The sequence below is a fragment of the Bos grunniens genome, chromosome X (genome assembly GCF_055505025.1).
Source record: "Bos grunniens cultivar Pamir isolate PY7600 chromosome X, Bosgru_T2T1.0, whole genome shotgun sequence".
In the NCBI taxonomy this organism is placed as follows: Eukaryota; Metazoa; Chordata; class Mammalia; order Artiodactyla; family Bovidae; genus Bos; species Bos grunniens.
Window position 1 is genome coordinate 143,101,213 of NC_141194.1, and position 144,179 is coordinate 143,245,391.

The 144,179-nt window shown below is 42.4% G+C and overlaps 2 protein-coding genes and 3 pseudogenes across 11 annotated transcripts; 2 read left to right on the top strand and 3 right to left on the bottom strand.

Moving 5' to 3' along the window:
- Positions 1-19,562: 19,562 nt before the first annotated feature.
- Positions 19,563-19,904, bottom strand: LOC147341559 (small ribosomal subunit protein eS26 pseudogene; annotated as a pseudogene).
- Positions 19,905-43,216: 23,312 nt separating this feature from the next.
- Positions 43,217-103,257, top strand: LOC147341560 (A-kinase anchor protein 17B-like). 7 transcript variants are annotated; one of them, XM_086388481.1, is made up of 6 exons: positions 43,217-43,632; positions 92,315-93,086; positions 94,831-94,961; positions 96,697-96,928; positions 98,443-98,521; positions 98,819-103,257. In XM_086388481.1, exons 2-6 carry the CDS (start codon positions 92,331-92,333, stop codon positions 98,824-98,826), a joined length of 1,206 nt encoding a protein of 401 aa, XP_086244607.1. In that variant the 5' UTR covers positions 43,217-43,632; positions 92,315-92,330; the 3' UTR covers positions 98,827-103,257. The 7 variants fall into 7 exon arrangements, with proteins under 7 accessions (XP_086244607.1, XP_086244602.1, XP_086244601.1 ...); XM_086388475.1 differs by lacking the exons at positions 43,217-43,632; positions 98,443-98,521 and adding exons at positions 74,004-74,446; positions 74,856-75,032; XM_086388477.1 differs by lacking the exons at positions 43,217-43,632; positions 98,443-98,521 and adding exons at positions 74,004-74,396; positions 74,856-75,032.
- On the bottom strand, positions 44,087-59,087 carry LOC147341561 (putative RNA-binding protein 15B; annotated as a pseudogene). Its single transcript, XR_015158705.1, has 2 exons — positions 59,054-59,087; positions 44,087-45,386 (listed from the first exon to the last, which is right to left on the bottom strand). The product of XR_015158705.1 is annotated as a putative RNA-binding protein 15B (transcript).
- Positions 59,206-60,901, top strand: LOC147341562 (RCC1-like G exchanging factor-like protein pseudogene; annotated as a pseudogene). The gene has a single exon (XR_015159216.1). The product of XR_015159216.1 is annotated as an RCC1-like G exchanging factor-like protein pseudogene (transcript).
- Positions 103,258-105,222: 1,965 nt separating the features above from the next.
- On the bottom strand, positions 105,223-114,069 carry PGRMC1 (progesterone receptor membrane component 1). 2 transcript variants are annotated; one of them, XM_086387990.1, is made up of 3 exons: positions 113,816-114,069; positions 109,034-109,189; positions 105,223-106,523 (listed from the first exon to the last, which is right to left on the bottom strand). In XM_086387990.1, exons 1-3 carry the CDS (start codon positions 113,916-113,918, stop codon positions 106,420-106,422), a joined length of 363 nt encoding a protein of 120 aa, XP_086244116.1. In that variant the 5' UTR covers positions 113,919-114,069; the 3' UTR covers positions 105,223-106,419. The 2 variants fall into 2 exon arrangements, with proteins under 2 accessions (XP_086244116.1, XP_086244115.1); XM_086387989.1 differs by lacking the exon at positions 113,816-114,069 and adding an exon at positions 113,057-113,457.
- Between the last annotated feature and the right edge of the window lie 30,110 nt (positions 114,070-144,179).

Consider the following 144,179-nt stretch of genomic DNA (forward strand, 5'->3'; position numbering starts at 1 on the left):
CACATATATCTATTCTTTTTCAGGTTCTTTTCCCTTATAAGTCATTACAGAATATTGAGTATAGTTCCCCATGCTCTACAGTAGGTCCTTGTTGTTTATCTAGTTTATATATCATAGCATGTGTATGTTAATCCCAACCTCCTAATTTATCCTTCTTGCCACCTCTGTGTGGTAGGAAGGATAAATAACTGTAAGTTTACTGTAATTTGTTTTGTAAGTCTGTGAGAATGTTTCTGTTGTGTAAATAAGTTCATTTGTATCATTGTTTAGATTCCATGTATAAGTGATATCATGCGATTTTTGTCTTTCTCTGTCTTAGTTTACTTGGTATGTTAATTTCGAGGTCCATCCATGTTGCTGCAAATGGCACTATTTCATTTTTTATGGCTGGGTAATGGCTTAAAGCTCAACATTCAGAAAACTAAGATCATGGCATCTGGTCCCATCACTTCATGGCAAATAGATGGGGAAACAGTGGAAACAGTGTCAGACTTTATTTTGGGGGGCTCCAAAATCACTGCAGATGGTGATTGCAGCCATGAAATTAAAAGATGCTTACTCCTTGGAAGGAAAGTTATGACCAACCTAGATAGCATATTCAAAAGCAGAGACATTACTTTGCCAACAAAGGTCCATCTAGTCAAGGCTATGGTTTTTCCAGTGGTCATGTATGGATGTGAGAGTTGGACTGTGAAGAAAGCTCAGCGCCGAAGAATTGATGCTCTTGAACTGTGGTGTTGGAGAAGACTCTTGAGAGTCCCTTGGACAGCAAGGAGATCCAATCAGTCCATCCTAAAGGAGATCAGTCCTGGGTGTTCATTGGAAGGACTGATGCTGAAGCTGAAACTCCAGTACTTTGGCTACCTCATGCAAAGAGTTGACTCATTGGAAAAGACCCTGATCCTGAGAGGGATTGGGGGCAGGAGGAGAAGGGGACGACCGAGGATGAGATGGCTGGATGGCATCACTGACTTGATGGACATGAATTTGAGTGAATTCCGGGAGTTGGTGATGGACAGGGAGGCCTGGCGTGCTGTGATACATGGGGTCGCAAAGAGTCGGATACCACTGAGCGACTGAACTGAACTGAATATTCCATTGTATATATGTACCACATCTTCTTTATCCATTCCTCTGTCAATGGACGGAGAAGGTAATGGCACCCCACTCCAGTACTCTTGCCTGGAAAATCCCATGGGTGGAGGAGACTGGTGGGCTGCAGTCCATGGGGTCTCTAAGAGTTGGACACGACTGAGCAACTTCACTTTCACTTTTCACTTTCCACTTCCCTGCATTGGAGAAGGAAATGGCAACCCACTCCAGTGTTCTTGCCTGGAGAATCCCAGGGATGGGGAAGCCTGGTGGGCTGCCGTCTATGGGGTCGCACAGAGTCGGACATGACTGAAGCAACTTAGCAGCAGCAGCTGTCAATGGACATTTAGTTAGCCTCCATGTCTTCACTATTATCAATTCACTGCTATAAACGCTGGGGTGCATGTATCTTTTTGAATTATGACTTTCTCTGAGTATATGCCTAGGAGTGGGATTGCAGGGTCATATTGTAATTCTAATTTTAGTTTTTTGAGGAACCTCCATACTGTTCTCCATAGTGGCTGAACCAACTTTCGTTCCCACCAACAGTGTAGGAGGATTCCTTTTTCTCCATTCCTTCACCAGTAATTTAGACACTCTTTTCCTGGAAAAGGAAATGGCAACCCACCCTAGTATTCTTGCCTGGAAAATTCCATGGACAGAGGAGTCTGGTGGGGTCCATGGGGTCGCAAAGAGTCAGCCATAACTGAGTGACTGAGCACATCTCTAGCATTTATTGTTTGTAGATTTTTTAAAATAGAAATTTTGATCAACTGTTCTGGAAGAGAAAATTATCTATTGTTTATATTAAATATTATTAAATTATCATATGAACAGGTGAATAAATAGTATACAACTATACTATTGTATACTAATAGTATCAGTTCAGTTCAGTCACTCAGTCATGTCTGACACTTTGTGACCCCATGGACTGCAGCACGCCAGGCCTCCCTGTTCATCACCAACTCCCAGAATTTACTCAAACTCATGTCCATTAAGTTGGTGATGCCATCCAACCATCTCATCCTCTGTCATCTCCTCCTCCCACCTTCAATCTTTCCCAGCATCAGGGTCTTTTCCAATGAGTCAGCTCTTCGCATCAGGTGGCCACAGTATTGGAGTTTCAGCTTCAGCATCAGTCCTTCCAATGAATATTCAGGACTGATTTCCTTTAGGATGGACTGGTTGGATCTCCTTGCAGTCCAAGGGACTCTCAAGAGTCTTCTCCAACACCACAGTTCAAAATAGTATACAATAGATATACTAATATAGTAGTATACTAGAATACTAGTATACTAATAGTATACAACTACACTAACAATTTATATATATAGTAAAAGCCTTTGTAGGGGTGTATTAGGAAGTTAATATTAGGTTATTTTCTACATTGTCTGATGTTTGTAGTATTTGTCAGCTTTTATAAATTTGTAAGATATTGTGATTTCTTTTCTCATTATAAATAAATATTCATTTTTGTACCTAATTTTGTATCCTTATGAACAGAGAACCATCCCCCCACAAAGTGTATAAGCTTCAGGCCTCTCAAAGCCTAGATTGACCTCTGCCTATATCCAGCCCTTCAGCAAATACTGTTGGCTCCACCATCCATATATGTACACAATCTGAGCACCTCTCCCCGTCTTCATCGCCATCACTCTGGTCTCAGCCACCATCATTTCCCACTTGGATGACTACACTAGCCTCCTAATTTTCCTCCCTGCATTCTTGCCTTGCCTACTTTCAGTTCAGTCCCAAAGCAGCAACCAGAGTAATGTTTTTTAAGCTGAAGTCATATCAAGTCCTTCCTCTGCTCAAAATGCTCCAACGATTTCTGTTCTCACTCAGAGTAAAATTCAAAGTCCTCTTTATGGTCTTCAGAGACCTGTGCAATTGGGATCCTCCACACCTCTCTGACCTCCTCTCCTGCTCCTCTCCCTTCATTTCCTCTCTTCCAGTCACCCTGGCTTTTCTGTTGTTCCTTGAACTTGCCAAACCTACTTCTGTCTTGAGATCTTGGCCTTGGTTATTCCCTCTACATGGCTCACTCCTGTTTTGCTGAAAGTTTTCACTTTTGTCTCAATTTCAAAGGATTTGTTAACAAAATAAGCCACTTGCTATATACAAATAAATGATATAGATATTAACATACTAATGTTAAAAGCAAAGAGAACTAGAAAAAGCAGAGAATACATCAACAAATTGGATTTTGACCAACATCCACACTTAAACAGTGCTGCGAAGTCCCGTGTCACAGCACATCTGGGATCCCAATTGGGAAAGGGTCTCAGGCAGCACGTCTGCTCTGTGGGTGAGACTTCAAAGACTGCAGTTCTGGGTTCCCACTTATAATCCCAGGATTGAAGCAAACTGATATCATCATCAATCTGTCACCAAATTGCAAGCCTGGTTTTATGTTAATGCTATTTGTTTTGTCTTATAAAACTTGGAATGCTGCTAAGCCTGGAGCTTGGTTGGCCAGGCCCCCTCCAGTGTCTCAACAATCTCAAAATTTCTTCCCCATCTTATCTATGGTGCTGCAAGTCTTACACTCACAACGGGCAGTCACTCCCAGTCAGGGCCTGCTCTGTTTTGCCTCTGAAGCCTCAGTTCAGTTCAGTGGCTCAGTCGTGTCTGACTCTCTGTGACCCCACGGACTGCAGCACACCATGCTTCCTTGTCCATCACCAACTTCCGGATGCCTGCTGCTGCTGCTGCTAAGTCGCTCAGTCGTGTCTGACTCTCTGTGACCCCATGGACTGCAGCACACCATGCTTCCTTGTCCATCACCAACTTCCAGATGCCTGCTGCTGCTGCTGCTGCTAAGTCGCTTCAGTCGTGTCCGACTCTGTGCGACCATGTAGACGGCAGCCCACCAGGCTCCCCCGTCCCTGGGATTCTCCAGGCAAGAGCACTGGAGTGGGTTGCCGTTTCCTTCTCCAATGCATAAAAGTGAAAAGTGAAAGTGAAGTCGCTCAGTCTCGTCCAACTCTTAGCGACCCCATGGACTGCAGCCTACCAGGCTCCTCCGTCCATGGGATTTTCCAGGCAAGAGTGCTGGAGTGGGTTCCCAGATGCCTAAACAAGACTAGTTATGCCTAAAACAAGACTATTTATTAAATAAAATTTAATCTGTTTAATTTCTGAAGCCTAAACAAGACTATTTATTTAATTTCCACAACAATTCCCTCATTTCTTTCGGGTCTCTGCTTAAGTGTCACTTGATCAGTGAGGCCTTCCTTATATATAATTACAACCTCCCCATGATTTATAATCACCTTTCTCTGCCTTATTTTTCTCTCTGTCTTTTATCACCATCTGATATGGAACATATTCTCCTGCTTTTTCAAATTTATTTTCTTTCTTTCCCATTAGAAGGAAGTTCCACAAGGGGAAAGATCTTGTTTTGCTCAATACTGTGTCCTCAGTGCCTACACATGTGCTTGGCATACAGCAGGCATTCAGGAATTATCTGTTGAATGAATGAATGATGAATCCTATATGCCAGCTTAATCAGTGGGATTAGAGGGTGGTCTTCCCTTTCTTCTTTTATTTAAAAATGATTTACTTTTTAAATTGTAAAAATATTCACAACTTAAAATTTACGCTATCAACCATTTTCAATGTACACTTGATTGGCATTAAGTACCTTCATGTATGTGCATGTGCACTTGGCCACTTCAGTCGTGTCCAACTCTTCTTGACCACATGGACTGTAGCCCACCAGGCTCCTCTGTCCATGGGATTCTCCAGGCAAGAACTGGAGTGGGTTGCCATGCTCTCCTCCAAGGAATCTTCCCAACCCAGGGATCGAACCCATGTCTCCTGCGTCTCCTGCACTGCAGGTGGATTCTTTACCACTGAGCCACCAGGGAAGCCCAAGTACATTCACATTGCTATGCAACTATCACCACCCCCATCTACAGAACATTTTTCATCTTGCAAAACTAAAACTCTGAACCTCCTTTCCTCTTTATATATTAGGTTAATGCCTGAATTTCTTGCACAAATATTTATCATAATGATGTTAAAAGGCCATTTCCATTTTGGGAACAGACTAATAAGAAATTTACATTCATTTTATAAAAAGATGATTGAAAAATGACTGTGTTCCTATTCCCTGAGCAGATTAAGGGTGAAGCTGTCTAGCTTTAAAAATGATTCATTATTATGTTCCTCCGGGATCCTGAATATTCAGGACCAGTTGTTTTCCTTATTAATATTTGAATTTAATATTTTACCATAAGAAATATAATACCAAAGGAACAGTAAATATTTAACTACTTACGATATTATTTTAATCTAACATTTCTTCTTTTACCTAGAGTTTAATTGAAGGAGAAGGGGAAAACAGAGGATAAGATGACTGGATGGCATCACCAACTTGATGGACATGAGTTTGAGCAAGCTCTGGGAGTTGGTGATGGACGGGGAAGCCTGGTGTGCTGCAGTCCATGGGGTCGCAAAGAGTCGGACACAACTGAGTGACTGAACTGAACTGAGAGTTTAATCATCAGTATTATCAAAATTAAGTCTGAATTTGGCAATAAGGAGTTCATGATCTGAGCCACAGTCAGCTCCCAGTCTTGTTTTTGCTGATTGTATAGAGTTTCTCCATCTTTGGCTGCAGATAATATACTCAGTCTGATTTTGGTATCGACCATCTGGTGACGTCCATTTGTGGAGTCTTCTCTTGTGTTGTTGGAAGAGGGTGTTTGCTAAGACCAGTGCATTCTCTTGGCAAAACTCTGTTAGCCTTTGACCTGCTTTGTTTTGTACTCCAAGGCCAAATTTGCCTGTTACTCCAGGTATCTCCTGACTTCCTACTTTTGAATTCCAGTCCCCTATAATGTAAAGGACATAGTTTTTGGGTATTCGTTCTAAAAGGTCTTGTAGGTTTTCATAGAACCATTCAACTTCAGCTTCTTCAGCATTACTGGTTGGGGCATCGACTTGGATTACTGTGATATTGAATGGTTTGCCTTGGAAACAAATAGAGATCATTCTGTTGTTTTTGAGATTGCATCCAAGTACTGTATTTCAGACTCTTCTGTTCACTGTGATGGTTACTCCATTTCTTCTAAGGGATTCTTGCACACAGTAGTAGATATAATGGTCATCTGAGTTAAATTCACCCATTCCAGTCCATTTTAGTTCACTGATTCCTAAAATGTCAATGTTCACTCTTTCCGTCTCCTGTTTGACCACTTCCAATTTGCCATGATTCATGGACCTAACATGCCAGGTTCCTATGCAGTATTATTCTTTACAGCATCAGACTTTACTTCTATCACCAGTCACATCCACAACCGGGTGTTGTTTTTGCTTTGGCTCCATCCCTTCATTCTTTCCAGAGTTATTTCTCCACAGATCTCCCATAGCATATTGGGCATCTACCGACCCGGGGAGTTCATCTTTCAGTGTCCTATCTTTTTGCCTTTTCATGCTGTTCGTGGTATTTTCAAGGCAAGAATACTGAAGTGGTTTGCCATTCCCTTTTCCAGTGGACCACATTTTGTCAAAACTCTCCACCATGACCCATCTGTCTTGGGTGGTCCTACACGCTGTGGGTCATAATTTCATTGAGTTAGACAAGGCTGTGGTACATGTGATCAGTTTGATTAGTTTTCAGTGATTGTGGTTTTCATTCTGTCTGCCCTCTGAGGGATAAGGATGAGAGGATTAAGGAAGCTTCCTGATGGGAGAGACTGACTGAGGTGGAAACTGGGTCTTGTTCTGGTGAGCGGGGTCATGCTCAGTTCAGTTCAGTTCAGTCACTCAGTCATGTCCAACACTTTATGTTCACATGGACTGCAGCACGCCAGGCCTCCCTGTCCATCACCAGCTCCTGGAGTTTACCCAAACTCATGTCCATTGAGTTGGTGATGCCATCCAACCATCTCATCCTCTGTTGTCCCCTTCTCCTCCCACCTTCAATCTTTCCCAGCATCAGGGTCTTTTCAAATGAGTCAGTTCTTTGCATCAGGTGGCCAAAGTATAGGAGTTTCAGCTTCAGCATCAGTCCTTCCAATGAATATTCAGGACTGATTTCCTTTAGGATGGACTGGTTGCATCTCCTGGCAGTCCAAGGGACTCTCAAGAGTCTTCTCAAACACCACAGTTCAAAAGTGCAAAATTCTTCAGCATTCAGCTTTTTTTATAGTCCAACTCCCACATCTATACATGACTCCTTGGAAAAACCATATCTTTGATTGGATGGACCTTTGTTGGCAAAGTAATGTCTCTGCTTTTTAATAAGCTGTCTAGGTTGGTCATAGCTTTTCTTCCAAGGAACAAGTGTCTTTTAATTTCATGCCGTCACCATTTGCAGTGATTTTGGAGCCCCCCAAAATAAAATCTGTCACTGCTTCCACTGTTTCCCATCTATTTGCCATGAAGTGATGGGACCAGATGCCATAATCTTAGTTTTCTGAATGCTGAAAAACAAAAGTCCAAAATGCAGTACTTGGATGCAATCTCAAAAATGACAGAATGATCTCTGTTCATTTCCAAGGCAAACCATTCAATATCACAGTAATCCAGGGAGAGGCTGTGTTTCCTCCCTGTTGTTTGACCTGAGGCCAAGCTATGGTGGAAGTAATGAAGATAATGGCAACCTCCTTCAAAAGGTCCTGTTCACACACTACCACACTCAATGTCCCTGACCCTGCAGCAGGCCACCATTGACCCATGCCTGTGCTGAAGACTCCTAGACACTCACAGGTAAATCTGGGTCAGTCTCTTGTGGGGTACTGCTCTTTTCTCCTGGGCCCTGGTCTGCACAGCATTCTGTTTTTGCCCTCCAAGAGTCTGTTTCCCCAGTTCAGTGTATGTTCTTAAATTGAAGAAAGTAAAAAACAAACCACTAGACCATTCAGGTATGACCTAAATCAAATCCCTTACAATTATACAGTGGAAGTGACAAATAGATTAAAAGGATTAGATCTGATAGACAGAGGGCCCGAAGAACTATGAATGGACATTCGTGACATTGTACAAGAGGCAGTGATCAAGACCATCCCCAAGAAAAAGAAATGCAAGAAGGCAAAATGGTTGTCTGAGGAGGCCTTACGAATAGCTGAGAAAAGAAGGGATGCTAAAGGTAAAGGAGAAAAGTAAAGATATACCCATTTGAATGCAGAGTTCCAAAGAATAGCAAGGAGAGATAATAAAGCCTTCCTCAGTGATCGGTGCAAAGAAATAGAGGAAAATAATAGAATGGGGAAAACTAGAGATCTCTTCAAGAAAGTTAGAGATACCAAGGGAATATTTCATGCAAAGATGGGCTCAATAAAGGACAGAAATGGTATGGACCTAAGAGAAACAGAAGATATTAAGAAGAGATGGCAACAATATACAGAAGAACTATACAAAAAAGATGTTTATGACCCAGATAGTCACAATGGTGTGATTACTCACTTAGAGCCAGACATCCTGGAATACGAAGTCAGGTGGGACTTAGGAAGCATCACTATGAACAAAGCTAGTGGAGGTGATGGAATTCCAGTTGAGCTATTTCAAATCCTAAAAGATGATGCTGTGAAAGTGCTGCACTCAATATGCCAGCAAATTTGGAAAACTCAGCAGTGGCCACAGGACTAGAAAAGTTTAGTTTTCATTCCAATCCCAAAGAAAGGCAATGCCAAAGAATGTTCAGACTATCACACGATTGCACTCATCTCACATGCCAGGAAATTAGTACTCAAAATTCTCCAAGCCAGGCTTCAATAGTACATGAACCATGAACTTCCAAATGTTCAAACTGGATTTAGAAAAGGCAGAGAAATCAGAGATCAAATTGCCAACATCTGTTGGATCATACAAAAAGCAAGAGAGTTCCAGAAAAACATCTACTTCTGCTTTCTTGACTATGCCAAAGCCCTGACTGTGTGGGTCACAACAAACTGTGGAAAATTCTCCAAGAGATGGGAATACCAGACAACCTGACCTGCCTCCTGAGAAATCTGTATGCAGGTAAAGAAGCAACAGTTAAAACTGTACATGGAAAAACAGACTGGTTCCAAATAGGAAAAGTATTACATCAAAGCTGTATATTGTCATCCTGCTTATTTAACTTATATGCAGAGTACATCATGAGAAATGCTGAGCTGGAGGAAGCACAAGCTGGAATCAAGATTGCCGGGAGAAATATCAATAACCTCAGATATGCAAATGACACTACCCTTATGGCAGAAAGTGAAGAAGAACTAAAGAGCCTATTGATGAAAGTGAAAGAGCAGAGTGAAAAAGTTGGCTTAAAGCTCAACATTCAGAAAACTAAGATCATGGCATCTGGTCCCATCACTTCATGGCAAATAGATGGGGAAACAGTGAAACAGTGTCAGACTTTATTTTTTTGGGCTCCAAAATCACTGCAGATGGTGATTGCAGCCATGAAATTAAAAGACGCTTACTCCTTGGAAGGAAAGTTTTGACCAACCTAGACAGCATATTCAAAATCAAAACCACAAGGAGGTACCATTTCACTCCAGTCAGAATGGCTGTGATCCAAAAGTCTACAAGCAGTTTCAATTTCTGTGCTTGTGATGGGTCTGTTAAGATTTTCTATTTCTTCCTGGTCCAGTTTTGGAAAGTTGTACTTTTCTAAGAATTTGTCCATTTCTTCCACGTTGTCCATTTTATTGGCATATAATTGCTGATAGTAGTCTCTTATGATCCTTTGTATTTCTGTGTTGTCTGTTGTGATCTATCCATTTTCATTTCTAATTTTATTGATTTGATTTTTCTCCCTTTGTTTCTTGATGAGTCTGGCTGATGGTTTGTCAATTTTGTTTATCCTTTCAAAGAACCAGCTTTTGGCTTTGTTGATTTTTGCTATGGTCTCTTTTATTATTAGAGAAATGCAAATCAAAACCACTATGAGGTACCATTTCACGCCAGTCAGAATGACTGTGATCCAAAAGTCTACAAGCAATAAATGCTGGAGAGGGTGTGGAGAAAAGGGAACCCTCTTACACTGTTGGGTGGGAATGCAAACTAGTACAGCCACTATGGAGAACAGTGTGGAGATTCCTTAAAAAACTGGAAATAGAACTGCCTTATGACCCAGCAATCCCACTGCTGGGCATACACACCGAGGAAACCAGAATTGAAAAAGACACGTGTACCCCAATGTTCATCACAGCACTGTTTATAATAGCCAGGACATGGAAGCAACCTAGATGTCCATCGGCAGATGAATGGATAAGAAAGCTGTGGTACATATACACAATGGAGTATTACTCAGCCATTGAAAAGAATACATTTGAATCAGTTCTAATGAGGTGGATGAAACTGGAGCCTATTATACAGAGTGAAGTAAGCCAGAAAGAAAAATACCAATACAGTATACTAATGCAAATATATGGAATTTAGAAAGATGGTAATGATGACCTTATATGTGAGACAGCAAAAGAGACACAGATGTATAGAACAGTCTTTTGGACTCTGTGGGAGAGGGAGAGGGTGGGATGATTTGGGAGAATGGCATTGAAACATGTATAATATCATATAAGAAACGAATCGCCAGTCCAGGTTCGATGCACGATACAGGAAGCTTGGGGCTGGTGCACTGGGATGACCCAGAGGGATGGTATGGGGAGGGAGGTGGGAAGGGGGTTCAAGATGCAGAACATGTGTACACCTGTGGTGGATGCATGTTGATGTATGGCAAAACCAATACAATATTGTAAAGTAAAAATAATAATAATAATAAAATTAAAAAAAAAAAAAAGCAGAGACATCACTTTGCCAACAAAGGTCCGTCTAGTCAAGGCTATGGTTTTTCCCGTGGTTGTGTATGGATGTGAGAGTTGGACTATAAAGAAAGCTGAGCGCTGAAGAATTGATGCTTTTGAACTGTGGTGTTCGAGAAGACTCTTGAGAGTCCCTTGGACTGTGAGGAGATCCAACCAGTCCATCCTAAAGGAGATCAGTCCTGGGTGTTCATTGGAAGGACTGATGGTGAAGCTGAAACTCCAATACTTTGGCCACCTGATGCAAACAGCTGACTCATTTGAAAAGACCCTGATGCTGGGAAAGATTGAAGGCAGGAGGAGAAGGGGACAACAGAGGATGAGATGGTTGGATGGCATCACCGACTCAGTGGACATGAGTTTGAGTAAGCTCCGGGAGTTAGTGATGGACAGTGAAGCCTGGCATGCTGCAGTCCATGGCATTGCAAAGAGTTGGATACGACTGAGCGACTGAACTGAACTGACTGATTATCCCAGTTATGCAACATCACTAATGCAAGAGAGAGGAGGAAGAAAAGTGGCATGGATTGAGAGCCCATTGGGTGTCAAGGTCTTGTCAGTACATCCAGTGACCGGTGCTTCCTTAGATCCCACTCACTTGTCCTTGCTCTCAGGCTGGGCTGAATTGAATCATCTGCATTTTGTGAAATTGGGCTCGACAGGATCACCTGTTACTTCCCTGTCACTAAATTCCAATATATACTTAATTTTCAGTCCTTGATAGCTTGAAATCCTAGCAGCAGTCAGCACAGATGACCACACCCTTCTTATCAGAATTCCTTCTTTTAGTTCATTACCAGAGCTTTCTGATTCTACTTCCTTTTTAAAAGAATTTTGGCTGCATCCCACATGTGGGACCTTAGTTCCCTCCCCAGGGATTGAACCTATGCCTCCTGCAGTGGAAGACACTGTCTTAACCACTGGACCACCAGGGAAGTCCTTGATTCTACTTCCTAAATAAAAAATCTTTCCACGTCTCTCCATATCCATTGTTACCACCCGAAGTAGTCAGACACCATTGTCTCTCACCTGAACTACTTCAGTAGCCTCTTAACTGCTCTCTTTGCCTCTGGTCTTCACCCCCTTACCCTGCTCCCCCACCCCTGTCACCACCATCACAGGGATCCATTTTCTATATACAACTGCCAATGGTATCTGTGAACTATGATCACATCAGTCCCTTGGTTATAACTCCTCAACGAATTTTCCTTGCTTGGGACTTCTTACTCTGGTCTACAGATCTCTTCCCCCTTTGGCTCCTGCCTACCTTTTCTGACTCCAGATTGAGCCACTTTCCTTTTTGACCATACTCTTAGGGACTTCTTTGAATTCTTTGAATAAGCCACACATCTTTCACCTCTCACCTTTGCATTTGCATTCCCACTGCCTGGGCTACTCTTAATTCATTTATTTATTCATTCAACAGATATTTATTGAGTGCCTACTAAGTGCTAGACACTATTCTAAATATTGAGGATATTAGTTGTTCTTTAGTTGCTTAGTCCTGTCCGATTCTCTTGTGGCCCCTTGGCTGGTGTCCATGGGATTTTCCAGGCAAGAATACTGGAATGGGTTGACATCTCCTTCTCCAGGGGATATTCCTGAGCCAGGGATTGAACCTGCATCTCTTGCATTGGCAGGTGGATTCTTTACCAGGGAGCCACCATAGCAATGAGTAAATAAAGATTCCTGTGCCTGTTAGCAGGTTGTATTCTAGAAGGAAGCGAGAGATTAAAAAGAATAAGTAAAATCAATAAGTAAGCCACCTAGTGTTTTAGAAAGGGATAAGCACTATTGGAAAAAAGAAGTAGAGAGCAAAGTAAGAGAGATAAAGAGTGCAGAGAAGGGTGAGTGAGTGAAAATTTTCATGGCAAGATCAAAGTAAGCCTCACTGAGACAGTCATACTTAAAGACTTGAAGGAAGTGACAGAAAAAGCCACGTGGATGTCTGAATGAAGAACTTTTGTTGGGGGTGGCAGGGGTACCTGGTGGGACATCTTTGGGGAACAGCAAGGAGCATGGTATGGGTGGACCGGAGCAAGTGCAGGGAAGTGTGGTTGGAGATGACTGCAAACTAGCTGCTGGAGGCTAGATCATGAAGGGGCAGGTAGGCTGCTTTACGGAGTTTGGTTTTTCTCTGATTAAAATATGAAGCTGTTGGAAGGTTTTGAGCAGAATAGTTACATATGGCATGAAAAGCTCCTTCTGTCTGCTATGTGGAGAATAGACTGTAGGGGGTGGAATATGATAGGGATGAAGCAGGGAGACTGTCAGCAGGCAGCTGCAGTAAGGCAAGTGAGCGAAGGTGGCGGCTTAGTTTAGGGGAGTAGCAGCAGTCAAGGTGGTGAGAAGGGGTTGGATTATGAATATATTTTGACAGTACAGCCATCTGGACTTGCTGGTTGGGTATAACATGTAAGCAGGGCTGCAGTCTATATATAAGACTTGAAGCTGTTAAGATTTGTGGGACTTTTTTTTTTAAGAGTACAACATTAGGTAGAAAAGTGAGTATGTATTTAAGGTGAGAAAAAAATCACAATGATCAGTCAGGCTTTGTCAAGACAAAGTGGGTGGGTCAGATACTCTGAGACTTATGTGATTTGGTATGCAGGGATTCATCAAGAAAACATCACACACACACACACTGCTTACAGTCCTGCTACAGGTGTTTGTGTTACAAACATGGGTATTCTGATTGATTTTACTTGAAAGTGTTAATCACTCAGTTGTGTCTGACTCTTTGTGACCCTATGGACTGTAGCCTGCCAGGCTCCTCTGTCCATGGAATTTTCTAGGCAAGAATACTGGAGTGGGTTGCCATTTCCTTCTCCAGGGGATATTCCTGAGTCAGGGATCAAACCCAGGTCTCCTGCATTGCAGGCAGAATTTTTACCATCTGAGCTACCAGGGAAGCCGATTTTGCTTAATGGACCAGAAGAAAATAAAAGAGTAGCCTGCACTTGAATTTGTGTATGCTACATTGCCCAATATATTTTTAACGAGAAATTTCATTTTTATTTAGACATCAATAAGAAGCAAACTTTCTGCAAACAGCTCCATAATTTGGGAGAATTCTACATAGACTAGATTCTGGCTGTGTACATTTCAAACCTTCTGTCACTTCTACGATCTGTATACTTCCTATGCCAAGTGCCATAGGACAGATTCCCATCACAATATGACTTCTGGTCCTCCACTGTCCTGTCATGACCCCAGGAAGTGAATGCAAACCACATGAATGTATCTCCCCAAGGCCCAGCTAAATGTGTCTACATCTTAACTTCCAGTAAACAGGATCCCCAAAATGTCCATGGTCACTCAACTATCATGCAACACAAGGGGAAAATGTGATGGAAGGAATGTTGGAGTGGAAAGAGACAGTGGTCTCAACTGACTGCAGTTAAAATATCTTTCCCAATCACATAAAAATCTATGACAATGTGAACACATGCCTATGGACCTGTTCAGGACCTTGGAATGTGAGGGTCCCTGAAACTAAAACTTTACCAGCTTCAAGAAAAGATGGCACTGGATATGAGGGGTATGATGGCATTGGATATGGGATGTGACACGAAGAGAAACATTTAGGATGATTCTAAGGTTTTGGGCCTGAGAAGTCAGCAGGATGAAGTTGCCCTTGCTGATGTGGCAAAGATGGGAGGAGCTGGCTGGTCAAATAGTGGGGGGTGGAGAGGGGGTGGAGACAGAGAGACAGGGCTGTATTAGGATTGAGATGCCAAAGAATGATACACATGAATTTATATACAGAACAAATATAAAACCACAGACACAGAAGACACATTTATGATTACTAAAGTGAAAGGTGGGGAGGGATAAATTAGGAGTTTGGGATTAGCAGATACACACTGCTATATATAAAATAGATAATCAACAAGGTCCTACTGTGTAGCACAGGGGCTTCCCAGGTGGCTGACTGGTAAAGAATCTGCCTGCTAGTGCAGGAGACATGGGTTCAATTCCTGAGTTCCTGAGTCAGGAAGACCCCCTGGAGGAGGAAATGGTGACCTGCTCCAGTACTCTTGCCTGGAAAATCCCATGGACAGAGGAGCCTGGTAGGCTGTAGTCCATGGGGTCGCTAAGAGTTGGACACGACTGAGCGACTTCACTTTCACTTTTCACTTTCATGCATTGGAGAAGGAAATGGTAACCCACTCCAGTATTCTTGCCTGGAGAATCCCAGGGATGGGGGAGCCTGGTGGGCTGACGTCTATGGGGTCGCACAGAGTTGGACACGACTGAAGCGACTTAGCAGCAGCAGCAGCAGCAGTGCAGGAGACATGGGTTCAATTCTTGAGTCAGGAAGACCCCCTGGAGGAGGAAATGGTGACCTGCTCCAGTATTCTTGCCTGGAGAATCCCATGAACAGAGGAGCCTGGTGGGCTACAGTCCATGGGGTCACAAAGAGCTGGACACGACTGAGTAGGCACACATGCCTGTATAGCTCAGGGAACACTACTCAATATCTTGTATTAACCTATAATGGAAAGGTATCTGAAACAGAGTATATATATGTTTCTGAATCACTTTGCTGTATACTTGAAATTAATAGAACATTGTAAATCAACTATACTTCAATATTAAAAAGTAAGAAAAGAAAATATGCAAAAAAAGAGAATGAGATGCCTATTAAACAGCCAAGCAGAGAAGTCAAGTGACAGTTTTCACCATTCCTTTTGTGACTTACTCCTGCTCATCTCTCACAGTTCAGCTAAGCATTCTGTTAGGTAGTTAGAATAGGAAAAAGGAGTCCAGAATGGCAGTGGCTACAAGACAAAGAAGAGGAAAAGTCCATGAAAACAGAACAAAGGAAGGTCCGAAGAGCCAAATGAGAACCTCAGGTGAAACAACAGCCCTCCTGGCTATCCCAATTTACATAGGGCAGGCTCAGGGGAGGAGAAAATACATAAAAAGAGGAGCCAAAATTGAGCCACTGGCTTCTCTTCTCTTCGCCTCTTTTGGGTTGGCCTGCCCTCATGCGTCTAGGATGTATTTTCCTTTACTTGCCAAATAAAACTGAGCTGTAACACTGATCCATCCGTCATTTCAAATTTTTGCTGTGGCAAGACAGAACCGAGGAAATTACAACACCCCCCACCCCCCGACAGTTCCCTCCCCATCTCAGACTGGCTGTGAAGGTTAAGTCTCCTGTTATACATTCTGTAGTCCCCGTAGCTCTCTTTTTGCCATCCCTGTGATTACATTTTTAACGGTTGTGTCTCCTGCGCTGCACTAGACAAGGCTGAGACCATGTATTCCGTCCTGCTACTGTGCCTACTGTGTACCACAGTGCCTGTCTGAGCAGTTCTTGAGAATTGTTGGTTGAATAAGTGAAGAGAGGTCAAGTAACTTTTCCAACTCACAACAAGATAGCAGAGCTAAGGTGGATGGGGCATACTTTTTCAACTTAAAAAAAAAGCCAAGCCAAACACATGTATAGGAAAATGTGTGATATACCAATGAATTGTCACCAGTTGAATACACTTGGGTAACTAGCACTTAGGCCAGTAAACAGCACAGGGACAGCATCCTAGAACCCCTCACACTCCTCTTCTGAACCACACGGCCCCCCCTTCTTCCCCCAGGTGACCACCATAGTGATTTCTTTTTTTTTAAATTGTATTCATTTACTTTTAGCTGCCCTATGTCTTTGTTGCTGTGTATGTATGGGCTTTCTCTAGTTGTGGCAAGCAGGGGCTACTCTCTAATTGTGGTGCATGGGCTTCTCATTGCAGTGACTTCTCTTGCTGCAGAGCACAGGCTCTAGAGCGCTAGCCTCAACAGTTGTAGCTCCTGGGCTTAGTTGCCCCAAGGCAAGTGGAATCTTCCAGGACTAGGGATAGAACCTCTGTCTCCTGCATTGGCAGGTGGATTCTTAACCACTGAACCACCAGAGAAACCCCCATCCTGATTTCCAACACCATTAATTAGCTTTTCTTGTTTCAGAGCTTTATATAAATGGTCTATCCAGTATCTATGCTTTTGTGTCTGTGTGTGTGAAATTTATAAATGGTGTTGTGAGTAGCAGTAGTTGCTCATTTTCATAGCTGTATAGCAATTCTCAAACTTTTTGGTCTTGGAAACTGTTTCCATTTATAAAAACTATTGAGGAACCTAAAGAACTTGTGTTTCTGTGAATTGTATCTAAGATATTTACTGTATAGGAAATTAAACTGAGAAATTAAAAAAATATTCAATTCATTAAAAATATCAAATTCATTACATGTTAATATATATATAACGCATTTTAATGAAAATAATTGTATTTTCTAGAACAAAAAAGAGGGAGAAATGTGGCAGTGAGTATGAATGAGAGTCTGGGCAAATATATCAGAAGACTGACACTGTGTGCTGCTGGGAGGGCCTGGGTTCCAGAGGTCTTGGCCAAACCCCAGAGGCCACAGGAATGGTGATGGGGCAGAAGGATTTGTCATCTTTTGAGTTCTGCATGTCAATTAGCAATAGATACAAATAAGCCGGCCTAGGAGACACGACATTAGTATGTTGCAAAGCACCCAGTACATTTGGTAAATGTGTAAATGCATGATGTAAGGAATAAAGTTGATCCAGTTTGGGTAGGAAGTGAAGAGGATGGGAAAGTTCTGTCCAGGCAAGTGGAGATGGGAATGTTGGCAGAAGATAATATCTGTTTGCTTGGGAGGCAGAAGACATACTTGTCAGGGTGAAGGGAAAACCCCTTGGTGTGGTTTTCATGGCCCTAGTTGGCTTTTCAGGCCCCATCTGTCACTCTGATGCTCCAGCCATTTCTTTCCCTAGATAGGTGCAAACACATGCATCCATGTTGTCCATTCTTCATGCTATCTCCTTTACCTGCAGTGGCATCCTTCTTCCATTCTTTACTACCAGGTAAACTGGTGACCCTCAGGACCCACCTGACATTCCTCCTCTTAAGCATCTTCCTAGGCACCAAACTACTTCCCTTACCTCCCCACTCCAGCTCATATCCACTCTCTTATGCTCCCATAACACTTTGTGCTCATCTCTGTCTTAGAATTTGACAATCTTTTGTTATCATCATCCAAGTGTCTGTCTTCCCCTCTAGACCATGAACTAGGATAAGCCATGGGTCTTAGGTACTGATGAGTCCCTACCTTCTAGTACAGCTCCAGGCAGTCAGTGGTACTTGCTTCTCTATCCACAACAATGTCTCCCTATGAGGCACTGCACACAGGAATGCAGTACCTATTTACTGATTTATCTGTGATGAGTGGAGCAGGCTGGTCCAAACCTTTCAGAGAATTTCAGGTCATTTTCATTTACTTTGTCAGTGGCTGGTTAATTAACCTTCTGTTGTCAAGTTGACCCTGAGCTGGATAGATGAGAAACAGTCCTTGCTTAAAGGTTGATTAAAGGTCAGGAGCTCCCTTTGGAAAACGTTTGTCAGTTTCTAGAAATGTTAAACATACACCTACCATATTCACTCTTAGGTTATTTACCCAAGAGAAATCAAAGTCTATGTACATACAAAGACTTGTACAAGAATGTCCACAGCAGATTCATTTATAGTAGACCAAACCTAGGAACAGCCCAAATGTCCATCAATAGGTGAATGGATAAATTGTGATGTACCCACACAGTGGAATACTACATGCAACAATATGCTAAGTACAAGAAGCTAGACCAAAAGAGTATGTACTATATGATTCTATTCACATAAAATTCTAGAAAATGTAAACTAATCTCTATTAACAAAGCAGCTCAGGCAATAAAGAATCTGCCTGAAATGCAGGAGACCTGGGTTTGATCCCTGGCTCGGGAAGATATCCTGGAGAAGGGAATGGCAACCCATTCCAGTATTCTTGCCTGTAAATCCCATGAACAGTGGAGCCTGGCGGGCTGTAGTCTGTGGGGTCGCAAAGAGTTGGACACGACTGAGCGACTAATACACACAACAAAACAGATCAGTGGTTGCCTCTGGATGGTGTGGGAAGGAGAGAGAGGTGCAAGAGACAGATTACACAGAGGCATGAGCTAACTTTTGGGGTTTTAGAAATGCTCATTATCTTGATTATAGTGCTGGGTTCATAGGTGTTGACATATGTCAAGACTTAACAAATTATACTTTAAATATGTGCAGTTTATTGTGTGTCAGTTATTCTTGGATACAATTGCTTTAGAAAAATCCCATTGATCTATCTTGCACTTTGAATCAATCTTTCACCCATGCTTGATTTTACAACATTCTCTATTGGTCATTTGGAAAATATTGTTTCACTGAGGTGTGCAGACTTTCCAAATATTAACACATTTTACTATACAGTAGCAAAAAAATCACATTTGTTACTATTAGCACAGGTCCCATCAGCAAAGTCTTTAACCATTTGGGAAGCTGTCAAACTCACGGTGGTGGATGAAGAAAGTGAAAGTGTTAGTTGCTGTGTCATGTCTGGCTCTTTTGCCACCCCGTGGACTGTAGCCCACCAGGCTCCTTTCTCCGTGGCATTTCCCAAGCAAGATTACTGGAGTGGGTTACCATTCCCTTCTCCAGGGGATCTTCCCGACCCAGGGATGGAGTCTGGGTTTCCCGCATTGCAGCCAGATTCTTTACTGTCTGAGCCACCAGGAAAGCCCCCATAGTGGTGGATAGGTTTCCCCAAATTTGAATTTTTTAAAATGTAATTTCCATTTTATTATCTTTTCAGGGAACAGTATTTCTTCAGTCTTTAAGGACTTAGCTCATTACATGGGCTTTGGTGGAAGCTATGGGGCAGCAACCACAGGTCTAAATCGTGATGGAGGTGTTGGGTCCTTCTGGACTTCCTGGATTCCCAACTGCCTTACTCTGAATGGCACAACTCATGCAGTAATGTAGTTTCACATACAGCTTGGGAAGCACATGGTGTCAAAAACACTCGCTTTAGAAATGTCCCTGATGGCTGTGGCATCTACGATGTTCCAAATGACAAACTTCTTAATGGCCTTATCCCTGGGCACACATTGGGCACAGTTGGTACAGCGAATAGGTTGTATGTGGCCATGGCCCTTTGGGGCATTACCACAGTTCTTTCTTTCCTTGGTCATCTTGGAGATGAGGAGGTTAGAGCAAAAATTGGAATTTTTATTTGAAAGCTCCATTGTCTCCATTGTTATCACTGGTAGCAAACACTGTCAGTTAAGTGACAGACTCACTTCACTCATTTTCAAGGAGCTATCTGCCAAAAGCCTCAGTCTGAATAATTATAGTCTGTCTGTGGGTCTTCTTTTCAAGCAAAAATGGTGTTCCATGAAAAAAGTGTCTAATTCAGCTCACAAAAACAAGTACTTTTCCTTCAGGCAACGATTGCACATTGATACGTAACAGATGTGCTTTATGCGTGCTCCCTATTTCATCACATGGAAAATTTTGTAACTGTACTCAATGGTTGAAATTTAATACAATTAACTTTTATACTGTTTCATCAAGGGCTTTGTTTACTGGGAGTGTGTGGGGGTGAAGAACGCAGTGAATAGTGATACAGTTGGTATTGCTGCCTTAACATGTGCTAGATCAGATCAGATCAGATCAGTCGCTCAGCCATGTCCGACTCTTTGCGACCCCATGAATCGCAGCACGCCAGGCCTCCCTGTCCATCACCAACTCCCGGAGTTCACTGAGACTCACGTCCATCGAGACAGTGATGCCATCCAGCCATCTCATCCTCTGTCGTCCCTTCTCCTCTTGCCCCCAATCCCTCCCAGCATCAGAGTTTTCTTCCAATGAGTCAACTCTTCGCATGAGGTGCTAAGGCACCAGCAATTTTTTTTTGATCTACCTTTGCTTTTGCACCATCAGTGCAAATGTCCATGTAGTGAAAAAGGAAAATATCCTTTTAGTCTTATTGTGAAAAGGGTTTTGACCTTCAGGATCCACATAAGGGTTTTAGGGATTCCCCAGGGGCCCACAGACCACAGTTTTTAGAAGAGCTACTGTACAGTGTTTTAGTGTAGGGATATACCACAACTTACTTATCTTTACTGTTGTTAGACATTTGTAGTGTTCTGTTTTGAGCTATTACAAATAGAAGTGATAAGAACAACGTTGCCCATATCTCTCGGGGCACGTGTGTATGCATTTGCATTGGATATGCTAAAGGGTAGAGCTGCTGGGTCATAGGGCTGTGCATGCTCAAGTCTGGTTAATTATGCTGAATAATTTTTCAAAGTGGGGTGCATTACCTCACACTTCCACCAGCAGATTCTGAGCCTTAGTGGGTCTGAATTCAGATGCATGTAATTTCAAAACCCTAAATAAAATGAATAGTTGCTTTGTCCTAAATAAAATTAATAGTTGTTGATGGCAAAAATTCAAACAGTATATAAAGTTTAAAGTGAAAAGTACTATAGGACTTCCCTGATGGTCCAGTGGTTAAGACTCCACCTCTCAATGTGAGGGGCATAGGTTCGATCCCTGGTTGGAAAACTAAGATCCCACATGCTACGGGGCCAAAAAAAAAAAAAAAAAAAGAAAAAGAAATGTACCAACAGAAATAGTAACACTACTATATAAACAAAGATATATGTATAAGGATGTTAGCAGTAGCTCAGTTTGCAGTGGCAAAAAAAGGAAATAGAATCAATTCCAATCAGTCGTTAATAGCATAGAAATCTGGTGCATCTACATCACTGAGTATTGTCCATTAACAATGAAGAATTAGGTCTATAGCAACAGATTTAGAGAGATTCTTCAAAGTATTGTTAAGTGGAAAAGACAGGATGCTGGGAAGTATATGTAATATGATCTTATTTTAAAAAAACACTTGAAGGGGAGAATAGCACAAATTTCCAGTTCAAATCATTTCTCTTTGCTTACAGTCCACCAGTTGCTTTGTCACGCCACATTTTACATTGTTTTATATGTGGGTCATGACTTTTGGAGGAAGTGTGTTTTTCTTAGAGTTTCTAATTGTCTTTTTTGTTGTTGTTGTTGGCAAAAGGTTTTTGTGTTTTTATCATGATATTACTCGTTTCTTCCAACTGTTTGGATGGACAACTTGTTAAATGCTCTGACATCTACTGACTCTTTCCAGGCCTCCCCTCTTCACAGTTGCCATCTTAGAATTTTTTCCATTGTGTTCCTGGCTTAGAATTTCTTCTCCTTAGATCCCAGGTCTTCTTTCTTAGATTTGTTTTTTTGATCGCTGGAGTACATCCTCAAGTAATTAATTTTTTCAGAGGAGGTAACTGGGAGTTAAAACTTCTGACTTACTTCATGTCTGCTGCTGCTGCTAAGTCACTTCAGTCGTGTCCGACTCTGTGTGACCCTATGGACAGCAGCCCACCAGGCTCCTCTGTCCACAGGATTCTCTAGGCAAGAATACTAGAGTGGGTTGCCATTTCTTTCATACTTCATGTCTAAAAATGTCTATTTTGTTCTTATATTTAACTAATATAGAATTCTACATTCAAAGTCATTTTCTCTAACTTTACAAATATTTTTGTGTTTGTTGTTGTTGTTTTAGCATTTAAGTGCTGCTAATGAGGATTGTCATTTCTTTGTAGACTTCTTTTCTCACCAGAAGTTTTAAGGCTCACCCCTTTATTCTTGAAATCTTAAAATTTCACAAGCTGTGCTTATACACAAGTGTTTTGTCTTTCATTCTACTTACAACTCAGTGGTCTTTTCAAACTGAAGTTTTCAGTTAGAATTTTTCTTCTTTTTTAAAACATTACTTCCTCCCCTCAACTGTTTTTCTTTCTTTCTGAAATTCTATTTAAATGGAGGTTGACCCTCCTGAATTTATATTTTATATTTTATTTTAAAAATATTTTTGATGTGGACCATTTTTAAACTCTTTATTAAATTGTTACAATATTGCTTCTGTTTTATGTTTTTTTTTTTTTTTTTTTTTCTGGCCATGAGGTATGTGGGATCTTAGCTCTTTGACCAGGGATCAAACTTGCATCCCCTGTACTGGAAGGTGACGTCCATTAGATTGACAGGCAAGTCCCTGGATTTATACTTCATAGATTTAAAAATCTTTCTCCCAATTTCTTGTGGTCAAGGCTGGACCCAGACACACTAGTATGCAAGATATACTTAGGAAAGAAAGGCTGGAGGTGTGATTGTAAACACAGGGAGCCCAAGCCTGAGGTGCACATGGAGACCTACACCAGCAACATTGTCACTGCAGTCTCTTCTATACATATAGCATTTAGTGTAACTAAAAACTTGGTGACAAGAGGTTTTTGTTTATAGAAGTACATGAGCCAATGAGTGAAAAAGGGATTACAGAGTATCGCCATTTGACAATCCCTAATGAAATAAGGAATGGCACCCCACTCCAGGACTCTTGCCTGGGAAATCCCGTGGATGGAGGAGCCTGGTAGGCTATAGTCCATGGGGTTGCTAAGAGTCAGACACGACTGAGCGACTTCACTTTCACTTTTCACTTTCATGCATTGGAGAAGGAAATGGCACCCCACTCCAGTGTTCTTGCCTGGAGAATCCCAGGGACGTGGGAGCCTGGTGGGCTGCCATCTATGGGGTCGCACAGAGTCAGACACGACTGATGCGACTTAGAAGCAGCAGCAGCAGAAATGAAATAAGGAAGGAAATAAACCCTGAATATTCATTCAATGGACTGAAACTGAAACTCTAATACTTTGGCCACTTGATGCAAACAGCCAACTCATTGGAAAAGACCCTGATCTGGGAAAGATTGAGGGCAGGAGAAGAGGGCATCAGAGGATGAGACGACTGGATGACATTACCAACACAATGGACATGAACATGGACAAACTCTGGGAGCTGGTGAGGACAGGAAAGCCTGGCATGCTGCAGTCCATGGGGTCTCGAAGTGTTGGACATGATTTGGTGACTGAACAACGGGAACAACAATGAAATAATGGATCTAGACAATGCTCATTAATGGCTGTTACCATCACAAGAAGAGAGATAACCAGATATTACATACTTTTGATGAAAACACACAGCACCACCTATGAAGCTCTCTTGCCAAAAAATTAATCATCAATGAATCTCTACATCTAACTACCAGTTTTCTTGAAGGATACTACTGGGATATAATCACCAAAATCCATAGATAGTGGAAAACTCTCCAGTCGAAACCAGCCGACATCTGCAAGAAAAAGTTCCAGTAGAAAAAAATAATTGGTGGAGGAACCTATAGATTAAAAGAGACTTAAAAGATACACCAACTATTTGCACTATGTGGTCTTCTCTAAATGTTGATAGGAACAAAAAATATCTGTAAAAATTCATGAACCTATCAAGGATATTTGAATACTGATTGAATCTTTGATGAATATTTGTTAATATTTAGGTGTGATAAAATGTTGTGACTATGCTTTTAAAAAGAGTCATTTTAGAGAACTATACTGGAATAATGATGTCTATTGTTTGCTTTAATATCCAGAGGAGGAGAAGTAAATGTGGGTATAGATGCAATGAGATTAGCCTTGAATTGATAGTCACTCAAGCTAGGGGCACAGCAGGGTCTTGAGATTTTCACTCCACTTTTGTATATGCCTGAAGTTTTTCATAATAAAAAGTTGAAGGTAAAAAAATCTAAAGTTCCTGCATAGTCAGGAAAACCTGAATTTGAATTCTTCTGTAATTCTGTGACCTGGACTACATTTTTAACCTCTCTGTGGCTTTGTTTCCTCATTTATAGTAATGGTCCCCATGTTACAGAGTGGTGGTGAGGATTTCATGGGGTTATGTCTATAAATCCCTTCCAACACTCTCTGACCTAGAGTCCACTCAATAAAAGGTAGTTCTTGTTACTGTGATTTACTTATTTATTTTGATGGTCTTATCTAGAGGGGATGATCTGTGGCTGGTCCTAGGTGGATACTGCCAGGCATGCGTGCGTGCTCAGTTTCTCAGTCATGTTGGATTCTTTGGGACCTCGACTGTAGCCCACCAGGCTCCTCTGTCCATGGGCTTCTCCACCTAAGAATACTGGAGTGAGTTGTCAATGCCCTCTGGAAGGGGTTCTTCCAGACCCAAGAATCAAACCCCCTTCTCTTGTGGCTCCTACTTTGCATGTAGACTCTTTACCCCTGAGCCACCAGGGAAGCCCCAGCCTGTAGCTTGCCCTGATTGGCTGAAAGCTAACCTGTACTTTCTCATGATTGGCTGACTCCTAGGCTGTAGTATGCCTTGATTGGCGAGCTCCTAGACTATGGTTTGTCTTGATTGACTGACTGCTAGCCTGTAGTTTGCCCTGTTTGGCTCACTCCTTGCCTCTACGTTGCCTTGATTGGCTGACTCCTAGCCTGTAGATTAATTGAGGAATGTAGGGAAAATGACTAGGCCAGTCAGATAGGACCCAAATCAAAGCCCCTTATATTGGCAGTTAAGATAGATTCAGGGGATTAGATCTGGTAGACTGAGTGCCTGAAAAATCTATGGACAGAGATACCTAACACTGTGTAGGAGGCAGTAACCAGAACCATCCTAAAGAAAAAGAAACACAAGAAAGCAAAATCGTTGACTGAGGAGGCTTTACAAATAGCTGAGGAAAGAAGATAAGCAAAAAGCAAGAGAGAAAGGGAAAGCTATACCTAACTGAATGCAGAGTTCCAGAGATTAGCAAGGAGAGATAAGAAGCCATTAAATGAACAATGGAAAGAAGTAGAGGAAAACAGTAGATTGGGAAAGACTAGAGATCTCTTTAAGAAAATTGGAAATATCAAGGAAATGTTTCATGCCGGATGGGCATAATAAAAAACAGAAAAGGTAAGGGCCAAACAGAAGCAGAAGAGATTAAGAAGAGGTGGCAAGGATACACAGAAGAATTATACAAAAATGTCTTAATGACCGGGATAACCACAATGGCCTTGTCACTCACCTAGTCAAGTGGGCCTTAGGAAGCATTACTACAAAGAATGGAGTGGAGGTGATGAAATTCCAGCAGAGCTATTTCAATTCCTAAAAGATGATGCTGTGAAAGTGATGCACTCACTACGTCAGCACATTTTGAAAAAATCAGTAGCCTCAGACTGGAAAAGATCAGTTTTCATTCCAATCACAAAGGAGGCCAATGCCAAGGAATGTTCAAAGTGAGTAAGTGTTAGTCACTCAGTCATGCCCGACTCTTTGCGACCCCATGGACTGCAGCCCACCAGGCGCCTCTGTCCATGAGATTTTCCAGGCAAGGATACTGGAGTGGGTTGCCATTTCCTTCTCCAAGCCATCTTCCCAAGATAGCAGACAATTGTGCTCATTTCACATGCTAGCAAGGTTATGCTCAAAATCCTTCAACCTAGGCTTTAGCAGTACATGAACGGAGAACTTCCAGGTGTACAAGCTGGGTTCAAAGAGACAGAAGAACTAGAGATCAAATTGCCAACATTCATTGGACCATGGAGAAAGCAAGGGAGTTCCAGAAAAACATCTGCTTCTGCTTTATTGACTACACTAAAGCTTTGAATGTGTGGATCACAGTAAACTGTGGAAAATTCTTAAAGTGATGGGAATACCAGACGACCTTACCTGTCTCCCGAGAAATCTGTATGTGGGTCAAGAATCAAAAGTTAGAACATTACATGAAACAACTGACTGGTTCAAAATTGGGAAAGGACTATGACAAGGCTGTATACTGTCATCCTGCTATTTAACTTCTATGCAGAGTACATCATGTGAAATGCCAGGCTGGATGAATCACAAGCTGAAATCAAAATTGCCAGGAGAAATATCAACAACCTCAGGTATGCAGATGTTACCACTCTAATGGAAGAAAGTGAAAAGGAACTAAAGAGCCTCTTGATGAGGGTAGAAGAGGAGAGTGAAAAAGCTGGCTTGAAACTCAACATTAGAAAAACTAAAATTATGTCATCTGGTCCCACCACTTCATGGCAAATATAAGGGGAAAAGTGGAGAAGTAGTGACAGATTTTATTTTCTTGGGATCCAAAATCACTGTGGATGGTGACTGCAGCCATGAAATTAAAAGACATTTGCTCCTTGGAAGAAACACTATGAGTAACCTAGACAGCATATTAAAAATGAGAGACATCACTTTACTGTCAAAGGTCCCTATAGTCAAAGCTATGTTTTTTCCAGTAATCATGTATGGATGTGAGAGTTGCACCATAAAGAAGGCTGAGCACTGAAGAATTGATGCTTTTGAACTGTGGTGCTGGTGAAGACATTTAGAGTCCCTTGGACTCCTTGCAAGGAGATCGAACCTGTGAGTCCTAAAGGAAATCAACCCTGAATAGGCATTGGAAGGACTGATGCTGAAGCTGAAGCCTCAGTACTTTGGCCACCAGATGGGAAGAGCTGACTAATTGGAAAAGACTCTGATTCTGGGAAAGATTGTAAGCAAAAGTAGAAGGGGGTGACAGTGGATGAGATAGCTTCACCAACTCTGTGGACATAAGTTTGAGCAAACTCCGGGAGATGGTGAAGGACAGGGAAGCCTGGTGTGCTGCAGTCCGTGGGGTTGCAAAGAGTTGGATAGAACTTAGTGACTGAACAACAACAAACAAGTAAAGAACCACTACTTGTCTTGCCCAACACTTGGAAAAGGGAGGTGTTACCACTTACTTAAAACTGGCAGCCTTCTGTCAAATCTAATCTTTCTTGTTCTCTCATAGTCCTGGTCTCTACTGGCTGATCTGTTAAATTCCCATCGCATATTAATAATTGATAATTGTTTAATGTCATGATTTCCAGAAATATTTGCATTTTAACAAGAATTTCCAATAGAATGCCACCAACCCAGCATCATTATTTCTGATGGAATTATGAGCCATGTGACACTGCAGGTTAAAAAAAAAAGTATTTGAGGACTAGAGATCATTCCTCTGTACTCCACATATTACACCTTTTTTTGAATTCAGTTCAGTTCAGTCGCTCAGTCGTGTCCAACTCTTTGCGACCCCATGAATCACAGCACACCAGGTCTCCCTGTCCATCACCATCTCCTGGAGTTCACTCAAACTCACATCCATAGAGTCGATGATGTCATCCAGCCATCTCATCCTCTGTCGTCCCCTTCTCCTCCTGCCCCCAATCCCTCCCAGCATCAGAGTCTTTTCCGATGAGTCAACTCTTCACATGAGGTGACCAAAATACTGGAGTTTCAGCTTCAGCATCATTCCTTCCAAAGAACATCCAGGGCTGATCTCCTTCAGAATGGACTGGCTGGATCTCCTTGCAGTCCAAGGGACTCTCAAGAGTCTTCTTCAACACCACAGTTCAAAAGCATCAATTCTTCGGTGCTCAGCCTTCTTCACAGTCCAACTCTCGCATCCATACATGACTACTGGAAAAACCATGTCCAAGCAATGGAAATCTGTGGGGAACATGGGCTACAGTGGCTGATTAGTCTAGTTTCCTGGGACTGATGGGGTTCCTGGGACATAGAATTTCCTGAGAAAGTTCTGGTTAAAGCAGAATCAGTTGGTCACCCCAAATGTCAAATGTATTAATAGGACCCACGTGTAATAGGGCAACTTGAGAGTGTTGTATCCAGTGGAGATTTTGCTTGATCCCTCAGCCTGAAGACATCTCTGTAACAGTTTTGTGGGCAGGGCTTGCAGGGGAACAGAGTTAAGGCCAGCAATCAGGACTGTAGTGAGAGAAATGCTGACATTTCATGTATGACATCTTGTCTTCTGAAATGAAAACTCCTTAGGAAGAAGAGCAGAGTTTTTACTCTTCTTCATTTTTCACAACACCTAACAGGATGCTAAAAAGTAGTCATTTATACAATAAACAAATTTTGCAAAGGTACCCCTGGACACCTCTTCATTCACATCCACACAATACTTGTTGGGAGACTGAATACAGAGTTTACATCTTCCTTTCCAAATTCAGGGATGGCTTGGGCATGATAGAGTGATGGGCATCAGATTTACCTTCTGGCTGTGAACATATGTAAGTAAACAAAATATATGGAACAATTATTTTCAGGCATCAGATGAGTGAGAACTGCTAGAACTAAGCTCAACACTCTTTAAAGGATGATAACAAATTCTAGAAAGATCAGATACTGTCAATTCTCATTATTCATGGATTCCATATTTACAAATTCACCTACTGGCTGAAATTTATCTGTAACCCCCCAAATCAACGCTCTTGTGGCACTTTTGAAGTCATTCAGAGACATGCACAGAGTGGCAAAATTTTGAATTCCCAAAGTGCACATTCCCAGCTGAGGTCAAGCAAAGCAATGCCTTCTTGTTTCAGCTCTCATGTTGTTAAAAAAAAAAAAAAAGTGTCGTTTCTGTGGTCTGTTTACTGCCACGTTTTTATTGGTGATTTTGCTATTTAAAATGACCCTCAAGGCTGTGCTGAAGTGCTGACTAGTGTTCCCAAGTGCAAGAAGGCTTGACGTGCCTTACAGAGAAAGTACATGTGTCGGTATATTAAGTAAGTTATCTTTAAATGGAAACACATAAAACAGGGTTACTTATTGATCCATTGATGACCATGTTTTGACCAGACGGTAGCAGAACCCTAACCTTGTATTTGCCCTAGAGGCACTGGTTCAGGCTTCATTAACTCAGTGTGCATGGTGACTCTATAGAACATAACTACAGAACTTTCAGTAATGAGAACCAATTGTAATTCATCCCCAGCAGACTTGTTCCATAAGAATTATTAAAGGAAATTCTTCAGACTTAAGGGAAATTATACCAGCTGGAAATTCAGAGCTATGTGAAGGAATGAAAAGCACTGGACATGTTAATGTCTGGGTAAACATAAAAGACTCATTTTTCATTTCTTAATGTACTGAAAAAACAATTGAGTATTTTAAACAAAAAGAATTACAGTGTCTTGTGGAATTTGTAATCTATTTAGAAGTAGAAAACAAGATTACAATGGGAAGGAAAGGAGTAAAGGGAAGTGTGCTGTTAAAAGGCTGTTACATTTTATGTGAACTGGTACAGTATTAATTCAAAGTACACTGTGATAAGTTATGGATTCCTACTGTGGTGTTCAGATCAACTACTAAAACATAAAATAAGACATATGGCTAAAAAGCCAAAATAGGATACTAAAAATACTCAGGAAATGTTAAGGAAGGGAGAAAAGGAGGGGGAAAAAAGAAAGAATAGGACAAATATGAAGAAATCCCAAGATGGGAGATTTAGAAACAACCATATCAATAATTACAGGGACTGTGGTAAACACTCCAAATGAAAGCTAGATGCTGTCAGCCTGGCAATACAGAAATAGGTAGTCTTCCCTATAGGAAAGGGAAACCCAGTCTAATAGTTTAAATACTAGGGTAAAAGTAGAAACACAGGGAATTCCCTTGAGGTCCAGTGGTTAGGACACAGCACTTCCACTGCAGGGAGCCCCAAAGATCCTGAAAACTGCATGGTGCTGCCAAAAAAAAAAAAAGTAAAAGGACAAGGAAAAATATATACTACACAAACATGAAGCTGAAGAAATCTAGTGATTATATTAACATCAGAGAAAACAGACTTTAAGATAAGGAGTATTACTGGAGATAGGGAAGGATATTTCATAATGATGAAAGGCTCAATCCATAAGAAGTCATCATTCTGAATATGTGTGTACCCCTAATAACAGAGCTGTGAAATATGTGAGGCAAAACCTGGTAGAATTTAAAGGAGAAATAAACAAATCCACAATTATAGTTGAAGCCTTTAGCACTCCTCTCTCAGTCATCAATAGAAAAAGTAGATGGTCATTAAGATACCATCAAACAACTTGTCCTAATTAACATTCACAGCTCTCTCCCTCCAACAACAGCAGAAGACACAGTCTTTTCAAGTGGATGAGGGATATTCAGCATGAGAAACCATGCTGGACCATAATGAAAGTATCAATAAATTTATAAAGATGAATATAGTACAGAGCATGTTTACTGACCACAGTAGAAAAAGAATTACAGTAGAAATCAATAATTGGAAAGATAACTGGGAAATTCCCTGAATGTTTGGAAATTAAACAAATGCAAGGACTTCCTTGACAGTCCAGTGGTTAAGACTTCACCTTCCAATGCATTGGGCGTAGGTTTGATCCCTGGTCAGGGAGCTAAGATCCCACATGCTGCGGGGCCAAAAAACCAAAACATAAAACAGAAACAATATTGAATAAATTCAATAAAGACTTTATAAAAGGTCCATATTAAAAAAATCTTAAAAAAATTCAGTGATATTTGGGCACTTCTGGCTGAATTGACTGGAGGCCAGTCACTGGTAAAGTATACAATACCCCTTCTTTCTCCCCCAAACACCTAACAGTGTCTTTATATCCATCTATATATGAATATATATATGAATTTGTGGAGTCTTTTGCTCTGTGAAGTGAAGTGAAAGTTTCTCAGTCGTGTCCAACTCTTTGTGACCCCATGGACTATACAGTCTATGGAATTCTCCAGGCCAGAATACTGGAGTGCATAGCCCTTCCCTTCTCCAGGGGATCTTCCCAATCCAGGGATCAAACCCAGGTCTGCCACATTGCAGGCAGATTCTTTGCCACCTGAGCCACAAGGGAAGACCTTTTGCTCTGTAAACACGAGAAAAGATAAGTTGTTGGTGGTGAAGAGGGCTAGACAAAGGCAAGAGGAGTTCTGAGGGGATAAAATGGCATGGATTCCTTTTCTAGACCTTTCACTTCAGTGCTTAAGCAAATGAGAACCGTGAGTTTCTGGACTTGCCTGAGGGAGACTTTGAGAGACTGAAAGAAAGCAGGGCTTTCTTTCCTCTTTGAGGCCCAGGAGCAGAGAATGGCACAGAATTGGGGAGGATACCCATCTAATCCAGAACCACTTGGGCACCCCAAGGCTTGCAAGCTCTGGGAGGAGCTACAGTAAGCCCTGGTAGCATGGATATTCGTATCTCATCATGGATGCCAAGCTGTCAGATTGCTCTAAATAGCCTTGCAAGCAGGGGGCATGAGAATTGGAAGCTGGAACAGTATAGGAACAAGCAAAGAAACCAAGGTGTGACTCCCAGAAACAAATGGGCTGGGGTGGGACACTTGAAAGCGGTGTGTGGTCTCCCAGGTCTGTACTTACCTAAGAAAGCATGTATCACTCACTGGTAGCCAAACATGGAATAGTCTGCTTTTCTGGAATAGTAACAAGATCCTTCAGGAGCCAATATTAGGGCCAATCTTGGAAATCTAGGTTTGTTTCAGGGTCTGTGCAGAGAGAGAGGTATGTAGCCACTCCTGAGTGCTCTGTACCCTGGACTGCAACAGATTTCTCTGTGCAGAGAATCACTGCACTTTGTAGATTCTTGATGAAGAAAAGTCCCTTATCTTCAGTTCTTAGAAGGTTAAATTTGGGAAGGAGCCCCACAAGGTCACTGATAAGTGCAGGAGGCTGGTATAGACCTGTATAAATTGTTCAGAAGACTCAACACTGGATGTAGACCTGGGGCTTTTAAAGACTGGCAAGATCATCATAAAGAGCATTTCACAGTAAGGTTAAGGGCAGGAAGACAGTCAAGAAAATGATACGGGGACTTCCCTAGTGGTCCAGTGGCTAAGACTCCGCACTCCCAATACAGGAAGCCGGGGTTCAATCCCTGGTCAGGGAACGAGATCCCACAGGCCACAGCCAAGTGTTCACATGCCACGACTAAGACTTGTCTCAGCCAAATCAATCAATCAGTATTTTTTAGTGAATGTGCACTTCAGATATTCACAATATATTTTCTCTATTTTTATTGAAAATTTATCAGTGTCATAAGTCTCTAACACACACATATGTAAAACTCTGAGTCAGTGATCTAGAAAATGCCTTTTATAAAAAAAGAATCATAATTTTGAAAATTGTGAGTATATTTTCTGCATGAATAAAAGCTCTTAGCTCTCAAAAAAAATAAAACAAATTTAAAAAAAGAAAAGGATACAATTGAAAGTGACACAGTGATGGATGATAAAGACAGAGCAGAGCTCCTCTATGTTCACTTTGTACCTATCTTTTCTATCAAGGAAAATTTTTCATACTGAAAAGTCTAACCTGGGGCTTTTCAAACTTTAACATGCATGTGCATCACTTCAAGATTTTGTTAAAATGGAGATTCTGATTCAGTGGGTCTGGGTGGGGCCCAAGATCCTGTGCTTCTGACAAGCTCCCAGGTGATGCTGATGAAACTGGACTTCCAACCCCACTTTGGGTTTTTTTTTTTTTTATTAATATTTACCAATTTCTTTTTAAATTTTTTAAATTAACCTTTTTTTGTTGTGTTGGGGTATAGTTGATGAACAATGTTGTGATAGTTTCAGGTGATCAGTGAAGGGACTCAGCCATACATAGACATGTAGCCATTCTCCCCCTAATCCCCCTCCCATCCAGGTTGCCACGTAACATTAAGCAAAATTCCATGTGCTAGAGAGTAGGCCCTTGTTGGTTACCTATTTTAAATACAGCAGTGTGTACATGTCCATCCCAAACTCCATAGCTATCCCTTCCCCCAACCCCACTTTGAATAGAAAGAATCTAGACCAAACATTGGTAAAGGAAGAGAAGTCCAGGATGGGTAAAATGGTTATCAAAAAAGAATCTCATTGCATTAAGCAAGGTCAACTTTCCAGTCAGGGCAAATTACATCTCTCCGAGTATTTGGAGTGCTTGCAAATCAGACCCCTAAACCACTCTTGAAGATGGAAAGATTGAAGGCAGGAGGAGAAGAGGATGACAGAGGATGAACTAGTTGGATGGCATCATCAACTTGGTGAACATGAGTTTGAACAAGCTCTGGGAATTGGTGATGGACAGGGAAGCTTGGTGTGCTGTGGTCCATGGGGTCGCAAGGAGTTGGACACAACTGAGCTACTGAACCAAACTGAAACCACTCTCATGGATACTTTTATTTACTAGGAGAGGTGCTAGAGGCCTGAAGGCAGGCAAATGTGATCATAGGTTTCAAAAAAGGAAACAAGAGAGGAAGCGTAATGGACAGATCAGTAAGCTTGATGTTGATTCCAGGAGGTAATCTAAAATGATGTATTTTAAAAGGATGATTTGTTTTCACTGAATGGACCCAGTTTCATGGTCTTTGGTGGTTTTAGCAGAATGGTACCTCTGGGCAGCAAGTGAAATATAGAAAAGCACTGGCTGAGGACTTTCCAGACATTTGTGCAAAGCAGCATAATAATGACCGGCTGTGAAGGCAATGAGGGGGATTAGTAACTGGTTGATCACTGCTGCCTGGAGGGCCCTGATTAATGATTAATAGTCCCTTGAAGGATAGCCTCCAGGCCTGTGATAAAAGCTTCATCCTACACCTGGTCTGTAATTTTATCACACACTAACTTAGATCATGGGGAAATAGATGGGGAAACAGTGGAAACAGTGTCAGACTTTATTTTTTGGGGCTCCAAAATCACTGCAGATGGTGACTGCAGCCATGAAATTAAAAGACGCTTGCTTCTTGGAAGGAAAGTTATGACCAACCTAGATAGCATACTGAAAAGCAGAGACATTACTTTACCAACAAAGGTCCGTCTAGTCAAGGCTATGGTTTTTCCTGTGGTCATGTATGAGTGGGAGAGTTGGACTGTGAAGAAGGCTGAGCACCAAAGAATTGATGCTTTTGAACTGTGGTGTTGGAGAAGACTCTTGAGAGTCCCTTGGACTGCAAGGAATCCAACCAGTCCATTCTGAAGGAGATCAGCCCTGGTATTTCTTTGGAAGGAATGATGCTAAAGCTGAAACTCCAGTACTTTGGCCACCTCATGTGAAGAGTTGACTCATTGGAAAAGACTCTGATGCTGGGAGGGATTGGGGGCAGGAGGAGAAGGGGACGACAGAGGATGAGATGGCTGGATGGCATCACTGACTCGATGGACGTGAGTCTGGGTGAACTCCGGGAGTTGGTGATGCACAGGGAGGCCTGGCGTGCTGTGATTCCTGGGGTTGCAAAGAGTCGGACATGACTGAGCGACTGAACTGAACTGAAATGACTTAGATCACTGGTTCTCAAATGCTGCTGCTGCTAAGTCGCTTCAGTCATGTCCGACTCTGTGTGACCCCGTAGACGGAAGCCCACCAGGCTCCCCTGTCCCTGGCATTCTCCAGGCAAAGAACGATGGAGTGGGTTGCCATTTCCTGCTCCAATGCTTGAAAGTGAAAACTGAAAGGGAAGTCGCTCAGTCGTGTCAGACTCTTAGCGACCCCATGGACTGCAGCCTACCAGGCTCCTCCGTCCATGGGATTTTCCAGGCAAGAGTACTGGAGCGGTGTGCCATTGCCTTCTCCATGTCAAATGTTAAGGTACACCAGAATCTCTTGAGGGCAGGGGTTGCTTGTTAAAATGTTGATTCTAAGTCTCCAGCCCTGGGCTCTGATTTGGAAGGTCTGAATGCATTTTTTGTTGTTGTTGTTTTTCTTTCTTTTTAATTTATCTATTTTTTAATTGAAGGATAATTGCTTTACAGAATTTTGTTGTTTTTTGTCAAACCTCAGCATGAATCAGCCATAGGTATACATATACCCCCTCCCCTTTGAACCTCCCTCCCATCTCCCTCCCCATCCCACCCCTCTAGGTTGATACAGAGCCCGTGTTTGACTTTCCTGAGCCATACAGCAAATTTCTGTTGGCTATCTATTTTACATACGGTAATGTAAGTTTCCATGTTACTCTCTCCATACATCTCAGCCTCTCCTTCCTTCTCCCCATGTCTGTAAGTCCATTCCCTCTGTTTCTCCATTGCTGCCCTGTAAATAAATTCTTCAGTACCATTTTTCTAGATTCCATATATATGCATTAGAATACAATATTTATCTTTCTCTTTCTAACTTACTTCTCTCTGTATAATAGGTTCCAGGTTCATCCACCTCATTAGAATTGACTGAAAAGCGTTCCTTTATATGGCTGAGTAATATTCCACTATGTATATGTACCACAACTTCTTTATCCATTCATCTGTCAGTGGACATCTAGGTTGCTTCCATGTTCTAGCTATTGTAAATAGTGCTGCAATGAACAATGGGATACATGTGTCTATTTCAGTTTTGTTTTCCTCTGGGTATATGCCTAGGAGTGGGATTGATGGGTCATATAGTGGTTTTATTCCTAGTTTTTTTTTAAGGAATCTCCATACCGTCTTCCATAGTGGCTATATCAATTTACATTTCCACCAACAGTTTAAGAGTGTTCCTTTTTCTCCACACCCTCTCCAGCATTTGTTTGTAGACTTTCTGACAGGTGTGAAGTGATATCTCATTGTAGTTTTGATTTGCATTGAGCAATGAGTGAGCAATGTTGAGCATCTTTTCATGTGTTTGTTGTCCATCTTTATGTCTTCTTGGGAGAGATGTCTGTTTAGGTCTTTTTCCCACTTTTTGATTGGGTTGTTGGTTTTTCTGGTATTGAGTTGTATGATCTGCTTGTATATTTTGGAAATTAATCCTTTCTCAGTTGTTTCGTTTGCTATTATTTTCTCCTATTCTGAGGGTTGTCATTTCACCTTGCTTATAGTTTCCTTTGCTGTGCAAAAGCTTTTAAGTTTAATCAGGTCCCACTTGTTTACTTTTGTTTTTATTTCCGTTCCTCTAGGAGGTGGGTCATAGAGGATCTTGCTTTGATTTATGTCATCAAGTGTTCTGCCTATGTTTTTGTCTAAGAGTTTTATAGTTTCTGGTCTTACATGTAGGTCTTTAATCCATTTTGAGTTTATCTTTGTGTATAGTGTTAGGAAATGTTCTAATTTCATTCTTTCACATGTAGCTGTCCAGTTTTCCCAGCACTATTTATTGAAGAGGCTATCTTTGCCCCATTGTATATTCTTGCCTCCTTTGTCAAAAGTAAGGTACCCATAGGTGCATGGTTTTATTTCTGGGCTTTCTATCTTGTTACATGGGTCTATTTTTCTGTTTTTGTGCCAGTACCATACTTTTCTGATGACTGTAGCTTTGTAGTGTAATCTGAAGTCAGAAAGGTTGATTCCTCTAGCTCCAATCTTCTTTCTCAAGACTGCTTTGGCTATTTGGGGTCTTTTGTTTTCCATATGAATTGTGAAATTTTCTGTTCTAGTTCTGTGAAAAATGCCATTGGTAATTTGATAGGGATCACACTGAATCTGTAGATTGCATTTGGTAGTATAGGCATTTTCACAATATTGATTCTTCCCACCCAGTAACATGGAATATCTCTTCATCTGTTTATGTTATTTTTGATTTCTTTCATTAGTGTCTTATAATTTTTTTGTGTACAGTTCTTTTGTCTCCTTAGGTAAGTTTATTCCTAGATACTTTATTCTTTTTGTTGCAATGGTGAATGGGATTGATTCCTTAATTTCTCTCTCTGATTTTTCATTGTTAGTATATAGAAATGCAAGTGATTTCTGTGTATTGATTTTGTATCCTGCAACTTTGCTAAATTCACTGATTAGCTCTAGTAATTTTTTTGATACTATCTTTAGGGTTTTCTATGTACAATATTATGTCATCTGCAGAGAGTGAGAGCCTTACTTCTTTTCCTATCTGGATTCCTTTTATTTCTTTTTCTTCTCTGATTGCTGTAGCCAGGACTTTCAAAACTATGTTGAATAATAGTGGTGAAAGTGGACACTCTTGCCTTGTTCCTGATCTTAGGGGGAATGCTTTCAGTTTTTCACCATTGAGAATAATGTTTGCTGTAGGCTTATCATATATGGCCTTTACTATGTTGAGGAAGGTTCGTTCTATGCCCATTTTTTGAAGAGTTTTAATCATAAATGGGTGCTGAATTTTGTCAAAGACTTTTTATGCATCTATTGAGATGATCATGTGGTTTTTATCTTCAATTTGTTAATATGGTGTATCACATTGATTGATTTGCATATATTGAAGAATCCTTGCATCCCTGGAATAAACCCAACTTGATCATAGTATGTAAGCTTTTTGATGTATTGCTGAATCCTGTTTGCTAAAATTTTGTTGAGGATTTTTGCATCTATGTTCATCAGTGATATTGGCCTGTAGTTTTCTTTTTTGTGTGTTGTCTTTGTCTGGTTTTGGTATCAGGGTGATGGTGGACTCATAGAATGAATTTGGAAGTATTCCTTCCTCTGCAATTTTTTGAAAGAGTTTAGGATAGGCATTAGCTCTTCTCTAAATGTTTGATAGAATTCTCCTGTGAAGCTGTCTGATCCTGGGCTTTTGTTTTATGGGAGATTTTTGATCACAGCATCAATTTCAGTGCTTGTAATCGGGTTGTTCATAATTTCTATTTCTTCCTGGTTCAGTCTTGGAAGATTGAACTTTTCCAAGAATCTCTCCATTTCTTCTAGGTTATCCATTTTATTGTCACACAGTTGTTCATAATAGTCTCTTAAAATCCTTTGTATTTCTGCATTGTCTGTTGTAACCTCTCCTTTTTCATTTCTAATTTTGTTGATTTGATTCTTCTCTCTTTTTTTCTTGATGAGTCTGGCTAAAGGTTTGTCAATTTTGTTCATTTCTCAAAGAACCAGCTTTTAGTTTTATTAATCTTTACTATTGTTTCTTTCATTTCTTTTTCATTTATTTCTGCTCATATCTTTATGATTTCTTCCCTTCTACTAATTTTGATTATTTTTGTTCTTCTTTTTCTAGTTGTTTTAGGTGTAAAGTTAGGTTGTCTATTCGATGTTTTTCTTATTTCTTGAGGTAGGATTGTATTGCTATGAACTTACCTCTTAAAACTGCTTTTGCTACATCCCATAGGTTTTCAGTTGTCATGTTTTCATTTTCATTTGTTTCCAGAGGCTTTTTTATTTCCCTTTTGATTTCTTCAGGAACCTGTTGTTTGTTTAGAAACATATTGTTTAATCTCCATGAGTTTGTGTTTTTTGACAGTTTTTTTTTCCTTGTAATTGATATCTAGTCTCATTGCACTGTGGTTAGAGAGGATATTTGTTATAATTTCAATTTTCTTAAATTTACTGAGATTTGATTTGTGACCCAAGGTGTGGTCTATCCTGGAGAATATTCCACGTGTACTTGAGAAGAAGATATATTCTGCATTTGGATGGAATGTCCTGAAGATATCAATGAGATCAATCTCATCTAATGTATCATTTACTTGTGTTTCCTTATTAATTTTTTGTTTTGATCATCTGTCTATTGGTGTGAGTGGGGTGTTAAAGTCTCCTACTATTATTGTGTTACTGTCAATTTCTCCATTTATGTCTGTTAGTGTTGTCTTATGTATTGAGGTGCTCCTATGTTGGGTGCATAGATATTTACAATTGCTATGTCTTCCTCTTGGATTGATCCCTTGATAATTGTGCAGTGTCCTTCCTTGTCCTTTATAGTACTCTTATTTTAAGGTCTATTTTGTCTGATATGAAGATTGTTACTCTAGCTTTCTTTTGCTTCCCATTTTCATGGAATATATTTTTCCGTCCTCTCACTTTCAGCCTATATGTGTCTTTAGGTCTGAAGTGGGTTTCTTGTAGACAGCATATATACGGGTCTTGTTTTTGTATCCATTCAGTCAGTCTGTGTCTTTTGGTTGGAGCATTTAATCTGTTTTCATTTAAAGTAATCATTGATATATATATATATATATATATATATATATATATATATATATGTTCCTATTGCCATTTTCTTAACTGTTTGGGGTTGATTTTGTAGATCTTTTTCTTCTTTTGTATTTCTTAACTATATAAGTCCCTTTAATATTTATTGTAAAGCTGGTTTGATGGTACTGAATTCTCTTAACTTTTGCTTGTATGAAAAGCTTTTTATTTCTCCATCAATTTTGAATGAGATCCTTGCTGGGTACGATAATCTTGGTTGTAGATTTTTCCCTTTCAGTACTTTAAATATATCCTGCCATTCCCTTTTGGCCTGCAGAGTTTCTGCTGAAAGATCAGCTGTTAAGTGTATGGGGTTTCCCTTGTATGTTACTTGTTGCTTTTCCCTTTCTGCTTTTAATATTCTTTCTTTGTGTTTAGTCTTTGTTAGTTTGATTAGTATGTGTCTTAGTGCGTTTCTCCTTGGGTTTACCCTGTATGGGACTCTTTGCACCTCTTGAACTTGATTGACTATTTCCTTTTCCATGTTGGGAAAATTTTCAACTATAATCTCTTCAATAAGTTTCTCATACCCTTTCTTTTTCTCTTCTTCTTCTGGGACCCCTATAATTCGAATGTTGGTGCATTTGACATTGTCCCAGAGGTCTCTGAGACTATCCTCAGCTCTTTTCATTCTTTTTACTTTATTCTTCTCTTCAGAAGTTATTTCCACCATTTAATCTTCCAGCTCACGGATTCGTTCTTATGCTTCAGATATTCTGCTATTGATTCCTTCTGGAGTATTTTTAATTTCAGTAATTGTGTTGTTTGTCTCTGTATGTTTATTCTTTAATTCTTCTAGGTCTTTGTTAATTGATTCTTGCATTTTATCCATTCTGTTTTCAAGGTTTTTGATCATCTAGTGATAGTGATAGTGATGGTGATAGTATATCACTATTCTGAATTCTGTTTCAGGTAGTTTGCCTATTTCCTCTTCATTTATTTGTGTTTCTAGCTTGTTCCTTCATTTGTGTAGTATTTCTCTGCATTTTCATTATTTATTTATTTTTTTTAACTTACTGTGTTTGGGGTCTCCTTTCCCCAGGCTTAAAGGTTGAATTCTTTCTTCCTTTTGGTTTCTGCCCTCCTAAGGTTGGTCCAGTGGTTTGTATAAGCTTTGTATAGGGTGAGATTTGTGCTGAGTTTTTTTTGTTGTTGTTGTTTGTTTGTTTTTCCTCTGATGGGCAAGGCTGGTAATCCTGGGCAAGGTGGTAATCCTGTCTGCTAATGATTTGTATTTTTGTTTTGTTTTTTGTTTAGATGAGGGGTCCTGCACAGGGTGCTATCAGTGGTTGGGTGATGTCGGGTCTTGTATTCAAGCGGTTTCCTTTATGTGAGTTCTCACTATTTGATATTCCCTAGTGTTAGTTCTCTGGTAGTCTAGAGTCTTGGAGTCAATGCTCCCACTCCAAAGGCTCAGGGCTTGATCTTTGATGAAGCCACTTTCTTCATAGAATTCCCAATTCCTTCAAATTCCATCAGTCTGGTTACCAAATACTTTCTTCTGGCTTCTGCTGGTGGCCAGCCATCTCTTGGCTTAAGGCAGAATAACTCCAGTCTCTGCCTCAGGATTCACATGGTGTTCCTCCTGGTTTGTGTCCACATTTTCCTCTTCCTCTCACAGTTGGCCTGAATGCATTTTTAATAAGCATCACAAGGTGATTTTGAGGAACGTGTTCTGTGGAGCTCAATTTGAACAAACAAAAACCCCGATGAATAGGAACGAACACAAGCAGTTCAAAATACTCTTTTTAAAGTGTGTATTTGGAGTTTCCCAGTTGACCACAGGATAGTAAAGCCAAGAGTCGTATTTCCTTAGAGAGAGATCCCTGGGTCCTGAGACTGTCTTTTTTCTTGATTATGAGTGAGACTGAGAAAGTGTTTTTACCTTTGTTCTATATTCTTTGATTTTTTTTTTTTAAAGCCCAGGACTTCTGCTTTCTAGAAGGTGGGATACACATTCTTTTTGCTATTTCTCTGGTTCAATACAACAAAAAACTCTTGACATTCTATATGAAACAGTCATATGAAGACTTGGAAAGATGGAGAGAAGAAGACAGCCCATCTAGGGATTTTAGGACCCAAGGAATGAGTTGGTGGTGAGTTCTGTGGGTTTCCTTTTTGCCTCAGATAGCCTAGACTTGGACCTGAGGAAGGTGGCAACCCAGAACTGGTAATGAATGCAGGCATAAAAGCCCCAAGAAAAGCCTGCTTTCTTTAGCCAAAGACCAGAAAATGGACAGCCTAGAATGATAGAAAATGTTTAGACAAAAACTGCCTTAGACAAAAACTGCTTTACTCCAGTTTACTCGCATTACAGAAAAAGAAAAAAAAAAAAAAGTGGCCTCACCCCTATCCCCATCAGCAAAGACCAAGTGGAAAGCTGAGATTTCCACCTCACCATGTTGCAGTGAAGCACTCAAGCCGCCTGTCAGAGTGGCATCAGAGGAGGTGTGGGGGAGAGTGAAGACCTCAGTGCTGCCCAGCAGTAATGAGGCCACCTCCCCTCACGGTGTCACTAGAAACCACGTGGATGCCAGTGACAAAGCATTGATACCTCTTGGCCAGCAAGGTACCAGCAGAGCCTGAGTGGGGTGATGGGGCTTCGCGCCCCACTCAGCAGCCCTCCAAGGTGTGAAAGGAAGCTCAGGGGTAACCTGGGCTTTTACCACTACCTGGCGGGAGTATGACAGCATCTCCTCTTCCCCTAACAAATGTGTCAGAGGAAGCCAGCTAAGACAGAGCATTTACATAGGACCCAGAGTCTCATAATACTCCAAATGTCAAGGTTTTAATAAAAAATCACTCATCAGACCAAGAACCAGGAAGATTTCAAACAGACTGAAAAAAGATGATCAATAGACATTGTACCACTTTCTCAGGGTGGCCAAAACATAATACTAAAAACTGCATTGCTTAAAAACAAAAGAAACTTACAGTCTCAGTTTTGGAGCCTAGAAATAAAAAATCAAGGTGTTGGCAGGGCCATTTTCCTCTTCAACCCATAGGTTTATTTCGATCACCCTATATTTAATAAACAGTTGAATTTATCATGTAAAAACTCTCAGGAAATCTTCAGGCCCAAGTAGCTGCTATAGTGTTGCAAAGGGTCCGAGAGGACTTAGCAACTGAACAACAATAGCAGGCACTACACTGCCTTGATTAGCTGACAAAGGCAATGGCACCCCACTCCAGTACTCTTGCCTGGAAAATCCCATGGACAGAGGAGCCTGGTAGGCTGCAGTTCATGGAGTCGCTAGGAGTCGGACACGACTGAGCGACTTCACATTCACTTTTCACTTTCATGCATTGGAGAAGGAAATGGCAACCCACTCCAGTGTTCTTGCCTGGAGAATGCCAGGGACAGGGGAGCCTGGTGGGCTGCCGTCTCTGGGGTCACACAGAGTTGGACATGACTGAAGCAACTTAGCAGCAGCAGCAGCCTGTACTTTGCCCAGATTGGCTAACTCCTAGACTGAACGTTGATGTGATTGGCTGCCTCCTAGCCTGTACTTGGTCCAAATTGGCAGATTCGTAGCCTGTACATTGCCCTGATTGGCTGACAACTAGCCCATACTTTGCCATCATTGGCTAACTCCTAGACTGTATGTTGATGTGATTGGCTGACTGTTAGCCTGTACTTGGCCCTGATTGGCTGACTCCTAGAAGGTAGTTTACCCTGATTGGCTAACTACGACCCTATACTTTGCCCTGATTGGCTGCATACTAAGCAGTAGTTTGCCTGGATTGGCTGTGTCCTAAATTATAGCTTGCTCGGATTGGCTGACTCCTAACCAGTTGTTTGCCCTGATAGGCTGACTCCTAGCCTGTACTTTGCTCTAAGTGGCTGATAGTTAGCCTATACTTTTCCATGATTGGCTGACTTCTTACTTGGCCCTGATACGTTGACTCCTAGTCTGTACTTTGCCCTGATTGGATGACTCCTAGCCTGTACTTTGATGTGATTGGCTAGATGTTGGGCTGTATTTTGTCCTGACAAAGACCTGAGAGCTGTGACGCGCTGAGGGCTTTAACGTCCGTTGCTCCAAATCTTTGTTGTGAGGAGACAAAGAACCAGGAACATACACTCGCGTGACATCTATGGTGCCATGACTCGGGTTTAACCTGGCTGAAACAACCTCCGCGCGGAAGAGGCCAAGCACAGCAGGAGCCCAACTCAGCGAAGCTCCGGCACTAGAAACAGAAGGTGAAGAAACCCAGCACAGGGAAAGGCCCATCGTGCTGGAAACCGGGACAGCGAAAAACGAACTCAGCAGAAAGCCCCCGCGGCCTAGTCTCAGATTCCAGAAGACCTCCGGTTAAGGTAAGAGGTCCTCGCTCCTATGGCTGGAGGGACCTTTTACAATCTCTCGTTTCTTGTTTCCTCGAACCTCCCGTGAACAGGCCGGTGGCAGGGGCACGATTGAGGGACTCTGGAGAGGCTACTCCTCAGCATGTCCCAAAGGCGCTATCTGCTGAGCCTCAGTTTCACCTCAGGATGAAAAGGATGGCCTCAGTCCTCACTGTCAGGGTATCCCTGAATGTAAGCTAGTCCTAAGCTGTCTGGGTTTCATTCACAACAGGGTTTTTTTTTTTTTTTTTTCACAACAGGGTTTAAGGAGTGAAGCTAGTGAGTCTTCTTAAGTGGCCTGTCCTTGTAAGTTCATACCAGTCAATCAAATCCTTGGCCTGTATGCCCATTGCTCTCTGCCATCTACAGACACCTTTCCTTGTGGCATCTTCCATAATGCCTGGTGGGGGTTCTTCTGTCCTTTCTCTTCTTCTTTTTTTTTTTTTTAAATCCATCCTCTGACAAAGGCTTTACTGACAATTTTCCATACAGTTAGTCAAAAAATAAAAAAATACAGAACACAGCAGACAGTATTTCATACACTAGAAGCCGACATGACAGGAGTCCCTTCTCATCACGGTAAAAAAACAAACAAACAAAAAAAAAAAAAACCAAAAAACCCAAACCTAAGAACTTAGTTTTTGGTGGGGAGATAGGACTTTGGTCCCCTACCAAATGAAATGGAGTAACCCAGCAGAGAATTCAAATCAAGGGTGTAGTATGGGCTGGAGGGGCAGGGCAGCGGTGGTCATATTTTAAAATAACTGCTTTAGTGACAAACAGGCTGGAAAAGCCAGGCTCGGGCTAGGCTGTGTCTCTCACTATAACTATCACCATGTGCTCCTCCTCTAGCTTGCCCAATGTCCTCAGCGCTGACTGGAGGTACTGCTGTGAGAAGTCACAGGGCGGGAAGGCGTAGAGCATGCCTGTGCTGTCTCTGCCCTTGGATCCACCCACTGGCAGGCTGATCACCCCTGCAGCCTGCTTCTGTTTCAAGTAGGAGACCAGGTTCCTGAGAAGCTGCCTCTGTAGGCCAGGCTCCACCTAGGCATCCCCCTCAGAGCCAGGCCCACTGGGGGTCGCCTGGGTGGCCAGGAGCACTGCGTAGCCATTGGGGCTCCCCTGCTTGATGCGTCGTGTGACCTCATCGAGCTTGTGCTGGTCCAGGCGAAGGCGCTGGGCAATCTTCAGCTGGGTCAGCTTACTCCCGGAAGTATGGTCTTTGAGGAGACTGCTGATCACCCCCTGGTCCCCCTCTAGGATGTGCATAGATGTCAGGAAGCAGCTGTTTTTCAACACCAGAAGCCCGTTCCAACCCAGCTGCAGCGTCTGGGCATACTCTGAAAGATTCTTGAGCTTTTTGGTCTCGTGTTTTTGCTCTTCCAGAGGCTTGGGCTCGGCCTCAGTGGTCCGATGATTGCGCTCGCTCTCTCGGGTCTTCTTCCTGTGGGAAGAATCGGGAGCCTCGTGGTGGTGGTGGTGGCTCCGCTCCTCCGCCCCGTGTCGGCTGTTGCTGAGGGAGTTGCTGCCGGACTCCTTGGTCCCTTCACTGGAACGGTTTTCCTTGTGGCTATGCTCAGGGGTGCGGTCGGAGCCTCGGTCCGCAGGCTGCCCACCACCCTTGGTCCTGCTCCGCTCCTCATAAGGGGAGTGGGTGGCCCTTCCGCGATCACTGGAGAGGCCCCTGCGCTTCCACGTGTCCTCCCAGGCCTTGAGTCCTTTCTCTTCTGTGTGCCAAGGATCACACCAATGAAACTGTGAGCACCGGTCAGATATTTAGCAAATTTTCTGGAGGGTTATGTAGGGGATTCCTTGGCACGTTTTCCCCACTGCTTTTTTCCTCCTGTCCTTCAGCTCTCTCTGCTTAACAGGCAGGCAGTACTAATGCTTTGAAATCATATAATATGTTGTGCGTGTGTGCTCAGTCACTGTCTTGTCCCACTCTAGCACATCCCACTGCAGCACGAGAGGCTCCTCTGTCCGTGGGATCCTCCAGGCAAGAATACTGCAGCGGGTTGCCATTCCCTTCTTCAGGGGTCTTCCTGAGTCAGGGATCAAACCTGGGTCTCCTGTCTCTTGTATTGGCAGGTGGGTTCTTAACCACTAGCGCCACCTGGGAAGCCCTATAATACATTGGGATTTCTAAAAGGGTTTTGCATGTGATGCAAGCATCAACATAAATGGAAAATCTGAGAGCGGGAATTGTAGGAAGTCTCCAGAGGAGGCTGTAAAAGTGACATTGAGTGAAGAAGGAGAATTCTTCCCAATTTGAGAAGGGCCAACTGCCAGGGAAAGGAAATGAGCTCTCTTTCCCCTGGAAAAATTGGTGAAGGCTCACAACCTTTATATCTTGTCTGGAAAGCAAGCCACTGTGTTAAGATGTGGTAGTATTCTGTCTACCATGATTTCCCATCTCTACTTGGGAGAGGCCATTGCTCTCTGCCATCTACAGACACCTTTCCTTGTGGCATCTTCCATAATGCCTGGTGCTGGGCTTTCCATTTATATTCGCTGTACAGATATATAAGAAATTTTTAGTTTTTTACTTAGTTGTTTTTCCTCTTTTGCTTTTAGTCAGATGCACCTCAGGATGCTTCCCTGGTGGCTCAGACGGTAAAGAATCCACCTGCAATGCAGGAGACCTGGATTCAATCCCTGGGTTGAGAAGATGCCCTGGAGGAAGGCCTGACAACCCACTCTAGTATTCTCCCCTGGAGAATCCCAAGGAGCCTCGTGGGCTACAGTCCACGGGGTCACAAAGAGTTGGACACAAATGAGCAACTAACACTTTCAGTTTCACCTCAGGATGAAAAGGATGGCCTCAGTCCTCACTGTCAGGGTATCCCTGAATGTAAGCTAGTCCTAAGCTTTCTGGGTTTCATTCACAACAGGGTTTAAGGAGTGAAGCTGGTGAGTCTTCTTAAGTGGCCTGTCCTTGTGAGTTCATACCAGTCAATCAAATCCTTGGCCTGTATGCCCCCTCCCCACCCCTACTCCCTGCACCAGACTGGTCCTCCCACAGTCCCTTCCCATCTCAGTAAATAGTTGTTGTTTATTTGCTAAGTTGTATCTGACTCTTTTGTGACCCCATGGACTGTAATCCACCAGGCTCCTCTGTCCATGGGATTCTCCAGGCAAGAATACTGGAGTGGGTTGCCTCTCCAATGGGTTGCCATTTCCTTCTCGGTGGATCTTCCTGACCCAAGGATCAAACCTACATCTTCTGCATTGGCAGGCAGGTTCTTTACTGCTCGGCCACCAGGGAAGTCCATCTTAGTAAATAGCAAGTCCAATTTGCCAGCTTCTCATGCAAAGACTTTTCCTCTCGTATCAGACATCTAAATAGTCAGCAAACCCTGTTGACTCTACCCACAACATATATTCAGAATCTAACCACTTCTTGTATCTCCCCTCTACCACCTGGATCAAAACCACCATCACCTTTCTCCTTAATCGTTGCATTAGTCTTCCATTTGGTCTTCCTTTTTCCATGCTTGCCTCCGTTTTTAAAAAATTTTCTAACACCGCTGCCACAGTGGCCCTCTTAAAAGTAAAAAAAAAAAAAAAAAAAAAAGGTCATCACATCTTGTCAGTCGTCTTCTTATAGCTCCGATGGTTCCTCATCTCCTTCTGAGGACAAGGTAATGTCATGACCCCCAAGCCTCTGCACATACAGTCTGGCTGCCAGATCCCTCTCTGACCTCGTTATCCACTTCTCTCCCCCTCCCTCCCTCAGTCCCAGCCCCTGGGCCTCCTCTCTCCTCATTGGACATATTAGGTAGACTTTTACCACCTGGTCCCTTGCTCTCCCTACTACAATGCTCTTCTGCCTCCCCCCTGCCTCCCCACCATGTATCTGCATGGCTCTTGTCTCATATCCTCCAGCTCTTTGCTTAAATATTTCCTTCTCAATGAGTCCTTTTCTGGCCACCATTTCTATAATCACAGTATCCCTTCCAACACCCCCATCTCCCCACCCCTTTTCCCTGCTTTATTTTCTTCCATAGCTCTATTCACCATTTCCATAGTATCCCTATCTTTATATATATTTATATTTTATAATATAATTATATATTGAGTATATTTTGTTACAGAAGGTATAATTTGTTAATTGTCTGCCTCATCCCCACCAAAGGTAAGTTTTCAAGGGCCGAGATTTTTCTCTGTTTGATCATTGATGAATCCCCTCCGCATGCTTTAAACAGTCCCTGTCATATAGTAAAGGCTAATAAGTATTTGTTGGATGGATAAATTAGTGAATTTTATATGTTCCCCACAATCCAATCCCCCACTTACTATTCTCTCACCCAATTCTCGCATCACAAACTTCCACCCTTTTCACTGAGACAGGAGTTCACATTGCATCTTAAAAACTGATGTCCCGAAGATTAACCACCACCACCCCCCAATAAAGGAGGGTAATGATAACCAGGAACTTATCATTCTTGGCAGATATCTTGGTTGGGGGTCAGGTGGACCTAGGTATGAGTCCTGGCTCTGCCATTTGGTATAAGACCCAAAGCAAGTTGCTTCACTTCTCCAAGCCCCAGCTTCCCCATGGAGTGTGAGACTATTGTTTGCCATCATAGGGTTGCTAGGAGGCCTGAAAGTAGGCATGTATTGCGTATGCCAAGAGCAGTGCCCAGCACAAAGGTAGGATCGTACTATACACACTGCTCTGCAATTTGCAGTCCTTGTAGAAACCAGTCTTGTACATACACCCTTACATACTGGTTCTTTATACTCCTTTAATCACTATAGGATAGATTTCCAAAGTGGAGTTGCTGACCCCAGTGATATGTGCTTTAAAAATAGTGAATAAAAGGATTCAGATTATTTTCCAAAAACAGTTGTTAACAACTCAGACTCCGGCCAGCAGTGTCTGAGGATACCTCTTTCCCCACACTCTTACTAGTACCAGATGTTATCAGTCTTTTTCATTTCCGCCCATCTGATTAGGGGGAAAGTGTTTCTTGTGTTGATTTCCTTTATTTCCTTTATTACCTACCAAGTTGAACATCTTTTCATATGTATATTATTCATTTGTATCCCCTATTCTGTGGTTGCTTTCCTTTGTCCAGTGGTCTTTGGAGTTATTTATATTTTTCTTTTTGAAAAAACAGCTGTTTGTTTATTTTGGCTTGCCCTAGGTCTTCACTGTTGTGTGCAGGCTTTTTCTTGATGCAGTGAGCAGGGGCTGCTCTTTGTTGGGGTGCGTGGGCTTCTCATCGCAGTGGCTTCTCTTGTTGTGGAGCGTGGGCTCTAAGTGCGCCCGCTTCGGTATTTGGGGCACAGGGGCTCATTAGTTGTGGCTTGGGGTCTCTAGAGTGCAGGCTCAGTAATTGTGGCACAGGGGCTTTAGTTGCCCACAGCATGTGGATTTTTCCTGGACCAGGGATCAAACTCATGTCCCTTGCATTGGCAGGCAAATTCCTATCCACTATGCCACCAGGGCAGTCATGTATTTTCTTATAAATTTATAGGTTGGAGATATGGAGAGTGACTGCTAATAGGTACAAATTTCTCTTTGGGGGGATGAAAAATATTTTAAAATTAGGTTACAGTGATCATTCCACAGTTTTGTAAATACACTAAAAAGCTTTGAATATAAACACTTTAAACCGGTGAATTTTATGGTATATAAATTATATCTCAGTAAAGAAACTAAAAATGAACAAAATATTTGAAAATGTAACTTTAATGGCTGCATAACATTCTCTTTTATGAACTTCATTGGTGGTCCAGTGGCTGGGACTCTGCAGTCCCAATGCAGAGGGCCCAGGTTTGATCCCTGGTCAGCAAACTAGATTCTACATGCCACAACTAAAACCTGGTGCAGCCAAATAAGTAAATATTTAAAAAATCTTATAGTCATCTCTAAGACACACCTGGGAAAACATTTAAAAAAATGAACAAAATATTTGAAAATGTGACTTTAATGGATGCATAAAATTCTCTTTTATGAAATTATCATATCTTATTTAATGACTTCTAATTATTTCTAAGATTTCACTCATAAAAATTCTGATGAATATCTTTATACATAAAAGTCTGCTTTTTCTTAGATGGGAATTATGGGGGGAAAGCATGACTTCTAATAAAAATTAGAAAAAACAGTTGACAGTGATTCCATGTCAATCTGAACACTTTGGAGTTTTCTTCTGAAGTTCAGAATGCCATATTCAGTACCTCAGAACTGTTGTTGGCAAGGTCCCTCCTACTATGGTGACAACAATTGCCACTGTCATTGAAATTAGAAAACAATGTGTTTTGGTCATAAAAATATATAAAGTATACTTCTTGCTTTATTACCAATAGCTTAATTGTTACAAACTGATTGCTAGAAAAACAAAATGAGAAGCGAAATTGCTTTCTCTGGCTCAAATCCATGGGGAATAGAGGCTAATTTTAGCGTAATTTTTGACAAAAGCAGGAAGCAGTGACTTTGTTGGTTTCATTTACTACTGTTTCATACCACCTTCACATCTTGTTAACATATACTGGAGAAAATGCAATAATAATAATAGATACTCTTGACTAGTGATTATAAGGTCCTTCTCTGGACAGAAAAGAAACTATCTTGGTTAATCATGCTAAATTAGAAGAAAGAAATTCACCCAGAAGAATTGTGATCAGATCAGATCAGATCAGTCGCTCAGTCGTGTCTGACTCTTTGTGACCCCGTGAATCGCAGCACGCCAGGCCTCCCTGTCCATCACCAACTCCTGGAGTTCACTCAGACTCACGTCCATCGAGTCAGTGATGCCATCCAGCCATCTCATCCTCTGTCGTCCCCTTCTCCTCCTGCCCCCAATCCCTCCCAGCATCAGAGTCTTTTCCAGTGAGTCAACTCTTCGCATGAGGTGGCCAAAGTACTGGAGTTTCAGCTTCAGCATCATTCCTTCCAAAGAAATCCCAGGGTTGATCTCCTTCAGAATGGACTGGTTGGATCTCCTTGCAGTCCAAGGGACTCTCAAGAGTCTTCTCCAACACCACAGTTCAAAAGCACCAATTCTTTGGCGCTCAGCCTTCTTCACAGTCCAACTCTCACATCCATACATGACCACAGGAAAAACCATAGCCTTGACTAGACGGACCTTTGTTGGCAAAGTAATGTCCCTGCTTTTGAATATGCTATGTAGGTTGGTCATAACTTTCCTTCCAAGGAGCAAGCGTCTTTTAATTTCATGGCTGCAGTCACCATCTGTAGTGGTTTTGGAGCCCCCCAAAATAAAGTCTGACACTGTTTCCACTGTTTCCCCATCTATTTCCCATGAAGTGGTAAATTCACCCAGAAGAATTGTGAAGGAAAGAGCTTATATTTCCTACCTGTTTTCTAGGCCCATCCTCAACCCAAGCCCTTCCTCCATCATCAGATCTTTAGATTTAGCTGGACAAATTGATTGATGGTAGTTGGTGTATTGATTTCCAGGACACTACCAGCACTTAAGAGAAGAGGCTCTGTCCCATAGTTTGAAGTTATGGGGGCTAAGGGCAAGAATCCTGGATTTTAGCTCTGATTCTGCTGTTTACCTGTTATATGACTTTAGGCAAACTTTCCCATCTCTAGTTGATTTCTAAGGGTCCTACCAACTCTGACATGCTCTGGTTTTAAGGAACAATAGGATTAGATCTCTTTCATTAAGGAGTAGAGCAGGAAACAAATTTGGGAGTTGAAGTCAGAAGAAAGAAATTGAGGGACTTCTCTGGCAGTCCGGTAGTTAAGACTCCATGCTTACAATGCAGGGGACATGGATTCGATCCTTGAGCAGGGAACCAGGATCCCACAGGCCACGTGAAGTGGCCAAAAAATAAAAAATTTTTAAAAAAAGAAGAAAGAAATTGAGTCATATCAGAAACCTAATATGATGTAGGATATCTTATGTTAGGTTCTTCAAGTCATCATCAAAAGAATACATGAAAAACATTATTAAAAAATATAACTCTTTACATTTACTAAAAATCATGTAACTATAGGCATACAATGCTGGGTTTGTAAAATGTAAACTATACCTTGCAATATGTAAACAATACATATTTGTATTTACTAAAAATCACATAAATCACATTAACTAAATGTGATTGAGTAAATCACATTTACTAAAAATCACTTAATCATAGGCATACAATGCTGGATTTTGTATTATGTAAACAATACCTTGTAATATGTAAACAATACTTTGGCTGCCTGATACAAAGAACTGACTCATTGGAAAAAACCCTGAGGCTGGGAAAGATTGAAGGCAGGAGGAGAAGGGGACGATAGAGAATGAGATGGTTGGATGGCATCACCGACTTGATGGACATGAGTTTGAGCAAGCTCTGGGAGTTGATGATGGACAGGGAACCCTGGCATGCTGCGGTAATGGGGTCGCAAAGAGTTGGACATGATTTAGTGACTGAATGGAACTGAACTGAAACTATACCTTGATAAAGTCTTAAAAATACATATTTGATTGTAATTTTATCTCCAAATAATCATGGATAGGGTCTTCCCAGGTGGCTTAGCAGTAAAGAATCTGCCTGCCAAGCAGGAGACATGGGTTTGATCCCTGGGTTGGGAAGATCCCCTAGAGAAGGAAATGGCAACCCACTCCACTGTTCTTGCCTGGGAAATCCCACGGGCAGAGGAGCTTGGAGTGCTACAGTCCATGGGGTTGCAAAAGAATTGGGCACAACTTAGTGACTAAATAACAACAATAATCATGGATAGGGTGTATGAGATCATGTGATTTGAGAATCTGCTCATTTACTTGCATGCATGAACATGAGTGAGAGCCAAGGAACATGTTAATAGTCTTGGGAGTTTTGTTGGCACAGAGAAGCTGCTGGGCTCTGGGGAGACTGAGGGAGCTAAAATGTCATTGTCGCAAGGGAGGCAACTATTGATTTCACTGACAAACCCTGTAATTATGGAACACAGAACCTAGTTACATTAATTAGAAGAGAGTGAGAGTGGAGTTGGAGGCCCTGATGGCAGGAGAGAGGGGAAGTGTAGATCAGTCTTCTCTAAGGTGTGTCTAGAGTGTGCAGGGACTGGAGAGAGGGGAAGCTGGAAAGTAGGTTGAGCAGAAACCAGTTTTAAGTTCTCCATGAGAAAGGCACAAGATTTACTACCTGAATTGTATGTATATTAAATAAAGTCATATATTTAAAATATTTAAAAAATGTAAAGCACTGTATAACTAAAATATTTTTAACAGGTAATACAGGTATATGGTAAAAATTCAGATGGTATAAACAAATGGTATAAAGAGATAGTGAAAAGGAAGTCTCCATCCCATCCTTGTCACTCATTTGTCTTTCCCAGGAACATTCATCATTTCCAATTTTTGTGTATCACTCTGGAGACATTCTGTTATCCTATACATATATAAATATATCACAAATGATAGGGTACTATTGACACTGTTTTTTCCCTCTTTATCTGTTTTAATTTAACAATATAGCTTGGAAATCACTCCTTATATTTATTTGTCTTATTCTTTTCTTAACATCTGTATAGTACTTCTTTGTACTGCAGTTTATTTAACCAGTCCCCTATGAAGGACATTTAATTTATTTCAATGACATCTGGTTTATTTTCTTAAAGTTCACCACTGAACAGCAAAACCAATCCCCAACATGGTATTACTGATGAACATTTTGGATTTTTCTCTCTTTGCTTTCTGTTTAATTTGTATTTTTCAGTAATAATCTTAGTGTACCCAAGACATTAAAAAAACTGTATTGTAGTGATGCCATAAAAAGCTGCAGGTAAATCCCAGGACAGATCACTTCCAAACAACTGAAAAGCAGGCCAGATTGAGTCTGCCAGGCTGGGCAGAGGCTCTTACCAATTCAGGATCCACTTTGGAAGCGGAGCTCAGTCTTCAGGAACACTTGTTTGAAGGAGAAGAACTCAGAGAGCTAGTACAATGGTGTAGAAAGATCTCAGAGTCTGGAGTCAGAAGAGTTGAGTTCCACTCCCAGTTTTGCCACTAACTAGCTGTATGTCCTTGGGTAAGTCACATGGTGGGAGGTTCAGTTCTTCCCCATGAGTTATGTAGGGGCAGAAATTTCAAGCCCATAATGCTGTTGTAAGGATGGGATGAATTAACAGCATTTCATAAGTGCTTTATTATATTTATTATATAATATATACTATATAATAATATTTATAATTATGTGTTATACTTTAAATATAATATATATTATAACTAAGCACAATATATTATTTAATGTATATAATGTAATATATAATGTACAATTATTATAATTATATATGAATATATCATGTATTATTATATAGTATATAGTAATGAATTATATATGATATATTATAATATATGAAATCAATATGATAATATACAATATAATATATAAGATGTAATGTAATATATAATATTTTGTTTATAATTAATTATATATGAATACTTACTTATATTATATTATAAGCAACAGTTAGAACCAGACATGGAACAATGGTTAAAAGTTGGGAAAGGAGTACATCAAGGCTGTATAGTCTCACCTTGCTTATTTAACTTATATGCAGAGTACATTATGCGAAATGCCAGGCTGGAATAAATATTGCTGGGAGAAATATCAATAACCTCAGATATGCAGATGACAGCACCCTTATGGCAGAAAGGAAAGAGGAACTAAAGAGCCTCTTGATGAAGGTGAAAGAAGAGAGTGAAAAATCTGGCCTAAAACTCAACGTTCAAAAAACGAAGATCATGACATCTGGTCCCATCAATTCATGGCAAATAGATGGGAAAAAAATGGAAACAGTGACAAACTTTATTTTCTTGGGCTCCAAAATCACTGCAGATGGTGACTGCAGCCATGAAATTAAAAGATGCTTGATCCTTGGAAGAAAAACTGTGACAAACCTAGACAGTGTATTAAAAAGCAGAGACATCACTTTGTTGACAAAGGTCCATATAGTAAAAGCTGTGGTTTTTCCAAGAGTCATGTACAGATGTGAGTTTGGACCATAAAGAATACTGTGCATGAATGCGTACTAAGTCACTTCAGTCGTGTCTGACTCTGCAATGCTATGGACTGTAGCCTACCAGCCTCCTCTGTCCATAGGATTCTCCAGGCAAGAATACTGGAGTGGATTGCCATACCCTCCTCCAGGGAATTCTCCTGACTCAGGGATCCAACCCTTGTCTCAGGCATCTCCTGCCTTAGCAGGCAGGTTCTTTACCACTAGTGTCACCTGGCTAAGTGTGGAAGAACTCATGCTTTCGGACTGTGGTGCTGGAGAAGACTCTTTAAGAGTCTTTTGGACAGGGACCACAGCTTTGTCTAACTCAGTGAAACTACTGAGCCATGCCGTGTAGGGCCACCCAAGACGGATGGGTCATAGTGGAGAGTTCTGACAAAACATGCTCCACTGGAGAAGGGAATGGAAAACCACTTCAGAATACTTTCCTTGAGAATCCCATGAACACTCAATCAGTTCATCACTCAGTCGTGTCTGACTCTTTGCCACCCCATGAACTGTAGCACGCCAGGCTTCCCTGTCCATCACCAACACCTGGAGCATGCTCAAACTCATGTCCATCGAGTCAGTGATGCCATCCAACCATCTCATCCTGTCTTCCCCTTCTCCTCATGCCTTCAATTTTTCCCAGCATCAGGGTCTTTCCCAAGGAGTCAGTTCTTCACATTAGGTGACCAAAGTAATGGCGCTTCAGTTACAGCATCAGTCCTTCCAAACAATATTTAGTACTGATTTTCTTTAGGATGGACTGGTTGGATCTTCTTGCAATCCAAGGGACTCAAGAGTCTTATCCACTTACACTATAATGTAATTAATTAAAATATATTATATAATATATATTACTATATATTATAACTTTTATATTTTATGTTATTTATATTAACAATTATGTATATTATATGTTATACAATATAATTTTAACATATGTTATATATTATATTTTGTGATATATTAATAATTATGTATTTAATGTCATTATATAATATATATCATGTTTTAAGTTACATATGTAGTATAGCATAGTAGGTTATATACTATATATCACATATATATTATAATATTTTACATATATATCACATACCATATGTATTATAATATAATTATGTATTATATTATATATAATTATGTATTATATTATATATAATTAGGTATTATATTATATATAAAGTATGTGTATAATATATATAACACTATATATTATACAATGTATCATATTATTTATTATAATAATTATATTAATAATACATATTAATTAAATGAATTTGTTTAAGAGACAGAGTCATAAAACCAGAATAGCCAGAGCTCCTGGTAGAGGAAATATATATATGTGCACAAATTTCAACCTAAATGCTAAAAGAAGGGCTGAGGAAGACACGGCTCCTTCTTGACTTGGTATGTCCTAATTCAGGACTTAACAAAGGGTACCCTTTTTGAAAAAGTTCCTGTAGATCTACAATTTAAATGTATGTCCTTGTCACCAACTGTTGGATAGCATACTGCTGTTCTTCATAAACACATACTTTCTCTTTCCTCCTTTACAGTTTTCTGCATCATAGCTCACTGACCAAAGATTGAAGCCCATCACTGTCAGTAAGCATGAAAGAGGGTTTGCATTTTAAGGGGAAAATACTCTCTATTTGGGTGCTTCCCTGGTGTTAAGGAATCCACCTGCCAATGCAGGAGATGCAGGTTCAGTCCCTGGGTCAGGAAGATCCCCTGGAGAAGAAAATGGCAATCCATTCCAGTATTCTTGCCTGGGAAATCCCATGGACAGAGGAGCCTGGTGGGCTATAGTCCATGGCATCCTAAAAGAGTCATAATGACTTAGGGACTTAACAAAGCAACAATAACAAGCTCTCTATTTAGACATGCCAGTTCAGAGAAACCCAGCAAGGGTTTTAAGAATTGAACCATTTGACATTTCATTGGGATGAGACCTAGAAACAGTACTAGAAAGAAAAAACCAATGAGCATTCTATGAGATGAGGAAAGGACAGGGTGAAGGAGAGAGACTAGAGTATAAATTGATGTAAGATTTTTGGAAGATAACTTGACAATATATATATATATATATGTTAAAAATCAAAACGCACACACTGGAAAAGCTCAGTTTTCATTCCAACCCCAAAGAAGGGCAAACCTGTCATGCTGCAGTCTATGGGGTCACAAAGAGTCAGATAGGACTAAGCGACTAAACAACAACTGTCCTTTTGCCTAACCTTCCTGAAAAATCCAGTCCTAAAGCCATTAGGTGAGATGGAGCAAGGTGGACATCCATGGTGGGGAGTGTTGTGGGGTGCAGACTGGGGTCTTGCAGATCCAACAGAGTGAGGACGTGTCCCTGCAGAGGGTGGATCTGAGTCTAAACAAGTGGATGCAGGTATTGTCAGGGAGGGGCAGCCTGATGTGAGGAGTCAGAACCTGAGAGGGATGAAGAGGAAATCTATGTAGGGGAGCAGCTGGTAATGGAGAATGAGAGGCTCCAAGCAAGGGAAGCAGACATAGTGTCAGGAGAGTGACAATGGAAATTGGTTACTGTGCTGGTTACCTATTTCTGCATAACAATTTACTCCCAAACTCAGTGATTTAGAACAACAAACATTTATTTTTTAATTTTAATTTTTTTAAGTTATTTAGTTTTGGCTGTGAGGGATATGGGAATCTTTGTTTCCCTACCAGGGTTCAAACCTGTGCCCCCTGCAGTGGAAGCATGAAGTCTTAACTACTGGATTGTCAGGGAACTGCCAACAAACATTTATCATATCAGTTTTGTGTGTCAGGAATCTGGGCACAGCCTAGCTGAGTGCTTCTGACTCAGAGGCTCACAAAGCTCCCATTTGAAGTTTCAACTGAGGAAGAATCTGATTCCAGGTACATTCATGTTATTGTTACCAGGATTTAGTTCCTCATGGGCTGTTGACTGAGGCCCTCAGTTCCTCCATGCTTGTTGGTTAGAAGCCTCCCTCAGCTCCTTGCCATATGGGCCTCTTTATAGGCATTTAGGTTCCCTGAGAGGAAGAGAGAGAGAGAAAGAAGGAGAGAGAAAATTAGACAGAAGTCAGAGTTTTCTTGTAACCTAATCTTAGAAGTGACATCTCATAATTTTTGCCATATTCTATCATTAGAAGTGATTAACTAGATTGAGCTCACATTTAAGGGGAAGTGATACACAAGTGAATGAATACCACTGGGAAGGGATTCTTGAGGGCCATCTTAGAGAAAAATATCCATTCTATCCAAAGTGATCTATAGATTCAATGCAATCCCTATTAACACCCCAATGGCACTTTTTTACAGAAATAGTAAAACAATCCTAAAATTCATATGGAACCACAAGGGATCTTGAATAGCCAAAGCAATCTTGAGAAAGAAGGAAAAAGCTGGAGGCATCATATGTCTTGATTTCAAAACACATTACAAAGTGACAGTAATTAAAACAGTATGGTACTGGCATAAAAATAGACATATACACCAGGGGAACATAATTGAGAGTCCAACAATATATCAGCATACTTATAGTCAACAAGAGTACACAATGAGGAAAGGATGGTCTCTTTGGCAAACAGTGTTAGGACACAGGGAATATAGCTAATATTTTGTAATAACTTAAGGGAAAAAAATTAAAAAAAATCTTATAAACATCAAAAAATAAGACAAAGCAGTAAAAAATAAAAATTAAAACACTGAAAACAACAAAATAAAAACCCAAATGGTGTTGGGAAAACTAGACATGCAAAAGAATGAAATTGGACCCTTGTGTTACAGCATACACAAAATCAACTAAAAATGGATTAAAGATTTAAGTGTAAGACCAGAAACAGCAGTTAAAAAAAAAGACATAGGGGAAAAGTTTCATAACATGGGTCTTGGCAGTCATTTCACGGATATGACGTCGAAAGCATAAGGAACAAAAGCAAAAACAGACAAATGAGACTGCATCAAACTAAAAAGCTTCACTGCATTAAAGAGTCAAAAGACAACCTATGGAATGGGAGAAAATATTTGCAAACCATATATCTGGTAAGGGGTTAATATACCAAATATATGAGAAACTTCTACAACTCAACAGCAAAAAAAAAAAAAAAAATCAAATAATCAAAGTATAAAGCAGACAAAGGACTTAAATAGACATTTCTTCAAGGAATATATACAGGCTGTTAAGGCGTGAAACAGAGTGGCGCTGGCAGCACTGACAGCGGGGGCTCAGCTGGGCTGCCGGCTGAAAGGGCTGGGGCCGGCTCGCGGACAATGGACAGCTGCTGGGCGCTCGTGGAGCTGATGCGAGGCGGCAGAAGCCAAGGCGGATGCGCCCGTGTTCTACTACGTGGGCGAGCGTGTGACTCACGCTGACCGAATCTTCGTGCGGGGTTTCAGCTTCTCCTGGGTGCTAGGCGTGCCCACCTTCGTGCTGCCCAGCTATGGACCCCAGCCCCATGCTGCAGGATCCAGGCCGTGCCCCACTGCCTGGAGCTGGGCCAAAAGATTTCATCTGCTGCCTGTGGTTATGGATTCACTGTCCTCTAAAACCAAGGATATTAATGAAAGTTTGGGGTATGAGGCTCAACAAAGATTCTCAGCTCAGATTTCACAGGAGCCGGGAAGATAAAATGAGGGGATAAGAGTGTTTTGGAGCCCTCACCTGTGCCACTGCTGCTGGACAGACCTCAGGAGATGCAGGTGCTGCAGGTCTCCTGTGGTAGAGCCCACTTGCTTGTCCTGACAGATGGTGAAGGAGTCTTCAGCATGGGGAATAATTCTTACAGGCAGTGTGGAAGAAAGGTGGTGGAAAACGAAATTATAGTGAAAGTCACAAAGTCCATAGGATGCAGGACTTCGATGGACAGATAGTCCAGGTCGCCTGTGGTCAGGACCATAGTCTGTTCCTGACGGATAAAGGATAAGTGTATTCTTGTGGCCTGGTCACAGGTGTGCAAACAGGTCTGGGTCACTATGACATCACCAGCATGCCCACCAAGCTGGGCGGAGATCTTGCTGAAGTGAACGTCATCCAGGTGGATACCTATGGGGACTGCTGCCTGGTCGTGTTGGCCAGTGGGGGCTTCTTCGGGTGGGGGAACTCTGAGTACCTGTAGCTTGCCTCTGTCACCTACTCCAGACAGGTGAACGTCCCCCTGGTGCTTGCCCTTCTCAGGAGTGGCGTGGGTGAAGCAGGCTGTGGGGGTGGGGGGACAGGCTGTGCTGTATTAAACAGAGAAGGACACGTGTTTGTCTGGGGCTACGGAATTCTTGGGAAGGGACCAAACCTCCTGGAAACTGGTCTTTCAGAAATGATTCCACCCACTCTCTTTGGCCTGATGGAGTTCAACCCAGGAGTCCAGGTTTCCTGCATTCGCTGTGGACTTAGCCATTTTGCTGCCCTGACCAACAGAGGAGAGCTGTTTGTGTGAGGCAAGAACATCCAAGGGTGCCCGGGTGGAAGACCAGTACTTCCCGTGGAGGGTGACTATTCCTGGGGAGCCCGTGGGCATGGCATGTGGTGTGGATCACATGGTGACTCTCGTCAAGTCCCTCATCTGAACCTCCTCCTTGATCCTTTGGAGCCTGGCCCTGGCCTCAGGACCATTTGCCTGCTCAGCAAGGGCAGCCGCGGGGCTCTGAATGGGGCCTGAGAGTGTCAGGGTCCTCCATGCCCTGGGCCATGCTCTGTGCAGCCTGGAGCTGGGCGACCAGAAGTGCCGGAGTTGGTCCCTGCCCCCACCCCAACCCGGCCCAGGGTGAGGCACGCTGTACAGATGCTGCCATTATCCGCCAAACCCAGGGCTGAGTGGCCCTGGCAGGTCGAGGATGATCGGCTTATCTTGGCTCCTTCCAGGGGACACACGATGGCTTCTGGTGTCACGTCTGGTCTTCAGAGATCTTATTCACTCAGTCATCTCTGCGTGCTGCTGGCACACAGCGGACAGCCCTGCATGGGGGGGTCCTTCCTGGAAATGCCAGTGGGCGCCAGCCTAGGACCCTGTGGACCCACAGCAGTCACCTGCCTTGTAGCCCTTCTTACTGCCTGGCTCAGAAGACTTGAGAGGCCCCCTCGGGAAGAAGAGTGAGGCCAGATTTTTATGGGCCAAGGACTTTGAACACAACCCGTGAAAGCTTGGCTGGAGTGCTCGCCTTGGAGAAGGAAAACTTAGAAATCGTGAAAAACATATGCGTTAGTAACATAACGTGTCCTTTTCTTTAACAGCATCTTTTAAAAGTCTGTTTTGGAATAAAGTCTGTTTTCTGCCTTTTCATTTTTTTAAAGAATATATACAAATATATGAAAAACTATTCAACATAACTAATCATATGCTGTGCTGTGCTTGATCGCTCAGTCATGTCCAACTCTTTGTGACTCCAGGCTCCTCTGTCCATGGGGATTCTCCAGGCAAGAATACTGGAGTGGGTTGCCATGCCCTCCCCCAGGGGATCTTCTCCACCCAGGAATGGAACTGGGGTCTCCTGCATTGCTGTAACTCCCCTGCTGAGCTACCTGAGAAGCCCAACTAATCATGATGGAACTGCAAATCAAAATTACCTCACCTCTGTTAGGATGGCTATTATCAAAAAGACAACAGATAAGAAGTGTTGGCCAGAACGTAGAGAAATTGGAATCCTTGTGCTCTTTTGATGGGAATGTGCAGTCATTATGGAAAACAATATGGAGTTCCCTCAAAAAAAAAAAAAAATCAATAGAAGGGCCATATGATTCTGCAGTGCCCCTTCTGGCTTTGTATCCAAAAGAATTGAAATTGACATCTCAAAGAGGTGTCTATTTTCCCATGTTCACTGCAGCATTATTTATAATAGCCAAGATATAGAACAAATGGTAAAGACACTGCCTGCAATGCAGGAGACCTGGGTTCAATCCCTGGATTGGGAAGATACCTTGGAGAAGGAACTGGCAACTCACTCCAGTATTCTCACCTGGGAAATCCCATGGACAGAGGAACCTGGCCTGCTAGAGTCCATGGGGTCACAAGGAGTTGGACATGACTGAATGACTAACTCACTTTCAAGGTATAGAAACGGCATAAGTATTGATTGATAGAGGAAGGGATAAAGAAAATGTTGCACACATATGCATATACACACATATACAATGGAATATTATTCAGCCTTAAAATATAATGAAACCTGCCATATGCAACAGCATGAATAAATCCTGAGAACATTATGGTAAGTGAAATAAGCCAGTCACAGAAGGACAAATACCACATGTTTCTACTTAGATGAGTATCTAAAGTAGTCAGCTTCGTGGAAAAAGACAGTAAAATGGTGGTAGTCAGGGGTTTGGGGGAGTATGGAATGTGGAGGGGCTTTTAAAGAATATATAGTTTTTGTTATGTAAGATAAGTGAGCTTCCCAGGTGGCTCAGTGGGTAAAGAATCCTTCTGCAATACAGGAGATGTGGGAGACACAGGTTCGATGACTGGGTTGGGAAGATCCCCTGGAGGAGGGCATGGCAACCTACTCCGATATTCTTGCCTGGAAAATCTATGGACAGAGAAGCCTGGGGCTACATTCCATGGGATTACAAAGAGTCAGATGCAACTGAAGCAACTGCGCACACATGGCACATACACTAATGTAAGATGAGTAAGTTCTAGGGATCTGCTGTACAACTTTGTGCTTATAGTCTACTGTCAGTTCAGTTCAGTAATTCAGTTGTGTCTGACTTTTTGAGACATCATGGACTGCAGCACGTCAGGCTTCTCTGTCCGTCACCAACTCCCATAACTTGCTCAAACTCATGACCATCAGGTTGGTGATGCCATCCAACCACCTCATCCTCTGTCATCCCCTTTTCCTCCTGCCTTCAATCTTTCCCAGCATCAGGGTCTTTTCCAGTGAGTCAGCTCTTCCCATGGCCAAAGTATTGGAGCTTCAGCTTCAGTATCAGTCCTCCCAATCAATATTCAGGACTGATTTCCTTTAGGATTGACTAGTTGGATCTCCTTGCAGTCCAGGGGAATCTCAAGAGTCTTCTCCAACACCACAGTTCAAAAGCAGCAATTATTCAGCATTCAGCTTTCTTTATAGCCTAACTCTCACATTCATACATGACTACTGGAAAAACCATGGCTTTGACAAGATGGGCGTTTGTTGGCAAAGTAATGTCTCTGCTTTTTAATATGCTGTCTAGGTTTGTCATAGCCTTTCTTCCAAGGAGCAAGCATCTTTGAATTTCATGGCTGCAGTCACCATCTGCAGTGTTTTCGGAGCCCCCAAGATAAAGTTTCTCACTGTTTCCATTCTTTTACCATCTATTTGCTATGAAGTGATGAGGTTGGATGCCATGATCTTAGTTTTTTGAATGTTGAATTTAGGCCAGGTTTTTCACTCTCCTCTTTCACTTTCCTCAAGAGGCTCTTTAGTTCCTCTTCGCTTTCTGCCATAAGGGTGGTGTCATCTGCATATCTGAGGTTATTGATATTTCCCCCAGCAATCTTGATTCCAGCTTGTACTTCATCCAGTCTGGCATGTCACATGATGTACTCTGCATATGTTAAATAAGCAGGGTGACAACATACAGTCTTGACGTACTCCTTTCCCAATTTGGAACCAGTCCGTTGTTTCATGTCCAGTCTAACTGTTGCTTCTTGACCTGTATACAGATTTCTCAGGAGGCCAGTAAGGTAGTCTGGTATTCCCATTTCTTTAAGAATTTTCCACAGTTTGTTGTGATCCACACAGTCAAAGGCTTTGCCATAGTCAATAAAGGAAAAGTAGATGTTTTTCTGGAACTCTCTTGCTTTATGATCCAGTGGATGTTGGCAATATGATCTTTGGTTCCTCTGCCTTTTCTAAATCCAGCTTGAACATCTGGAAGGTCTCGGTTCACATACTTTTAAAGCCTCACTTGGAGAATTTTGAGCATTACTTTGTGAACATGTGAGATGAATGCAATTGTGTGGTGGTGTGAACATTCTTTGGCATTGCCTTTCTTTGGGATTGGAATGGAAACTGACCTTTTCCAGTCCTGTGGCCACTGATGAGTTTTCCAAATTTTCTGGTTTATTGAGTGCAGCACTTTCACAGCATCATCTTTTAGGATTTGAAATAGCTCAACTGGAATTTCATCACCTCCAGTAGCTGTTTGTAGTGATGCTTCCTAAGGCCCTCTTGACTTCACACTCCAGGATGTCTGGCTCTAGATGAATGATCATACAATCATGGCTATCTGAGATTAAGATCTTTTTTGTATATCTTCTGTGTATTCTTGCCACTTCTTCTTAATGTCTTCTGCTTCTGTTAGGTCCATATAGTTTCTGTCCTTTATTGTGCCCATCTTTGTATGAAATGTTCCTTTGTATCTCTAGTTTTCTTGAAGAGATCCCTAGTCATTCCCGTTCTGTTGTTTTCCTCTATTTGTTTGCATTGATCACTGAGAAAGGTTTTCTTATCTTTCCTTGCTATTCTTTGGAACTCTGCATTCAGATGGGTATATCTTTCCTTTTCTCCTTTGCCTTTCACTTTTCTCAGCTATTTGTAAGGCCTCCTTAGACAACTATTTTGCCTTTTTGCATTTCTTTTTCTTGTGGATGGTCTTGATCACTGCCTCCTGTACAATGTCATGAACCTCTGTCCATAGTTCTTCAGCCACTCTATCAGATCTACTCCCATGAATCCATTTGTTACTTCCACTGTATAATTGTAAGGGATTTGATGTAGGTCATACCTGAATAGTATGACCGTTAGACCAACAGTCTACTGTAACCTTAAAAATATGTTGAGAGGACAGATCTCATGTTAAGTGTTGTTACCACAGTGAAAAAAAAAGGCAAAAAAAAAAAAAAAAAAGAATAGTACAGTGTTTAGGGGGCTGCCCAGGTGGCACTAGTGGTAAAGAACCTGTCTGCCAATGCAGGAAACATGAGAGACTCAGGTTCCGTCCCTGGGTCGGGAAGATCCCCTGGAGGATTCCAGGCAACCCACTCCAATATTATTTCCTGGAGAATCCCCATGGGCAGAGGTCTGGTGGGCTACAATCTGTAGGGTCGCAAAAAGTCAGACACCACTGAAGCGACTTAGCATAGCATGGTGCTTAGGAGGTCATCTAGATCTTTGTTTGAATCAGGCAGGCTTAATTTTAATTAGCTATTGTACCTTGAGCAAATTACCCTTTCTATGCCTCAGTTTCCTCTCTAAAATGGGGATATCATGCTTGTCTCACAAGGTATACTTGTGAGAAGTAAATAAAATTTTGGCTGTCAAGCAATATGACAGTGCTTGGCACATGATAAGCAGTCAATAAATGGTAGTTATTATTAAAAATGAAAAAGAAACCTCCCAGTTCAATTGCATACCGCTAAGTCACTTCAGTCGTGTCCAACTCTGTGCGACCCCATAGACGGCAGCCCACCAGGCTCCCCCGTCCCTGGGATTCTCCAGGCAAGAACACTGGAGTGGGTTGCCATTTCCTTCTCCATCAATTGCATAAGGGTGATTGATAAAATGAGAAAATGTGTTCAGAATAATAGAAAGTTTCCTCATTATCATAAATTGTTACAAATATGGGAAGGGAGAAAGCTAGAATGAATTTTATGGTGTTGGTTTGAATATAGCAGAGTGAACTCATGGCCAGATAGATAGAGATAGAGATATAAAATCTGTGAGTATTGTGTGTGTGTAAGCATGTGAATAAAAGTGTGTAAAAGAAGCTTCTAGAGAGTCAGGGAGCAGCAACACAACAATGGCATTATCTATACCTAGTGCCCAGATTTGGCTTCCAAATACTATTTTCCACGAAAGAGAACCACGTCTCAGAACAATGGCTGGTTTCAGGACTGGATAAATGAAAGTATAAGATGAACCTGGACTATCTTGTACCAGAAAATAAGGAAGTGCACAAAGAATGATGAGGACACATCGAAGGGACACAAAAGCCTTCTTGAAGGGGTTCCCAGTGGTCAGATCAAGGATAACTTGGGCGTCAAAGTAAGCAATGATCGTAATGGATTATAACCCACTGAATAAAATAGGAAGACATAAGTCTACACTGATATAAATTAACAGATGAATAAATTGAAAGTTTGATGAGAAATGGAAGATTTGCACAGTCTCAAAGGACTTCTCCACAAAAAATTAATTACAAAGAATAATTTCACAGTGAAGAAGCCTGGCACATATCACTTTAGTCAAGCGATCAGAACGAACATCACCAGTAACAGGATGCACTGAAATCACGCTCCACCTGACAGAATGAAGTGTACAGTGTCACTTCTGTCATAGGCCTCACAAAGATGTGTAACCTGAATCTAATCATGAGCAAACATCAGGCAAACCCAAATTGAGGGACATTTTTCAAAACAACCCGCTCAGAGTTTTAAAAAATTCCTAAGTCTTATACGTAAAACAGATAGCTAGTGGGAAGTTGCTGTATAACAGCTCAACCTGGTGCTCTGTGACGACCTAGAAGGGCAGGATCGGGGGAGTGGAAGCGAGGTTCAAGAGGGAGGGAGTAAATGTATACTTATGGCTAATTGATGTTGTTGTATGGCAGAAGCCAACACAATATTGTAAAGCAGTTATCCTCCAATTAAAAATAAAATTTTAAGAAGTGCCGAGGTCTTAAAAGTCAATGAAAGACCAAGGAACTCTTCCACAATGAAGGAGATGGAGGAGACGTGACAACTAAAAGCACCATACAGGTCTGAACTGGATCCTTTTGCCATAATAGACCCATTGGGGACAACTGATGAAACTTGAATGGGACCTGAGGATTCGATGTTAGTAATCTATTAATGTGAATTTCCTGATGATGGTGGTGGTATCATAGCTAGATAGGAAAATATCTTTGTTGGTTAAAAAAATATACACAATATTATTCAGGGATGATCGGGCATAGGCTGGTGAGAGTACTCAAATGGTTCAGGAGGAAAAATTCAGGACATTCTATATTGTATTTCCAACTTTTCTGTAAGTTTGTGATTGCTTCCAAATAATAATAATAAATAATGAAAAGACTGTCATGGTCATGAAAGGCAAAAACAGTCTTAGGAACTTTTGGAGGCCAGGTGGAAATGACAAATGCAATGTCTGATCCTGAATTATATCCTGGAACTGCCCCACTCCTGCCAGTTCTTTTTTGATACAGAAATACTATTTGTACAATAGGAGAACTAGGAATATTTTCTGTAGGCTAGATAATACTATTTTATCAATATTAATTTTCTGATTTTAATAGTTGCACTGTACTTATGTAAGAGAAATAATTGTTTTGTTCTGAGAGATACATGCTCAAATATTTAGGGTTAAAGGAACATCATGGCTAAAATTTACTCCCAAGTGGTTTAGAAAAAAGAGAAATGTGCATATATATTGAAAGGAAATGATAAATTAATTGACTATTAACAATAGAGGAAGCTGGATGAAAGGAACATGGATGTTCCTGCAACTTTTTTGGTAAGTCTGAAATTATTTTATAATAAAAAGTTACCCAAAAAGCACATACATTTTTTTTTTTTACTATTTTAAATCAAAAGCATTAATATATTCACTGAAAGATACCAGTTGAAACTTCTGAAATCTGCAGCACCCCTCCCCCCAAAAAATAGCACATACACTTTATCCTGGCAATTCCTTTGCTACAAGTACTCCACATGTATATAAAGATATATGGGTGTTCACTGCAGCATTATTTGAAATACCTGAAGACCAGGGTCAAACTGTCCATTGATAGAGATTTTTCCACATTACAAAGCACTATGTAACCGTTAGAAATAAGGAGGAAATCACCTTACGTACATTAGAAGAACTATTATTTTAAAAAAACAGGAAATAACAACTATTGGTGAACATGTAGAGAAACTGGAACCCTTGTACAGTGTTGTTGAGAATGTACAGAGTGGCTCAGCTGCTGGGGAAAATAAGATAGAGGTTCCTCAAGAAAATTAAAAATAGAATTATCATGTGATCCAGTAACCCCACTGCCAGATATGTATCCAAAAGAAGTGAAAATGAGTTCTCAAAGAGATGTTTGTACATCCACGTTAATAACAGCACTATTCACAATAACCAGGAGCTGGAAGCAACCCACATGCCCACTGACACATAAATGGATAAGCAAAATGTGGCATATACATACAGTGGAATATTATTCAGCCTTAAAAAAGAAGGAAATCTTGTCACATACTACACAATGGATGCAGCTTGAGGGCATTTTGCTGAGGGAAATTAGCCAGTCACAAAAAGTACTGTATGATCCCACGTCTATGAGCTATCTAAATTCATACAAACAGAAAGTAGAATGGCTGTTACCAGGGGCTGGAGGAAGGAGAAAGAAGAGTTGTTGAATGGATATAAAAGTTCAGATTTGCAAGATGAAAAAGCTCTTGAGATCTGTTTCACAAACAGTGTTGACCTACTTAACACTATTGAACTATACACTTAAAAATGGTTGAGATGATACATTTTATGTTGTGTCTTTTGTGTGTGCTGTGTGCTCAGTTGCTTCAGTCGTGTCTGACTCTTTGTGACCCTATGGATTGTAGCCCACCAGGCTGCCCTGTCCATTGGGATTTTTCAGGCAAGAATACTGGAGTGGGTTGCAATACCCTCCTTCAGGGGATATTGCTGACCCAGGGATCAAACCTGGGTCTCCTGCATCTCTGCATTGCAGGTAGATTCTTTACCTCTGAGCCACTGGGGAAGCCCTATGTGTCTTTTAACCACAATAAAAAAGGAGTAAATCTAGATGTTCTGCTATGGAAAGATCTCCAAAAAAGATCATTAAGTTAAAAAACAAGGTGAAAATAACATGAATGCTATGATTCTGTGTGTGCCTGCCCATATGTGTGTGTGTGTGACTGAAAAAGTTAAAAAACAAGGTGAAAATAACATGAATGCTATGATTCTGTGTGTGCCTGCCCTTAAAAATTCTGGAAGTCTACATAAGAAGCTGTTGACAGTGAGTGAGGCTGAGGGTTAAAGAGGGAAAACTATTTCTACTTTTTCACTTTACTTTTTAAAGTCTTCTGTACGTTTTTTTTTTTTTTTTTTCACCACTTGCACACATTATATTTACAGTAAATGTTTAGCATTTTTTACTGGAGCATAGTCACATTTAACATTTTGAAAGTGAAAGTGAAGTCGCTCAGACGTGTCCGACTCTTTGTGACCCCATAGACTGTAGCCTACCATGCTCCTCTGTCCATGGGATTTTCCAGGCAATAGTACTGGAGTGGGTTGCCATTTCCTTCTCCAGGTTTAACATTTTAAATAATGGCAAATAATGGTGCCAGGCATTGCTCTAAGCACTTACATGGAGTAGCTTATTTAATCTGGAAAATAACTCTATGAAGTAGGTCCTTTATTAGTATTATTGCCATTTTATAGAGGGGGAAATGGAGTCTCAGAGAGGTTGAATCCCACCATTTTAACCACTACTCTATGCCTCTATGATGTCTATAAAAAGGAGTCACTCTTCCTCCTTTTGCTAAAGACACGCTATATATACACATACATATATTATATATTATCTTTAACAAACACAATACACGCTAATTGAGGGTTAAAAAAAAAAAAAGCTAATGTGAAGGGGAAAATCTAACCCTGGATTATGCCAGCTAAAGACCAGCCTATTAACCTTTTGGTGTATGGCTATCCAGTCTTCAGCATATGGACCATTTTCTAGCCCAGTTGAGATTATATTGTACATAAAATTTTGTATTCTGCTTTTCTTCCGCTCCATATAATGTTATTTTCCCTTTAAACATCTCAAGTCCTCTTATAAATAGTCATAGTGAGTGTTTTTAAAGCTGGTAATGAGGGCCCCAGATTTACATTAGGGAAAAGAAAGAGTAATAAAATCTGTGGAAAAGAAAAGCATGGAAAATAGTTGGGAAGAAAAAAGTGTGGGTCTGCAGTTACTAAGAAATGGCTTCCATTTACTTGTTCATGAGTGTGAAAGTCTAGATTCTATTTTTTTCTTCTTTCTGGATCTTTATTATATTTTTCTCTATTCATACTTGGAAAGTTTGGTTGGGGTCAGTATGCCTAAGTGACTGTGTCTGGGAAACAGGCAGACATTTTGGAAATTTTTCCAGGAATCCAATTTTAGGAAAACTGGAAAACCAAAAGTAGATTATTGTGGTCTTAAGCTACTAAGAGAAAAGGCTATAATGATGGTGAGTCCTAGAGTATTATTATAATGTTAGACCCAAAGTACGGAGACTGTCTAGCCCAATTCCCCTTTATTTTACAGGTGGAGAAGCTAAGCCCCAGAGAAGTAAAGTCAACCACCTAGGCCACACAGCTATTAAGGGCAGAGCCTGCACTAAATTTAGGTCTCCTAATTCCTAGGCCACTGTTTTATGAAACTTCCGAAACCCTTTAAAATCAATTAATTAATTGTAAGAACTCAGGGAAGTAGGTTAGTGTTATTTATTCTGACTTCAGAGCTATTTACTGGAAAAGTGATTAGGTGTCTGGAAGCCCAAACTAATTCTACTGTAATTAAACAGGTTTTTAATCACTCCAAAAAGAACAAACTATTAAGTAGGCATATCATCTTAAGAATTAGCTTTCAGTTTCTTGCACAGCCAGTTTAAAGATCACCACTTTCACCTGGTATCTTAAATTCCTTTTATATTAGGCTTAAAGCCTGTATTTTGGTGGTAAGATTAAGCAAATGCATAGCCCTTAGATTGGCTGCTTCTCGGTGCCCCTCTAGTCGTCAGTGAATGATGGAGTGGGGGAGGGGGTGGGTGTCATCAGTGGACTTGCATAAATTATTAGAATGCATCTATTTGCCTGTTGGTTTTCCTTCCAAATGACTTCCTTCGGCTGCAATTTCTTATCGGCCCTTTTGCTGTGTGGAATAAGCAGTGGACACAATAGATTTCTTTATGTAATTTATTGCAGTAATTATTGTCTGAATATGATAAAATTGTTTGCCAAAGCCGACTTTAATTAAAGTTTGCAGAGAAGATTCTTTAATCATGAAAGGAAACAAGTTGGAATGTTGAATTCACAATTGGAATCCCAGTGGTTGTATTATAGCTTAGCAAGTAGGTGAGTTTGGAGTTCAGGCCCCTTGTCTTTCCTTTCTCAGATTGTCTTGCTTCTAGTATTCACTGCTCTCATGCTGCCTGCTTTGGCATTCCACCAGAGCTTGTCCTTTCCAAAACGTACCTCTAGTGCCAAAATTATTTCCTGCCACTGTGAAAATGCCCAGGCCCCCAGTTCCTTGATCTCAGCCAGCAAGAGATAAGGGATTAGAGACAGAGCTGAAAGAAACCTTGAAAAGCAAATCATTTGAATTTATTGATTGGGAAACTGAGGCTAGAGTGGCATGGTTACTTGCTGAAAGTTCATAGTGGAGCTGGAGTTCAAATACATTGAGGAGTGATTTAACCAAAATGAATCTTAGCTTCCTCCCCTGTGAAATAGAAATCAGGATATTTACTGAGGTTACTATGAGGATCAAATATGACTAAATGAAAATGCTTTGAAACTCCTGTTCATTTTGGTTGTTCTTGTTCAGTCGCTAAGTCCTGTCTGACTCTTTGCGACCCCATGGACTGCAGCATGCCAGGCTCCCTGTCCTTCACTATCTCCTGGAGTTTGCTTAATTTTTTAAATTAAGCTATGCTGCTTTACCTTATGCTAAGGGTTAATAACTAATAAATGTTAGCATTGGATCTTCCAAAAGGGATCTGCATTTTGAAAGAGAGGATCCCAAGGACACATCTAAGCCTAGAGGGAAAACATGGACAGAGAAGCATTCTGGGTGCCCCTCAAAGCACTTAGCCAGGCAAAGCCATATATTTTAGGAGTAAGAACAAAACCTGTTTTCAGAGGCCAGGGAGCTAAGAACTTTGTAAAGAACCTGAAAAACTGCTCACACAGTCATTCTAGCATCTAGGGTGGGGTTTGATTTCATTAGCTTAAAAGGCCCCTTTAATACTGAAGTTGTTGTGTGATTCCAACTGATTCATTTTTATAACATATAGCTTTTCTTCAGACACCATAATTTAAAAAAATAACATGAATCCCAATGTTCATTGCAGTGCTATTTACAATAGCCAAAACATGAAAGCAACCTAAATGTCCATCAACAGATGAATGGATTAAAAAGATGTGGTGTATACACACATATACACACATATATACACATACACACACATAATGGAATATTATTACTTGGCCATAAAAAAGAATGAAATAATGCCAATTGCAATAACATGGATGGACCTAGAGATTATTATATTAAGTGAAGTAAGTCAGACAAATATTATATGATATAACTTATATGTGAAATCTAAAGAAATAATACAAATGAAATTATTTATAAGACAGAAAAAGATAGACATAGAAACCAAACTTATGGTTACCAAAGGGTAAAGGAGGGAGGGATGAATTAGGAGTTCGAGATGAATAGATATATACTCCTATATATAAAATAAACAAGGACTTACTGTATAGCACAGGGAACTATATTCAATATATTATAATAACGTATAATGGAAAAGAAAGTAACACAATATTGTAAGTCAACTTCAATTAAAAAAAAGACATCAGAGTGTTGCAGGTCAGGATTAGGAGGGTGGGAAGCAGGTTATTCTAGACTTTGTACCAAAGGCATAGAAGTGTTGGAGACCATGGATCATTTGAAAAACAACAGGGAGTTTTTGACCTGAAGTGTACAGTGCTCTGTGGTAGAGGTGGAACCACTGGAAATGAGGCTGAGGCCAGATCCCCAAGGATTTTATATATGCTTTGCCATGGGTTTTGGATCTTATCCTGAAAGCAAAGGAGAGCAGAAAGGAAGTAAAAAAGGATTTGAAGCTGGGATGGGCTTTGAAGTTAGAGTGTGGTGGTGTGATTATATTTGTGTTTAAGGACAACTCTGACTTCTGGTGTAAAATGGATGAGGAGAGGAGCTTTGAGGGGCCAGCTAGGAGGGCGCAAGGCTAGAGGCAAGAGGCCAGGTTAGGAAGCTCTTTGGCAGTTGTGAAAACAGCATGGGAACCAGAGCAAGGCAGTTAGGTAGCAAGCAGGAATGTAGAAATATTTAGGACAGAATTAGCAGGCAAAGAGGTCTCCATAGAAGAGAGTGAAATTAGCACCCCCCTCCTGAATCAAAACTCGATGACATTTACCAGCTAATGAAGTAGAAAACAGTCTTGTGATAACAGTAGAAGTGAGATATAGCCCCCGAGGTGAGTTGACAACAAATGTAATATGCACTGGCCATGTGATATGGCAGCCAAGAAAGCAAATGCCATCCTTAAGAAGCTAGAGGAGAAGAATCTAGTGTCTGGACAAGGGACAAGATGGTGCAGAAGGGTCTGTGCCCTGGGGTTGTGGAGGGGTGGGAGGGAGGTTAGACCCAGTTCCAGCCTTCTACTTTTGAAAGATATAAAGGAATTGGCTTAAACTGAAAGCAGAGCCTTGAACCTGGGTCTCTGGAGTAGACTCTAGTCTGGTAGAATTGTGGGACCAGATTTTTCTTCAAATTGTTGGACCACCATTGGGAAGAGGGGCAAATTTAGTTTTGTGTGAAGTTACCAGGGGGCTCTGAGAAGGCGATGGCACCCCACTCCAGTACTCTTACCTGGAAAATCACATGGACGGAGGAGCCTGGTGGGCTGCAGTCATGGGGTCGCGAAGAGTCGGACACGACTGAGAGACTTCCCTTTCACTTTTCACTTTCATGCGTTGGAGAAGGAAATGGCAACCCACTCCAGTGTTCTTGCCTGGAGAATCCCAGGGACGGGGGACCCTGGTGGGCTGCCATCTACAGGGTCACACACAGTCGGACACGACTGAAGTGACTTAGCAGCAGCAACTAGGGGGCTGGTTTCACTTGGCCTCAAGCTATGAGGCAGAGACACAAGCAGCAGTCTGTGGGGCTAGTGCGTTCTTGTCACTGGAAGTTGTTCAGACTAGAGGGCAGGGACCCTGTACGTGGGAAAAGAAAACCAAAAACCCAAAGCGAAACCAACCAGTGCGAGGGTAGAGTCAGTGCGACCTTCGAGGCTCCTGCTGACCCTGTGATGTGTAAGTTCTGGCCAAGCGGGTGCACATTTCTCAGCAGTCTTGCCTCAGGGATGAATGAGGTGCATGGTACCTCTCCCGATCGCTTTCTTATACTACTTTATTCAAAGCAACTGGCTCGCGTCGCGGTCTGCAGACCAGGTGAGTTGCAGGCTCTAAATCGCTGTAACTTCGTTCAGGGGTGGGGGGTTGGGGGAGCCCGGCAAAGCCTTGCAATCCTCAGGAGCAACCGCACCGTGGGATAAACTTTGGCTCGGGCTCTGCCGCACGAGAGGGGCGGGGTTACTTGAATTGATTCTCAGGAGAAGGCGATTGGCCCCCGGGGAATCCAAGGGGCGGGACTAGTCTATTGTTGCCATTGGTCCTGAGGGCAAGTTGAGGGATGGCAGCGAGGGGGGCGGAGTCCATGAGGGAAGGCAATTGGCTAGGCTAAAGCCCACCAAGGGGAGCTGGCCGGCAGGCGGGCGAGCCTGAAGCCGGGAGTCCGCAGCCAGTAGCCGGGAGGCGGCTGCGCGAGCTCGCTGGGGCTTCGGCGGGGCGAGGGGCGCACGGGGCGTTGGCACCGGGACGCGCGCTTGCGTCGCCGACTTGGATGCAGCGGGGACGCTTCTGCTCCCCGTGCGCTCGACGCGAGCCACTCAACAGCTGGCCTCGCGGGCTACAATCGTAGGAAGCGACTGGGAGCTTTGCCGGTCGAGACTGCGGCGATTGGAAAGACGCGGTGGCAGTAGCGGCAACCGGGGTACGCCAGCAGAGACCCGGGTGGAGACGCAGCAGCACCCCAGGATCCCGGTAAATGCCCTCCGCTCTGCTTGCAGAGCGGCAGCCACGTCCCGCTGCGTATCGGTGGGCCGGCCGGCCTGGCCTACGGGAGCTGGGAGCTGGGTGCCTGTAGACAGGGCCACGCGGGACCCACGGCGAGGATTGGGGAGGGGATGCTCAGGAGGCCTGGGTCGCTCCGCCTGCCCCTGCAGAGTCAGGGTTCCCAGAGATGCGCCGGGGCTCTTCCCCTGGTCCTCTCCTTTCACCCTAGACCTTGCCGCACCTCCCCCGGCCGTGGCGCCGCACTAGGGTCGGCTGTGGCACCCACGCCAGAGCTCGCTTCGGCCGCCGAGGTCACTCGAGGCATTCCCCTGGGGTACGCTGACAGTGGCGTCTCACTAGTGGGAACTAAAGGTGCCCTCTCCGGTACCATCCACAGGCCAAAGGCCGGATGCTCAGCTTCACCCCCGGCTCCGGTGCACTCCTCCAATTAACCAGCAGCCGGGCGCCGCCGCCCCCGCCCCCCTGTGACCCGGTCCTGGGCTTCAGGGATTTGTCAAGAGTCTCGCTAGAGGTTTCCAGCGCGTGTGGAATAAAACTGTCCCCAACCTGACTGGTACGACAGGGCCCACCCATGGCACGGGGTTCTGAATTTGGGTTGGGGGGAGCGGGGCCAGGGAAGAGCAGTTTGGAGAGGCCCAGGCGGTAGGAGAAACCGCTGTCGCCGAACGCGAAGTCAGGTAGTCTTGGTGCGTGGGACTCACCCCTTCTTTACACGTGGTCTCCTGCACTTGGCGATTTTATTTAAAGCCAGCCGTTACTGGAGAACTTTTGAATGCTGCTAACTCCGAGGAGTGAGTTTTATTGGAACACTGGATTCCAGCATGAGGACTGGTCACCCTTTTGACTTTTCCATTTTCTCTGCATCTTGTCTAGATTAGGACTAAGGTCTCAAAGATCAGGCCCATTTTGCTGTGTTCTCTCCTGCCTGCCTCCATCTAACTTTGGAACGTCATTCTGTTGAGAGCAAATTTACGCACGGACAGGGCTCAGTCTTCATGCTGAGAAAACTACTCTTTGGGATAGTATAGTTGGGGTCTCTCCAGTTCTGTTTTGTTTGTTTGTTTGTTTGCTTTTTAAAGAATGTGACATTCCAGTAGTCACATTTTTCTATGCTTCGTTTCTCTGTTTGGGTGGGAGGAGTCACTCAAAGCATTGAGTAGCTTGAAGTGTGGAATAACGTGCGTGAAGTTATTTTTACCTTGGCTTTTGCTAAGCACAGAGAAAAGTAGCAAGTGGAATAGGCCTGCTGGCACGGGTGTCAGGGGATCCCAGCTATGGTGTAGATCAGAGCACAACTGCAGGTGGAGTAACAGAGCCAAGGTGCGGAACCAGTGAAGACCATCTTGGCTCCTGTGAGGGCACCTGGGCTTTCCATGTGTGGGTGCCTGCGCTAAGTCGCTTCAGTCCGGTCCGACTCTTTGCGACCCCATGGACTGTAGCCTGCCAGGCTCCTCTGTCCATGGGATTCTCCAGGCAAGAATACTGGATTGCATTGCCATACCCTCCTTCAGGGCTTTCCATGTAGTCCTAGCCAGAGAGCACACCTGCAGTGTGGCCCTTTTGTCTGGGTTCCCTGCCATACACTCATGCAAAGAGCGTGGCCTTTGACTGGCTTCATGTGTCATCTTCAGCATCAGAAGGAAAAATGAGGTGCAGAGATTTGGGAATGTGAAGCTAGCTCGTAGTGGTGGCACTGGTGGTGGTGGTGGTGGTGGTGGTGGTGTGTGTCTGTGTGTGCACACATGTGTGAGGGAGAGAAACTTGTTTCAAATGCTAAAGCAGCTCTCTGCCACCAAGCCTGGCTATGGGTTTGTCTTCCCAGCCTGCATTCCTACTTTTGCTAGAGAGAGGGGTTTTGGCTGAGGTGTTTCAGAGCCAGGGTAGTGTTACTTGTGTAATTCTCTCAGTGGCCATGTTGGGCCTGTATCAGTTCTATGTTAGAGCCAGCATGCTCCTAAAGCTGTAAGATGCTATGTATTAATAGCAAGCTGGAGGTTGAGGTAGACCAATGCCTGAGGCACAGTCTGAGCAGATGTGGACCGCATAGAATCCAGTGGTGGTTTGCTCAGAAGAGACACCATAAGGCTGGACCACTTAACAGCAGAAGAAGGCCAACCATAATAATAATATGCATTCACTTTAATTGAGCGTTTATGAGTATTAAATACTTGCATCATTTTTTGTAAACTTGACAATTCTGTAAGGTAGGCATTATTATCTTCTGAAGCTCAGAGAGGTTAGGTAAATCATCCAGCTGGTCAGTGGCAAAGGTGGGGTTTGAACCCGGGTCTGGTTGACACTAGCCCTTGAGCTTGAAAACATTTTACCATTTCATGTCACACAGGAGGTTTCAGAAACCAGGTGGGATGTGAGCAAGGCTTTGAAGGGTGGGGTTTATGTAGGGAGAGAGGACATTTAGTGAGAGGGGTTTGAAGGAACTCGAGGGAGACTGGCCTGGCTAGAATGTGGGATGGACACAGGGCATGATTAAATAGAGCTGGTGGGGGTGGGGTTGTGCTCTGAAGAGTCTTGAAAGGAACTTGGGACTTGATGCAGTAAGAATGAGGGCAAGGTTGAGAATTTTTGAGCAAAGACAAGCAGGTCAAAGCCAGTCCTCATTCCTTGGTGTACCCTACCTGCGTCCCCGGGCCTGTCCTTGCCTCACTCTTTCTTGAGACCCTTGCCTAGCTGTCAGTATATTTAACTCTTGTTTTAAAACTTCCTGAAACTTTGGAGAGCACCGGGTACATGCAACCAAGCAGAAGGAGCAAGCTGGGAGTCTGGGGTCAAGTTCAGCCCTAGATGGGTGTGCTTCAGCCTGTACAATATTTTTTTTTAAGCAATTGAATTAGGGGCCAATGTTGAAAAACCAAAGAGCCTAATAAAAATCAGGATTTCCAGCTTCTCTCTTCTTTTAAAATTTAAAAATTTTTTTAATTTATTTTTTTTTAACACCAAAACATTTTGTATTGCTGTGCTATACTATGCTAAGTCACTTCAGTCGTGTCCGACTCTGTGCGACCCCATAGACGGCAGCCCACCAGGCTCCCCCATCCCTGGGATTCTCCAGGCAAGAACACTGGAGTGGGTTGCCATTTCCTTCTCCAGTGCATGAAAGTGAAAAGTGAAAGTGAAGTCGCTCAGTCGTGTCCGACTCTCAGTGACCCCATGGACTGCAGCCCACCAGGCTCCTCCATCCATGGGGTTTTCCAGGCAAGAGTACTGGAGTGGGGTGCCATTGCCTTCAATAGTTTCAGGTGAACAGAGAGCTTCTCTTGAAATGCCAGAGACTTGGCTGGGGTTTTGCCCGTGGAAGACAGAACCGTGCAGTGCTGATTGGCTGGGGTCACATCGCCCACATCCTGGGACACACCTGACCTGGTGGGCCCCAGACCCCTACTCCAGGGCAGCAATCCCTCATACAGGAAGATGCTAATTTAGGATTAGCTTCGTGTCTTACTGTGTAATTAGGGAATTGTCAGACCTGCAGAAGGCCCGACTCTGAAATGTGAATATTCTTAACATGCAGGAGTGCTGTGGCCCTGTCTGGGGAAGGGTTACTAACCAGGAACTGAGCGGCATCCTGACGTGGCACCTTTCCTCTGGGCTGGGATTTCGAAGCCTGCTCTGATGGGGTCCCAAAGAGATAGTCTGGCAGGCCTTGCTTGGACTCAGGTTTTGTTCCTGAGAATCTGGGTCAAAATGATGAAAAGAGTTCAGAGGGAAGAAGAACCTACTCGGAGATGGTGACCTAAAAAGCATCGTGTTAAAAAGGTGAATCTGGAAGTCACTGAAGACACTATGTATGTTCTAGGGGGACAGGTACGAGCCATTTCTGTGCTGGTGTTTGGGGTGAGAGGGCTTCTTGGTGCAGGTCTCTACAGGCCCTGCAAGACACTTAGCAGTTCTGGCCCTCTGCTCACGCAGTGACAGCAGTACCTGTCCCTGTGCCAGTTGTTGTGTCAACTACAATCAACGGTAACTATGCCTGTCCCACCACTTTGGAAGGGCACAGTGCTAACACATTTGAAAACCACTGAGGTCTATTCCCAGGAATTCTAACATCCATTTCACGAGGAAGAGTGTTAAACCCATTACCACTTCTCTATGGCCCAGAGTATATCCTGTGCTTCCCATGGTGCTCACCATTTGCTTCTTCAGATTGCAGTGGTCTTAATTTCTTTCTCTTTCTAGACACAGTTCTTTGAGGGTAACTCATCACTGTGGTACTTCCCTGGTGGCTCAGATGGTAAAGTGTTTGCCTGTAATGCGGGAGACCTGGGTTCAATCCCTGGGTTGGGAAGATCCCCTGGAGAAGGAAATGGCAACCCACTCCAGTACTCTTGCCTGGAAAATTCCATGGATGGAGGAGCCCGGTGGGCTATAGTCCATGGGGTCGCAAAGAGTCGGACACGCCTGAGCGACTTCAATTCACTTCACTTCATCACTGTAGCTTCCAAAGTGTCTTAAACACTTAAATGGAGTAGCTGCTTATAGGTGCACTTTACTGATCTCCACATTCACTGATTAATATTAGTAGCTCTGGGGGCCTTGAAAGAACAACAAGTCTGTTTTAGCATTTCACTATTCATTTCCAGGTGCTATTATTTGTATTTTCAATATGGGAGTAACACTTTTTCTTTAAAAAAAATTGAAGTATAGTTGATTTATAATGTTGTGTTAGTTTCTGGTATACAACAAATTGATTTACTTATATAAATATATTTGTGCATTGTAATATTTTTCAGATTCTTTTCCATTATAGGTCATTAGAAGGTGTTGAATGTAGTTCCCTGTGTTGTACAGTAAGTCTTTGTTGTTTATTTAGATAGTGGTGTGTATCTGTTAATCCCAAGCTCCTAATTTGTCCCTCCCCCTGGCTTTCCCCTTCATTAGCTGTAAGTTTGTTTACAACATCTGTGAGTCTGTTTTGAATGTAGTTGATAAGCAAATTCTTTGCTTCAGGAAAGACTTAGTACTGTTAAATCTCTACCACGTGCCAGGCTCTGTTCTAGGTTCTGAAGAGAAAATGATGAACAAGACACATGCAGTCCCTCCCTACTCTCACAGAACTTCCAAACTGGGGATGGGGGTGGGGTGAGGCAGATAAAAAGCAGATTAACTAGTCCACGTGATCACTTCAGTGTTACAGTGAAAATAAGATGGGTTGCTACACTACAACCTGATGGGAGTGGGGGCAGCCCTGTTTAAAACAGTGTTCTCTGTTGAATCTGAAAAATGGGAAGGAGCCAGCCATGAGAAGAGCTTGGAGGAGAGTGCTGCGGCCAGAACCCAGCATGGGGGCAAAGGCTCTGTGAGGGGTGAACTGTGCTCAAGGAACAGTCAGCAAGGCCAGTGTAGCTGAAACAGAGAGGACGGGGCAGTAGGGGAGAAGGGTAATGGGGTGAAAGAGGTGGGTGGGGGTTGGGTTTAAAGGGAAGCAGTTTAGATTTGGTACAAAGCATGTTGGGGAGCCACTGGAGGGTTTTGAACAGAGGAGCAACACCATCTGAGTTAGGATTTTTTAAAAAAATCATCTTGACTGTTGTGTAGCTTGAACTCTATGGGGGGCAAGGATGGAAGGAGAGAGACCAGCAGGGGGCTGTTGCAGTCATTCAGGTTAGAGACGATGGTGGCGTGAACCTGGGGAGTAGCTGTGAAGATGGAGATGGATTTGGAATGTTTGAACAAGGAATGGAGTGGAGGGTATGGGGAGGGAGGAGGGAGGAGGGTTCAGGATGGGGAACACATGTATACATGTGGCGGATTCATTTTGATATTTGGCAAAACTAATACAATTATGTAAAGTTTAAAAATAAAATTAAAAAAAAAAAAGGAATGGAGTGGAAACGATCTTGCTGCAGTATTGAATCTGAAAGGAGAGGAGGAAGAATGCCTGGTAGCCTGAGCGCCTGAGTGAAGGGCGGTTCTATTTAGGGAGATAAGAGTTACTGGATTGTGGGGGTGGGGGGTAGTCTGAGGTAGGGAACAGGTTTGGGGGAGGAAAATTAAGGTTGAGGTGCAAATGGGACATTTAGCTTGGAGACATTGAATGGGTGGTTGAATATCAGTGTTAGGGTTGGCTGGAGCTCCAGCCTATAGAAAAATTAAATGCAAGTTAGAGCCAGTGTAAGTTGCTATTATATAGTGGCAACTAACAAAGGTAGTGGAAATCAGGACTGTGAGGATTCAACCATCCCTCCCCTCCACCTTTCGCCCCTGGCAACCTCAAGTTTGTTCTCAGTCTGTGAGTCTGTTTCCGCTTTGTAAATAAGTTCATTTGTACCATCCCTTCTAGCTTCAACATATAAGCGATATTATATGATATTTCTCTGTCTGACTTACTTCACTCAGTATGACAATCTCTAGTCCATCCACGTTGCTGCTAATGAATAGTTGGGGAGTTTGAGATTGACATGTACATAGTGCTGTTATTTAGAGTGGGTAACCAACAAGGACCTACTGTATGGCATGGGGAAGTCTACTCAATGTTACATAACAGTCTAAGTGGGAAAAGAATTTGAGAAAGAATAAATACTGGGTTGGCCAAAAAAGTTTATTTGGATTTTTCTAAAACCTGAACAAACTTTTTGGCCAACCCAATACATGTATATTTGTGATTGGGTCCCTTTGCTGTGCTCCTGAAGGTAGCACAACATTGTTAATCACTAAACTCCAATATAAAATAAAAAGTGAAAAAGAAACCCAATAAGTGTCCAGCATGAGCAGGGCTGCAAGCAGATGAGGCGTGTTAACACTGGCGTTGGCACGATAAATTGACTTTATCTTTCAGGCGTGTTAACACTGGCGTTGGCACGATAAATTGACTTTATCTTTCAGGAGGACAACTTGACAATATGTAATGAGCCATGCAAATGTTTTTCTGGCCTTTGACATGGGAACATATTTCGAGGAAACAGTTTTTTAAAAGATTTGTACAAAGATTTTCATTAGTGGTGCTTGTTCTCATACTAGTAGTACAGAGTGGTAGTGGCGCTCTCCTGGAAAAGAAAAAAGAAAGCACAGATTCCAAGGGAAGGGGACTATCTAACCAAATATATAGTAACTCTAAAGAGTTTCTGTAGACTTTCTCTTTATATAGAATTTCTCTCTATATAGAATTTGCTATAGGCACAAAAAGTGAGGAATGTGTTGACTATGTCATTTCTGGAATTGTGATTCAACACGTGCAAACCCAGATTGTGAAGGCCCGTAAGTACAACTGTGTAAACCTCACATGCTATTCATGCTGAAAATCATAAATATACAGTTGCCCTGTTTTTTCAAACCACTGCATCTGCTTTTGACTTTGTCCCCCTTTCTCCTTGGCAGTGTTTGGTGATCAGGGTACTATGACACAGAGGTCCACCATGAAGGATTCACATAAATTGTGGCTTCTCCAGTCTTTCCTCCCTTTATCACACTTTTGCCAGAAGGTATTGGAAAGTATCTTCTCCTGCAGGATGTGTATTCAGATAAGTTTCCCTTGGGATTTTAAAAAGGTGAAATACTGTGGCTCTCACAGACTGCTTAGGAGTGCAAAACATGGTCCCATGTAAAGGTCGCTTTTTCCCTGTAGGTGGCGACTCGTGGGCAGGAATCTTGCTGGTAATTTTCAGGTTGTGAAGATGAAACCTGAGAAGCAAAACACTGGTGACTTGACGATATGCAAATAGTATTTCTCACAAAAGTACTCTGACTCTTCAATGAGTGAGGCAGACGTACAGAAGATACTCCAACCACATTCCATTAAATCCCTGATAGCTTTTTTCCCCCTAATATGAAGAAGAGAAAGCAATGTGTCTACTTCAGTAGCGTCATAGTAAATTAATACAAGGTTTAAGGCGGTATTTGGAGAAGGCAATGGCTCCCCACTCCAGTACTCTTGCCTGGAAAATCCATGGACGGAGGAGCCTGGTAGGCTGCAGTCCATGGGGTCGCCAAGAGTCGGACACGACTGAGCGACTTCACTTTCACTTTTCACTTTCACGCATTGAAGAAGGACATGGCAACCCACTCCAGTGTTCTTGCCTGGAGAATCCCAGGGACGGGGGAGCCTGGTGGGCTGCTGTCCATGGGGTCTCACAGAGTCAGACACGACTGAAGTGACTTAGCAGCAGCAGCAGCAAGGCGGTATTCCTAGCTGGAAGTGTCTAGAGAGAGAGATTTTGTAACAAAAATGTTCTAGGTGTTGGAAAAGGGGATCAAAGACCAAAAGATTGGTCAGACAGGTGTTCCAACTGCCATGTGCCTATTTTTTTTTTTTTTTGCCATGTGCTTATTTTAAATAACAGCTCCCTCCCTTGCAACCATGGACTGACTCTCATACTAACAGAGTTGCATAAATGTATTTGCACTGAAAGTCCTAACACAAACCTTTCTTTAGGTTAATTTAGTGACTGAGCACACACACACACATTTTTTTAATGGAAGTATTGTTGATTTACTATATTGTGTTAGTTTCAGGTATATAACATAGTGATTCAGTGTTTTTTCAGATTCTCTTCCATTATAGGTTATTGCAAGGTATCAGGTATAATTCCCTGTGCTATACAGTAAATCCTTGTTGCATATCTATTTTATGTAGTTGTTGATCCCAGTCCTCAAATTTGTCCCTCCCCATCTCCCTCCCCACTTTGGTAACCATAAATTTATTTTCTATGTCTGAGTCTGTTTCTGTTTTGTATATATATTTATTTGTATTATTTTTTAGATTCCACATATAAGTGATATTATACAGTATTAGTATTTGTCTGACTTCTTTCACTAAACATAGTATTCCCTAGGTCTGTCTCCATTGCTGCAAATGTCAATATTTCATTCTTTTTATGGCTGAGTAATTGGGTTAATTTATTTTTATTACTCTCAAAAACACTTTGCTTTCCGCAACATTATCACATAAAGGGAACATTCATATGATCTTTTAAAAGAGGGAAACAAAAACAGGAAATTAAGTTGCCGAAAGAGGTGAGTTAACATGAATCCAGTTTTCTTCATTTCAAGATCAAAATTTCCTGTACTAAACCGTACTTTAGAACAGATTTTCTTTGTGCTGGTAGAAGAGATTCTCTCTCAGTAAGACTGCAGTATATCATGGTCACAAATTGGTCATTGCTGTGGATCTCCAAAAAGTCACTTCTTTTATGCCCTGAAAGCCCCCAGAGCCACAATAAGCCCTTTAGGACCATCTTAATTTGAGAATTTAGTCATTTGGTGGATCCTAGATTGGTTGTCTTCCTCTTATTGCAACACTGTGTGCTGCTCATTTTAATGACGTGATTTAAAGACTTTTAAGATCAGAGCATACGGTCAGCCTCAGTTTTTAAATTGTTGTTCAGGGGACTTCCCTGGTGGTCCGGTGACAGACTGCATTCCGAATGTAGGGGGCCTGGGCTGGATCCCTGGTCAGGGAACTAGATCCCACCTGCCACAAGGGAGGTTGCATGTTGCCACTAAGACCTGGCACAGCCGAATAGACAAATATTTTAAAAAATTATAGTTCGGGTTAATGATGTATCAGAACACCTGAACGTTCATCCATGACCTCTTGACTGAAAAACCAGGGAACTCCTCTATTTGGTCAAGACTTACTGGAATTCTGTACTAGTTGAGAAATTGGAAATTGACTAGGTTGATTTGACCCAAAGACATTTTGGCTGCCTTGTTGACAATGAATATGTCAATATAACTTTATACATCTTAAATGCTTTCAAAATGACTTAACTTTAAGTTTCAGAAGCCTAAAGAAAAAAGGCAGCAAAGGACCACTTTGAAAGAGGATATTGAGTTGTGCAGATGGCCTTATTTTTTTTCACTGTTTTAAAAAAAAGTGCCTCATTCAAATAGCATTCCTAGCACCCTGACAGTGAGTATTTATGAGCGTGAGAAAAAGGGAGAGAAAATGAATGAAACATACTTTGCTCATGACTCAGGTTCTTTTAATGTCATGGTTCTGATCTAAAACACCTGAGGTGTAGCAGAGTCCTCCCTCTGGTATCTTCTGAAATGAGAGAAGGTATTGGAGGAACTTTGCTTGCAGACCCCATAGAATATATTGATTTTTCACTGCAGGTTCAAACAACCGTTTTAGGGAATATCTCAAAACTGATTACTTTTCTCTAGTCTCTTATTCTGCTGCTATTTAGTCAGCTTTGCTACTAGCTATAGAGACAGAAAGATGGGGCGGACCCATGACTAGAGAAAGCAGCCACGGTTCTCTGAGAAGCTGCTAGAAATGTTCTCGTGTTGAGAACTGGTTGAGTGAAATGCTTTGGTAGAGCTGTGTACACAAGATACTGCTGGAATGTGCACTGTGTAAACATTATTGAATAACTCTAATTTTTGAAGGTTAGAGGAGTTCTCATTTGCCTCTGCAAAGGCATTGAAGAATGAGTGATCTCAGTGGTGTTGTTTTTCATAACAAGGCTAGAAGAGAGATATGTGTATGTGTGAGGGGGCTAGGAGGCCATGGTAGAACATACTAGAGCATGGGAATAGTTAAAAATCTTGATTAAAATTCAATTTTTGAATCACTGATGACGGCCATACTTATGACATTCCTTGCCCTCAGGGCTCAGCTTATATCAGGCATATGACAGGGATTAGTAAAAATGATGGGGAAATTGCTAATGAATCCTACCATGACTATCAATTGAAGCACAGACATATTAAAAGGGAGTTTAGCATAGTACTCTCAACGTCTTTCCATGCTGTCACAGATGGCAAGGTTTCGGCTCTTGTATCGAGTATTATGCTATGTAAAACAAGTCAGAGAAAGACAGATACCAAAAGATCTCATTCACATGTGGAGTATAAAACACAAGCAAACCAACACCTAAAATTAATTAGCAGACCAAGAAAAGCAAACACACAGATACAGAGAACAGAGTAGTGGTTACCAGAGGGAAAGGTGCAGGGGAGAGGGTGGAATTATAAAGGGGTCAACTGTATGGTGTTGAATGGAAACTAAATTTCTGGTGCTAAGCACACTGTAGAGTACTCAGTAGTGGACATATAATTTATATGCATACAGTTTATATAATGTTATAAATCCCTTTACCTCAATTTTTTTTAAAGTATTTAGAGGGTATATTCAGTTCAGTTCAGTTCAGTCACTCAGTCGTGTCCGACTCTTTGTGACCCTATGGACTGCAGCACACCAGGCCTCCCTGTCCATCACCAACTCCTGGAGTTTACCCAGATTCGTGTCCATTGAGTTGGTGATGCCATCCAACCATCTCATCCTCTGTCGTCCCCTTCTCCTTCTGCCCTCAATCTTTCCCAGTATCAGGGTCTTTTCCAATGAGTCAGCTCTTCGTATCAGGTGGCCAAAGTACTGGAGTTTCAGCTTCAACATCAGTCCTTCCAATGAACACTCGGGACTGATTTCCTTTAGGATGGATTGGTTGCATCTCCTTGCTGTCCAAGGGACTCTCAAGAGTCTTCTCTAACACCACAGTTCAAAAGCATCAATTCTTTGGCGCTCAGCTTTCTTTATAGTCCAACTCTCACATCCATATGTGACTACTGGAAAAACCATAGCTTTGATTAGACAAACCTTTGTTCGCAAAATAATGTCTCTGCTTTTGAATATGCTGTCTAGGTGGATCATGACTTTCCTTCCAAGGAGTAAGAATCTTTTAATTTCATGGCTGCAGTCACCATCTGCAGTGATTTTGGAGGGCAAATTAGGTTGTTCTAAAGAATCAATTTTAAATCATATCCTGGTAACTTGATCTCAGTGATTTTGCCTATTTGAGTAGATATATTTTTATTAATGGACTTCCCAGGTTGCTCAGTGGTAAAGAATCCACCTGCCAGTGCAAGAGACACAAGTTCAATCTCTGAGTCAGAAAGATCCCCTGGAGGAGGAAATGGCAACCTACTCCAGTATTCTTGCCTGGAAAATCCCATGGACAGAGGAGCCTGGTGGGCTATAGTCCATGGGGTCACAAAAAAGTCAGACACAACTGAGCAACTAAGCATGCATGCATTTTTATTAATAAATATAAATATGCATAAAATGTGTAACTATATCTACTAAATAATATATGTAATTTAAAGTAATTTTCCTTTTTAAATTGAAGGATGTTTGATTTACAATATTGTATTAGTTTCAGGTATGCAGCAAAGTGATTCAGTTATATATGTATATAACTGATTCTTCTCCATTATAGATTGTTATTAAGATATTGAATATAGTTCCCTGTACTGTACAGTAGGTCCTAGTTGTTTATCTCTTTTATATAAAGCGCTATGTATCTGTTAATCCCCATATCCTAATTTATCCATCCCCCACCCTTCCCCTTTGGTAACCATAAGTTTGTTTTTTATGTCTGAGTCTGTTTCTGTTTTGTAAATCAGTTCACTTGTATTATCTTTTTTAGATTCCACATATAAATGATATCATATGATATTTGTCTTTGATTTACTTCACTTTGTATGATAAACTCTAGTTCCATCCATGTTGCTGCAAAAAGCATTATTTCATATATATGTGTTCCTAAGCCATAAAAACATATATGAAATAATGCCATTTGCAGCAACATGGATGGAACTAGAGATTATCATTTATATATATATATGTGTGTGTGTGTGTGTGTGTGTGTGTAATCTTCTTTATCTATTCAGCTGTCAGAGGACACTTTGGTTGCTGCCATGTCCTTGCTATTGTAAATAATTCTGCTATGAACATCGGGGTGCATGTATCTTTTTGAATTAAAGTTTTTGTTTTTTCAAGAAATATGCCCACGAGTGGGATTGCAGGATCATATAGTAACTCTATTTTTAGTTTTTTAAGAAACCTCAATGCTGCTCTCCATAGTGGCTGCAGCAGTTTACATTCCCATGTACAGTGTAGGAGGGTTCCCTTTTCTCCACACCCTCTCCAGCATTTATTTGTAGACTTTTTGATGATGGCCATTCTGACTGGTGTGAGATGATACCTCATTGTAGTTTTGAATTGCATTTCTCTAATAATTAGCGATGTTGAGCAGCAGATTGCTTTATTATCTTTAAAAACTAGTTTATTTTAATTGGAGGACAGTTGCTTTACATTATTGTGACAGTTTTGGCCACGTATCAACATACATCGGCCATAGGTATACATGGACTCAGTGGCAGATTACTTTTGAACATGTTAAAACAGGGATTGTATGGGGGAAAAGGGCACAAACCTTTTAAAACCTATTTTCAGGCACAAGGTAGGGCCTTGTACAGTTTTAACTAGATTCAAGGATTGGCATGTTTAAGCTTAGAGTTGAGAAAGTGTCCTGTTTAGAAGTTTCTGGCCTCTCTGGATGACTAAGAAGATGTGGCCACCCCAGGCCCTCCTTTCCTCACCGCGGCCTTCAGATGGGACACCAGCCTGGGTCTCTGCTCGGCATTCTTTACTTGCTGAGGCCATCTGGCTCTCCACTGTGGTCATCTGACTTGTGACCTCTGCTGTAGAATTTACTGCTTATTTTAGAGTCGGTGTGAGAATGAAGCAGTAGCCAGTTTTTTTTTTTTTAATGTCAAAAAATACTGGTATCAAGCACTATAAAATACCATCTGATCCATTTCCCTTCAAATTTTAGGAGAACATTTACTATACTTCAGGAAAGCAGAAAGATCTGGCTAAAATATAGAAACTGAGTGGAAATTGCCCTTGTGAAGGATATGAGGCATACGTTTAATGTCAAGAAGTTGATTTTTAGTAATTTTTGTGAGTTTAATCTTAAGTAGAAGGAAAAATAGAAAATTTACATACAATCCATTTATATCAATCATGATTTTAAATGAGTGACTAAAAAATGCCTCTGTTAACACAGTAAATCACCAAAACATTTTATTAAAACCACTTTGCAAAAAACTCATCACTCAGTTTCTGAACTTCATTCCTGTGTATACATAGTTTTGACAAAATTGTATCTAAAATGACACCGCAATAAGCATCTTTGAACATCTTCTCTTCTTATTTTTGATTCTTTCCTTAGGTTGAGTTCCTAGAGCAGCTTCCTGGTTCAAAGGGGATGAGCATTTTTATGGTTCTTGGTTTGTTTTGCCAAGTTATTCTAAAAAAAGATGTAATTAATTTTTCATTCTGGTAGCTCAGCTGATAAAGAATCTGCCTTCAATGCAGGAGACCCCGGTTTGATTCCTGGGTCCAGAAGATCCCCTGGAAAAGTAATAGGCTACCCATTCCAGTATTCTTGGGCTTCCCTGGTGACTCAGATGGTAAAGAATCAGCCTGCAATGTGGAAGACCTGGGTTCGATCCCTGGGTCAGGAAGATCCCCTGGAGGAGGGCATGGCAACCCACTCCAATATTCTTGCCTGGAGAATCCCCATGGACACAGGAGCCTGGCGGGCTACAGTCCATGGGGTCGCAGAGAGCTGGACACGACTAAATGACTGAGCACAGCACAGTAGCAAGATATGAAAGTGCCTAGTTTTTCCTTCTTCCCCAAACTCTCCCATGAGTGGGCTTTTGTAATTTTTTAGTTATTTGCGTAAAAAGTACTCAGTGTGATTGTATATCTTGAAATTAAAATTTAGATATTTGTATCGTTAGCTATTTTTGTATAATAAGCCATCTGAAAACTTAGTGGTTTAAACAAAAACCATTTCTTATTTCTCATGAGTCTATAGTTTCTCAGGACTGTTCTGCTCATCTCTGATGGCTGCAGTTGATCTTGATGGGGATTGCTCTTATGTGAGCCGTCAGTTGGTGGGTTGGCTGGGAGCTGGCTGGACTAGGATGGCTGATGAGCCATCACAAGTGGGCTCTTCCCCATGTGGCCTTTTTCAAGCAGGCTAGCCCAGGAGTCTCCACATGCTATGGAAGGGTTCCAGGAGAGTGAGGGCCACTTGATGCCTCATCTGAGAGCTGGCACTAGAACACTTCTGCCACATTCTATTAGGGGGAAAAAAGGCAAACTCATGTTCAAGAGCTGGGGAAAATAAACTCTATCTCTTGATAGCAACAACTCTCAGTTCAGTTCAGTCGCTCAGTCGTGTCCGACTCTTTGAGACCCCATGGACTGTAGTACACCAGGCCTCCCTGTCCATCACCAACTCCTGGAGTTCACTCAAACTCGTGTCCATCGAGTCAGTCATGCCATCCAACCATCTCATCCTCTGTTGTCCCCTTCTCCTCCCACCTTCAGTCTTTCCCAGCATCAGGGTCTTTTCAAATAAGTCAGTTCTTCACACCAGGTGGCCAAAGTATTGGAGCTTCAGCTTCAGCATCAGTCCTGCCAATGAACACTCAGGACTGATCTCCTTTAGGATGGACTGGTTGGATCTCCTTGCAGTCCAAGGGACTCTCAAGAGTCTTCTCTAACACCACAGTTCAAAAGCATCAATTCTTTGGCACTCAGCTTTCTTTATAGTCACAATCTCACATCCATACATGACTACTGGAAAAACCATAGCTTTGACTAGACAGACCTTTGTTGGCAAAGTAATGTCTCTGCTTTTTAATATACTGTCTAGGTTGATCATAACTTTTCTTCCAAGGAACAAGCATCTTTTAATTTCATGGCTGCAGTCACCATCTGCAGTGATTTTGGAGCCCCCAAAAGTAGTTTCTCACTGTTACCATTCTTTCTCCATCTATTTGCCAAGTGATGGGACCAGATGCCATGACGTTAGTTTTGTGAATGTTGAGTTTTAAGCCAACTTTATCACTCTCCTCTTTCACCCTCATCAAGAGGCTTTTTAGTTATTCTTTGCTTTCTGCCATTAGAATGTTATCATTTGCATATCTGAGATTGTTGATATTTCTGCTAGCAATCTTGATTCCAGCTTGTGAGTCATCCATCATGGCATTTCCCATGATGTACTCTGCATGTAAGTTAAATAAACAGGGTGACAATATATAGCCTTGATGCACTCCTTTTCCAATTTTGAACCACTCCATTGATCTATGTCCAGTTGTAAATGTTGCTTCTGTCCTGCATACAGTTTTCTGAGGAGACAGGTATGGTGGTCTGGTATTCCCATCTCTTTAAAGGCTTTAGTGTAGTCAATGAAGCAGAAGTAGATTTTTTTTTTTGAATTATCTTGCTTTTTCTGTGATCCAACAGATGTTGGCAATTTGATCTCTGGTTCCTCTTTCTTTTCTAAATCCAGCTTGTATATCTGGAAGTTCTTGGTTCACATATTGTTAAAGCCTAGCTTGAAGGATATTGAGCATAATCTTGCTAGCATGTGAAATGAGCACAATTGTAAAGTAGTTTGAACATTCTTTGGCATTGCCTTTCTTTGTGATTGGAATGAAAACTGACCTTTTCCAGTCCTGTGGTCACTGCTGAGTTTTCCAAATTTGCTGGCATATTGAGTGCAGCACTTTAATAGTATTGTCTTTTAAGATATTAAATAGCTCAGTTGGAATTCCATCACCTCCCCTAGCTTTGTTCATAGTAATGCTTCCTAAGACCTTCTTGACTTCACACTCCAGGGTGTCTGGCTCTAGGTGAGTGACCACACGATTGTGGTTAATTGGGTCATTAGGAACTTTTTTGTATAGTTCTTCTGCGTATTCTTGCCACCTCTTCTTAATCTCTTCTGCTTCTGTTACATCCTTGCACTTTCTGTCCTTTATCTTGCCCCTCTTGTATGAAATGTTCCCTTGGTACCTCTAATTTTCTTGAAGAGATCTCTAGTCTTTCCCATTCTATTGTTTTCCTGTATTTTTTGCATTCACTTAAAAAGCCTTTCTTGGAGAAGGCAATGGCACCCCACTCCAGTACTCTTGCCTGGAAAATCCTGTGGACGGAGGAGCCCGGTAGGCTGCAGTCCATGGGGTCGTGAACAGTTGGACGCGACTGATCGACTTCAATTTCACTTTTCACTTTCATGCATTGGAGAAGGAAATGGCAACCCACTCCAGTGTTCTTGCCTGGAGAATCCCAGGGACAGGGGAGCCTGGTGGGCTGCCGTCTCTGGGGTCACACAGAGTCCGACACAACTGAAGTGACTTAGCAGCAGCAGCAGCAGCAGCAGCAGCAGCAGCAAGAAGCCTTCTTATCTCTGCTTACTATTTTCTGGAACTCTGGATTTAGTTGGAACTTTGCATATCTTTCCCATTCTCCTTTGTCTTTTCCTTCTCTTCTTTTGTCAACCATTTGTAAGACCTCCTGTATAGGCAAGCCATTTAATTTTCCTGAATCCACTGAACGTCTCCATCTACAAAACAGGCATGAAAATACCTATTCACAGGTTGCTTCAGGAACCAAATGAGATAAAGTAGCATAAATAATAGTCACAGCTTATAGTGATTGAGAACTTGCTGTGTGCGGGGCACTCTTCTAAGGACTATGCCCATTTATTCCTTCCTAAAATCCTATTGTTTCTATTTTACAGTTAAGGAAACTGAGACACAGTCTATAGAAACTCTCTGAAACCTCTAAAACACATTAAACAAATGTTAGCTCTAACCTTAATTCTCCTGGTAGTGTATATTTCCTTATCAGTTTGACCTAAATCCAACAAATGCTGCTGCTGCTGCTAAGTCGCTTCAGTCGTGTCCGACACTGTGCGACCCCAGAGACAGCAGCCCACCAGGCTCCCCTGTCCCTGGGATTCTCCAGGCAAGAACACGAGTGGGTTGCCATTTCCTTCTCCAATGCATGAAAGTGACAAGTGAAAGCGAAGTTGCTCAGTCGTGGCTGACTCTTAGCGACCCCATGGACTGCAGCCCACCAGGCTCCTCCATCCATAAGATTCTCCAGGCAAGAGTACTGGAATGGGGTGCCATTGCCTTCTCCGCCAACAACTGCTAGCACCATTCAAAAGCTGAATCTGTGTTTCCCTCCTTTGGTATCCTAACAGTTCCTTTTCACCCTCTCAGGTTTCCTGTGGATACCATGACGGTCACGGTGGTGTATGATAACTCAGAGGCCACAGAACTGTGCGCAGCTCAGCACCTCTACCTCAAGCCCATAGCAAAGCTGATGATCAATGTGTTGCTCCCTGAGAGCCCGGAACCCTCGAGACCCGTCTCCAACTGGGAAGTTCTGGACCAGCTGAAGAGCCTGATTTGTCCTGACCAGTTTACCACTGTGCGGCTCGCCAAGAGCACCAGGGACTTCATCCGGTTTGAGGGGGAGGCGGAAACGCGAAGCTTGGTTCAAATCCTGAAGGCCAAGTTGCACGGGAAGATCATCAAGCTAAATGGCTTGGAAACAGACTTAAAAGTCGTGGTGACAGACGCCCAGGGAGAGTGGGAGCACTTCCCCAAGGAAAATGTGGCCACCCCGATGGGTGATGGGTCTGAAGAGCAGGACCATGATAAGAGTCCAAATTCCATATACTTCGAAGGGCTGCCCTGCAAGTGGTTTGCTCCCAAAGGTTCCAGTGGGGAGAAGCCGTGTGAAGAGATCCTTCGGGTGGTCTTTGAAAGCTTTGGAAAGATCAAGAATGTAGATATCCCAATGCTCGACCCCTACCGAGAGGTTATAACCAGTGGGAGCTTTGGGGGGTTCAACTTCGGCTTGCAGACGTTCGAGGCATTTATACAGTACCAAGAGTCAACTGACTTCTTAAAGGCCATGGAGTCCCTCCGCGGGATGAAGCTGATGCTTAAAGGAGATGATGGGAAAGCTCTGGCATGTAACATCAAGGTAAGGAGCAGCCAGGGTTTTATAAACTTTTTTTCCCATGGTTCAGGTGGTCTTGAGTAAAAGCGAGAAAGAAGCCTTTGGAACAGATTTCCTTAGACTACCCTGGAGGCTCTGATCAAGAGCTAATGTAAAGATTTATGTTGTCATTAATAAATGGGTATTTTTGGGGGACAAAATATCATTATGATTAGGGCATTCTCCTACTGTCAGCCGTGCTGCCAGCTGTGGTTTGAAGTGATGGTTGTTATAGTCTGGGGCTCTGCCCAGCTCCTTGGGGACATTAAAGGATTCTTCATGGTCCTTATAGAAGTATCTCATATGCTTCTTCTGTTTGACAAATTGCTGGAAAAGGGCAACATGCAGCTTGAAACAAGAAAGGCAGTTTATTCCCTCTTTGCTATGGGAGTCACAGTTAACTATACATTAATGACGACTGTCAGGTAAATTCTAAAACAGAATCCCAACAAACCTGGTTCCTTTCCTCTCAAAGTCAATCTGTCTATCCAGCATGAAGACAGCTTCATGACTGTCTGAATGCCTGGTCATCTTGTTCTTGAAACCTTCATGCAGCTAAACCCTTTTTCTCTAAATCAGTCTTTAGTGTGAATTTGAACTTTCAGCTTCAGTAGCTTCAGGGGTGTGTGTGTGTGTGTGTGTGTGTGTGTGTGTGTGTGTGTGTGTTATGTGTGAGGCTTCTTGGGTTAAAATATATGTTTGAAGCTTATGAGCTATTCAGTCTGACAAAAGATCTAGCAATCGCTATAATGACCACCCACACACTACAGCAGCTTAAAAAATAAAGCATTACCAGTGGAATGAGAACATCTTCCCCTTTGTGTACCATCCTCAGTCAAGGCTGCTCACTCCCTTCAAAGGTAACTGTGATGGTGAATTTGGTGTTTGTCACTCATGCATATTTAAATAGCTACTTCTGCATCCTTGGGAGAAGGCAATGGCACCCCACTCCAGTACTCTTGCCTGGAAAATCCCACGGACGGAGGAGCCTGGTAGGCTATAGTCCATGGGGTCGCTAAGAGTCGGACACGACTGAGCGACTTCACTTTCACTTTTCACTTTCATGCATTGGAGGAGGAAATGGCAACCCACTCCAGTGTTCTTGCCTGGAGAATCCCAGGGACGGCGGGGCCTGGTGGGCTGCCGTCTATGGGGTCGCAGAGTCGGACATGACTGAAGTGACTTAGCAGCAGCAGCAGCTGCATCCTTATATTTTTTAGGCGAATTTATTTGTAGTGCATCAATCTGACTTTTACTTTATTTTCAGATTTGCAAAGTTGTTTAATAATCACTATAGTCAGATCTTGTATCTCTTTTGGTCAATTTTCCTACATCTTTGCTCCCCCCACCCCATTTCTGGACTGTTTTTGTCTCTGCTGATTTAAAAAACAACATTATTAATAACTCAGTTAATCAATATAACAAACCAGAAGCAATATACTCACATCCCTTAGAACTCGTGTCCATACGGGCACTATGATGCCGCATATGGCTGTCAGGTGAGTTCCTCAAAGGTTCTGCCAAAGAAAGTTCTAGAAATCCCACAAGGACAGTTTGAGAGATGACTGAGAGGCAGTGTAACTGTATGGGTACTGGGACACAGAGAAGGCATTTTTAATTCACTTGGTTTGGCATTGACAGGTACAAATTAGTTTTAGCTCTCTGGTCTGGGACATACCCAGCCAGCAGGCAAACTTTTCTAATGATACTTTGAATTGTTTGAGAGCAGGTTATGTTTGATACAACCAAACACTTCAGTGAAGGAGCTATAAAGAAGAGAAATCAAGAAAGGCTGAAATTACAAGAGTTGGAGGAAGAGAGGAAAAAAGCAAAAAAAAGAGAAGAGGAAGAGGCTGAAAGGTGAGGAGACCTAGTTCAATGAAGAGCATTGTTGTTGTTGTTTTTTGTCTGTTTTTAAACTTTCGATTTACGGATTTATCTCTTCAGGTGAATGGGTTCATCTCTTCAGCATGATGGGGGGAGCAGGAATTGGTGCCCATTAGAAAATTGCTGTCTTTCCATTACATTGTTACAAAACCAAAAGGAGAAAGCAGTGAAAAACAAGATACTTTAAAAGTATGCTTGTCAGGAGGAGCAAGTAATGAGGAATAGTAGGACCAACCAGATTAGGTTGTCTAGGAGTTAATAATCATTAAAAAAAAAAAAAAAAGGCCGGGTACTTTTCGCATGAAAATTCTAGCCTGCCAACTTACAAGTTTCACCAGTTTACCTAAATTTACCAAAGTTTACCTTGCCTATCCATTGAAATTTTGGGGGAAAATTCTTTTCTGTTTTGGAAAAGATTTTCTTTCATAAGATGATCAATAATCAAACTAACCCAGAAGGATCTGTTGAGACCGTTTTTCCTGTTGGTTCAAGTTCTTTCTGTGAATTTAAGGAGCCTGTGTATTTACTTCTTTGAGCAGTTTAGGAGCTTGAGACTAGAAAGGACCATTGGATTGTCAAGGGTTTGCCAAGAAGGGACAGCTGGACCAGAACTACGGGGCTCCCCAAACCAGTTTTACCTCCTTCCTGGCTCCTCCCCTTGCAGGTTTATTCTTCCAGCCTTTTATCCAAATTATAGGAGTTTAAGAATAGTCTTCCATGTGCCTCTCACGTTTTTTTGGCTGGCGGAGTGCTAAGAGTTACTTAAGGTCTTGGCTGTGAAACTTGGCCAGAAGCTGATCCCAGTAAAGGTAATGAGCCCCCCCAAATTTCCAGATCGATTATGCAGTTGAGCTCATCCTCCAGTTTGGGGCTCGGTCCTCCCTCAGGCAATTGTCCTCCCCTGCCCTTCCCCCACCCCCCAGGTTTCCATGCTTCTATGAGAGCCTAACCAAAACATCTTAAATATTCAGAAAACAGAAAAATAAGCCCATATTCTTCTAAATCAGCCTGTTTTTATGATAATGTACTGGGTGGCTCAGATGGTAAAGAATCTGCCTGCAATGTGGGAGATCTGGGTGCAATCCCTGGGTTGGGAAGATACCCTGGAGAAAGGAATTACCTGCTCCAGTATTCTTGCCTGGAGAATTCCATGGACAGAGGAGCCTAGCAGACTACAGTCCATGGGGTCACAGAGTGTCAGACATGACTGAGTGACTAACACTTCACTGTGTTAAGGAGTGTGCACTAAAGACCAGTTCTAACCTTTAAGATTTTCTGAGTGCCTTGACTTACTTTCATTTGCGTCTGTGTGACCAGCTCAGGAAAGGTTTTGATCTCAAGAGAAATGGAATCATCACTGCAAATGCTAGATCCCATAGTCCCTGCTTCTGGTTTGAGAAAGTGCAGGGGGTGGGGGGAGGTTGAGGCCCTTCCTTTGAATTCAGTAGTCTTCTTCATTTATTTTTTAAATTCTCTCTGCATGAGGTCTCCTGTATGTGTTTCTAACTGACCAACTTCGTTAAGCATCTCTCCCCTTGGCTGATGTGTCACAGTGTCTTTTGTCCTCAGTGGTCTAATGTCGAGCCTTGGGGTGTTGTAGCTGGAGATTTTGGGGAACTCCTGCCAGGGAGGAGGTAGTGGGGAAGAGAGTAACCCTTTTGCCCGATAAACACCTTCTAAAGGGTTCACTCTCTTAATCATTATCCAGAAAAAGGAAAGAGGAGAGGAAGGTCCAGGAAAAGAGGAGAAAGGCCAGAGTCAAGAGACGCACCCAGAAGGAAAGGGACAGGCACCGGCAAAGGAGACAGAAGGACAGCGCCAAAGTGGGGGCCCAACCAGGGTCCAACTCTTCCAAAGACCTGGAGAAGAGGAAGATCCCACTGACCCAGACGCAGCTGGAGGCCCTCTACCTGATGCGGGCACTCCTAAGGAAAATTGCAGTAAGGCTCTTGCCCCATTGTTCGTTGGTTTGGGTAGCTAGTGACCTCTCTGAGTCATTATGGCCTTTACTTTGAAACAGCAGCCTATTGTTTAACCAGTGGCTGTGGAAGACTTACTGTATTCGTTGAGGTTTGTTTTCAATAGGCTGGTCTCTAATAACCACAATTTTGCATTGACCAAAGGGATATTCAGGTTCTCTGAAGGGGTTGGGTCTCACCTCCACCATCTGGCGTGCACACACACACACACACACACACACTTTGTGTTTCTCAACTTTGGGACGAAGTCACTCAGAGCAGTGTAGCTTGTGCACCTACTCTTCTAAGCTCCTAATGGAGGTAACAGAAAATGCCAGGAGGAGGGATGTGGAGTTTGTAGTCCTACATTACCTTTCGCTGGCCATTCATCAGTGACAGGATTGGACGGGAAAGGAGGGCCTTGAACAGACATGTTAGTCTAGTCTTCAGCTGTTTGCTAAGGAATACCTCACATCATAGGCCAGTTGTTTTGTTTGGAGAGTTTCAGTTGGGGAAGGTTTTGTTCTCCCATTTACTGACCTCCTAAAGATAACCAGACTCAGCAGATGCCCCAGAGTAAAGACCGAAGCGTTCATTTGAAAAGCCACATTCAGTGTTCTTAAACACCAAGAGTGAATGGCATTCATTTTCAGTAGAGTTGATTTTAGGTATATTTGCCATCTCACCTGTTTTTGTTTTTTGTTTTTTTTTTTCTCATTGGTATGGCCCATCAAACTGCATGAAATAAGGATCAGAAAAACCTCACATTTATCTTGACAATAAGGCGAGCTGGATCTTTTTTAGTTTGCCTTGCTGCTACTGCTGCTGCTAAGTCGCTTCAGTCGTGTCCGACTCTGTGCGACCCCGTAGACGGCAGCGCACCAGGCTCTGCCATCCCTGGGATTCTCCAGGCAGGAACACTGGAGTGGGTTGCCATTTCCTTCTCCAGTGCATGAAAGTGAAAAGTGAAAGTGAAGTCAAGTTGCTCAGTCGTATCTGACTCTTAGCAACCCCATGGACTGCAGCCTACCAGGCTCCTCTGTCCATGGGATTTTCCAGGCAAGAGTACTGGAGTGGGGTGCCATTGCCTTCTCCGTTAGTTTGCCTTAATGACTGCCAAAAGTGACTTCTTTTGAAGAATTCCTCTCTTCAATGTGTGTGGTACCAAATTTGAATCCCAAGTCCTGGGTAAGCTCTGAGCCCTGATTTGTGCCGAGTGTCAGTGGGAGCTCAGTACAAGCTCTCCCAGCAGGGTAGGGGCCGTAGTCCACACCTTCCACCTGCCCTGCAGTCATGGACAGCAGAGAGCACCATTGTCACAGCCATATTTTCTACTTGCTATCTTGTTTCCAACCGAGGTGGTCAGGTCAAAGACATGCTCACTTGTAATCCATAGGAAGAGGCCGGAATAAAACCCAAAAATGCAGTTTGGCTTTTATAAAGCCAACTGACCCTTTAAGACACATATTTCACCCACCAGTCTTTTCTTGTTCTAGGACTGTAGCCCCAGGGAGCGCTGTAGAGCATTTCTTATTCCTCTTCAGCTTCCCACCCTTGAGCACAATACCTGGAACAGTAAGTAGACCCATCAATTTGTGAACAAAGGAAAAAAGGATTATGTGCTTTTGAAGGTATGTAACTGGGGTGCTTTCTAACATAAGGACAGGCACAGACCTAGTCAAAGCAGCTCCTGTTAGATGGGGACATTTAATTTTGTACCTCCTGTTTCTTCAGTGTGCTATTATTCCTAATTTGGATCTACCCTAGGTGTAATTAGAAACTCTTCAGAACAGTGCTATATAGCCCAGTTTTCTTTGAGATTTTTAACCTGTTGAGCTTTTCATGTGAGATTTTTAACCTTTTTCTTTGAAGGAGTCTGAAGAATTTTACCCACGGAAGGCGAATATTGCAGGCTTCAAAGCTCATTATGCTCTGGGGACCATGTCAGGAACTCTGAAGAAAGAAGAACCAAACACTCAGTATCTTCAAAACCAGGAGGAAACGCTAAAATGCCATGTTTCCAAGTCAAATTATAAACGTAAACGAAAAATGAAGAAAAAAGCTAGAGCTCACTTACGTAAATCTTCCCACCGCCTTGGGGGGAAAAAAAAAAGATATTCAGCAAGAAAAGAGAAAGCTGGAAAATCATTAACTGATGAATACAATAAAAGTTTGAGCTGTGAACAGAATTCCTTGCAAATTATAATGACTCAAGGTCAAGCTCTTGAGAAAGACCAGCATGGTTCTAATACCTCCTATTCTTCCAGATTTGTTGAGAGAGACCATAGCAGGAAACAGAAGATCTATGAAACAGATGAATTTATTGACTATCTTTTAAACCATTATCAAACTCCAAAATATGCCCGCATCTGCCTAGAACCAAGTCACATAACAAGCACATGTCAGTGGAAGAGAACTGTCCTTGTGAAAGGAAATAGCTTTCAAATCAATTTGAGAAAACATAAGCATCGCTCAACCAGTTTGAGCCAAATGCAACATCTAGATAGGAGAGAACAGGTGCAAGAAGATGATCTCTGGACAAATCTTTCTTGGGATACTGAGCATATATCACAAAAGAAAAGAAAAGTGGATTATGCTGAAGAATGCACGAAGAAGTTTAAACATCATTTTAAGGACACAGCCAGTGAAGCTGGTGATTGCCTGTCCCCAACTGATGACAAGAGCCATCTGTTGGAAAAGACTCATGCTTACCAAGTCCAGGATCCCATATCCACAAGTCAAAGCCAAGTTTCCTCATCTAAGAGGTCAGAAGACTTTGATTTGAAGTTGAGAGATTTCTTAGAGGAAATTAGCAGTGATTCTGAATGTTTCAGTGATAATCTTAGTGTAAACAAAGAGAAGAAAAAGAAGTCTGTGGCCACATATGATAGCTGCCCAGAAAAGGGATGTCTTGATGCTGGTGAAATCATCACTTGTGATCCAGAAATTATGTCAAGTCAGCAGGCCTTGCATGCAGAGTGGAAACATGATGGGGAGGAAAAATACTCTGAATACAAGCTTAGGAAACCAGGCAGGAGGTCTACTTATGAACTGAGATGTTCGTGGCTTGAGGGTAAAAACAATTCCATTAGAAATGAGGACAGCAACAGCAAAGAGAGGGAAATACAGGCTCCCCAATACTTATTTGATGAAAGCCACCACCACAGATCCAGTGCCAGTGATCAGTTAGACACTGTCATAGGAAAGAGGAGGCAGTTTAGTGATAGTGCATTTGACCACAGAGTCAACTATAGGCTCTTGCAAGTGCCAGTAACATCACCAAAAACTGCTGATGCTTCCTATTTGTGGGATTTTCCCAAAAGAAGAGAGATACCATGGAGGTCAGAATATAACTGGGATGCAGGAAGGATGAAAAGACGTGAGTATTCTGGAGATTTCATGGTGAATTCTGATAGTTACTACATCAGACCTAACAGTCTGGAGCGCATTGATAGAAGCCATTTGAGAAACAACTTCACTAGTTCTTTTTATTTTCAAATGTTTTGAAGGTTTCTTAGATCAGTAAACCCTTATTCACAGTAAAAATCTGCAAGAAGAAAATTTAAAACCAAATGTAGCTATGTAGTTAGCAACTACAGAGCAAGAGAGCAAACACTTAGGAGCTTGAGCAAGGTCAAATGCAAAACCTTGCTTCTCTTGCCAAAGTATAAAGTATAGATCAAAGTGTGTGTGTGTGTGTGTGGCAGATGTGTTGGCAAACTGGAAACACCAAACATCCCGATTCAAAAACTTGGTAAAACAATGTGCTTGCAAAATTTCTTATCCAAGGACAGACATTTCTACAGTTCGATTGCAGCTTTAATTTGGTGCCATCAAAGGAGCAAATTCACATTGAGAGGAGTTAAGATAGCCTTCTACGGTTCTTCAGCTGTCATAACATTATCATTTAACATCATTTATCTTCAAAGGGATGGCAGTGAATGCATAAGGATCTTTCTACTTGTTCTTTGATTTGGTTCGAACACCATGTGAAGCAACAAACTTTCCTGACTTTTATCTAGAAATACCTATAGATAAGAGAGATGACACCTAGAACATACACTGGACTTCTTCATGACATTAGAGGGTTCCCTGAGCATCTACCAGAAGGAAATTAATCTTATTAATATGTTCATAGGACTCAAAGAGTTGTCCTTTTAGAAACAAAGCCTTGGAAGAAGAATCTAAAAGGGGCTCAGATTGTCTTTTGAGGCTGACACAGACAGTGGACCATTAGCAGAGTTGTTTTTTTTGGAAGAACCCCATGTCATTCCATCGTAGAAAAGCAACAGGATTGAAGTGATACAACTTGGGATTTGTCAAAGGAAATATTGAACAATCCTGGGGCACCAAAAATGGCACTTGGGAAGAGAGGATGTGACACTATTCCATTTCAGGTTATGTAATCCTTTCACTCAGGGTTGGGTGACATCAGTTTGTAAAAAGCCACTGAATATCCCCAAACTGACTTTTATAAAACAGTAACAAGTGCCTCCTCAACCCTCAGTAATGCCATGGAGTTAGGAAGAGTCAAGGGTAAAGCCCATACTTTTCTAGTGGGGGGAAAATTGTGTGTGTGCAGAATTTGTAAACTCTTAACATAAGCAATTTATCTTTTTACCTACTGGTTTTGGACTCCTTGAATATGTTTTTAAATTGAGATATTTTATAGATTCGTAAAGACATACATCTTAATGCAGTGCATGTTCTATTGAAAGCTCGGCTGACTCATTCTGCCTTATATTGGATTTAGGAACTCAGGGGGGGCAGTAGATGACTTTTTTCTTCCAACAAAACTATAGCTGACATGGCAGTGGAAGACCTCAAAGAGATTTGACTGCCTGCAGCGGGCAAAGGTATTTTAATCCACAAAGTAGTGGAAGGCAACATTTTCATATTACATGATTCATTTCAAATAGTCCTAACTTGATAGTCCATAGAAAAGGACCAGCTGGTCAAGCCAAAGTAGGACACCAGTCAGTGTGGCTGCCCAGAATGATAAGGCATGATGTGTGCTTGTAACCAGACTCTTGAACAACCTGATATCTGAGATGCCTAGAAAATCTTCACATCATTCATTTATTTGTTAGCTGTCTTGTATCCAGTTCTACTTGCAAGCTAGTGACTCTGCCATCAGAGTCACACAAGCCATCAACTAGGCTTGGCTTGTCCAATCTGAAAAATCACTCCTAGGGTGAGTGCCTTTTCTCCTCTAAGGACTAGCAATGACTATTAATGTTCAGAGTACTATTGTCTAGAGTAGCCTTTAAATTATAACAGCTTGTATTTTGTCAGAAAACCTGTGGCAACCAGGTATTATTCTTTTCCAATGAGACCCAACCTCCCTATTGTTTTTTTTCATGTTTAATGCCCTTGAAACAAAGAACATTATGGGTTTGTAATGGAAAGCAGCTATGCTTGTTTTGGAAAAAAGAAAGAAAAAACAACTCAATGTCTTCTGTCATTTGATAATTTTTCTTTGCAGAGATTTTAGGCATGAAAACAATTTGCTGCTCAGTAACCAGACATAAAAAAATACATTGCAGAATACAGCATGTGCAATTAAAACATTTTTTTTGTATAATAGAATTGGTGCTAAGTCACTTCTATGTAATATTTTGGTCTAAATACCATCCTGGGACCTAGAAGAAAGTAAAAATACTGGTTTTGTGTTTACTTTCTATACAACCTTGGGTTTTTATGTCTTGTGGTAATGCATTCTAGATTTGAGCAAATCCCTTTTTTTGGTGTGTGTAGGCCTTAAACAAGGATGAGAACAATTTCTCCTGAACTTTTCAAATGGATTGATGGAATGATTTAGAACTGAAAATGTGATACTCACTTTCTGTTAATTAACACTGTTATTCTTTGTTGTGCTGTTATTTAAGTGGTGCAAAAGTTTTCTCATATCTTTTTCCTATGTCCAGTGAAGGGCTGGAACTTTAATCTGTGTCTTTTTAAATAGATGTTTTCATGTTTTTCCTTGTATGCATTACTAATAGTGCTTTAAGAATTAACTAAAAGTCTGTTAATGTGTTTTCGTTACATTTGTTTGAATTCCTCAGGTAGAAAGCCATTGTAACCTGGTAATTTTGAACTTAAGAACCAAATAAATGTATTTTCATTTGTTGCAAGACTGTTCAACATGTTCACTTTTAAATGTTGATAATTCCACTTTGTGGGAGGGTGAGATTTCTACCTGTAGTATGCTGCTTTGCACTAACATTGCTGCTCCTTTTTGTCATTTGCATTGGTAGAGAAATAATACATGTTTGATTTTCAGATATATTAAAAATAAAGTTGTCATAGTATAGAGTCTTTGTTCATTGACCAGATGTGCTGGATAGAATATCACACACCTGCAGTAATATTTTCTTTGAAAATATGTCTGGTTTCACTACTGTTTTGAGTCAACATCTCCCTTTATAATACCAGTTAATGGCAATTGACTGTCAGAGCTCATGAAAATGCAGTTGTATTTTCATTTTTGGATAAATGAGAATCATATTTTGACTTAAGACTGTTCTCCCTTCAGCAAAGGTTTTATCAGTTCTTTATAGGCAGCAAAACAGATTCCACAGAATTTCACCTCAGCCCTTAGGGCTTCGCACGTGGTGCAGTGCTAAAGAATCCATTTGCCAATGCAGGAGACGTGGGTTCAGTCCCTGGGTTGGGCAGATCCCCTGGAGGAAGAAATGGCAACCACTCCAGTATTCTTGCCAGGGAAATTCCATGGACAGAGGAGCCTGGCAGGCTACAGTCCATGGGGTTGCAGGGTTGGATACAACTGAGTACACACACACACACACACACACACACACACACAGTTCAGGCCTTGGTGAAAGTGTAGAAGTTACCCAATTTCCAAAAACATGTGTGGGTGTGGGATGGGGAGTCCAGTCATAGATGTGAGGGGCTTCAGTGATCAGTCTTTGATCCTGAAAGAGTTAATTGTATTTTCACAGGAAATGTACAGCAAATTTCTTCTAAATATCTGTAACAAAGGCGGACTGTACCTTAGAGGGCCACTGGGCACTCTAGAGCTTCTTTTTGTTCAGAGAGCTCTTTCTGAGACAGCAAAGGCTGTTTTTGCTCATTCTGGATCGAGGGTTTGCATGAAGTGTGGCCCTCTGATGTAAGGTGAACATGGTATTGTGTAGAGAAGCCACAGAGATGCTGCAAGCACATAGCAAATGCTGCTTCTGACCCTCAGATGTTGGGACTAAGAAGACAGTGTCTAGGCAGGGACTATAAGAAAGTAGGGGAGGAGGAAACAGCTGTTCACCTGGCCCCTCCCTGGCTGGCATGGCTGGTGCCATGGCTGTAACCACCACTCCCTCATCTTCTCAAACAGTGCCTTTTACATAATATGGCTTACAACTGTGTGAGCTGGATTTAAGTTTCTACAGTTAAGTCCTGCCTGATAGTAATATCCCTTTACCTGTAATCAGTACAATGTTTAGTTCTGAATGGGGGGATTCCGGCTATCTGGGGTTGAAGCTTTTAACCAGGCTCTGGATGTTTTCCACCTGGCATCAAGACAAACCTGTTTAACTGAGTAAAAGGAGCAGCCTAATCTCAGGCTGCAATGGTGGCCCAGTTTCTCTCTCCCTCCCCTTCCCCCAAAGCATACGGCCTAACAGGTTGCTTGGCACAAAACAGGCAGCTCAAATATTTGTTGGATGAAAACTAATGCAGGAAAAGGACACATTTTAAAACAACAAAAACAGACAATATGGTTTGAGAACATAAAAGCTGGAAAGCTCTGAGCCCTCTCTGGTTCAGGGAGTACCTCCCTTGTAAGAAGAGTCTGTCAATTTTCACATGAAAACGGCAAAACACTAATCTTCAGAGTAATAGGTTGTCTGTTTATACAACCGACTGCATATGTAAGTCTCATATCCTTTTGGCATGAAGTGAATCAACTTTGCGACCATAAGGTTCCTGAACACTTTCCTAATCCCATGATACGTAAAGCAAAAACAAAACCTGCCTTGGCACTTAGTAAGTCTTCACTAGAGTTACTCCTTAGTAAACTTGCTATAATTCAAGGCAGAAGTCTGCCTCTGAGTTTATTAAATTCCGACAAAAAAGTAAATTCGATTCACTATTTTAACAGGATAAGCTGGTACTTGGTTTTTGGTGTGCAGCCTCTGTGAAGTTGTACCCCTTTCCTTGTCTCTCTTGGAAGACAAAAAACATCACTCAGAAGTGAAACTCTTGAATCTGCTTCCTCAGATTAAGGTTTAAAAGAAATAAGGCAATCCACCACACTATACTGGGTAAAACCATTTTATTAACTGACCAAAGCACTTCATTTTGTTTTCTGATTTGAGGTAAAACCATTAAACACAGTTCACAAGAAAATACAATGACTATTCAACTACAATTACAAGAGTTTGAAACCTCACTAGTTATTCATATAATACTTTTACAAAGTCATACAACTGTACAGTCTACTTAAGCTAAGTTTATTGTTAACCAAGACCAATATCAAAGACCAAGACACTTGACTACAACTCTTGCAGTGGCTATAGTTTTGTAACAACAGAAGAATAACTGTTAGGTTATGAATACACTTTAAAAACCACTTGGCCAGTAATGTGTACGGTTTCCTCATTCTTCAGGGGTGTGTGTGAAGGCTCTTAGAGAACAATCTGCTCCTGTCCTACACGGTCCCCTCGCATGTCCAATCATGTGAAATAACCAAGAACACAGGGGTGGGGAAAATAGTCCTACAATCTTATTCATGTATTTTTGGTTTTTAGGCAAGCCAGCTGATTTTCGCCAAAGCTTGCTTTGGAATGTTGAGATCCTATTTTCAGGCTCATTGGAGATTACTGTTAAGTAAGGGCATCTGAGTGTTCCAAAGAGCACAGGACAATGATGCTGTCCCCAAACAGAAAAGTAGGTTACCTGTGATTGAGTCCAGCTTTGAGATTTCATTTTGTACTGGACTGCTCTCTTTAATTAATACCAAAGCCTTTGGGACACTGCAGATTTGCTTTAGAGGTAGAGAAAACAGAAATCATGCAGTTAGGTCAATCGAGAAATAAAGGATTTTCTATCTTTAGAGAATATCATGACTCAAAGTCCATTCTTTGTTTCTTGACGCTTGAAGGACTTCACACATTTAACCTTTAAACCTGTTTGGGGGGAATACTCATGTCTTACCTGTCTCTCAGGAAATACAAGTTCCAATTCAGCCTGCACTGACTACAAATAGAAGAAAAACCATAATAACATTTGTCTTACAGCACTGCAGTTCACTTTCTGGATTTGTGACACACAAACATATCATGCATTCTAAGACAGAGTTAGCTTTATCAGTGTCACTAGTGATGTTAATTAAAAAAATGTACAGCAAGTTCAAAACTTTTCTAAATATTGAAATCACCATGTTTTAAAGACAGACTGGAATGTTACAAATGATTCTGCAAAATACAAAAATAGATATGCTTCCGCTGAAGGCCTTAATCATTCTTCCGAGTGCTCTCATCTTTTGGCTCCTCCTCGTCTGAGTACACGGTGGGCTCCTCCCCGTCCTTCAGCAGTTTGCCCACATGATGGTACTTGACTGGAAGAAAAGAAGATGACACAACTGGTCATTCTCACGCTTTGGAGAAAACCACTATCATATTTCGTTTGAAAGCACTTACGAGAGGCCCACAAGCAACACAAAAACATGCTGGGATTCAAGGCAGTTTATACCACAGTCCCAGCCAAGTCCCAGGGAGGTAGTTGTGTTCAGCAGATAGAAGTATAGAATGGGGAGTGATGCCTGACGATGTGTGTGCAAGGTAATGTCAAAGTGGTTTGTTTGTGTGTAGGGGAATGTTCAGCAGAGCAAGGGCTTGGTATGAGTTAGTTGGAAGGGTTGCAGGACACTTCGTGGGAGAGAGATATACTTTGGAAGATGTGTAGAAGGACTTGGGGAAGGAGGGGTTTCCACAAAGTGCCAACGCCATTCACAAAGGCATTCAGGTGAGACCAAACATATCTGGGGAGCAATAAAGGGACCGACTTGGCAGGAGACCGGGAGCAGCGTCAGCCAAACAGGGTGGGAAAATCTTATGAAAGATGTGGAAAGGCAGCCTGAGGCGTCTGAACTTATCCCAGATGGCAAAGGGCACCGAAAGTGCACAACAAAGGAATGACAAGGTGAAATAGTACTATGGTAACAACGGTTCCACTGTGTATAGAGGGCGGGCGAGTTAGTCAGGAGAGTCCAGGGACAGGGTGACTAGGAGGCCAGCGGGCAGATCCTCATGGGGAGAAACGTGAGCCAGGACGAAGGCAGTGTCCATGGGGCTGGAAAGGGAAGGATATGAGACCCATTAAAGGCAACTGGAGACAGGAGTTACGGAAGTGAACACTGGAGACTCCGTGCACCGAAATGGGGACTTTGTGACCAGAGACTGACAACAGGGACTGGAGAAGTGCAATTAGTGTTGGCAAGATGCAGGTCTCAGTAAACGTTTGAGACAGAAGGTTCAGTGGAATGGTGGGGGCAGAAACCATATTGTAGAGAGCAAGGAGGGATGGAACAGTGGTTAGGGACAGCCATGATTACTAGATGCTTGTCTGACAGAGGAAGGAATGATAATAGTCTCAGAGGATAAAGGGGAGAGCAGGAGACAGAATTTTCCCTCAACTTGGGGAAAAAAAGCTAGACGTGGTTAAAGGCAGTGGTAAAGGAAACAGGAGAACACTGGAGATTTTGGAGAATGCAGGTTCAAGAAAGTAACCAGAATGTAAGAGACTCGAGGAGGGACGGAGTCAGCAGATGACCACCATATTGGCTGTATTATCGGGCCAAGTTAGTGTAGGGTTAATTATCACAGTGTCAGAGGTCAAGAGAACTCCTCTTCTGAATATGGGTAGGAATTAAAGGAGTAACCAACCTGTTTAATCAGGTAAACTGGAGCTACTTTGCTGTGAAATAATAGTCAGGAACAATTAGAACTTGCCTATTTGAACATATTATAAAGGTCCCTAGGGTGCTTGTGACTGTACAAGACAAATAAAAGCTGGGTGGCACCTGAGAAACCTGCCTTAAGGGGGAACCATGCCAGTTTTGAGTGTAGCTCAAGTGTCACGACAGTATTTGGGACTAGCCTTAGTTTAAGGGGTTGGGGGAACCATGGTTTTTTACCCCACTGATGAAATTAAGTCCTATAAAATAGAGCTATGTAAATTATGAATTACAACTCATTGGTTTCATATAGAACAATCTATTGTTACAAAGGCATCCTGAAGATGCAAAAAATGAGGGACTGTTAGATAGTTGAATTATGTTTTCAGAGTACAAAGACTTGCCTCTGGACTTGAAAGTTATACTTAGTTGACTTGGGATCCAAACTCTAAAGGCAGAGTTATACCTGGCTAATTATTAATCCAGAACTCTCTCTGAGGTCAGCATTACTCTCAAAACAGTTGAATTTAGCAAAAAAAAAAAAAAAAAAAAAATTATAGAGAACAGTAAATAGAAAATGACATTTACAATGACCTCCATCCTTACTTCCCCCCAAAGCCCTTGGTCCATAGCATAAGCCAGGAAACAAGTGTCTCCTTTCTGCTTGCTTTTTAAAAAACGTAGACACCATTGTTGCTGGGCAGATTATAAGCATCATTTGTAGATGAGGCCTATAGTTAGGCTCAATTAGATTCAAAGAGAAGCTGTTTTGTATAATACAAGTCTCTCATTCTTTAACAGCAATGTGGGCTGCTTTTAAACAGCAAGTTCTACAAGTAAGGGCTTATGAAAATCCTTCTGTAGCCAAGATGGCCACTCTCCTTTCCCCTGCACACCAAATCCTAGTGGGAAAATCTATGCAAACCTCAGAAATTTCAAAAACAGAAACCCAGGTTTCCACAGAGAACTAGCTAGATATTGTGATGCAGTCATGGCAAGTGACTCAGCACTGCTACAATTACTTCAAGCCATGAACTTGATCTGTCCAAGATTCAGGAGCCTATCAAAATGCTCTGCAGTTGCAGGCTGCTTAGTAATAACTATTGTACTGCTGTGAATCCCATTATTGGTAGAAATCTGACCCTGGCAAAATAAAAAAAAAACCCACTTACAAGTGAACTGAGAGTCCCAGTCACTCAGGGTCTCCTGCTGGGCAGGAGTGAGGTCGGAAAGGTCATCGTACTCATCCTTCAGTGCTTCCTTATCCAGGCAAAAGGTGGCAAGGCCTCTGGATGCATCTCTTCCAGCAAAGACTCCATACGGCCCCTCTTTAAAAACAAAACCAAACCAAAGACCAATTGTCTATTAGACAGTCAATTTCTCTGTGGCTCACACACAGGAAATGGCTTCCTTACCAATGAGCATGGAGAGCCCATTTTTGAATATCAAATTCCATTTGGAAACCTTAAGTGATTGACGTGGATCCTTTGATTATTACCTAGTGAATACTGAACGACCTGTTGTCATTAAAATTTTAAATACCTAAATCAAAATGCTATACTGAAGAGTTGGACACTACTGAGCGACTTCACTTTCACTTTTCACTTTCATGCATTGGAGAAGGAAATGGCAACCCACTCCAGTGTTCTTGCCTGGAGAATCCCAGGGATGGGGGAACCTGGTGGGCTGCCGTCTATGGGGTCACAGAGTCGGACACAACTGAACCGACTTAGCAGCAGGAGCAGCAGCAGCAGCATTTCTTGTGATTGCAAATAGCTAATAAAAAAGCCATAAATGATTATCTCCTGGGGGGAGGGTGTTAGTAGGGAATGATCCAAGATATAGTTCATGGATCAGAATTTAACTTCTGGACATTGAACCTAGAACCTGGCTCTGTTCTAGGGACTGGGGTTGCACCAGTGAAAGTTATGGTTTCTGAAGATAAGAAACGTGCGTGCGTGCTAAGTCAGTCAGTCATGTCCAACTCTGTGCGACCCTATGGACTGCAGCTTGCCAGGCTCCTCTGTCCATGGAATTCTCCAGGCAAGAATACTGGAGTGTGTTGCCATGCCCTCCTCCAGGAAATCTTCCTGACCCAGGGATTGAACCCACATCTCTTATGCCTCCTGCATTGGCAGGTGGCTTCTTTACCACTAGCGCCACCTGGGAAAATAAGAAACACTAGAGTGTAAACAGAAACATTTTACACATGTATGCTGATGCAATTTAATGAGCCAAGAGTGTCTCATAGAGATCTTTGGTTGTGAGACTAGACTGTGTTGAACATTAATGTATGGCCTCTGCAGGAGAAATCATTTTATGAGTATCAGTGGTTTAGAAACCTATCCACAGGTTACATAATCTTCACTGTCAGTAAAGAAGGCATGGAATCAGGTCTGTCAGCTGTTTTGGGTGGGTTTGAAGACTCTGAAAATTCTATAAAATATCTGACTGCTATTATACATAATGATACTAAATTTTTGTCTAAGAGAGCAGTGAATCATTCTGTATGTACTTCAAGTGGGTTTTTCGACTTATTTTAATATTGCACCAGTAAATGAAAAGAATCCAGTGTACTTTAAACAATGTGTTGTTTCCCCAAAGGTAGATCAAGTAGCAAGTCAGATATGAAGAAGTATGCAGGTAACTACCATACCAAGTGGGCTTCCCTGGTGGCTCAGAGGTTAAAGAGTCTGCCCGCAATGTGGGAGACCCGGGTTTGATCCCTGGGTTGGGAAGATCCCCTGGAGAAGGAAATGGCTACCCACTCCAGTATTCTTGCCTGGAGAATCCCACGGACGGAGGAGCCTGGTGGGCTACAGTCCACGGGGTCGCAAAGAGTTGGACACGACTGAGTGACTTCACTTTCTGACTTCACTTTCACCATACCAAGTATGAGAACAGATCACATTTCAATATGGCCTGAAACCTCAATCCACTAGGACACTTTTATTTTTACAAATTAGACGAAATTTATGATCAACTTTTAAAGGCACATAAGATTCCGAAGAAAAATGGTTGTTTTTCATCACCATTACATACTGCCATTTCCACTAGAGAAGGTAAACAGGCCAAGTGGATGGGTTTGGACCTCACCATTTTAGAACTTATGGTTACAGAATACTGAAAACACTCTGAGGGGAGCATTAAAAATCTTTGGAGAATATATACATTATCCACCAGAATATACAGTCACCAGAATGTACGCTCCATGAGCAGAGATGTAGGCCTGTTTTGTTCACTACTATATTCCCAGCACCCACAAAGGTGCCATACATACAACATCATTAAAAATAATGAATCATTTTCAGGAATCCTTTATAACACGAAGTGTAATTGCCACGTGATGTTACAGATGCATGGACTCATGCAGGTAGACTGAGATCTCACAACGGGCCATCTCTATCACTTTAAAGAGGGACAACTAAGGCCTGGAGAGAACAATGCTTTGCCCCAGGTCACACAGGTGGTGAGTGACCCAACAAGGCAGAGAACCCAGGCTGCCTGACTCCCAGTTTCAAGCTCTGTACACAGGCCTACATTCCTCTCAATGACTTTGCAAACTACAATTATATGGTGAAGCTCCAGGCACGTTTCAACTGCTTTATGGGGTGGCTTGGTTGTAACAGACATTTACATGATTATGTTTACTGATAAAGCCTTCAGGTGCACCACTGTAAGTGACAAATAATATAGGTACGGTTTTCAAATTATTTTGACAGTTACATGTTTATAGGAAGTAGGTCTTCTAAATCCTCCCCAAGGAAAAACTGTGGCGTGGGAGAGTGCTTTAGTACATCTGATGTTGATGAGTTGGAGGGGCAAAGTAAAACAAACCAGGAGTGGGGATGAAGGCAGATTGCTGCCTTCTTCGGTCTCCCTCCTCTCCCTGAACCCCCTGATTTTAGACGCATCCATACTGGAGGAGCTAAAACCCCTTCTTCCTCTGATCCAAACATGCTGTAAAGCAGAACTTTCACAACCTGGAGACTCCTCGAATTTGCCTGGGGGTGGGCGTATTAAAATGCAGATTTCTGGATCACCCCTTTCCCCTACTCTTGGGGGAGATTAGGCCGGGAATCTGTATTGTACCTCAAGTGCATCAGGTGATTCTGTTCTGCAACCAAGCCTGGAAAAGCCTCATTTCTAAGGCCTACCAAGCCTGTCCCTCTCCAACAGCTCCTCAGTCAAGCAGCCCTCATTTCCCCTCTGGTTGGCTTTTCCACGAAATCCCCACACCCAGCAGCCTTCGTAGCCCTACCCCTTTTGTTTCTCAGGATCCTCCCACTTCTCCCTCCCTCCATTTTTTTTTTTTTTTTGGCTTCTAGTTCCTTCTCTCCTGTTATGGAGTGTAATCCTGTATTACCTTCTGGTCTTGCCACATTCCTATCGACCACTACATTCAGCCTTCTACATCCAGCTCCCTTCCCCCTATGGAGCCTCCCCTGTTCACCTCCCAGCTTTCCCCGTCTGCCACACACATACCAAACACATGCCACTCACATACCTGACACATGCCACATTGCTAGCACACGCGTGCGCACGCACACACACAAGCCTGACATGCCACATACGCATCACACAGAGCACACACACATCACTCACTGCCACGCACAGTGCTCCAACCTGCTGCTAATCTCGTTTCCCATTTCCTTCTCCCACACCTCCCCATTCCTCATGGCTACTCCTGGGGTCATCGGCCTTCCCGGCCCCTCCAAGGCTAGACCTCCCGACCCCCTCTCGCCCTCCCTCCCATCATGTTTCCCTCGAGACACTCTCATTTCCTTTCCCCAGACCGACATCATCCCCTCCTTCCAGGAACCCTCGAACCCGATACCTTCCAAACTCCTCCAACACTGCGCTCTGCTGTGCCACCCCCCACCACCCTCAGCCTTCCAGACTGACGATCTCACCCCCCCCATCCACCCCCGGCTTAAGCATTTCAGTCTTCTTCCTCCACCCCACGCCGGGGCTGGCGGTGCGGACCGGGAATCTGCGATCCCACGGGCTCGCAGCCTTTCCAGGGTGCCTCTGGCCCCCTGCCCGCCCGGGGAGCCTCCCTGCCCCGCCCTCCCAGGCTGGACACCATTCCAGCCCCTCCCCGGGCGCCCCGCTCCCTCCTCGCCCCTCCGGGACCCAGCCCCGTGCTGGGGCCCCTTCTTTTGTCTTTGCGACCCCCCGGCCAGCCGCCGTACCAGGCCCGTAGAACTTGCGGCCTTTGGTTACGTCGAACACCTTGCCATTGATGGCCATGAGTATACGCGGGTCCTGTACGCCGTCGAAGCGCCGCAGCTCGGCAGGGGTGAAGTCGCGCCGCTTAAGGCGGGGCAGCGGGGGCGGCTCGTCGTCGTCGCTATCGCTGGCCGCCGGCTGGTCCCCGCGCACGATCTTGTAGAGCAGAAAGATGCAAAGGCCAAGGAGCAGCAGGTTGAGCGGCGACGTGAAAATCTCTTGCAGCAGCCCGCCGCTCTCGAGCTCGCTCGTGTCTGCGCCGGTCGCCGCCACATCCTCGGCAGCCATGATCGCTGGAGCAAAGGTTGGGCCGGGATAGGCAGGGATCCGGAACTTGCTTTCTCCTCCCTCTCCGCGAGCTACTGGAGCGCGGGGCCCGGCTGACCAAGACTAGCCAGCGGAGGAGGTGGAGCCAGGCGGGGCGGAGTCGGAGGCGGACGGGCGGGGCCTTTCAGCCCCGCCTCCCCGCGGCAGCCGAGGCTCCCGGCGCGACTCAGTCAGGCCCCGCCCAGCTCAGGCCCCCAGACCTGGCCTGTTTGGTGGTGGCTCCCCTCCCCCAGCCGGATCCTACCTCCTCCGCCGCGGGGATTGCGGAACACACCCCTCAGCAATACCTGCAGGGCCTGGTCGCAGCCTCACGCCATCCCCACGCCAGCCTCTAGCTAACTGCGACGCATCACGCAGCCCTCCTCCTTACCCCCAGTTGTTCATCACACACCTACCCGCTTGGCTTTGCCGGGCTCTGTGTAAGGTCTTCTCAGCCACCTGATGCGAACCAAACACTAACTCCATTTCTCCTGCTTTAACCTTCTCCCAGCCTTCCATTCAGGAGACTCATCTTTACCCGGCCAACCCTCGGGATCACGAGGCTCTCTTAGGAGACAAGAAACTGACTCCTTAAACTCCTTTCCCACCCTAGCTGCTAGAGACTCAGACTAACCATTTTCACCTGGCTCCCCTTGGCAGCCTTTCTCCAATCCTCCTCCCACCAGATTTTGTGGGGCAGACACCCCTCGGGATAGGTCAAATCAGTGCCTGGGCCTCATCTGATAACTCCCCCAGTGTCTGGTGAAACAGATCAGATCGTTTGATCTGCTTTGGGTTCGTTTTTGGAACACTAAATCCTTTTTGCAATCACTGATTTGCTCAATCCCAGGGCATCAGCGGGCAAGACTCTGTTGCGCTTTTTTTGGTTGTTGTTATTGTTTGTTTGGTTTGGTTTTTTGGCTCAGAATAATCACCAAAGTTTCTTTGTTTGGCAGCGTTCTTCTATTTGAAGTTGGTCGAGCTATCCTTGGCAGTCACAATAACCCTGTGCTAGAGCCCAGATGAAGGTGGGAGTTTGGAAGGATCCTAGATTTGGGCCGTTGTTTCCTTGGTATTTCATCCGGCCTTTGATGTGCTAACCAGCTGCACAGGAGCAGCCTCATGGAGGAAGCACTGTCTGTACCCTTCAGAGTCTTAATGTGGCTGCCCTCTTTGTGGTGGCAGGGGGAGGGGAGCGGAAGAAAGGGTAGAGAGAAGGGGAAAAAATAATTAAAGCCAAGCCACGTACACATCTGCAACCCAGAGCAGTACTTTTCCATCAAGAGTTCTGTTTGCTGGCACAAAATTTACTCCCCCTCCCAACACGCAGGAGACTGGAGAGATTTGGCTTCTTACCTCAGAATTCTAAAAATTTCTGGCACAAACTGCTTCCATCCCTGCCCCCCCCCATCTTCTTAAATCCTTTGTGTGTGTGCTCAGCCGCTCAGTCTTGTCCGACTCTTCCTGACCCCATGGACTATAGCCCACCAGGCTCTTCTGTCCATGGAATTTTCCAGGGAAGAATCCTGGAGTGGGTTGCCATTTCCTTCTCCATAAATCATGCAAAAGTGCATATGAACTGAACAATCTTTAAGTCGGGCCCACACACTTTTATTCACAGATCTAAATTTAGGATTAGCTGAAATGGCCTTTCCAGATCTTTTGTCAAACCTCTTCAATTTAATCAGGGAAAGCAGGCTCAAACTGGGGGCACTGGGCTGTATGTAGAATCAGATTGTCTTTAAAAAAAAAAAAAAACAAACAAAAAAATCTGTGTATGGCCAAGACAGTTAACAAAAACAAAAAAGTTGTGAAATATATTTACATTTGCGACTAATATGACAGACAAAAGATTCATATCTTTTAAGAGCTTATTTTGATTGACAAGAAAACTGTAAGAGACTAGTTAGTGAATGGGCAAAAATCAAAATAGAGAGTTCACAGAAGAAGGAATACCAGTGGTGAATAAGCATATGAAAAATGTTCAGTCTCAACAGCAATGACAAATGAAGATAACTCTCTCACCTACTACTTTCCTACAGAAAGGATAAAAAAAAAAAAAAAAAAGTGGAGGCCGGGAGTTATATACAATATTGATCAGAGACACTTGTACACTGCTGGGGAGAGTAGAAATTGGTATAACCTTTGGTTATCTGTAAAAATATTTGCTATCCATTGATATCCTACATCTGAAAATCTACTCTTTGGTTCATTAAATCCACCGGTAGGGATCTATCCCTAGGAAACATTTAGAAATGCAAATGAAGATTTCATTACTAAGATGCTCATCAAAGAATCATTTGTAATGTGGAAAAACTGAAAACAACCTTAATGTTCAACTTTAAGAAATAGCTGATTAATCCACTCGGATTGTGACAAAACCATAAGATTGTGTGTGATGCAGCCATACAGATATTATCATGACACAGGAAAATGCTTGTGTTTTATTCTTAAGAGAGAAAAACAGGATACAAAACTATATACAATGTGAACTCAACTATGTAAAAAAAAGTATAAAAGGAAGCCTGAAAGGAAGCATGCTAAAACGTTAACTGTTGTGATTGTTTCTTCTTTATACTATTCTGTATTTTCCAGAATGAACACATGTCCCTTTTAGCCTCAGGAGGGAAAATGGTTTATTATTTCTTGTCTGAAAAAAATGTAGAATGTAATACATGTTCACTACGACACACTTTAACAATATATAAGTAACAAATGAAACTCATTTCTCCCTCTCCCAGCTCCCCAAACAATCTTGAAATTCAGCCCACACATTAGCAGTTTGGTCTGTATTCCTGCAGAGATATGAGACACACACACGCATACACATACACAGATTTTGTTTTACAAAACTAGGGAAATTTTAATAATAAATAATTCTTCAGGCTTTTTTCTGAGAGGTACAAAGTAAAAAATACCAACAAGCCACTAGCTCCCACTCAGATAAACTGTGTTTGAAATTTTTAAAGGGCACATTTGTTTAAGGTTATAAAATTCAAACTATAGCAAGATACAAAAGGTAACTTCAATCTCCTCCCCTCACCTCTGGTTCTCTCTCCTCAAAGGTAACCATTATTAAAAGTGGGGAAAATGTCAGACAGAGAAAGACAAATACTGTGTGATATTACTGATATGTGGAACCTATAAAAGAAAACAAAACTGAACTTAAAAAGCAGATTATGGAAAAATGGTTACCAGGGGCTGGGAGTGGGGCAGTAGGAGAGACGTTCAAGGATGCACATTTGCAAATAAGTCCTGGAGATCTAATATGCAGTACAGTGATTGTAGACAACAAAATCATATTATAAGCATTAAACTTACTAAGAGCCTGGATCTTAATTTTTCTCACCACTAGAAGAAATGAAAATTATGTGAGGTGCCAGAGGTGTTAGCTAACATGACAGTGGTAATCTGCAACAATATGAATGTATGAGGTCAATATGTTGTACACCAGAAGCTGCTGCTGCTGCTAAGTTGCTTCAGTCGTGTCTGACTCTGTGCGACCCCATAGACAGCAGCCCACCAGGCTCCCCCTCCCCGGGATTCTCCAGGCAAGAACACTGGAGTGGGTTGCCATTTCCTTCTCCAGTGCATGAAAGTGAAAAGTGAAAGTGAAGTCGCTCAGTTGTGTCCGACTCCTAGCGACCCCATGGACTGCAGCCCACCAGGCCCCTCCATCCATGGGATTTTCCAGGCAAGAGTACTGGAGTGGGGTGCCACATGATGTTATATATCAATTATATCTCAATAAAAAGTGGGGGAAATGTTTTTATGGAGGGCTAGGGGGGTTTATGGGGCTTCCCTGGTGGCTTAGAGGTTAAAGTGTTTGCCTGGAATGTGGGAAACCCAGGTTCGATCCCTAGGTTGGGAAGATCCCCTGGAGAAGGAAATGGCAACCCACTCCAGTACTCTTGCCTGGAGAATCCCATGGAGGGAGGAGCCTGGTAGGGATCGCAAAGATGGAGGGAGGAGCCTGGTAGGAATCGCAAAGAGTCGGACATGACTGAGCTACGTCACTTCACTTCACAGGGGGGTTTATGGGCTTCCCTGGTGGCTCAGCTGGTAAAGAATCTGCTTGCCAATGCAGGAGATGCAGGATTTGATCTCTGGGTTGGGAAGATCACTTGGAGAAGAGAATGCCAACCCACTGCAGTATTCTGGCTGGGGAAATCCCATGGACAGAGGAGCCTGGTGTACTACAGTCCATGGGGCCACAAAGAGTCAGACATGACTGAGTGACTCACACACACACACACACACACACACACACACACAGACACACACACACAGGGGGTTATAATTTTCACTTGTCACAGTCCAGTGCCTTGCTTCATATAGAGCTTTGAAAATGCCATTGAAAAGCTCAAGAAGTGATCCAGATTGAAAATGTAAATGCTTTCAAAGCAGAGTTGATGTTCAATAAATGGGCTGTTGGGTAAACACTGGGATGTTGAGATTGAAGGCAAGCCTCCTACCATTCTAGTTCATGTCGCAACTCTCAGTGGAAAGGTCTTGTCCAGAGTGGCAATTCTCAAAGTTCTCTGGAAAGAAGCCAGGTGCTCTTGACTAAACAGCCCCCTCCAGCCCATGAGAGTTGCAGTATATATAATGTTTGGCTTCAAATCAATGTCTAAAGCCTATGTATTTGACCTGAGGACTACTTATTTCCCAAGATATACATTAAGTCTTTTAATGTTTCCAAGCTTCTTGTCTCCTTTAAATTATTTTCATAGGTTTTAAAGAACGTTTAAAGAAGAATAGGACAATTGGCTGATTAACTAGAAAATGTGTGGGAAGGAATTTAACCTCACTAGTAATCAAATACATACACAGGAATGCAGTGACAACATATCATTTTTCAGCACTCAAATTATCAGAGCGTTATTTTTGCCTTTGGCTGTTTGAAGCTTTTTAAGAATGGTAATACTTTGTGTTGGCAAGCATGTAGCGAGATACTTAGACACAATGCTGGCCAGAGTGAAATGGCTAGGATGAAAGATTCATCTTATTCACCAGTGTATTTCATGTCTGTCATATAGTAGGTGATCAATAAATATTTGGTGAGTTAAGGTATATTATAAGTGGACATAGACTTTCTAGTGGTTTACAGTGACTGTAGCCATGAAATTGAAAGATGCTTACTCTTTGGAAGAAAAGCCGTGACAAACCTAGACACTGTATTAAAAAGCAGAGATATTACTTTGCCTGCAAAGGTCCGTATAGTCAAAGCTATGGTTTTTCCAGTGGTCATGTATGGATGTGGTGAAGGTGAAGGTGAAAGTTGCTCAGTCGTGTCCGACTCTTTGCTACCCCATGAACTGTAGCCTACCAGGCTCCTCCATCCATGAAATTCTCTAGGCAAGAATAGTGGAGTGGGTAGCCCTTGCCTTCTCCAGGGATCTTCCCAACCCAGGGATCAAATCTGGGTCTCTTGCATCGCAGGCAGATTCTTTACCATCTGAATCACCAGGGAAGGCCCATGGATGTGAGAGCTGGACAATAAAAAAGGTTGAGTGCCAAAGAACTGATGCTTTTGAACTGTGGTGCTGGATGAGACTCTTGAGAGTCCCTTGGACAGCAATCAAACCAGTCAATCGTAAAGGAAATCAGTCCTGAATATTCATTGGAAGGACTGATACTGAAGCTGAAGCTCAGCACTTTGGCCATCTGATGCAAAGAGCTGACTCATTGGAAAAGACCCTGATGCTGGGAAAGATTGAGGGTGGAGGAGAAGGGGATGACAGAGGATGAGGTGGTTGGATGACATCACCAACTCAATGGGCATGAATTTGAGCAAGCTCTGGGAGATGGTGATGGACAGGCATGCTGCAGTCCATGGGGTCACAAAGAGTTGGACACAACTGAATGACAGAACAGCGGCAACAAGACTTTCTAGAAAGCAGTCCTGGCAATATGCAATAAGAACTTCAAGTTATTTGTACCCTGTGACCAAAGACTTTAACTTCTAAAAATTTTTCCTAGGAAAGTACTCAGAGATATGAGTAGAGATTTGTACGGAAAAATCACAAAGCCTGATACATGGTAGAACAGATGCTGGAAACCATGTAAGTATGCTAAATGCTTTCCACCTCACTCACAATAAAAGCCCGAAGTCCTTACAGCCACCTACAAGGCCTTCCAAGGTTTGTTGCACCTCACCCTGCCTTTATTCTAGGACTTTAGGACCTCATGCCCACTTCCTTCCCAGGTCACTCTACTCCAACCACAGTGGCCACCTTGCTGGCCCTCGAACAATCAGGCATATTCCAATTCCTCCATACTTATGACTCCTTTTGCTGGAGTGTTCTTCCCCACATAGAAATCATTTCCTCACTGCTTTCAAATCTTAAAACAGCCTCCCTCAACTTGCTTTCCCTCTTCTCAGATTTATTTTTCTCCATCATAGTATTATTTACTCACTTTTTTGTTTATCTCCTCCAGTGTGACTCTGAGTTACAGGAGAACAGAGATTTTCTTTATTTCCTTCACTGCTGTATCCCCCTGTGCTTAGACTAGTGGCTGGAATATGGTAGGAGCTCAATACATATTTGTGAGCTTGATTTGTTTTTTTAGTTTTTCAACTGAAGTATAGTTGATTTACAGTGTTGTGCTAATTTCTGCTGCTGTACAGCAAAGTGACTCAGTTATACACATATATACATTATTTTTTAATATTCTTTCCCATTATGGTTTATCCCGGGAGACTGGATATAGTTCCTTGTGCTTTCCAGTAGGACCTTGTCCATTCTAAATATAATCGTTTGCATCAACTAACCCCAAATTTTCAGTCCATCCCTCTCCCTTCCCCTCCCCCTTGGCAACCACAAATCTGTTCTATGTGTCCATGAGTCTGTTTATGTTTTGCAGATAGGTCCCTTTGTGCCATATTTTATCATATGGTATTGGTCTGCTTTTCTTCACCTAGTATGATAATCTCTAGTTGCATCCATGTTGCTGTAAATAGCATTATTTTGTTCTGTTTCATGGCTGAGTAGTATTATTGCGGGGAGGAAGGCAATTCTGACTCCATGTTGGAAACTGTTTCTTTGACTTGCTTTCGTTGCTTTTGTCATTCGTAATCATACTTAATGAACTGCCTCAGAGGACCCTGCCTCTCTGCCTGACTGTAAACGTGCCCTTGTTCAATTCCTGAGATCACTTCGCTTTTTAGAAGTATCCTACTGGTCGAATGATTGAGGATCCACTGGAGGGGCAAATGCTGGAGCAGGGACAGCAGTAAGGAGACTAGTGGCTGAAGGGCGAGGGGGTGTAAGCCAAGCTTGCGACATTGTGGACACACATGCGAGTATGGAGAGGATCGATGGAAAGGGGCGCATGGCACCGAGCTTAGGATTCCTCCTCGACTTCTCCCGTTCTCTCTACATCGCATTCCAAACACTCTATCATCCACAGTGAGGAGGTATGCAGAGGGGAGAGAAAATTTGAAGAAAGGGCCTTGTCCTCAGATGGGGGCTGTGTCTTAATATGTGGTTCATGGACCAGCAGTGTTGGCATCAGCTGGAAGCTCGTCAGAAACACATGATTTTGGGCAGTATATCAGACCCACTGAACCAGAATTTCCATTTTAACAAGAGCCCCACGTGAGTCACCTGCACATTAATGTCTGAAAAGCACAGGCAGATAGATTTATAATAGATAACCAACAAGGGCCTATGGTATAGCATAGGGAACACTGCTCAGTATTCCATAATAACCTAAATGGGAAAAGATTTGGAAAAAGAATTGTTGTTCAGTTACTCAGTTGTGTCTGACTCTTTGCGACCCCATGGACTGTAGCACACCAGGCTTCCCTGTCCTTCACCATCTCCCGGAGCTTGCTCAAACTCATGTCCATGGAGTCGGGGATGCCGTCCAACCATCCCGTCCTCTGTTGTCCCCTTCTTCTGCCTTCAATCTTTCCCAGCATCAGGGTCTTTTCTAATGAGTCAGCTCTTCACATCAGGTGGCCAGAGTACTGGAGCTTCAGCTTCAACATCAGTCCTTCCAATGAACATTCAGGATTGATTTCCTTTAGGATTGACTGGTTTGATCTCCTTGAAGTCCAAGGGGCTCTCAAGAGTCTTCTCCAACACCACAGTTCAAAAGCATCAGTTCTTCAGGACTCAGCCTTCTTTATGGTCTCTCACATCCATATATGACTACTGGAAAAACCATAGCTTTGGAAAAGAATAGATACCTGTGTATGTATAACTGAATCACTGTGCTATACATCTGAAACTAACACAACATTGTTAATCAACTATGCTCCAATATAAAATTTTTTTCAAGCTTTTACTTTTTTTTGTTTTATTTTTTTTTAATTACTTTTATTTTATTTTTAAACTTTACATAATTGTATTAGTTTTGCCAAATATCAAAATGAATCCGCCACCAGTATACATGTGTTCCCCATCCTGAACCCTCCTCCCTCCTCCCTCCCCATACCATCCCTCTGGGTCGTCCCAGTGCACCAGCCCCAAGCATCCAGTATCGTGCATCGAACCTGGACTGGCATCTCGTTTCATACATGATATTTTACATGTTTCAATACCAATCTCCCAAATCTTCCCACCCTCTCCCTCTCCCACAGAGTCCATAAGACTGTTCTATACATCAGTGTCTCTTTTGCTGTCTCGTACACAGGGTTATTGTTACCATCTTTCTAAATTCCATATATATGTGTTAGTATACTGTATTGGTGTTTTTCCTTCTGGCTTACTTCACTCTTACATTTGAATCAATTCTAATGAGGTGGATGAAACTGGAGCCAATATAAAATTTTTAAAAAGATTCAAGTACAGAAGAAAACCACTGGTAGAAGGAATGAACATTCAGGTGGAGAGATCCAATAATGTGTCCAGTGCAGTACTGGGGCATGAGGCTAAGGCTAGAGGTCTTGACTGGAGAGATACATATAGCAGGAATCAGGTTGTGAGTGGCAGTTGCAATAAATCACTCGTATTGAATCAGATCACCAGGGAGAACAGGGCAGAGGTGCTGCCAGGGCTCCATGCACAATGTGCTAAGCCAAGGCTGAAACTGATCGGCCCTGGTGACTAGAACTGGCTCCAGTGCATGCATATTTGACCCTCACATTTATGTTACCTTAAAAAATGTTAGATGTAAACACTTAACCAAGAGATTTTTTTACATAAATCCGGATTTCTGAATTCTCTTAAAAAGTTGGACAACCTGGCATTAGATCCATGTGTGACAACAATTGGCAGTTGATTGGCAGCTACCTCCCTCAGAGGGCACTCCTACAGGAGGCTCACTCCTCTGAGCTGTGTTCCCATCGGTGAGACAAGATGTCAGCTGTCTTTTAGCATATTTGCTCTGATTTTCTTAATACTGGAGGATAGTCAAATGTTTTTTTGTTCTCATGACTCCGTTGAAAGTGGAAGATGAAAGATAAAGGAGAGGGGAAGAGGGTCACTGTTTCTAAAAAAAAGAGAGAGTGAGAACATGTTTCTTTGTGAATTCCAGCATGTACTACATTTTCACATATCTACCATCCTCGTGTGACTCATTCAAATTACTTGCCTGGCATCCATAGGTTGTTAGCCATTTGTAGGAAGAAGATGAAGGCCAAGGGTTTCCCTGGTGGTCCGGTGGCTAAGACTCCACGCTCCCAATGCTGGAAGCCTGGTCAGGGAACTAGATCCCACGTGCAGCAACTAAGACCCGGTGCAGCCGAAAGAAAGAAAATGAAGGCCAAGATAGAATCTAGGGGGAAGACTGCCATTTTACGGAGAGGTAGGGGAAGAAGGACCCACCAAGAAGATTGAGATTAAAAACTCCCAGTGATGGACAGACGATTGGGACAGTGTGGTGTGACAGAAGCTAGGGGATGGGAGAGGATTCCCCGGGAGGGGAGAGGTTCACAGTTCTGCAAAGGGATGGAGAGACAGGAAGACTAAAGAGTGAACTGGGCTAGGTCACTTGGAAGTCCCAGGTTACCTCTGCCAGAGTATTGTGAGTGTGGGTGTTGTGGGAAGGGCTGGAGCCTCATTCCAGTGACCTAGGGTGTGAGTGGGATTCGGGGATTGAGGAGATCCTCCTCTCCAACCATAAGCTTGAGGAGCTTGACTAAAGGGACGGGGGTGGAGGACAGAAGGCAGTCAGATTTCTTGGTTTGATTTGTTTTTTTTTTCTGAGAGTTGGGACGGACTCAGGCTGTAGTCACGGAGGTGGTAGGTGTTTAGAGGTTGAAAAATACAGGAGAGGGGATGTTAATCAATGCTGTGGCAGGAAGTGAGACAGAAAAGGAAGAAATCCAAGGGGACAGGGGCAGGGATGGAGGAAGGGATTGTGCGTCATCCTTTAGAGAGAGATGAGGGGACCTCAGGGCCGAGGGACTTCACACCTGACAGTCTCGGCGTTTTCCATGAAGCAGGAGGCAAGGTCAGCTGCATGGGGAGTTAAGTGGGGAGGGGGGAGGTGAAGAGCAGGGATGTGAATGTGAGCCAAGGTTAATATTTTTGCCGTTCCCTCCATAGGGGCTTTTAGAAACAGGAAGAAACAGGAGACGTAGAGGCATTATGTTGCCTAGGAAACTCAGTGGTTTGCTAAAGCAACAGCAGGTTGTTTTTAATCTCGTTAACCAATTCGCATCCATTATCACCTAAAAGAGAACCGGTAAGTAGGACTAGAAACAGAGAGAATTCTGCTTCACAGAGAACACAGTGGGCATTCTCTATAGCTAAGGGAACGCAGAGGGACAGGAGGAGCCCTGGGACCAGAGACTCCACTAAGCTGGGAGGAATCATCAAGTGGCAGACAGTAAGGTGTCAAAGCCAAATTTCCTTTATTTTCTTGTGCTTGTGTGTGTCCACCGACACACACACACACACACACACACACACACACACACACACTCCATACCTCTGCATGTGTGATCCCACTATCCCACCCACCAGAAATGTATAGAGTTAAAATGTGGAAATTATTCCTTCTTTGATTTTTTTTTTCTGTGCAGCAGCATAATCTGTCATTCTCTGTTTTCTCTGCTGGAGCTTCATCACTGGGTAGAATTTATTTTTCTCTCCGTTACCCCATAAAGGGTGGCCGAGGCTTGTGATATGGAGGTCTGGGCTTTACTTGCCCCAGGAGGAGAGTGAAGAGGCATTTGCTTTCAAAAGTCTAGGTTATTGAGAGCTTGGAGCTGGCTTGTCTGAGAGTGGATTGTCTGAGGGCTCTGAGGTGGGGGTGTGGGGGGGCGTGAGTGTGGACCAGCCCTGGAGAGTGCTAGGTTCCCGGAGCCTGGCCACACACAGGGCCCTGATGCAGAGTCTTAGAGTATCTAGGATCTAGGCCCTGGACCCTTCACCACTTCAGAAGCCTTTTCCTGCAGGCTCACCTGTCCTCCCCAAGGTGATGCAGCTTCATCTTTCTTGGTGGCTTGGGCTTCCCTGGCAGCTCAGCTGGTAAAGAATCTGCCTGCCATGTGGGAGACCTGGGTTTGATTCCTGGGTTGGGAAGATCCCCTGGAGAGGAGAATGGCTACCCACTCCAGTATTCTGGCCTGGAGAGTTCCATGGACTGTATAGTGCATGGGGTCACAAAGAGTCGGACACGACTGAACGACTAACTTTCAGCATCCACATGGATGAGCCATCCTGCACCTCGCCTTCTCCTTCCTTGACATTCTTCAGATCCAACTGCCTTTTCCTCTACCCTTCATCAGCCACCCTCTCTCTTGGTCACACACTAGGCCTTTTCGAAAGCACAACCCTGATTAAACTCAATCATTCCCTTTCTCCCTTTGTTGTTTAGTTGCTAGGTTGTGTCTGACTCTTTGCCACCCTATGGACTGTAGCCCACCACACTCTTCTGTCCATGGGATTTCCCAGGTAAGAATACTAGTTCAGTTCAGTTCAATTCAGTTCAGTCGCTCAGTCGTGTCCGACTCTTTTCGACTCCACGAATCGCAGCATGCCAGGCCTCCCTGTCCATCACCAACTCCCAGAGTTCACTGAGACTCACGTCCATCGAGTCAGTGATGCCATCCAGCCATCTCATCCTCTGTCATCCCCTTCTCCTCCTGCCCCCAATCCCTCCCAGCATCAGAGTCTTTTCCAATGAGTCAACTCCTTCTCAGCCATTTTCCCCCCAATGTAGTATAGATTTCTTTATTTAGGAGAAAAGAGCAGCATCATGGATCAAACAGACTTAGTAATCAAAAACTTTGGTTGCCTATACAGTCATAAATTAAGACTGCTGTGTTTTAGCATATGGTTATCTCCAGATGACTTGGCATTTTATTTTTCCAATATTGCTATCACAAAATACTGATGTACCAAGATGCCTTTGCAGTGGTAGTAGATATACTGCTCCTTTATACACCATCAGAGTAAATGTCAAATAATTTAATGAAACTGGTTTAGGGCTCTGTCATAACTGTTTAATTCACAGGTGAAAGGGAAACAATAAAATATAAATTTATGGGGACACAGTGTCAATTAAGTTATCACGTGAGTGGGTGACACTTTAAGTACAAAATTTTGAAACATACGTCCAAATCTGGGAAAACATGCTGCCTAAAGGAGTGATTTTTCTCACCTATAAAATGGTAATTATGAAGCTGATCATATAGGGGTTCAGTCTTTTTTGTTTCTTTACCATTTCTACCTCTTTTACTGGATTTTTTTTAGTGGAAAAAGAGCTTTAAATCTTTATTTCCATCAACTTCTATTTGAAATGTTGCATTTCCTTTCACCATTAATGTCTCTTACCCAATTTTAAATGTAAGCACGCCCCAGGTATGTCCAGGGCCAGCATATTTTCTCACTCTCTCCCTAGATGATTTCATCCATCATCCAGTCCTACGGATTAAAATGTGGTTCATAGACTTATGACTCACATATTTAAACTATTTACTTGGCTTTTATCCCATTCTCCAGACTCTTCTATGCACTTAGGCATACCTGACATCAGTAGGCGTCAAAATCTTTCCATGTCCCAAACCTTTCTCTTTCATCCTTGTATCAGTCAGAGTTCAGTGGTAAAAAGCAGAAACTGTTCAGTTATTTTGAAGAAGAAACTTAACACAGGGCATTGCTGCTGCTGCTGCTAAGTCACTTCAGTCGTGTCCGACTCTGTGCGACCCCATAGACGGCAGCTCAACAGGCTCTGCCATCCCTGGGATTCTCCAGGCAAGAACACTGGAGTGGGTTGCCATTTCCATTAAGCACTTGCAAAATCACAAGAAGAGGTGGAGGAACAGGGCTGCAGAAATGGCTTGTAGGACTGAGTAACTACATAGGCCCACCAGGGGTGTGAGACCTCTGCACCAGTCAGGGAAGGGGACATCAGGAAGCCTCTACCAGGACTATTGTCCTCAAGAATACGACCCCATAGCTGCAATCCAGGGAAGCTGAGCCATTGCCACCACCACCATAGACTGCTTCCTAACATCCACCTTGCTGAGACATGGGAACACTGAACTTGAAGGCTGCCATTATTGCAACTGTCTCTTGACCATCATTACTCTTTCTGTCTCCTCAAATGCACATGCAAGCACACACACAGCTAATATTTTGTGTGTGCAAGGTACCACTCTGTGTTCTATCGTTGTATTATCGTCATTTCACAGAGGAGTAAACAGGGATTAAGTAAATTGCCAAAGATTAGATAGCTAATGAGTTGTCTCTGCAATTATCTGTGCTGCTTTTATCTCTGAATATTCCTTTGTCAGAATATCCCATGTAAACAAAATCTCCATAAGCATAATTTTAATGACTGCATAAGATACCATCTTATGTATCAACCATAATTTTCACCATTCCCCTACTCGTATGTTTAGGCTTATTTTCAATTTTTCTTTATGAACCATAACTCCTTGATAACTATCATAACTAGTGATAACTATGTGTATAAATTATTTTGCCTATTTCTGATCATTTCGTTAAGATAAACTCCTTAATGTTCAACTCCTGGGTCAAAGGCTATGATGAGTTCTAAGAATAGAATTATTGAGTCAGAGGTTGTGAATATTTTTAATGCACTTGATGTGATGGTTGATTTTGTGTGTCAGCTTGACTGGGCCAAGGGGTGCCCAGATTAAACATTATTTCTGGGTTTGTGTGTGTAAAGATGTGTCTGGATGAGATTGAATCAGTGGACTCCCCAAAGCAAATTGCCTTCCCCAATCAGGGTGGGCATTATCCAGTTCATTGAGGAATAGAATAAAAAGCAGAGGAAGGAAGGATTCACCCCATCCTCACCCCTTCCTGCCTACCTGAGCTGAAACATTGGTTCTTAGGACTTCGGACTCAGACTTGTGGAGGGTAGATTGTGGGACTTCTCAGTCTCCATAATCACATGAACCAATTCCTATCATAAATTGCTTAGATACACATTGATTCGGTTTCTCTGGAGACCCATGATTGTTACACTTGAGTATATTAATGCATGTGCCTACTGGCAGTAAATAAGAGTACTTGTGTCCCCCCTCACCCAAACTAGGCATGATTGTCTTATCTAGTTTTTGCTCTAAGTATGCAATATTTGCAAACTTATATTAAAAACACATTCTTTTTTTTTTTTGCTGAAAATTTAACTGGGTGTCCTGTATTTTATCTGGCATCTCTCCCTGAGGTGGCTATCCAAACCCTATTCTTTTCTGAGGTAATCTTTCATTGTGAATCTGAAGGGCAAGGCCTTACCTCCCCTCATGGAAACCAAGGAAAGCACATGGTGCCTCTTCACATACCCAGGGCAGCTAAGGCACCGACAAGGGACTCAGGTTCTCAACAAAGACTTTGAATCCCCAGAGATTTATTCAAGAAGTGGAAGTTTTAAATTCATTCGTAAAAACTGCATCTAGCAGAGGCCCTGGCAGCCACTGTGGGAACAGTCTTTGCAGCCAACTAAGCAGGTATGTTCATTATCCATACTTTGCAGAAGAAGAAACCAAAGCATGTTCAGGTTAAGTAACTTGTTCAAGATCAGAAAAGTAATTAGTGTTCAAAAGGAACGATTTGAACCCAAGAAATCTGGCCTTGGAGCCTGTAGTCTTAACCCATTTGCTCTCCTAACCCTCATAACTATGCTATAGCTTTCATTCACTGATTGCCTACTCCGAGTCAGATTCTGGGCCAGGCACTTTGCATAATGAGGTCCTTACTGCCATTTTACAGATGAGGGAACTGAGGTTCAGAGGGGCTAAGTAACGGGTTCATGTTCCCCAGATAGAGACAAATCCAAGAGCTTTTATGCATGTAATTCCATGATGTGGATAATAAAATTAAAATAAATTAAATAAAAAATAATTTATCCTTCAAGAGAGTAATTTCATTTTGGAGAGAAGGAAAAATAGACTTTGAAAGTCATGGGCATGGTACACTATTCGTTTCAGCTCTTCAGGCAATTGTGGCCACAATTGTCTTCCCTCTTCAGACCTCTCCCTCTACAAGGTACAGAAGGTATGAAAGCTAAAGGCCGAATTGGAGCCTGGCTTATTTAGACTTTTGCTTTGTTCATTATGAGGATGCTGTCTAATGATCCAAGTAGGTGAATTAGGCAGCCCCCAATTCATAAAATTTACGTGTGCTCTGGGAAGGAACCAGTCCTCCTCACAAAATGTAATACTTATCTGAAAAGAAAACTAATATAAATAGCTAAGAAAAAGTGCGAGTCAGAGGAATAATGCTATCAAAATATAAAACCACAGCATTAAATAAAATAAAATTTTGTTTGTCAATGTAGCCTCATCATGCTTGTTGAATTCTTTTATAAGTAAGCATCATAAAATTTGAACCAAAAAAAAAAAGAAATGTACTCTAATAAAATAACTTTTATATTAAAAAAAAAACCCAAAGAACTCCACAGCACTTAAAATTGCCATCCTCAAAGGCCAGACCAATTTGTTGTTCTCATCAGTGCATGAAAGTGCTTTATAATGTTGGGGTAGTGATTTTTAAAATATCTTTGCTGATTTGATAGGAGAGAAACACCCTCTTACTTTTAGCTGTCACTTCGAAATTTCAAGTAGGGCCAAAACTTGTTAATATTTCACTACACATTTGTATTTCTTCACATGTGATTCAACTGTTCAGTTCATTTTCTGTTTATTTGTCTTCGTTCACTGATCATGGTGCAAGAGGAGACAAATCAACGAAACAGAATAGACAGCCCCCAAAAAACACAACAAAAGTAGGTGTGTGTATGTATATATGGATGCATACATATGTATGAATTTATAAGATAAAGGAAAGATCACAGATCAATGGGAAATAGAGGAATCAGTCAATAAAGAGTGCTGGTATGCTTTGCAATTTGGGAAGAAATAATCACATCATACACTGAAATAAATTCTGCATGTATAAAAGATACATTTTTTAAAAGGGGGGTAATAAGATTATCCATCTGATTCCTGAATGGGGAAATGCTTTTAGGCATACATGGGATAGAAGAACTCTTAAAGTAAGAAAGTGATTGGTATGCTACATAAAAATGAAGCTTTCTGGACACCAAGAAGCAACATAAACAAATTTAAAGGCAACCCTGGCCCTGAAAATTCGTGTGGTAAATATTGAAGACAGTGGATAAAGAGACAATGCAAATCAATAGGGAAGACACTAAAAGAACAAAGACAAGTGAACACGCAGACAAAGAACTGAAGAGTTGAATCGCATGTGAAGAAATACAAATGTGTAGTGAAATATTATGGAGAAGGAAATGGCAACCCACTCCAGTATTCTTGTCTGGAGAATCCTGTGGACAGAGGAGCCTGGTGGGCTGCTGTCCATAGGGTCGCACAGAGTCAGACACGACTGAAGCGACATAGCAGCAGCAGTAGTGAAATATTAACAATTGTTTACCCCACTTCAAATTTCAAAGTGACAGCTAAAAATAAGATGGCATTTCTCTCCCATCAAATTGGCAAAGATGTTTTAAAAATCACAACCCCTAACATTATAAAGCACTTTCATGCACTAATGAGAACAATAAATTGGTCTGGCTTTTGAGGATGGCAATTTGGCAAGGTGCATTAAGAACCTTAAGAAAAGTTCAGACTTTTGTTCCCGAAACTCCTTATCTAGAACTTTATCTTAAGAAACTGGTAATGCAGGTAGAGATTTTATACAAAGACATTCATTTCAGCTCTGAATAACATGAGGAGAACCATTAAGAGAATAGTTAAATAGATCATGGGACAGCCACACAATAGAATACTTTGCAGTTATCAAAAATGATATTTTTTAAAGGACTTTTAATAACACAGAAATATTTACAATAATAAATTAGATAATCTAGGTGACATGGAAAAACTCTCAGAAACACACATATTACCAAAAATTGACTCAAGAAAAAACAGAAAAGTTGAACAGACCAATAACAAGTAAAGAGATTAAATAGGCTTCACAATCCTTCTGTCCATGGGATCAAGAATACTGGAGTGTGTATTTCCTGTTCCAAAAGAGATTGACTCAGTGATCAAAAACCTCCTCTTATCACACAGGCCACTCCTGTTCCCTATCTGTAACTTTTATAAAGAATCATTTTTCAATACAATGAATTATATATAATTAGGGTTCAGATTCTGGACCAAGGGAGAAGTTCGTCTTCACTTTGCTCTCCATGTACTTTTGGATCACCTCAAGGGCACTGTTTTCTCTTTCCAGTGGCCTCCTGTTATCATCACCTTCCCCTTTAGCAAAGTCTTCTGTAAGACAAAGAGCAAGATACTGAATTGTACTTGGTGGATAATACATACTATTACCAGGGATATTTGCATGTTGACAAAGGCCAAAACCTTAACCAACAGAATGAATCCCTGAGTGAACTGGCATTCAAGGCCATTCCCTACCTCCTTCCACTAGTCTTCTATTTCTTACTACCCCATATGTGAGCTGAGCAATGGGAACAGTCTCTTGCTCTTCCAGCCAAATGGATATACTACCTGGATCTCCCCAAGTGCCTCACACGTGCTCAGGTTTCTCAGGATTTCCCTTCCATTTGGACGCCTTCTTGTCCACTACTCAACTCTTACCCACCACCTGGGGCCACCTGCATCACACACCCCTCTTGAATTCTTCTTTCATTTATTCATTAATTCAAAGACCCTGTCTTGAGCACCTGCCACCATCTGGTAGTGTGCCAGGCACAGGAGATATACTGGTGATGAAAACACACATGGGCTCTGACCTCATAGAGCTTAGTTTCTTGGGGAAGACTGATACCAAGCAAATATACAAATATATGTATAATTATCATGTGTACTGTGTGAACTGGAGGAAAAGAACAGGGTGCAGTGAAAGACGAATGAAGTCAGGGGAAGCAGCGTCCTTGAGTGGCCCAGCTGACCCTGACCCATTCCTAATTGAAACCCTAAAAGCCTTACTGAGTGAACCACTCACTCAAAAATGTCTCTGGAATCCTTTTAGGTGCCAGGCCCTGGGCAATAATAATACAAAGTACCACTGACTGAGCAATTACCATATGCCAGGCACTGTGCGTGTCTGCACTTGCTATACCCTCCCATTTAATGCTTAAAATGACTCCATGAGAGAAGTACTGTTATTATTCCCATTGTACAGATGAGGTGACTGAGTCACAGAGTGGGTCAGTTACTTTCCTAAGGCCATTCATTTTGTTAGTGACAAAGTTGGGATTCCAACTCAGACAGTCTGAATCCTGAGTTCACCCACATAACCACAATACTGTACTCTGTAAGACGTGTGTGTGTGTGTGTGTGTGTTTGTGGAAGGCGCACAGATGAAGAGATGGGTCCAGTCGGGAGTCTGCCACGCAGGCACTGATCATATCTTGCCATAGCCTGGTCCTATCCTTGGTGCACAGTGGGGAAGGGAGGGAAATCCAGTCTGCTGAAGTGGGGGCGAGGGGCATGGATGATGGGGATCACAGCATGCAGTGACAGGATTTGAGCTGGATCTTGGCTGACTTTGGAATTTGTCCATAGAAAAGGGGAAGAGGAGAGGCCTGGAGAACAGCCTGTTCAAAGCCACAGCGATGGAAAGAACACGGAATGTCTGAAGCCCAGGCAGTCTGCTCTTGACCCTGCTTAGGGGCCAGGGTCGTGGCAGGGGAGGGGAAGGCTGAGGGTGCTGTTTTGTCTTCTTCCTTCCATGTTTGGAAATACACATTCTCTTTTCCCAGGGAAGATGTTCTTTTCTTCATTTTGGAGGCAAAGCTGGGCATTGAAGATGCACGGAGACAGGTGGCTATATGCCACCCCTCTACTTTCCACAGAGTGAAAGATGCAGGAAGCATGATAAAAGAGCCGAAGGCACATTCAATCTTCTACATAATAGGAGAGATGAGTTAAGATTCTCTTGGTTCTTGGACAGTATAAAAATTGAAAATTTATCCTCAAGCCAGAGAATGAAATCTTACCAGTCACAATCTATGCTGTCCTTCAGTTCTCGCAGATCCCTTTGGTGACTTTATCCCAAACAGCCGACACAAGTTTTGTTAACAGAAGCATCCCAGGTTTTTGGTAATCTACCACCTGGTATCCCGCAGAGTCCCTGGAAGAGTGCTGAACACACACTATGTGCCTCAGTTTCCTCATTTACAAGATGAGCACAGTAATAGCCCCTACTTCAGAGAGTTAACTGGAGGATTAAATGAGATATTGGACGGAAAGAAAGTTCTTAGCAAAGAGCCTGGCTCACTATAAGCCCCTCCCCCCATGAATGTTAATATCATAGTGAGATTTGCTGATGGTGTGTGGGCTTTTCATCTGGCTTTGCTTTGGTTTTGTAACAGTAAACTGGGAAAAGGTATTTGAAGTGGTCAAGGAGTCTTTCTGTTCCCTTCACTCCCAAACACAGACAATATCTAAGGTCAACACCCTGGGGTTATTCTGACTATTATGCACTTAAGAAACGTTTCTAACCAGTCACCAAAACAAGACCATTTCCCTTGGCTTACTTCTTCTTCTTTTTTTTTTTTTTAAGTTCAAATTTTCTTTCTTTTTTAAATTTTTTTAATATTTTATTTTATTTTTTAATTTTACAATATTGTATTGGTTTTGCCATATATCAACATGAATCCGCCACAGGTTTGGCTTACTTCTGAATCCAGATCATGGGCTTTTTGCTCCATGGAAATCAGCCTGTATAAACTTCAAGCTGACTCTGCCAGTTTCAGTTTCTTGCCTCCTGCCCATTTTTCCTTGGCCTCTGGGAAGTATCCCACTGACTCCCAAGTCTGGTCTCAGCATTGACCCCTTCCTGGCTGCTCTTCTAAGTTGATACACCTCATTGGCTATGGTTCTGAAAAACCATAAGATGGCCACCTTGGAAAAGACCCTTAGGTAACAATTACTCACACTCCTCTCCTTCATTTTACAAAGGAAATGTACCAGAGAAGGGGGAGGGATGTGATTTAATCAGGTCACACATTGAGTCTGTGGCGAAACATGACTATGAATTGTCCCACAAAGGTGTTTCAGGACTCTCAGCCTGACCCAGGAGCAGAGCTAGCCTGCCACGTTGTCACCACACCTCTCCCTTTTCGCAGGAGTATCTGGGGCACCCAGTAAACACTGCTCTGGAGGGCAATTGCAAAGCCAGGAGGAGAAGATAGCCGATGACCCGTCTTGTTCTTTAAAAAAAAAAATTGCTGCACTGTCTCCTATAGCACCTGGGATCTTAGTTCCCCAACCAGGGATAGAACCTGCATCCCCTGCATTGGAAGGGGGATCTCAACCACTGGACCACCAGGGAAATCCCAGCAGTCTTGTTCTTCTAGGTGCCATGTTGCAGGGCAGGCATTCAGTAAACATTTGTTGAGCTGAATTTGATACATCTCTGAGGGCAAATAGTCACTACAGTGTGGATGAGGATGTACGCTGACTGTGCATTAAAAACAGCCTTGATAGCATATTCAGAATGGGGAGGGGAACCAAATGTCAGCCAGATATTAAGGGAAAACAGGTCCTTAGATTCCCAGGGAGATGAGGTGAACACAGGTCATCCTTATGGCAAGATTCCTCTGCAGTATTGCCCAGGCAAATGAAACCTGAGGTTACCAGAAATGTACATACTAATCACTTCCATAAGGTTCCTTGGGCTTTGATTTTGTTTTGGTAAGTTTAAGCCTTACCAAACAAAAGATGTTTGTTTTACCCAGTAGTCTCATCATCAGAGAAAACGGTCCTCTACCCACCCACTTTTATCCCCTGCCTAGGGCTTCTTAGTTTTAGCAAAGGAGCATTTAAAAACATAAAGGCAATTGCTAAATAGTAAGAATGCCAACTCCTAGGAGCAATTTGACAGTGAAAATGCAGTTCCCCCTCACCATGTTTATATATTTATGGGCTTTGTATGCTTTGTATATGACATGAATACAGACATCTATCTGATCATTTTTTTGAAATAACAGCTTGATTGAGATGTGATTCACATCTCATAACATTCATTCCTTTAAAGTATATAATTCAGTGGGTTTTTTTTTTAAGTATATTCAGAGTACTTCCACCATCACCACTATCTAATTCCAGAACATTTCATCATTCTGAAAGGAGACCTTGTGCCCATTAGCAGTCACTCTCCATTCCTTCTTACCCCAGCCCCTGGCAACCACTAATCTACTTTCCATCTCCATGGATTGGACTAGTCTGGACATTTGATACAAATGGAATCAGACAATAGGTACCCTTTCCGGTCTTGATGTCACGTACTCGTGATGTGCTCTCTCTGTTAGCCTCTGAGCACTTTTATCTGTGTCATCCTTTAGCCAACAAGCCCAAGAAAATATGCTGCTCAGGCTACCGTGACAGGGCAGTTAGGAATGTACCTAGAATAACAAGTACTTGAAAAGTTGGTATCACGAACAGCATTCTTTCTCTTTCCCAATCCAGGGAGACTGGAGATGATGGAACCATGGGGCTGGCCCCTGGGCTCACTAGGCAGTGTGGTAGAGCAGAGCCCTTCCAAATCCTTCACCAAGTGTCAGGGGGCAGCCCCAGTTCAGACAATGAAGCAGACTGAACTGCTCAGAACCTTTGTTACCAGGCAGCACAAAGGAACATAAACCTAATTGATGGTAAAAGTATCACATTACTCATCTTCATCACGATGGCAATCCAGACAGCCCTTAATCTCAAGTCACCATTAAAAGACACATATTCTACTTCTCCCACTCTCTTTTTAGGCTGGTTTCTTCTGCTGAATACATTGGAAGATAAGAAAACTGGGGAACTGGCCCTGTGTTGATCTGCCCTATCTCAGTATCCTCTAAGGCTCAGCAACCTTTCCACTTGTATTCCTTTCATTTACAGGAATCAGTCTCAAGCTACCTACTTAAGTACAAGGTTTTGCTTCAGTTTGATGTCTTTCTGTCCCAAGGACACAGCTGGAATGTACCATCCTATTTTTGCCCTCCAAACTGAGCTCCCTTCCTTCTTCTCTTAAAGGCAGCTCCAAGTCCTCTGGCCGGAAGCCCTATGATCTCTTTCAACTCATCCCTTTCCTCTGTACCCACCAAAGCACCAGGTCTAAGAATATGTCACCTTGATGACAGTCTTTACTGGACCCTCTGCCTCTAGTCTTGCCTTTTTCCACACCAGACTCCTCCTAAGTGACTCCTGTGAAACATTAATTTAACCATGTCATGATCATGCTCATAAGCTGTTAAAGATCTCCTGCCCTATTTCTTGCCCTAGTGGTCAAGTGGGAAGCTCAACCCCATGGATTCAGTATCAGCTTCCACCTGGAGGTAAGGCCCCCCATTTGGTCTCTTCCACTGCCTCCTCCCTGCTCATACACCTTAGAGCTCATGAACTTAACTGTCAGTACTCCTGACACACACACAGTACTTGTGGGTCCAAGTTTCATACAGTTCCTCCTACCAAAAAAAGTACAAGTCCTGTTGAGGACTCAATGCCGAGTGCTGCAATTTCATCATCTCAGTTAATCTTCTAAACAAGTCCATGGTAGCAAATGGTTCTCCTTATATTATAGAGAAAGAAATTCAGCCTCTGAGAGGTTAAGAGAATTGATCGAGCACCAGAGTTGGCACTGGAGCCTATATCTTCTCTGACTCCGAAAACATTTAATCACCAGGTTACTGAGGACCCACAATATTGTGGTCAAACTTCTCCTCCTGGCATTCAAGGCTTTCCAGAAACCAGTCGCATGAACCCCCAGGACACCTCCATCTGCTCTAGCCATTTGTTTTGGCTGGGTTGTCTTCTAACAAAGAAGTTCCCTAGGGGTAGTGACAAAGGCTTTACATCTCTTGGGGTCCTTCACAGGGCCTGGACCACGGTACAAAGCATTAGTTCTTGTGGAGGAGAATCAAAGTGCTTAAAATGCACTCCAAGCAATAGCAAGCCATGCAAAGCTATGCTTTGCAAAGGAAAGACTTGTTCTGTGACTTCTGATGATGAATGACAAGCAAACCCTTCTGTGTTTGCAGGAACAAACTAGAAACGCTGAAAAAAAAAATCCCAATCCAAACTTGAAGAGGATGTAAGAAAGAATGAAGCACTGACATATATAAACTACCATGTGTAAAATGGGGCTTCCCAGGTGGCTCAGGGGTAAATAATCCACCTGCCGATGCAGGAGATGCACAAGACAAGGCTTTGATACAAAGAATCAGACATGACTAGGCGACTAACACTTTCGCCTTCATTTTCAATCTTTTATCAGATATATGATTTGCAAATATTTTTTCCCATTCTGTGGGTTTCCTTTTTACTCTATTGATAGTGTTGTTTGACGAACTTTTTAAAATCTTCGTGAAATCTAATTTGTCTATTTTTTTCTTTTATTACCTGTGCCTTTGGTGTCATATCCAAAGAATCATTGCCAAATCCAATGTAATGAAATGTTTGTCTTATGCTTTCTTCTAAGAGTTTTGTTTTGTTTTGTTTTGTTTTAGGTCTTACATTTATGTCGTTGATCTGTTGTGAGTTCATTTTCGTATATGGTGCCAGGTAAGGGTCTGGCTTCACTCTTTTGCATGTGGATATCTAGTTTCCCAGCACCATTAATTAAAAAGATTGTCCTTCCCTTCACTGAATGCTTTTGGCACCTTTGTCAAAAACCCTATGTACAAGGGTTTATTTGTGAGCTCTCTATTCTATTCCATTAGTCTTTATGCCACTACCACAATGTTTTAATTACTGTAGTTTCTAAAATAAGTTTTGAAATCAGGAAGTATGTCTTCCAGTTTTTTCTCTTTCAAGACTGTCTTTGCTATTTGGAGTCCCTTAAGGGTCTGCCTATTGTCTTTTGCCATTGGATATAACATCTTGGCCACTCAAGAAGATGGTGGGGGGGTGGTCAGAAAAATAAAGCTTTCTGACACCTGAAGGGGAAGAGGAACATACAGATTGCCACTTTCTCTAATCCAGAAATTCTTAGGGTGAGACTGAGATATTGAGAGTTAGTCACTCAGTCGTGTCTGACTCTTTGAGACGCCATGGACTGTATCCCACCAGGCTCCTCTATCCACGGGATTCTGCAGGGAAGAACACTGGAGTGGGTTGCCATTCCTTTCTCCAGGGAATCTTCCCAACCTAGGGATCGAACTCACATCTCCTGTGTTGCGGGAAGATTCTTTACCATCTGAGCCACCAGGGAAACCCAATAATTGGGTAGTTGCAAACTCTTTGGGTAGTTGCAAACACCCCCAAATTGAAGGATAACTGTGGGTCCATCCCAGGGGCATTTTTTTTTTCTGTAAAGAAAGTACAAAACTATTTTATCAAATTTTCAAATGTATCTGAACCAATGATGGTTAAGAACCACTGCCTTTGATTGCTTTCTCTTCGGGTTTCTACCTCGCCTTCCTGTACCTGGCTCTTTGGGAGCCCATATCTTTGTTCCAGCCATACTTGGAAGGAGGAAGAGGAGTGGGAAGATCTGATTAAAAGTTGGGGTTCTCCATGCACCCCTCACAATTCCTCACACTTTTGCCCCCACCTCACTGCTTCCAGGGAAAACTGCAGCTGGGAATGTGGGGCTGGGAGCTTGTGGGGCCTATGCTTGGAGAGGAGGAGAAAGGAGAGTGCTCCTTGGAGCTGGAGCAAACAAACAGTATATGCTAGGAGGAAATCGTGGCCATTACTCATGATGCCCCAGAGAAGAAAGGAAAGAAGATGCTATATTTGATCCTTTGGCTTTGACCTTCCAGGCTACCTGCACCCCAGAGAATAGTGCTCAGATGAGCATAGGCATTGGGTTGGGCAGGACCATCCCAGGGTGGAGGCTCAGGCAAGTTGAAGAGCATCCAGGCTTCCTTCATTCCCACATGCCCTATGGGAGCCACCAGCATTCTGAAGGCCTTCCCACCAGACTCCTCCAGGTCCACAGAACCGTAAGGAAGGCCTTAGGAAAAGCTATGTTAGAAATGTTTATAATAGAACCTCCAGTGTAATACTTCCCCTGCTTGTACTCCCTTCCCCCAGTCAATACTCTCTTAGAGGCCAACCAATCTCTTCCTCCTGTTCTGTGGGTAGAAGAGACTTAATCAGCTAAATGCATCTAATCCCAAGTGCTTTTCCCCAAGGAACATGGAACTTTAGGTCAGTGAAATCATTACATTCTGCACTTGTGTGGGAGAGACTTGGGGTCAAGGAGATCTTTTATCCTGGGTGCCCTTAAACCAGATTTTCAACATCCTCTACTCAGTTCCCACAGCAGTGGATTTTAAGTGAGGGCTACATTTCATTTCCCCAAATCTAGTTAAATATACAGATGCCTGAGACAAAATCAGCAAGGGTACAGAAGAATTCAACATATCAACCAAATTGATCTAGTTGACATATATAGAACATTCCACCCACTCCCACAATATATATATTTTTTCTAGTGTACATAGAACATGCACCAAGATGGCCTGTACCTTGGGCTATAAACAAACATCAATAAATTAAAAAAATTTAAATCATGGAGAGTAATTTCTCTGATGACAGTGGAATCAAGCTAGAAATCAATAACAGAAAGATAAGAGGAAATTTTTGAAATACTTGAAAAACTAAACAACAGATTTCTAAGTAGATTCTCCATGGGTCAGAGAAGTAGATTCAAGGAAATTAGAAAATGTTTTGAGCTGAATGAAATAAAAGTACAACATACTAAAAATCATGGGATGCAGTAAAGCAGTGCGGACAGGGAAACTTACACTACATTACATGCTTATAGAAGAAAAGAAGGGGCTTCCCAGGTGGTGCTAGTGATAAAGAACCTGGCTGCCAATGCAAGAGATGTACAAGATGCAGGTTTGATCCCTGGGTTGGGAAGATCCCCTGGAGGAGGGCATGGCAACCCACTCCAGTATTCTTGCCTGGGAAATCCCATGCACAGAGGAGCCTGGCGGGCTACAGTCCATGGGTCGCAAAGAGTAGGACTGAAGCGACTTAGCACACATACATGCATAAGAAAAGAAGAAAGGTCTCAATCAGCGATCTAATCTTCCTCAAGAAACTACAAAACAAAGAGCAAAATAAACCCAAAGCAAGGAGAAATAAGGGAATAAAAAAGAACAGAAATCAATGAAACTGAAAACAAAAGGCAATGACAGCAAAAGTAGATTCTTTGAAAAGATCAATGGAAATGACAATCCTCTAGTAATACTGACAAAGGAAAGAAAGAAGACAAATTACTAATATCAGGAATGAAGCAGAATACCCATACAGACAATGTAGGCATCATTGGAATAATAAGGGAATAACTCCAACAATTCTATCATAAATATGACAATTCAGATGAAACGCTCCAGTTCCTTGAAAACCACAGACTACTGAAACTCACCCAAGAAGAATTAACCTGAATAGTTCTTTAATTATTAAGGAAATTGAATTACTAAAACATTCCACCAAAAATAGCCCTGTCCAAGATTGCTTCCTTGGTGAATTCTACCAAACATTTAAAGGAAATATAACACAAATTCTACCTAATTTCTTTCAGAAAACAGAAGAGGAAGGGAATACATCTCAATTTATTTTATGAGGCCAGCATCAGCATGATACCAAAACCTGACAAAGATGTGATAGGTACAGAATGAAAGGATAAAATAGATGATTAAGCAGTTAATCCAACTAGGGTATTTTAAGTAGAAAAATATGGGAGACCCCTGTTAGTTAACTCAAGAAAGCATGTTTGCTTAACTACAGAAACAAGCAGGCTTGCTTAGCTACAAAACCGTGCAGCAGAAGCACAGGACAGGCTCCAAAACAATGAAACAATGGTGACATGAGCCCCACATCCTGTCCAGTGAGCTCAGTAAGTTAATGAGCCCTAAGACATGCTCTCTGCACACACAAAGACAATAATCTGTGGGCCTAGCTTGACCATGTAGGGACAAGAAAACTCCTCTGCCCAACCTGGAGGAGGAGCCGATGATGGAAGCATAACGTCTACTCAAGAAAGACAAAGAAGTTCTCCCTCTCTCCGCTTTTCCTTTGATTACAAAACTGTAGCTCAGTAAGTTCTTGGGTCATGGCATTTCTTGCCCACCTGCTTGTAAAGCTCACAAGCATCCTATTCTAATAAATCACTTCTTATCTACCACTTTGCTCTTGCTGAATTCTTCCCTGCACTGAGACATAAAGGACTATGGGACTGGAGCTCTTCAGAGTTCTGGAAATGACACCGTGTATTGGTTTCATATGGTCCAAAAATCAAGCAATCAAGCTACAGGCTAATATTCCTCATGAATGTAGACCCAACAGTTTACAACAACATATTTGTAGATGCAATTCAGCAACATATAAAAAGAATATGTCACAACCAAGAGGAATCACCTGATAATGTAAGACATATTCTAAATTTGAAAAGCAACCAATGTGATCAACCATATCAATAGTCTAAAGAAGAAAATATAGATGCCTAGGCCTTATATGCAGAGGACATCATGAGAAATGCTGGACTGGAAGAAGCACAAGCTGGAATCAAGATTGCCGGGAGAAATATTAATAACCTCAGATATGCAGATGACACCACCCTTATGGCAGAAAGTGAAGAGGAACTAAAAAGCTTCTCGATGAAAGTGAAAGTGGAGAGTGAAAAAGTTGGCTTAAAACTCAACATTCAGAAAATGAAGATCATGGCATTCGGTCCCATCACTTCATGGGAAATAGATGGGGAAACAGTGGAAACAGTGTCAGACTTTATTTTTCTGGGCTCCAAAATCACTGCAGATGGTGACTGCAGCCATGAAATTAAAAGATGCTTACTCCTTGGAAGGAAAGTTATGACCAACCTAGATAGCATATTCAAAAGCAGAGACATTACTTTGCCCACAAAGGTCCGTCTAGTCAAGGCTATGGTTTTTCCTGGGGTCATGTATGGATGTGAGAGTTGGACTGTGAAGAAGGCTGAGCGCCGAAGAATGGATGCTTTTGAACTGTGGTGTTGGAGAAGACTCTTGAGAGTCCCTTGGACTGCAAGGAGATCCAGCCAGTCCATTCTGAAGGAGATCAGCCCTGGGATTTCTTTGGAAGGAATGATGCTAAAGCTGAAACTCCAGTACTTTGGCCACCTCATGAGAAGAGTTGAGTCACTGGAAAAGACTCTGATGCTGGGAGGGATTGGGAGCAGGAGGAGAAGGGGATGACAGAGGATGAGATGGCTGGATGGCATCACTGACTCGATGGATGTGAGTCTGAGTGAACTCCGGGAGTTGGTGATGGACAGGGAGGCCTGGCATGCTGCGATTCATGGGGTCGCAAAGAGTTGGACACGACTGAGTGACTGAACTGAACTGAGGCCTCAATATAGATGCCTTGGTTCAGACCAAATGAATCAGCACTTTCATCAGCAGGAGCAGGCAATCTGCATTTTAACAAGTTCCCTAGGTGTTTCTTGGGGTGTCTCAATACCCACAACCTTTCAGAATAAAGAATTCCCCTCTTAGCTTGGCATAAAAGGCCCTCTGTGAGCAAGCCCCTGCCTGCCACTCTGCCCTCATCTTTTATGTCTCCCCTCCTGAAGCTGGGGTAACCACTACCTTCCACACACAGATTGTCCTATTCCAGCCGTCTGCTCTATTCTCTCTGGCCTTAGCCTAGTGCAATCTTTGCCTTGCTGATTCCCATTCTTTTTTCATAACTTTAGCTCAAACATCACCTTCTCTGGGGCCCCTTCCCTGGGCCAGGCACCCTTCTTGGGGTTCCCACAGTCTCCTTGGACTTTCCTCTTTCAGATTCCTGGTCAAATTGTATTGGGATTGTCTATTACTTGTTGCCTTACCCTGCTTTTTAACTCAAGGCCAACCCGGAGTAAGTACCAAGTACTTTCTACTTAGACAGCTGGGAGGCAAGGGCTCCCTCCTTCAATTGTAGGGTAAAGGGAGTGAAACAATGGGCACTTCTGAAAACTCCTCAAAGGCCAAGGGCCCAGTGACAGATACCCCAAAACCCTCCTCCATTGCAGGAGGCTGATTAAGGGTTTGTTCTGAGCCTCAGTCTTCCAACTGTGCCTTGGTTTTGTGCGGCCCTTTTACCCATGTGGAGGCAGCAATACACCCAGGGTCAAGACTACAGGTGACTGTCCATTATCAAGTTTAAGGGATTGGGGAGGGGGAGGTGAAAGCGATTAGAAGTGCAAACCACTGAGCACTCTGGACTTAAAACAATGATTTTCAAATGGATGGTTTTGTCCCCCAGGAACATTTGCCAAAGTCTGGAGACTATTTTGATTGTTACATGAGGGTGGGGTGGGGAGGGGAGGCACTACTGACATCTAGTGGGTAGAAAGCAGGGATGCTGCTAAACACGCTGTTATGCTCAGGACACACTTCCCCAACCTTCAGATAATTATCCAGCCTGAAATGTCAACAATGCAAGTTTGAGAAACCCTTGATCAGACAGGACTGAGAGGTGGGGCTCAGACCAGCCCTGAATGGTGAAGAAATATCATCATCATCATCAAATTACTTGTCTGCTAAAATGGCCTGAATAACTGTGTTGATTCACGAGCCTTTGCCTCTGGAATGGATCAACTGAAGAACCCGGAAGGCGGTTGGTCTCATTGTTTCTGAATAATTAGTAGATGAAGGCCCTGTATAATAGTAAGAAGTCTGATTCAGAGACTATTTAAAAATAAGTTATTTTCAAGTAAAACAGTAACCTCAACTAATGTCTGACAGGACATGACTCAGTAGAGGTTAACCTTGACCTTTGTTAATGAATAAATAAGGTAAAGTAATTAGCACATAATTGCATGCAAATGATGCTGTTACCAGATTAGTTGAACTGTCTCCAACCATTTTTATTCAGATGAGTAATTTCATAGCTAACCCTTTTTAAGCGTTGGGGCTGCCTATACTCAAGTACTGTGGATTCTGGCTCTTTCAATTAATAAGACTTCACTCTGATGTTCAGAGGTTCAACCAAGGTTTCACTAATCTTAAGAAAAGAGTTTAAAATTAAGATCAAATCATGTAGGAAAAAACTGTGTGTGTGAGATACATTTATTTCTACATTTATATATTTCTTTCTATATCCATCTCTCTCTCTCTCTCACGCACACACACACACACTCGAAAGGAATAGTGCACAGTATGGGGAACCATGGCCACATCAAGAAGAGGGTGTTAGAAAGTATTTATAGGATATGGGCTTGTGTTCTGTGATTTGGGGAGAGTTTAAGGTTTGCTCTAGATTGGGTGCTATCAGGAAGCAGGGCTATTTCTATAACTGGATATTCAATAATTTTACCCAGAAGAAGGGCAGACCAGAGAAATGCTCAAGCTATAACTGATAAACAAGAAGCAGCCACTCGTATTAGCCAGAAGAGGAAGATGTTTGCTCATTTCTGTGGATTGGACAATGGTCATGTTTTGCCTGGGTTCAGA

Coding starts and splice junctions, on each gene's coding strand:
- LOC147341560 (XM_086388476.1), top strand. CDS start 92,331: ATGACGGTCACGGTGGTGTATGATAACTCAGAGGCCACAGAACTGTGC. Junction 94,962..96,696: donor GAAGAGGAAGAGGCTGAAAG/GTGAGGAGACCT, acceptor ATCATTATCCAG/AAAAAGGAAAGAGGAGAGGA. Junction 96,929..98,818: donor CACTCCTAAGGAAAATTGCA/GTAAGGCTCTTG, acceptor TTTTCTTTGAAG/GAGTCTGAAGAATTTTACCC.
- PGRMC1 (XM_086387989.1), bottom strand. CDS start 113,381: ATGGCTGCCGAGGATGTGGCGGCGACCGGCGCAGACACGAGCGAGCTC. Junction 109,190..113,056: donor CCGCAAGTTCTACGGGCCTG/GTACGGCGGCTG, acceptor TTGTTTTTAAAG/AGGGGCCGTATGGAGTCTTT. Junction 106,524..109,033: donor CTGGGACTCTCAGTTCACTT/GTAAGTGGGTTT, acceptor CTTTTCTTCCAG/TCAAGTACCATCATGTGGGC.